The 144,179-nt window shown below is 42.6% G+C and overlaps 1 protein-coding gene across 1 annotated transcript; it reads left to right on the top strand.

Annotated features, from left to right (window-relative positions):
• The first annotated feature begins 40,232 nt into the window (after positions 1-40,232).
• Positions 40,233-117,291, top strand: ANKRD34B (ankyrin repeat domain 34B). Its single transcript, XM_063456772.1, has 2 exons — positions 40,233-40,586; positions 115,568-117,291. Exon 2 carries the CDS (start codon positions 115,606-115,608, stop codon positions 117,175-117,177), a length of 1,572 nt encoding a protein of 523 aa, XP_063312842.1. The 5' UTR covers positions 40,233-40,586; positions 115,568-115,605; the 3' UTR covers positions 117,178-117,291.
• The last annotated feature ends 26,888 nt before the right edge of the window (positions 117,292-144,179 follow it).

Here is a 144,179-nt window from a genome sequence, read left to right as displayed (position 1 = left end):
AAGACCGGAGGGCGTACAATTACTTCCTTTTTTAAGCGGCTCTAAACGCCGCCGGGCGTAATTGTACGCCCTCCATTTTTTTTTACTTACCCGGTCGCCGGCGATCCACCGCAGCATGTCCACCCTCCAGCAGCCCCCCCGGCCATGTGAGTGAGGTGCTTGCTAGGACCTCACAATCACATGGCCGGTATAGCTGGCTCAGGCATTGCCAGTTAGTCCCCCTGCTGGCAATGCTGCAGCCAGCTATCCCGGCCATGTGATTGTGAGGTCCTCGCAAGGACCTCACTCTCACATGGCCCGGGGGGGGGGGGGGGCTGAAGAGGGCGGACGTGCCGCGGGGGGCTCCCTGGGAGTCCCCCCAACCGCGATCGCTGGCGACCGGGTAAGTAAAAAAAAAAACGGAGGCGTACAATTACGCCCGGCGGCGTTTAGAGCCGCTTTAAAAAGGACGTAATTGTATGCCCTCCGGTGTTAAGGGGTTAAACGTCTATTCTTATATTACAGCATTTAGAATTAATTGATGCCAGGTACTTATTTTGGTAAAATGTACTAGTGTTATAATGGTTTACTTCATTATTTCATCATGAGATGATTTATAATTTACCAGTAGATAATAGCTTTGTGCACAGTGGAACAATTTGGATAATCCACAAAAAATGTAAAAAAAAAAAAAGCAAACCTTTGTTTTTGGCATTTCAGAATTTTTCAGTTCAGACAAATCTCATCCATGCAATCATTTGAAGAAAAAAATTTCGGACGAATTTACTAGGCGTGTAGAATTGACCAATTAGTGTACGGCAAAGTATCAATATTATGTATGTATTTTGCAGTACTGTACACGAATAGCTGCATTTTCGAACCATTTGGTTCACAGAGTAAATAAGTGAAAAGAAACCAATAGAGTAAAAAAATCTTTATATTTATTAAATAGATATTTAATTTTTTTTCCCCTCTATCTATCTTCTTTCATCAATCTTATTTTTTTTTTCGCATCATGGACAAAACTCCAAATCGAATTAAACTGTTTTTGTACATTGTCGGTTTCATTTATAAACTGTTTCAGAATTTCTACCCTCTATATGTACTGAACTTTCCTCATAGAGGTGCATTGATACAATGCATCTCTATGAGGAGATGCTGATTGTCAAGCCTGGCATTTGGCTCTGCCCTCTGCCACACCTTCTTGGCAATCTTAGCCAATCCAATGTTTTACTATGGGAAATCATTGTGTTTGGCTCATCACTTCTGATAATGTCTGATAATGATCCGGGGAGCCAGCAGCAGACTGGAATAAAGGTAAGATTTTACTATATTTAAGGAGATCAGATGGTGTTTTTAACACTATAGGGTCAGGAATACATGTTTTGTGTTCGTGACCCTATAGTGTCCCTAAAACATCTGATTGAAAACGAAACATTTTGTTTTCATGCAGGCTGTATCATCACAGCCAGGGGAGGTGCAGTTAGAGCTGTATAAACAGAAATAAAAGTGATTTAACTTCTAAATGGCAAAAAAGTGAGCAGTGAGACTGCAGGGGCATGATCTATGCACAAAAAACTTAATTAAGCTAAAGTTGTTTTTAATGCCTATTGTATCCCTTTAATTTTGTTAATACAGCAACTGGGACATCATTTTGTAAAAAATATCAAAAAATACACAGATTAGTATAGAAATGAAGCATGTATATAAAATGGCTCTCGGTTTCTGATGGAACAGCATTATTTAATATAATTTTGTAGTACAATGTACCATCTTGACTTTTAATAAAGTGAAAAAAATGTTGAGGAAGTCTAGGAAACTGATTGGCTGTCACAGAACCCATCTGGTGTAATGATTTATTAATTGTGGGTAGTGATGTCCCGAACGGTTCGCTGGCGAACATCGCGTGTTCGCGTTCGCCACGGAAGGCGAACATATGCGATGTTCGGTCCACCTCCTATTCGTCATCATTGAGAAAACTTTGACCCTGTACCTCACAGTCAGCAGACACATTCCAGCCAATCAGCAGCAGACCCTCCCTCCCAGACCCTCCCACCTCCTGGACAGCATCCATTTTAGATTAATTCGGAAGCTGCATACATTTTATTTTATTTTTTTATTATTATTTTTTTTGTTAATTCTTTATTTTTGTAGTGCATGGAGGTATAACAAATGAGCATGTGGTACCCCAACAGCATTCCTCATGCTTTTCAAGTAACAATTGTAACAATAGGGTATATGTTAATACGTGCACATTTTATATGTTAAATTATTATGAGGTTTGTCAGTCAGATTCAACAACTTGGTAGTGTTTAGACAGGCTTAGACAATTTAAGAACATCTTTGAATTTAAACAGGCTTAAGCTTACGTCATAGTGAATACGTTATATTAAGCAGTGCGTGAGTATATATATCTACATTTAGATAGTTTAAGAACATCTTTGAATTTAAAGCGGCACTGTCATGCCGAATCCCGTTTTTTTTTTTTTAAACCCCCCTCCCGCCTCCACTACATCCAATTGACCCCTTAGTCACCCCCAAATGCCCCTAAGCCCCGCAGATTACCTATTTATTAATCTGTATTTTCTGCCCCGATCTATATTCAGGGCGCCGCCATCTTTGTGTGGGTAGGTGAAGTCCCTGTGGCCTTCCCCCGCCCTGCAGAGCCTAGTCTGCGTGGAACCCTCCATGGGTGAAGATTGATTTTTTTTTTTGCGCTCTGGTTTTTTCTTTTATTTTTAAGTTCGACGGGTATGATGGCTTTTTATTTGGCCTTTTTTGGGGCTGAAAAATTAAGATTTTAGAAAAAAGAAGACGTTGAATGGTAAGTTGAATTTTATTCCCCCCTCACTATTTTTTAGGGTGAGGGGGGTAGGTAGGGGCTTTTTTATTTGGGTGGGGGGGTGGGTGAATAGGGGCTTGGGGACCCCTAGTTACCTTTTGATGGGGGGGGGATTTTCATTTAGGGGGCCGGGGGGGGAGGACAGTAGGTCCCCCCCCATTATTCTTTTATAGGGCCCCCACCCGCAGCTCAGGGGTGGAGGCCGGGGGGAGGACAGTAGGTCCCCCCCTCTAATTGTAACTTAGGGCCCCCACCCGCCGCGCAGGGGTGGGGGGTGGGGGGGAGGACAGTAGGTGTCTCCCCCCATTTTTCTTTTATAGGACCCCCACCCGCAGCTCAGCAGCCATGTTACTCTGTATATAGAGGGAGCCGTGTTTACACGGTATATAGAGGGGAGCCATGTTACTCTTTATATAGAGGGAGCCATGTTACTCTGTATATAGAGGGGAGCCATGTTACTCTGTGTATAGAGGGGAGCCATGTTACTCTGTGTATAGAGGGGAGCCATGTTACTCTGTATATAGAGGGAGCCATGCTACTCTGTATATAGAGGGGAGCCATGTTACTCTGTATATAGGGGGAGCCATGTTACTCTGTATATAGAGAGGAGCCATGTTTACACTGTATATAGAGGGAGCCATGTTACTCTGTATATAGAGAGGAGCCATGCTTACACTGTATATAGAGGGAGCCATGTTACTCTGTATATAGAGAGGAGCCATGTTTACACTGTATATAGAGGGAGCCATGTTACTCTGTATATAGAGAGGACTGGGTACCGACTGGGTACCTCCGTTAATGGATGCTCCTAGCGTTACCTGAGGACTCCAAACACTCTGGCAGACACAACAATCACCAAACCGGATAAGCATATGAATACTCTCATGCATATGAATGCTGTATACAGCCGAATAGGAAAAAACATGCAAATAGGTTTACACTCCTAGCAGTCAAACTGGAACAGCATACAATAAATCCTCCCCCAATAATGAGACAACACTTCACTTTGAGGGTTAAACAGGAACTCCTAGATTTATTCACACACTGTCTTATAAAGGATTCTCCCATGCAACGGAGGGATTTACAATACACCAATCACACAATGGTTACATCCCACAGATTCCCTCCCCTTAGCCTGAGAGGTAATCCAATTATACATACAGTTTAAAACATACTTTTTAACCAACATTCATAACTCTAAAACCATACATACATTCACATAAAAATTACATATTCACAATCAATCCATTCAGGGGAACACCATATCAAAAAATGGCATGAATCAGACCAGGGGTTCAGAAGTTAGTAAAATATATTTTGGGCCCTGGCTGGCACATGGCTATCTGGCCCAGACCGGTTTCAGAGTCTTCTATCCTGGAGATAATTGAGAAGTAATTCAATTATCTCCCAGGACAGAGACAAGACTCCATTATGCACATGGTGAGCACAAAGCATTAAAATACTATAAAATACACAAAGTCACATTTTATACATAAAACACAGACATGTCACATATCCCCAGATAGCTGGGATCTGAGCGCACAAGACTACCGAATAGCGCTCAGATCCTATTCACACAGTTTAATTGCCATGGAGCCGAAGTCTTTAACTACACAAATGGGCTCCATGGCATAGCTATCTGGGTTAACACATTCACATAAAGTCGGGTCCATAGTCCAAAGGCAAGAGGAGGGCAAGCAGCCCCCTCCAAGGACACGTGGCGAGGTTGGTTTCGCCACACACGGTATATAGAGGGGAGCCATGTTACTCTGTATATAGAGAGGAGTCATGTTTACACTGTATATAGAGGGAGCCATGTTACTCTGTATATACAGAGGAGCCATGTTTACACTGTATATAGAGGGGAGCCATGTTACTCTGTATATAGAGGGAGCCATGTTTACACGGTATATAGAGGGAAGCCATGTTACTCTGTATATAGAGGGAGCCATGTTACTCTGTATATAGAGGGAGCCATGTTTACTCTGTATATAGAGGGAGCCATGTTACTATCTGAGGTGGCTAACTATGATTGGCCCTGGCATGTTTGTTAGTCTGGCCTGCATGGTTGTCTGGCATGAATAAAAGTAGCATGTTTCAACTATATTAGTAGTTAGACGAGTTTGCACTAAAATATGGAAGACATCCTAGTATAAATCGTGATCAACCGCTCTCAGAGACTATGCATTGCGACATGTATATGATGTGGAAAGGTTAACTGTTATGATTGTCTATAGACGTAGTGGCTTTAGCTGCACCTTAAGGATCACCTGTCCGTGGGTGCTGTATCTCTGCGACTGCTATTCAGGAGCCATCGATTGCCTGGTTTTGTTGCCAATGCTATTCAGGAGCCATAGATTGCCGGGTATTGTTGCCAATGCTATTCGGCGGGTGAGTCCTGTAGCCTCCTGGACTGTTTGCGGTTGTTTGCGGTGCGTTAAACGGGGAGTTTGGTCTGTCACTGTGAAGCGGGCGTAACCCTTACACTACCTGATCGATACAACATCATACCTGATGTTTTAAAGCACGTTATTCCAAACAATTTAGGAATGTTAGGTGATTTATGCCCTTTATGGATTAAAACCAGACTCTGCATCAACTATGTAATTTTCCATGGAAGTTTTGCCATGGATCCCCCTCCGGCATGCCACAGTCCAGGTGTTAGTCCCCTTGAAACAACTTTTCCATCACTATTGTGGCCAGAAAGAGTCCCTGTGGGTTTTAAAATTTGCCTGTCTATTGAAGTATATGGCGGTTCGCCCGTTCGCGAACATTTGCGGAAGTTCGCGTTCGCCGTTCGCGAACGAAAAATTTCATGTTCGCGACATCACTAATTGTGGGCTCTGTTGAGGAGATATGTTGTAGAGATAAGCCACCAGTACGATCAGGACATTCACAGACATTGCACTGGTAGACTGTAAGATTGTGAGTGACAGCGTAATTATCAGTTTCCAAGACAAGAGCAGCACAAATAAAATTCCACCTCCTTCATTTCTGTTTTCTGGACAAAATGTTCTAAGCAGGTTAAAACAGAAATAAACAATACAGTGATTACTCTAGCAAGATGACAAACACACTTATAAGAACTATACATTATGACACATCCTTGTCAATATAGAATTATGATTTTTTCTACTTTTACACAATGTAAATAACATTCCACATTGCAAGTTACCTTTCTAACCTTGAGGTTCTTTAAAAAATTTAGGAAACATGGCATTTATTTTTTTAGTGGCAAGAAATCTAGCATTTTGGTTAACTTTAGCATTATACGTCCATATTTAGCATCCTTATTTCTTGTAGTTTTGCATTTACCAAATAACTTTTTAATGATTATGTTTTTATGGAGATATTTATAGTTTAAAATGTTAAGCTGAAACTTGTAATATCGGCATTCTCATTACCTATCTGTGGTTTTGGTATAGGATTAAATGTATGTTAATGCTCAGACTTCTTGCTTGATAATGTTTATTAATAAATGTTCTATAACAGCATCACTGTCTGTGTATTAAACACTCCAATCCTGCATTTAACAAGAAATAGGACATTTCCAGCATTTCTAATTTGCTATATACATAATTAATGAAAAAAAATACATTTTATAAAAACCAAAATAAAAAGATAATCTTTTAAAGGGACACTTAAAGTGCCAAAACCACTTTAGTTTAATGAAACTGTATAGATAATGCATCTGCAGTCTCGCTGCTCAATTCTCTGCTATTTAGGAGTTAAATCTGTTTGTGCACGGGGAGAACTCTCCAAAAACTTACTCCCCACCCAGGACACCATTACCTCACCCCGATACCAGGCTCCGATACTTAGATTCCCCACTATATCATGACACACAAGCCCGAACACACGCAAACCCAAACTACAAAAGACGCTTGTGACTCAGGTCCAGAACTGACCCCATGAAACGAAAAACAGACTTTCTACACCATAACTCACGACGACCAACTGCATCTTCTCTGGGAACCGCAGAGGGAGACGCGGGAGGAGGGAGGGAGATAATAGAATGACTACTACCGGAACGCAACAAAGACTCCCTAGAAACCACAGAGACGCATCAAGCCATACGGGTGTACACTGGATAACGATGATATACACCAAGACAGCCAAGGTCCACCCACTATCGATATTGCCCCCCCTCCCCGCCACACTAACTCTCTCGCTCTCAACACCCCGTTGAGAGACCAAACCCTTCCCAACGATGCATAGTGACAACACATATGACGGACAAGCGGATGAATATACGGGAAAACTATTCAGAATGCTTGGGGGTGAAATATACACCACCAACCCTCCCCGAAATTCCCCACATGTTACCACACCCCCACTTATTTGGGATAATTACAGCAAAATCGAATAGGGCAACCGTACCCCCTCCCCTTCCTAGTTCTGTACCCTTCCCTAACCCTTAGAATCAAAGCAGCAACAAATGTTACATATGTAGTATAAACGTACTAACAAACATCTAATAATGTAACCAATGAAAGACCTTATCTTATAAGTATCTCATGTATGTCTGTCATTCACATGGTAATTAAGCTTTTTGATCTTTGTAATAATCATAATCTTATTCCCTTGTTTCCTTCTGTACCCCCACCCCAATGACAATGAACACGTTATAAAATATGACAAAAATAAAGAATTTTAAAAAAAAATTAAAAATGAGCAAACAGGGTACCCGTACCCCCTCCCCTTTCTATTTTTGTACCCCTCCCTAACCCTTAGAATCAGCACAGTAACAAATGTTGCATGGATAGCACAAAAGTACCAACATACGTATGATATTGCAACCAATGAAAGACCTTACCTTGCAAGTATATTATGTATGATTGTCATCACAATGGTAAATAAGCTATTTGACCTCTGTAACAATAATTTTATTCCCTTGTTCTTTTCTGTACCCCCACCCCATTGACATTGAAAACATTATAAAATATGACAAAAATAAAGAATTTAAAAAAAAAAAAAAAAATCTGTTTGTGCAGCCCTAGCCACACCTCCCTGCATGTGACTTAAACAGCCTTTGTAAACACGTCCTGTAAAGAGAGATCTATTGTTTGAACTATCTTTATTGCAAGGTATGTTTCATTTAGAACATATAGTTTCCTGCCCTGTAAATGGCCTGCTAGACGATGCAAAAGCCTCTTGTGTGTGATTAAAGTTCAATTTACAGAGCAAGAGATAACAACTCTAACCTAACTTTAGGATTAAAATGAAACCTTTTGCTACAAATCTCTATATACCACATAGGAACCGCACTTAATCCACATAAACTAAGGGTGCTAAACCAGATCATGGGCTAGCACAATCCCAAACTGAAATCTTGATAATTGAGAACAGGTTGAGGCACTCCTATAGCTTCACGCACATTTATTGGAACGCTGTGACGTTTCGACCCACAAATGGGTCTTCATCAAGCTACAAATCTCTGGTATTTGCTCCTATAATTAGCACACTTAGCTTATTTAAAAGAGTGTATTTTAGCACCCGCTAAAAGTATAAAACTACAGTGCAAATATTATTGCAATTTGGATTGTGTTACCTTTTATTCCCATGAAAAATTAATCATGTTGATTATCTGTTAAAACACATCTCTACAATTCCATATTGTGTACAGAGTAGTGTACCTGTGAGTATAAAGTGTTACACTTTGTTTCTTGGTAGTTGACCTGCACACAGTGGCGTACACATGACCCATGGGGCCCCGGTGCGAAAATTGATCCGTGCCCCCCCCCCTCGCGCTTACTCTGCGCGGGCCGGGGCAGCAACACATTGCGGCGGGCACCTGGTCGCAGGGGTTGCAGGGCTGCAACCGCGGTATGTACGCCAGTGCATGCAGATGCACACACACTTAAAGGACCACTACAGACACCCAGATCACATCAGCTCAATGAAGTGGTCTGGGTGTCAGGTCCCTCTAGTTTTAACCCTGCAGAGAAACTGCTATGTTTCACTGAGGGTTAATCCAGCCTCTAGTGGCTGTCTCACTGACAGCCGCTAGAGGAGCTTCCGCCATTTTAAGACACTGAACGTCCATAGGAAAGCAAGGAAAGCATAGGAAGCATAGGTAATGCTTTCCTGTGGGCGGTTTGAATGCGTGCGCGGCTCTTGCCGTGCATGCGCATTCGGAGCTGAGAGGCGGAGGGATCCCCAGCGCCATGGGAGTCCGGCGCTGGAGAAAGGTAAGTGCTGAAGACACACACACACTCTCACGAACAAATGCATACACACTAGCTAACAGACACACACATTTACTGACATAGACACACTCAGCGGCAGACATACATACACACTCACTTACAAAACATACACTCTCACTGACAAACACACACTCACTAACAGACATCAAACAGACTCACTAACACACACACACAAACACACTCAGTAACAGACACACACAGTAACACACTCACTGACACTCACTAGCAGACACACACACTCTAACACAAACACCAACACACACACTCACACTAACACACTCACACACACACTCACACTAACACACTCACACTAACACACACACACTAACACTCACACACTAACACTCACACACACACACACACACTTACACTCACACACACACACTTACACACACTCACACACACACACACACACTAACACTCACTCACACACACTAACACTCACTCACACACACTAACACTCACTCACACTCACTCACACTCACACACACTCACACACACACACTCACACACACACTCACACACACACACACTTACACTCACACTCACACACTTACACTCACACACTAACACTCACACACACTTACACATGTTTTTTTTTATTTAATCCCCCCAGCCTCCCTACCTTTTGGAGTGCTGAGGGGATTCCCTGGGGTCCAGTGGTGCTGCTGGGCTCCTAGGCGGGCAGTCAGGCTGGCCGGTGCGCGAGGGAGCACTCTTCCCTGAGTGCTTTCTCTTCAGCTCCCTCGCGCGCCGCGTACTGATACCGACGCCGGAAGATGACGTCATCTTCCGGTTCCGGTATCAGTGCGGTGCGCGAGGGAGCTGAAGAGGAAGCACTCAGGGGAGAGTGCTCCCTCGCGCACCGGCCAGCCTGCCTGCCCGCCGGGTGTAAGCAGGGCCAGCCTCGGGGGGCCCGGAGGTGGCCGGCTCCTGGGCCCCCCAGGAGAAGAGGCTGGCCCAGTGGGTACATACAGGGTTGCAGGGGCGACCCTGGTATGTACGCCACTGCCTGCACAAATAGTTCTACTACACAAGTTAACCCATGACTCGACAAATCCCAGGCGCCAGGTCACCATGGCGACTAGAAATTTTGCCCTGGCATCTGGGATTTGTCAGTCTTTTACCTAAAGTGGCCGGCTGGGCATACAAGGGAGCCGGCCGGCTGCCCGCCCACTCAGGGAGCTTTGTAGCCGGCCGCCCATGGGAGCATATTTGTGTATTAGTGAGGATAAGTAGGTGGGAGCAGCATTGTGTAAAGATTTGTAAGCAAGTGTCAGGATCCATAATTGAGCCCTACATCTTATGGGAAGCCAATGGCAAAGGGGGGAGGTGTGGGCGAACAGAAAGATGAGTCTTGCCACCGCATTCATTATAGACTGTAACGGGGCAAGTTGGGAACACGTAAGACCACTGAGAAGAGGATTGCAGTAGTCAAGGCAAGAGAGGACAGCAGCATGGACAAGCACCTTTGCCGTATCAGGTGTTAAATAGGGTTGGATGCGTGCAATGTTTTTGAGATGGAAGCTGCAGGATTTGGCAATTGATTGGACATGAGGGGTGAAGGAGAGGTCAGAGTCAAAGAGAACACCTAGGCAGCGAGTCTTAGAGGTAGAGCGCCATTCACTTGGAGGGACACAGACAAGGGAGTAGCAATACTTGAGAGAGGGAAGTTCTGTTTCGGACAGCTTCAGTTTAAAGAAATGAGTAGCCATCTAGTTGGAAATAGCAAAGAGGCAGTCAGAGACACGAGTCAAGAGGAATAGTGAGAAATCAGGGGACGACAGATACATTTGCGTGTCATCCTCTTAGAAATGATACTGGAAGCCGAAATAGCTGATGAGGTTAACAAGGGAGGCAGTGTAGATTGAGAACAATAGGGGACCAAGGACCCTTGGGGAATACCAACAGAGAGGGATTGGGGAGAAGAGGCAGAGCCAGAGAAAGAAACACTGAATGAGCGCTGGGAGCGGTAGGAAGAGCACCAGGAGAGAGCGGTATCAGGTTTGATTTCAGCCAGATCGGCACTATACGTATGACTTTTTGGTGATCTCTCTCCATCCATGCGTCTGACATCACGTGCTTCCCTTCAAAAGGAAGCCGCGACCGCATCCAAATTGCTCAATCAATGTTTCTTGTGTTTGATACTCTCGCATACTTGCTACCGTGTTGCCAATTTACCGATTGAGCTTCTAATTGATTTCCTGTGTACCGAACCTCTTGGATTGATCCTGACTACGCTCTACTCTCGACTCCCTGACTTGGAACAAGACTTCACTTCTGATTCGCTAACGAGGTGTGAAAACCACAAACCGCCAGAGAAGCATCGGCGGGTGTCGACCCCTGGATGGCCGCCTGTTCGTTAGACGAACGCCGTCCAGGGGGAGCATTCGTGGATTGCTTCTCATTTCATTTGGTTCCCGAACAAGGACCTCCCCAGTGCCCCTTGGAATGTTCACACTTCACGAGCGGAAGAGGTTCGCACTGGACACCGTTGTGAAGGTCCCTGAGACTGGTGGGGACATTTCTTGGGGACAATGGCGGCTTGGCGGGCTTTCTGTAGCTGTGAGCCACAGAGGCAGGAAGCTTTCCCGCGCTGGGACTCCCAGGTACCGAGGCTCATGGGATAAAGACCCCTGGGCACCAGAGGTGGGAAACCCTGGGGATGGGTGGCGGGAACTGGGGACAAAGGATCTAGAGTTCCTGTCACACGCACAGGCTCCTGGGATGGGATATTGTCTTTTTGTGTGTTCCACACCTTGCATGGGGAAAGTATAAAGCCGAGTGTGGCCAATAAAGTTGTTGTTGATGTACCCCTGGAACTGTTTGTCGTCCAGTTACTGGGGGAAAATGGGTCTCTTCATGTATTCATAGCGGAGGTAACCAGTCGGGTTACCCACGGGCCGCTACACTACCTAATAATCAGATTTTGTTGTCTTTTTTCAAAAGGATTGTATTGTTTCATACAACAGAAATCAACTGACCTGCTCTGTCAAACGTTATATTGAAGACTATGGACTGTATTGCTAATTAAGCATTTCCTTATTTTTTTATATGCTATATTCTTGTGATGCAATTTTGAAACAAGATTACAAATGCATTATTATTTCAAAAGCATATTGCTGCAGAAGGCTGCCAAAGTTAAATTACTTTATTTAAATAAATTATATTTTCTTAAAGTGACAGCTTCAAATTTATTTTGTTCACCTTCAGTTGAGTTCCCAAAAAATTTTTTCCCGAGAAGTTTTACACGTAGGATGAAAAGAAGGCAGAGCTAGAGAAGGAGACAAAGTGCGTATGAGATACGAGGGAACAGGTGGTGGGGCGGAGGAACGTAGCTTAGCAGAAACCTTCTGCTGTAGCGGGTGCAAATCAGCGTAGGACAGCTGATTAGGGTAAAAGTTGGTAGTGGATAGAGAGAGATGAGAGATCTCTTCCCTGACTGTAGAAATCTTCTCAGTGTAGTGAGTTGCAAAGTTTGTGGGGGTCAAGTTGGTAGGAGGAGGAGGAGGCAGCACAGGGCGAAGAAGAGTTCATTGCATGAAACAGTCGTTTGGGCTCGCGGGAGAGTGTGGTTATGAGTGTTTTTTTCAAGTAATTTTCTTTTGAAGAGGAAAGAGATTTACATAAATCTATCAAAAGTTGCACAAACAGCTGATCCGGAGATATTTTTATCCATGTATATATTGCATTATTGTCGGGCATTGTTTTGAACAATGTATTACATGTGAATGTATCTATGGAGGGCAGAGTGCATGAGCTCAGCTTTCGTAGGATCACTGTGTGTAAACATGTAGAAGGCAGGATTTGTACAATGCAAGATAAATCTCTGTATATACGGAGCGCAGAAGAGATGTCCACACAGTGAGGGGGGTAAGTATTTGATCCTCTGCTGATTCTAAACATTTCCTGACTGACAAATAAATGATCAGTCTATAATTTTAAATGGTAGGTGTATTTCAACAGTGAGAGACTGAATAACAAAAAAAAAAAAAATCCAGAAAAACGTATGTCAAAAAAATTACAACTTTATTTGCATGTCAATTTGTGAAATAAGTATCACCAAGATTTCTGGCTACCAGGTGTCTTTTATACAGATAACAAAAACAAGCTGAGCTTAGGAGCACTCTCTTAAAGGTAGTGCTCCTAATGTCAGCTTGTTACCTGTATAAAATACACCTGTTCACAGAACCAACCAACCAACCAATCAATCAGATTCCAAACTCTTCACCATGGACAAGACCAAAGAGCTGTCCAAGGATGTCAGGGACAATATTGTAGACCTACACAAGGCTGGAAAGGGCTACAAGACCAAGCAGCTTTGTGAGAAAGTTACAACAGTTGGTGCAATTGTTCACAAATGGAAGAAACACAAAATAACTGTCAGTCTCCCTCGGTCTGGTGCTCCAAGCAAGATCTCACCTTGTGGAATTTCAATAATCATGAGAACGGCAAGGAATCAGCCCAGAAATATATGGGAGGATCTTGTTACTGATCTCGAGGTAACTGGGACCATTGTCACCAAGAAAATAATTGGCAACACACCATGCCTGAAGGACTGAAATCCTGCAGTGCCCGCAAGGTCCCCCTGCTTAAGAAAGCACATGCACAGGCCCGTTTGAAGTTTGCCAATGAACATCTGAATGATTCAGAAGAGAACTGGATGAAAGTGTTGTGGTCAGATGAGACCAAAACCGAGCTCTTTGGCATCAACTCAACTCGCCGTGTTTGAAGGAGGAGGAATGTTGCCTACGACCCCAAGAACACCATCCTCACTGTCAAACATGAAGGTGGAAACACCTGCTTTGAGGGTGTTTTTCTGCTAATGGGACAGGACAACTGCACCGCTTAAAAGGGATGATGGACGGGGCCATGTACTATCAAATCTTGGGCGAGAACCTCCTTCCATCAGCTAGGGTATTCCAGCATGACAATGACCCAAATCACACAACCAAGGCAACAAAGGAGTGGCTCAAGAAGAAGAACATTAAGGTCCTGGAGTGGCCTAGCCAGTCTCCAGACCTTAATCCCATAGAAAATCTATGGAAGTGGCTGAAGGTTCGAGTTGCTAAACGTCAGCCTTGAAATCTTAATGACTTGGAGAGAATCTGCAAAGAGGAGTGGGACAAAATCCCTCCTGAGATGTGTGCAAACCTGGTGGCCAACTACAAGAAATGTCTGACTTCTGTGATTGCCAACAAGGGATTTGCCACCAAGTAAGGGTTTTGCCATCAAATACTTATTTCACTCATTGACATGCAAATCAATTCATAACTTTTTTGACATGCGTTTTTCTGGATTTTTTTTTTTTTTTTGTTATTCTGTCTCGCACTGTTAAATTACACCTACCATTAAAAATATAGACTGATCATTTCTTTGTCAGTGGGCAAACGTTCAAAATCAGCAGGGGATCAAATACTTTTTTTTCCTCACTGTAGATATATGAAGAAGACCATTATGCATTTTTGATGATGTATGTTTTTTGCAAATGTGGATGTCGGTGTATGTTTAAAAAAAAATTTAAAAAAATCATATTTACATGTATAAAGGGCAATAAGTGCCTCAGTTCGGGTCTTTGCAGTTTTGGAAGATGGCAAACACAACATGTGAGTTTTTACAGGCAGAGTAGGTACTTGTGGAGCCCTGTAATCAGGTGTCGATTCTGCCTAATGGTGTATCCGGCCTTGCGTTCATTTACATTTTTTCAATGAAGGCGTTTTTAGAACTAGGCTTTATAGGTTAAAGTTTACATAAGACATAAAGAGAGACGTGATTGTGTGCGTGTGAATCTGACAGGTGTATAATAATAATTAGAACAATTCATTGTCTGCTTAGCTTACATATAGGGCTACTGACTAACCTATTTAGATAAAGCAGTTTGTAAAGTGTATATGCATATTCTGCCAGTGACATTTAAATTCGTTAATAAAATGTAAGCCTTAAGAAGAACAGCTATTTCATTCATTTAATGGCAAAATACATGAATATTCCAAACTATAGTCACTGAGACATACTCTTAACATTTATACCAGGAAGGGACCGACCGCACAGCCATTTTAACTCGAACACCGCCGACCCGTACCATCGACTGCACTTCGACACTTCGACTAAAGTCGAAGTACCGAACACACTTCGAACGGGACTTAGTAGTTTTTATACCAGGAAGGGACCGACCGCACAGCCCAAATCCATGGAACTATTTTGGGCAAGAAAAGGTGCTTGCGGTCGGTCATAAAAGGACTTCCGTGTAACTTTTTATTGACTGAAGGGATTGGTATGATTTTTGAAAGTGTTTATGTTTAAAGTATGCTGAGTCTGAATATGTGGTTTTTATGTGGATGCGATGTATGGTTCCAAAGTTATGAGAGTTGTATAAAAGTATATTTGTAACTGTATGCCTAATGGGATTATGTGTCACACTAAGGGGAGGGGATGTGTGGGATGTAACATCTAAAGTCATTGGTTCTTTTATGCCTCCCCCTGGGTGTGGCCTGTATGTGTGAGTTGGAAATAAAAGCCAGGCTGGATGAGCCAGTCCTGAGTTCCTGTTTAACCCTCAAAATGAAGTGTCGTCTCGTTCTTGGGGGGAATTGGATTGTAAGCTGACTGCCAGGAGTGTAAGCGGATTGTATGCTTTTCTTGTTCAGCTGTTCCAGTTCGGAGTGTTATTTCGTATCCAGATCGGGAGTTTGGTGGTCTGCAGTAGCTGTGCCTGTCTCTCAAAAAGGGGATTATCGCCTAAACGGATTTTTCCCCTTTTATGCTGAAACGGTCCGCAACACTGCCTATCCCAACTAAAAAATATCTATGTCCCACCAGGCTTTACTTCTTTGCCAAAAAACGGTGCCTATCCCCTGCTTGCACTCACACCGGCTCCAACTATCACCCTCAAGACGTCGCTAAGGCTGAACCTTTCATATTGAACTTCCTTACCTATCCCACCAGATTCTAACCCAGGCTCCTCCATTCCTTCAAAAAATCGCTAAAACTCACTTCTTCAAAAAGACATATCAATTAAAGTGATAGCATCATTCATTCCCTCTCCGTACCCACACCTTACTCTAGCTCACTTAGATTCTTCTCCCCATCTGTGTAATTTACTATGTAATAATTCTCCCAATTGCAAACTCTCCCAGCAACCAGATTTACTAAATACGTAATACTTTTTACCTTTTACCTTCTGTGTAATAATAAACCCCACTCCCCTTACAATGCTGTTTTAGCAGGGCTCTCAGCACCATTTATTCCTGTACGCCCAACTTGCATGTTATTAGCAACACTTAGCTTGTTGCAACTAATTGCATGTTAATCCTTTTAACAAACCTTATAAATAATAATACTAAACCCTTGTTTCTGTTCTTTCTCCTTGATACTTTCTGCTGGACATTGATTATCTCTGCCTCCATGGAGATATCTGGAGCAAGTTGTGGCGAGGTCTCCATGCTGACTGACAGGTGAAGAGACTGTATTATTTCTAAATAAAAGAAAAACGCAGAGTTTATCACATCGATTGACAGGGAGCCAAGATTGAGACACTCCGATTCAGAACAGAGCATTTAATCATATTATTGAAACCTCAGGAACATCTGCTCAGGAAATATAGGAGATGTGTCAACACAATATAAAAAATTCTGGGACGTGACAGTTCCATTTTAAGAAATAAAAATAAACTGCTTGCAAAATATCACAATATATATTTATATATATATATATAACTTTTTTTTTTTTTTTTTAAGAGAGTCTCTTTAAAGTAGTAAATAAAAAAAATTACTTTGCAAATCCTGAAGTTTATGACAACAACTGAAAGTTGTTCCATTTACGTGTTACTAATGCGCAATTTAAAAAAAAATAAAAAATTTTATTGTCCACTTGAAAATGATTTCAGTTCAAAACACACCGTAGCTTGGAAGTGATGAAAACACAGCTCGAGCCACAGAAATTACTTTTATTGATTGAAGGATCGCAGAGAATAATTAAATGCCACGAGAGAATGAGATAGCTGATGTAAAATGATCACTGCTGTATTTATATTTACATTCAGGCTAAACAGTTCACGCCAGACCAAACCACACAGAAATGCTTTTTTTTTTTTTTTTGGCTAATGTCAGATGTGTTTACAGGCTTTTATTTTCCGTTATGTTACATTGCATGCGACTCTTAATGTATTTACTCTTAGATTTACAACCCATATCCTACTAGGCAAAAAAATCAGTGGATCAGTACTCCCAGTCCCAATTGACTTGTAATGCATCCCCATGACGATCAGAATCATTACAATGTGTGTTGTGCTGCATGCCAATATTTGTGGACCCACGAGAATATGCATTGTCACTTTTACAGAAGGTGACAAGTCTGTGGTGTATGATGCCTTAAGGGGAGAGGGGGAGGGAATGCATTTACATGCAATCCCTTCTTCTGGTCTCCTGTTCCTGAGTATAAAATTTGGGTCTACATGAGATACCACAAAATACTCCACAGCTCTTCTTGATCGTGCACAATGCGATGTTTTAGATATTTAATGTGAATTTATGTATACGGAGGTGTGCTGCATATCTGTATACATGAATTTGTTTATATCTCTATCTGTTTATGGGATTCCATGGATCTGAATATGTGGAAATGGGTTTATATGCCTACCTTAGCGCAGTAGCAGAAATAACTTAGAAACCTGGTGCGAGAAATTATTTTTGCCCCCCCCCCCCCATCGCAAGGATGGCCCACAGGTCGATCCCCATCTGTCGTACAACTCCCACAATACTTTGACAGCTGGGGTTCTACTATTTTTCCATGCTTGCCATGTTGTATTTGACACTAAGCAATGTTTGTCTGTTTAAATATATGATTGTGTGAATGTAGTGTTAGCTTTTGCATGCAAATGTTCATTTGTGTGTTGTGTGGTTTTTGAATGCATTGATGTGTTTATATATAATTTTCCTTTTTAATACAGATGTGTGTTTCTATGTAGTGCTGATGTCTGAATGCAGGGTTCTTTGTATGTAGTGTTGATGTTTTAATGCAGGGGTGTGTTTGTGTGTAGTGTTGGTGTTTGAATGATGAAGTGTATGTACATACACACAAACACTGCCACACACAGATAGACAGACACACTGACACATATGCAGATATACAGACACACAGCTAAGCAGATACAGATACTGACAACATACACACACACTGATATACATACTGACCCAAAGATACACACATATATACACACACTGACAAAAATACAGATAGACAGACACACAGATACAAACCCTGACACACATGCAGATACACATATACACACTAATATTCAGATACACACACTGACAGACATACAGATTTAAACACTGACACACATGGAGATACACAGATACACATACTGACAACATACAGATACACACTGACACACCCACAGATAAAAACTGACACACATACAGATACACAGATGCACACAATGAAAGACATACAGATACACTGACACACTGATACAGAGACACATACACTGACGGACATACAGATACACAGACACACACTGACACACACTGACAGACATACACACTCACTAACAGACTTAAAGACACACACGGGCACACACACACTGACAGACATACAGATACACAGACTGACAATCATGTATATATATACACACACACACACATTGGTCAAAACGTACGTTTCCTACCTTTTGCAGGAGGGTGGCTTCACTGAGGTTCATGAGCAGGTTAAGGCTTTTGGGAGTCAAGGGCTGGGCCGGGAGAGCCTCCCGCTGCTGCCGATAAGCAAGGGCCCTGGTCGCACTGTTAAAGGGCCACAGCGCTTGAACAGGCCCCTCATGACACATGTCCTAAGTGCATGGACCATCCAATGTGCCCCCTTAGGGTGCGGGCCCCAGTGCAGCCTCTCTGGCTGCATTGGTGGTAGCTCCGCCACTTCCTTAGTGTATGATATAAGAATGTGTATAGTGTATGTATCTGCATGGGTATTTGTATCTGTATGTGGATACCATACTCCATATTTTGGGTTGGTGTGGTGGAGATTTTGGGGAAATTGTGGAGGAGTGTAAATTATTTTAAATTTTTTTCTAATTTGGGTGTTTTTTATTTCACCTTGTATTCCTGACAAATATATATTGGATATTAAGGGACATTGGTTCGCCGGCAGAGAGGTCAAGGTTTTCGCATTTGCGGATGATGTTTTACTTACGATCAGAAACACATTGTGCACGTTACCTACAGTACAGACGGAAGTGGAGAAATCCGGAGCACTCTCGAATTTCAAGGTTAATACAGACAAGTGCGAGTTATTGGGGGTTTACGTACATACCAGACTGAAAGAGCAGATACAGAGAAAACATATATACAAGTGGACAGACACAAGTTTTACCTACATAGGGGTGCGGCTGACAGTACAACATTAAGAGCTATACAAACTAAATTATGGACCTCTTGTAGAAACCACACGGAAAGACCTTAAACAATGGGACATGCCCTTTTTCTCCATGATGAGCATAAAAATTATGGTACTTTCCAAAGTTCTCTATTTGTTTCAGACCCTGCCCATATCGGTGCCGGCAGAGTTTTTCCCTTGAATGTGGTCCTTGTTTATCAAAACCCCATGCATAGCTCACAACACATTAACATAGACAGAGGTGGACTGGGCCTTCTACACTTACATAGATACTATGTGGCTGTGTTGCTCACGCAAATAAGGGAGTGGACAGCCACGGATAAGAAAAAATCATGGTATGCTCTGGAGCAGAGCTTCGCAAAAGCCCCACTACATACACTCCCATGGCAAACATGCCAACTAAGTGTACTTTCACCTACTACACACCCGCTCACTCACCGTATCCTATAGACTTGGAGATGTTTCAAAGATGCCTGGGAATTGCCCCCCGGGATTATCCTTATAAATTATATTATATATATTTCTGGACAAGAGAGCCAGGCCTCATGAGATATAAGGTAAATGCTTTGGGCACATGAGTGCACTAGACTAGAATCTAGAGGCTAACCGCCATATTCGTAGAAACACGTAATAGGAAGTACCCCTCCTCCCCCCACCAACCTCCCCCTCCTTTTTCTCTCCCACATACTTGTTATTGATGATACAGATGTCATAGGTTATACCGCAGAGCAGTGATATCCACGGGGACATTCTATTTATGTACTTATGTGCTTGAAACAATGTGACTCATTGCTCATCCATATTGTTACCTACTGGATACCCTGTGATGTATGACGAATTTGCTCCCTTTTTCTTCTTTCTGTATCCGCATTTGTATGTGTTTTAATAAATAAAAAACATAAATAAAAATATATTGAATATTCATGACTATTGATATTCATAAATAGCACGGCTGAATATCCAGAAGAAAAAAAGCATGTGTGTTCCTTAACATATGTCTGGAAAGAGTTTATAACAGCAATATGGATTTTATTTTATTTTGTTTTTCAGATTTCACAAACACATATATGTTAAACATATAAATATCGTATTAAATAGTGATAGTCCCCTTTTTAAATTCTTTGTAGAGAGAGAGTTCTGCTGGTCAGTACCAGTCCAAATCCAACACACTGTAAATTCTAATCAACGTGCCTCCTGGGAAGCCATATGTTCGGTAATTTTCTTTGATCGTACCTTTAGATGTGCAAGGGGACTTTAAGGGACACTATAGCCACTTAAATAACTTTAGTTTAATAAAGCCGTTTTGGTGCATAGATCATACCCCTGCAATCTCACTGCTCAATTATCTGCCAGTTAGGAGTTAGACAACTTTTGTTAATGTCCATGCAGCCCTAGCCACACTTCCCCTGCCTGTGACTTGCACAGCCTGCATGAAAAATGGTTTCATTTTTAATCAGATCTTAACTTTCTTTACTCCTAACTCTGTAAATTCAATTTTAATCACACGCAGGAGGCTCCTGCAGGCTCCAGTAGGCTATTAACAGAGCAGATATAATAGATTGTAAATTAAACAGAATGTGCAATAAAGGAAGTTTAAACATTAGATCTCTCTTTACAGGAAGTGCTTAGGAAATCTGTGTAAGTCACATGCAAGTGTGACTATGGCTGCATAAACAAAGGATTTAACTCCTCAATGGCAGATAATTGAGCAGTGAGGCTACATGGGCATGATCTATACACCAAAACCGCTCCATTAAGCTAAAGTTGTTTTGGTGCCTATAGTGTCCCTTTAACCCCTTAAGGACACATGACATGTGTGACACGTCATGATTCCCTTTTATTCCAGAAGTTTGGTCCTTAAGGGGTTAAAGAGATATGATGCCCATAGTGGATTATGGAGCCACATTTCTGGCTGACCAATAAGGGTTAAAGAAACACTTCAAGGACAATAACCCCTATGACTCACTGGTTATGGTGCAAGGAGTTTCTTGGTGTCCACTTTGTAAATAGTCACACTGTTTTTGAATTTTTTGACTTCTCACCTGGGCTCTGACCAGTGCCACTCCCCACCTTCACTACTAATGCTGGAGAGCCTGAAGTTCCTAAAAAGGAACTTATGTTAGCTCTTCTTAGCATTAGCAGAGAGCCTCAACTTTCTCACAATCATTTATCAAGTAGAACAGAAGTCATGAAAAACCAAACACCTATTACTATCTCACACAAACACTTCATTTGACGGTGTCCTTGAACAAGGTCTATTTTTTTCTCACAGTCCTGATGATGTTATCCATAACAAATTCTGCCTGTATGATTCTTATCATCTCTGAAAAATATTACAACTGAGAGATGGTGCTTGACTTAGTCGATTATGTGTGTGATAAAACAGCAATAACACTATTATCTATAAAGTGTCAACAAGCTACGACACTGTGCATTATGATGTGTAAAGAATGAAGTTGATTTATAGTAATTTCTACAAGAAGAAGGTATCGGGAGTCATTCTTATGAGGAGTTGCAATCTAACAGAAGTTCACGCACAGACGGAACATGTGGATGAAAGATGGTCAGTAACAAATGGTTTGTGGTCGATTCAAGAAGTTGCAAGAGAAATCTTGCAAGACATGATGATAGGGATGAGTGTTTCATGAGCTTTTATATCAGTAGAGCAAGGAAGGGAATTCGGTAGACCAAAACGAAGACAAGAGAAGTCTTACAGATAATATTAGAGTTTGAAGAAGATATAATAAGACAAACCAAGGTCCAACCTAGACATAAGACATGGGGGTATGGAAGAACATAGGTGGGATGTGGAATAAGATGCATGGGAAACAGTTATTTATGGGCTTTTGAATCCAGTGTTAAAATGTATTGTCCACTGAAGAAAGAGCACCTACTAAAAAAAACGTAAAGGGAGACATGATTAAATGTTCTTCTGCTCTGTGACCATCCCCTGCCAGGCATCCATTATCTGGTTCAAACAGCAGTCTGCTAGCTAAACTGAACAACTTAAAATTTAAGAGCAAAGTGGAATTGGAGACCTTCTTAAAATAGCACAAATCTACAATTAATTTGGCTTGAAATTGACAACAAAGCCAGAAGTAAGGTCTCTCGACCGTCTACTGCTGCTTTAAAACTGACACTTACTGCGGTGAGCGGGTGAAACGCTTATTGAATCTTTCTACAAACGGATTATCAAAAAGATGAGTCACAGATATAAATTCCGAGCCTCTGTTAAATTGCTTCAGTAATTCTCTGCCTGCAAAGCCTTAACTAGTTCTTACAGCTATGTGGATTGAATTTGAATAGATGCATTGGCTGTTAATGCTATAATTTAACTTCAGTGCACGTTAGAAAATGAGTGTTATCTGGCAATAAAACACTACTATTGGGACTACATAATAGATCAGTCAACTGGTGGTTTCAAATGACACTAGATTACTGGTTTCTGTTAATAACTATGAAAGCCATTACACACCCCAGCTATCAGATACGTTGTATTTTTATATGTTAATCTTGTGTGTTGTCTTGTAAACATCAAAACGTTATAGGACCACATACATGTATCATACTTGTATTTACTGCGACATTATACTGATGCAGCAGCCCCAACTCTGGGGTAAAACCGTTGTCAAACAGTTTAACCCCGGAGGTAGAAAGGTAACGTGACACTCATGCCTATAATAATTTAGATAAGTTTAAGTTGTTATGTTGATGGGAGTGTTCTTTTTAATATAATCTTCCCTTATGAGCTGTATAGAGGTTTATTGTTATTATACTCACAAGAGCTTGATATACACATGTGTATGTTTCTTATTCATGTGTTTTGGAAATAATTTACTAGCCAAAAGATGGAAATTTTGACCACATGACAGGAGGCTTCGTATTTTGCATTTCTTTTTTTTTACTTAGCTCCATAGCAGCAAAAAAAAACGTATAGAAATAATATTGCGGATTGTGTCCCTTGATTGCTAGTATTTGCTTTATTTTCAACCTATTTTCTGTCCCCACCTTTCCCCGGAGCTCCAGGGCTCCATTATATATCTCTACCAGTTTTCTAGTTTATAGACACTTTATTACTCTTACCTGCCCCTCTTACACTAGAGTTATTCTATTACGCTAGGCCGTTACCAGCGTTTCACTGCTCCTTCCCTGTGCATTCGGTAACGTTGCCCCTTGCGCTCATTTTTCCCAGCGAGATCCACGGAGGATATCTTGGATTCACTTACCTGCTCTTAGTTTGCTGGAGAGACTCGAGGAACGTGGAAATCCTTCACATCCCTGCTAAAGTCTGTTACAGTCTGCTACATCCACTTCTGCTGCTGTTAACTCTGCTAAAAGGAGGCTACTAATGCAGATTATTCTGCTTGGGGCCATACTCAGGTCAATCACATCCTGCAGTATTTCATATTGTGACTTAAAGAGAGGGCAGTCTCTGCCCATCTTGTCACTGGCGTGAGCACTCACTGTTATTTGATTACATATTATTTGATGCTTATTGCAGTCTGCACTTCCAGCCTCCTATCCTGGGTGAGCCCCAGTTACATTGCCACTTACACAGCTTATGCTGTACTTTTTCTTGATAGATCCAACCAATCTGCTAACTTTGCTTTCCTGTTATTTCGGCAATATATTTAGCCATATGCCATGTGCCTGGCTAATATATTGCCTGCTGTATATGTTTAAATACCAAGTTCTGCCTGTATACATAAATTATTCTACCAACACATGGGCGGGAGTTTATTCACAGCCTACTAGCTAGGCTTATTCCTCTAGGTGATCACTAATATTACTTGTCAAGCTAGGGGTGCTATCCCTGTATAAAAGTGTATTCACAAATTCTACCCTTGGACTTCCAGTCCATGATCAATGCAGCGGTGGCTGTGGTCGAGAAAGCACTATCCAAGGTGTTTGTTCCTCGGACAGATCCAAGCTGGCGTAGTCCTACCACTAGGCACTCAAAATATAGAACTGACTCAGACTCCTCAACCAAACAACATTCCCACCTGGCCAAGCGCCACTTGAAAGTTGAGGGTGCTCAACCCAAGAGGTCTGAGGGTAAAGCACTGGCTAAATGTAGCAAGCCGACAGCGCCACCTGCCCCTACCTATGCCCTTAGTCATTCCTTAGGTGAGGACCATGACCTGCTCCAGTTGTTATCGGTACTGGACAAATGGCAGGCAGACAACTCAGCTTTGGAAGATGAGGCTCGGGAAGCTTGAGCAAGATATTAATTTGCCTTTGTAAGACAAACTATCCTGGGTGAGCCTCAGGTGGAGGAAGTTGGAAAGTGTGCGGACACACCTCCACCAACACAAGTTATTCTAGACCTTTTGGGTCAGCAGATGTTTGACCTGCACAATATCAGTCACCCCTGCTCAGGGGTTTCGACCCCTCCAGACCATCTGGCCAAGTTTATGCAAATGAGATGTCTGGAGAGGGAAATCCGTAACCGTTCACAGTCACGGTGCCCCACATTCATAATTTAGGACAAAATCCCCCAAATGCCAGAATTTATCTTTTGATAATGATGTTCATGGAGGGAATGAGATCATCACAAGGGCATTGAGAAGAGCTTTAATACAATACAGACACCTGGACACCATTAGACACCTATCACGCATCTTGTACCTTGCTGACGACGCCTTCTCAAGGGTGTAATCTTTTGATGTACACACTGTGAGCGAATTGGCCCATGTCTTCAGGGAATGGGCACAAAGATGTTTTTGTTTAATTGGAAACTCTAATTTAGCTCTCTTTTTAGAGAGGCACAAAGCAGCACTATTTTGAATATACTTGGGTTCAACAGAACTCGAATCTCAGGCACAGGGAAGACTGTTTGGAGAGGCATTCATCAAGAAGCTCCACTTACTTAAATGTGTTTACATCCCTCAACAAAGCTCAGGCCTCCATGAAAAATGTATTCAAAGGTGAACCAACCAGGGGTGTTTTTGGTAGAGCTGTCCAGCAGAGGGGACATGCCTCCAGCCGATTGTATCCGTCAGGTTCCTGCACAACTCAAACCCAACCATTCTACCCATATGCAGATGGACAACAGGGATTCCAATAGCAGCGTTCCATGGACAAAAGTCTCTGAGCATGCGATCAAGAATGCACAAGGTTCTCCACAGGTAAGAGTTCAAATGATTTCTCCTCACAATTGTTGTCAAATAGCGAACCATCTTTCCCATTTTGTCCAGAATTGGAAAGACCTGTCGTCAGATGCCTGGACTTTGCAAACCATCCAAGGGTATGTGATCGAGTTCTGCCTCATCTCATCCAGTTCTCAGGAGACGATGTCCGTCTCATCACCAAGGAATTGTGGTGGAATGGTGCCATTCAGCCCGTCATGGACTGCGGGGGCTCCTTCAGCAATATTTTCCTTGTCAGGAAAAAATACAGAGACTTCTGTCCTGTGATAAACCTGAGGGATCTCATGTTATATACCACCACTTCAAGATTGAAGGTATACATCTCTTAAGAGATCTTCTCCAGGAGTGTGTTTACATGCCTAGACTTTCCCATTCATCCATTTAGCTGCCTCTTTCTATGGTTTTGTTGGTGAGTAATCCCTTGGAAATTCACATGCCTTCACTTTGGCCTAAGCACAGCTACGTGGTGCTTCACCAAACTCATGAAACTCGTAGTCACTCAACTGCGAATTCAGGAAATTCGCTGTATAATCTATTTAGAAGATATCTTAATCTTCTGTTCAGAGGTTCTGAGACTGCAACAACAGACTAGTTTTACTGCAAACTTTCTCAAATCTCTTGGTATCATTGTGAACCAATACATGTCCGCTTTGATTCCTTCCCAGTCCAGTTCAGTTTAGTTCTTAGGATCAAAGATCAAATTGACTTGTGAACAAAAGCTTCAAAAGTCTTGATGATAAGCAGGGAGATTTGCAGGGTGCTCCATTGAACTTGCATTCCTCTTAGGGTGCTCAAGGTTTGTGGGGAATCTGTCATCCTCCATTCAAGCAATATTCCCAGGCCCATTACACTGCCTAGCAATTCAGCAGCTAAAGGCAAAATTCTAATGCAAAAATCCTACGTACGACCAATCTGTACTGATCACGGAAGAGGTTCAGATGGAACTCCAGTGGTGGCTGGACAGCATGCAGGCTTGAAACGAGCAATCCATCTTTGCTCCCAGCAGGGCTTCGTTCTGGAGTCAGTTGCCAGACTTTGGGGCTTGGGTGTGACAAGTGAGAATTTGTTTGATCAGTGCAAGAGCTTTCTCTCCACATCAATTGCTTGGAGCTCCTGACGGGATTAATCGCTATCCACAACCTGGCGAAAGGGAGATCCAACTGCTGCATTATGCTCAGGATAGACAACATGACCACAGGGGTTATATCAATTGACTCGTCAACATGCTATCAGAAATCATGAAAGACCTCTTCGACTTCTGTCTTCCTTGAAACATCTCGTTTAGGGTGGAATATTTCCCAGGGGAAACCAACCTCAGTGTGGATTGGTTAGAGAGACAGCAGAGACTGGATCCATCAGTGTTTGCCTTCTTCTGATCTTACTGAACCTGACTTCTTCAGCTGACTACCTGATCCAAAGAGCAAGGCAGTGGATGCTTTTCTTCAAACTTGGTTGGATTACAAAGCCTATGCATTTCCCCACTTTGCTATGATTATGAGGTTCATTTACGACATTCAGTCTTAACAGGTTACAATAACCCTGATTGCTCCACTCTAGCAGAGCCAGCCTTGGTTTCCAGATCTTCAGGAACTGTTGTGCGAAGACCTCCTTCTACTGCCCTCCTATTCTACTCTTTTCACTGACCCGCAAGAGAACCCTCACCCGCTGCTTCAGGATGACCAGCTTCCTCTGGTGGCCTGGACTTTTTCAGGGGATTGGAGAACTATTGCAATCTGCTAAGGACCTATTATGGGCCTCATGGGCTTCAGGGAAGAGACATTGTTACCTTTCTGTTGGTACTCCTGGACTAGTTGGTGTATGGAATGGGATTTTGATCCCTTTACAGCCCCTGTCTGCACAGTTATAAATTTTTTTTTTTTACCCTTTTTCCATATGGACATTCCTACCAATCCATTAGTATTTTACTATTCACGATCTTGGCTGCTTATGTCCCAGTTTAGGGTTTCCCTTTTGGCAAAATCCCTCTTGTTTGCTTTTTGATGTGGGGCATACGTCTCCAGCGATCCCAGGGACAAATATATACTCATTTATGGGACGTTTCTCTCATTTAACGTTTCTTATGCAACTGGCCGTACAATGCCATAAATGCCTTCTGTTTTTCCCCAGAACGTGTTTTTTGGGATTTCTTGATGAATAAAGTTGGACTCTGCAACCGTTCTCAACCTGTTTTTCAACTCTAAATCGAAGTTGTGTGGTTTCTACATTGCTCTGTTCCGCTAAGGTCACAACACCTCTGCAGTCTGCGCCTTAGTACCAACTACTCATACCCTACGTGCGTCCGTCTCTGTGAATACTATTGCCAGATGGATAAGATTGCTTCTGTCCCTAGCTGCCATTGATACTTCATTCTAAGCTCATTCCATTCGAGGCTCAGCAGCCTCTCCTGCTTTTTGTCGGGTGCTTAGACTGGTCGAAGGAGGATACTTTTTGAACTTTTTATTTCTGTCCATCTTCTAATGCCACTTTTCCTCTATTTTCTCAGCGTTAAAAGTGCAACATTTTAAGCCTCCTGTCATGTGGTAAAAACTTCAATTTTCAGCACTTGTTTCAGCACCACTCCCTTTACGAATTTGTACTCGAATTCCCTAGTTTGGCTATCGCTATTAGAACGTGGAACACCAATTATCAAGAGCCAAACTGCAAAGGAAACAATTATTAAATGCTCCCCTGGGTGGCCACCATTTAATGAAACCGAACGCACGTGGTCGAAAGAATGGATGCCGGCCATTTTGTCTCCCGAACGCAGACAGCGGTACGTGGTTGTCAAGTGCCTGGAACTCCTTTCGGCTAGGCACTCGCGAGAACACCGGTGAAGATGCAGCTGCTGCCCCTCCCAGTTCCCAACCAGCTATATAAACAGCATTCGGGAGATAGGAACTACCGACTGGGGGGAGCATTCGCTACTTGAAAGAATTCGACTATATTGTAATGGTGGCAATGGCTGGTCCGAACAGTGACCAGCCGTTGCCACCATTTCCCTGGAACTATTTTGGACTTCTAGTTCGTGGTCAGCTGGTCAAAGCTTTACCCCGGTGGTAATTCCATACCACTGAACTGATCGGATCTGATATGTTTGGATATGTTGGGCGCTCAGATCATGGCTATCCGGGGATGTGACTATTGTGGGGTTCCCATATATTTTAGGTGTACGTTTGGGGTGTTGTATAAACTATTATGTTTTTTCTGTTACTGGGAGTTAATTGAGTTATAGTTTCCTGACTCAATTATCTCTCAGGCACAGGGAGGAGCTTGCTGTATTTCTGTATGGAGACCCCCTGCTGGGGGTCTGTGTATAAATTGAGAGTGCTTGCCTGAAATAAACAGATCTACTCCCAGCATTCAGTCCCAACTAATGTATGGGGGGAAAGCTATAGTAGCTATATTCACTTTCATTACTTAATAGAGCTACTTCACACTGGGAAAGGGAGCCCGTGGCGGTGATATAATGGTGGTCCGCCACACCTACATTGAAAGAAACTAACAGAAGTAAACTATATAGGATTAATGGAGTGAATTGCACATGCTACCCAGGCTGATGTCGAAAGCTGGTCAAGGTATTATTTAAATTAGAGATTCTTCATAAACTCATTTTTATCTCATTGTGTTATTTTTTTAATTTGTTGTAAATTGGAAAAATATTGGTCCTACTAATTGGGAACCTTTAGGTGACATCTCCAACAAATGTATATTTCCTCTCCAGGAAGGTCATTGCTGTCCTCCTTTTAAACCAGTACTAGCAGTACCACCCTGTCCTCCATCGCCTCTTAATATGCGCCTGGCTTTATTTTTTATTGATATAAGAGAGCCTCAAAATTTGTTGATTTAAGACAGTTTGGAGATGGTCTTACTCAGTTCTGAGGTTCATCAATTTAGTGATGGTTGCCTCTTAAATGGACACTCAACACACCTAAAGCACTTTAGTTTGGGAAGTCTGTGATTGGCAGCCACAGAAAGTCTGGGCTGGGTTAAAAGGGGAAGGCTTGCAATGACTGCAGACAATAGATTTGCAGGTTTTACAAGCGGTTTGATTATTGTACGTATTATATAATAATTCTAAGTATATATTTTTGTAATAATTTTACATAATAGGGTCATTTTATTAATTACAATTTGCGGGACCTGCCTGACAACCCTGTACCTTTCCAAGACACCCTAAAACCTGTACATTGGGGGTTACTGTTTTACTCGCAAGACTTCCATGAACACAAATATTAGTGTTTCAAAACATTAAAATGTATTACAATGATGACATCGTCAGTGAAAGTGAAATTTATTGAATTTTTTGCACACAAATGGCACTTACACTGACGATATCATTGTTGTGATACGTTTTACTGTTTTGAAACACTAATATTTGTGTTCAGTGAAGTATCCCGAGTATAACAGAACCCTTCATGTACAGGTTTTATGGTGTGTTCAAAAGTTACAGCGTCAAATATAAGGCTTGCGTTTCAGTTTTTTCACATTGAAAATCGCCAGATTGGTTACGTTGTCTTTGAGACCGTATGGTAGCCCAGGAATGAGAATTACCCCCTTGATGGCATACCCAAGGTATTGCAAATGGGGTATGTCCAGTCTTTTTTAGAAGCCACTTAGTCACAAACAGTTGCCAAAATTGGCGTTCAAATTTGTTTTTTGCATTTTTCACACACAAACAAATATTAACACTAACTTTGGCCAGTGTTTGCGACCAAGTGGCTACTACAAAATACTAGACATACCCCATTTGCAATATCTTAGGTTACAAATGGTATGCCTTCATGGGGGTAATTCTCATTCCTGGACTACCATACGGTCTCAAAGGCAACGTAACCAATCTGGCGAATTTCAATGTGAAAAAAAATGAAAAATGTAACATGCTATATTTGACCCTGTAACTTCCCAAAACACCATAAAACCTGTACATAGGGGGTACTGTTTTACACGTGATGCATCGCTGAATACAAATACCGTATATACTCAAGTATAAGTCAACCCGAATATAAGTCGAGACCCCTAATTTTACCCCAAAAAAATGGGAAAACTTATTGACTCGAGTATAAGACTAGGGTGGGAAATGCAGCAGCTACTGGTAAATTTCTAAATAAAATTATATCCCAAAAAAATTATATTAATTGAATATTTATTTACAGTGTGTGTATATAATGAAGTGTGTGCGTGTGTATGAATGCAGCGTGTGTGTGTATATGAATATAGTGTGTGTGTGTATGAATGCAGTGTGTGCGTGTGTGTATGAGTGCAGTGTGTGTGTGTATGAATGCAGTGTGTGTGTGTATGAGTGCAGTGTGTGTATGAATGCAGTGTGCGTGTGTATGAATGCAGTGTGTGTGTGTATGAGTGCAGTGTGTGTATGAATGCAGTGTGTGTGTATGAGTGCACTGTGTGTGTATGAATGCAGTGTGTGTGTGTGTATGGATGCAGTGTGTGTGTGTATGAATACAGTGTGTGTATGAATGCAGTGTGTGTGTGTATGAATACAGTGTGTGTATGAATGCAGTCTGTGTGTGTGTATGAATGCAGTGTGTGTGTGTGTGAGTGCAGTGTGTCTATGAATGTAGTGCGTGTGTGTATGAATGCAGTGTGTGTGTGTATGTGATGCAGAGCCTTGGTGGGGGGTGGACATTTTTATTTTTTAATTATTATTATTATTTTAATATTTTTATTTTTTTGTTATATTAATATTTTATTTTTATATTATTATTATTATTATTATTATTATTTAAATTTGTATTTATTTATTTTTGTCCCCCCTCCCTGCTTGATACATGGCCAGGGAGGGAGCTATCATTCCCTGGTGGTCCAGTGGATGGGCTGTGTAGGAGGAGGGCTGGCAGCGAGCTGTAACTTACCTTTCCTGCAGCTCCTGTCAGCTCCCTTCTCTCTCCTCCGGTCCGGTCAGCTCCCCTGCAAGTCTTGCGCCGTGAGTGCCGCGCGGAGCGTTGCCACGGTAACCCCGCGGCTCTCGCGAGACATGCAGGGGAGCTGACAGGGGAGCTGACCGGACCGGAGGAGAGAGACGGGAGCTGACAGGGGCTGCAGGAAAGGTAAGTTACAGCTCGCTGCCAGCCCCAAACAGGACCGCCAGGCTTGTAATGAGCCCGGCGGTCCTGGTCTGTACTATGGCAATGTAGTTTGCCATAATACAGACACTGACTCGAGTATAAGTCGAGTGGGGGTTTTTCAGCACAAAAAATGTGCTGAAAAACTCGACTTATACTCGAGTATATACGGTATGTGTATGTTACTGCAGTAAAAGCAAACAGTATTATGACATTCACAGTTAAAATGTCATATAGAACTAAAAAAAAAAACATTTTATATTTTCTCCCATTTTTTTCATATTAAATTATGTTTCATAGCTAAATATTTGATACTAAATGAAAGCCCTGTTTCGGTTGAACAGACATGTAGCGCAAATGCCAGGTTTTGTTTACGTTTTCTTTTGATCACAACGTGTACATTTGGCTCAGTCCTTAAGGGGTTAAATGTATGTGCGTGTATAGTTTGTGTATAGCAATGTATAAGTATGTAGGTGAGTGTGTTAACAATGTCTGTATGTGTAATAGTTTGTATGTGGTAGTGTATGTGTGTGCAGTACTGTTTGTGTGTAGAAGTGGCTGTAGAGTGTATATGTATGTGTGTAGCATTGTATGTGTATGTAGCTGGATGATGGGTATACGGGGGTCCGGCCTTTAGGTTTATAAGGGCCTCCAAAAATTTTGACAGTGGCCATGACCTTACGCGGCTCTGAAGGTGACAGAGCTGCTGTAAAGTTTCCTCTTCTCTCTATTTCACATTTCTCTCTATTTCTCCTATATAGCAGCCCCCCATATCACAATGCCTGCACAATGGGCTTCCTACGCAAATCAAGCATTTATGGAAGTTGTAGTGTCATTATTAGGTTTTTACATATGAAAGCTGTTAGCTGAACTAAAATCTCAAAGGTGCATAGATCATGCCCCTGCAGTCTCACGGCTCAATTCTTAACCATTAAGGATTTAAATCACTTTGTTTATACAGCCCTAGTCACACCTCCCTTCATGTGACTTACACAGCCTTCCTAATACTTCCTGTAAAGAGTCATCTAATGTTTACACTTCCTTTATTGCAAATTCTGTTTAATGTAAAAAAAAAATGTTTTATCTACTTCGCTGTTTATTGCTTGCTAGACCCTACAGGAGCCTCCTGTGTGCAATTAAAGCTAAATTTACAGAGCAGGAGGTAAAAACATTTAAAATAAGTTACATCAGATTAAAAATGAAACCATTTTGTTTTCATGCAGGCTGTGTCAGTCACAGTCCGGGGTGCTGTGTCTAGGGCTGCATAAACAGAAACAAATTTAACTTCTAAATGGCAGAATATTGAACAGTGAGACTTCAAAGGCATGATCCATACACTAAAACTGCTTCATTAAGCTGAAGTTGTTTTGTCCCTTTAAGTCTTACTTGAAGCAGATGCAGTGTCCAAAAGTATCTACAAAACACCCATGTATAGTACTATAATACATTATACTAGTTCACTAAATGGTAGGTATTAATAATAAGCATTGCACAAAGCACTGCAACATATTTTTCGTTTGCACCAGCAATGTAGTGAATTTTTGTATTTCATTTTTATAATAATATACATTAAAGGCAATTGGAAATAGGTTTGAACATTGTGATCCAAAAAAAGATGCCAGTTCTCACAGGTCAGTCTGGTCAGAACAAGTATCCCACAGTGAAATACTGTATGAGCGATACTTATTGCAAAGCACCAAGTGTGCTTCTAATTCACATTCACATGGAACACTGTAATTGCCAAAATCCGAAATTGATTGTTTTGTATAGTGCCTGGAAGTACCTTCACTCAATTTCATTGCATTTTTTTTCACTAAATATTTTCTTAACCCCTTAAGGACACATGACATGTGTGACACGTCATGATTCCCTTTTATTCCAGAAGTTTGGTCCTTAAGGGGTTAAAGGAAGAGTCTAGTGTGAATCCATTTTAAGATAAAGTAATGCTTTGTGGCAAGGGATTCTGGGAGTTTTCGTTCAATGCTCAGCATTCTACTGCACAAAGCTTACAGCTGAACTACAACCCCTAGAAACCTAAGCCATGACATTATGTGCAGGAATGTATTTACAGAAATATTTGAGACACTGTAGATTGGAAGGGATGAACCCAAGGCTGGTCATATGGATCAAAACTTTTTTTTTTTTTTTTTTTTAAATTACCCCCCAAAAAATAAAATTTGAAATGAAGAAATTGAGTTTAAAAAAAGTTTGATTTCAGGCCCTAAAATAAAATGTCCTGTGTCAGCCCCACTGTAGGATTTTCTGCCATGATGTGTTCCTGTCATTTCCAGTTATTAAGTGAAAATTAGTTATTACATAATGTAATAACCGTGGTAAATAGGGATTTGCAGAGCTGTGGCACATAATTAGATTTTAAAACTCACTCACCAGGTCATGTTGGGAAACGGAAATACAGATTTAGACCACCCAGGTGCAGTGCAAATAAACAAAAAAGAATGTTGGGAAACAGGCGGGTCCAGTCTTTCTCTTTTTACCCATGCATTGTGTTATTAAAACTGACTGCACAGTCAGCTTTGTTTTTTTTTTTGTTTTTTATTATGATTTTTTTTATTATTATTATTATTATGATCTTTAATTAACTTGTTGGTCTACCTCTAAAAAACATATTTGATGATACATTGTTTGTAAGTTGTCTGACTCTAAATTATGTAAGGTTTATAAAAAAAATTTAAAATAGCCCTAAGAAATAAATTATTTCTCCCCTATGTGGGTCTTCTCCTAGCTCTCTCTAGAAATATAATTACTTTGGGGGGACGTGGACGACAGAACTCCAACGAAGACATCTTTTCCCTGAGCTCCGACCGGGCCTAGGGGAAACCCGAGACTTAGAGCCACAAAGAGTGGAACTTTTGCACCAAAACAGCACCCCCCACAAGCAGAGACAATGGGGCGGAAAAACAAGAAAAATGATAAAAGTCACCAGTCAGAGGTTCCCTGTCAGCCTGATATTTGGCTCTGCTTTGAGAGACCGCAGCTGTCTAAAATGGCGCCGGAACCACAAAACATGCTGGAGCTGTCAGAGGCCTCGCTGGAGGAAGAACATCCTCTCACCTCTCCCCGCTCAGGGGCTACGACCCCCACCTCAGATTCGGGCGAGGATGAATGTTAAGACACCTTTTGTCTTAATAAGTAAATCGCCGTTTAGTCCACCTTCCCCTCTCACCGTATCAAGTCTCTGTTCGTATAATGTGTAATCCACGAACCATAACCAGGGGAAGCGGTAATCTCCCGAACGGGATCCGTGAATGTACTCAGGTTCCCGAACCGAACTCCACGAACTGCCGCTAACAACCGAATGACGATATCCACCAAGCGGCATAAGTTTCCCGTAAATAGTCCTTAAGCGTGAATAAGAATCCCCCCAATAACGAGACTGAAGCTCCGTGTTGAGGGTCAAACAAGATCTGAGGACTGGAACACCCAGCCTGCTTTTTATTAGGAAAAGGCACACACAGGACACTCCCAGGGGGAGGATGAAAACAACCAATTATACACAGGGTAACACCCCCACGTCTCCTCCCCTCAGATAAACACATAACACAATTATAACGTACAATATTTTACCCCAGTTCTGGATGTACCCCAAAAACAGGGGGTACACCTTTAAGTCCAGCACCGCTTGAAAGGTCTTGGTTAGGGGAACACTCTGTCCAAGTTTCAGCCCATTCGGTTGTGGGGTTCGGGAGTTATGGATGTTTGAAGTTTTGACCGACTGCACGGATTTTCTAGCCGAAAAGAGTTCCACAAGTTTTGGCCCTGCAGTCGGTCTCCGTTCGCCTGTTAAAACTATACGAAATTCTCATCATCCACAACTATCTCCGAGTTCGCTGGATTCCCCATAGCTGATTAAGTGTAACTACCGAATGGCCCGTCGTTCGGTAGTTCCAGCACGAATTTCTGGGCGCATGGAGGTCTCAGCGGTGTTCGCCTGTTTGTGTATCCATTTTTAGTTCCATGCGTTCACAGGCAAACACCGCTGTTCGCACGCAAGATGGCCGCGAACACGTGCAAAAGTCCCGAAATGGCGGCCACCTATATGTTATACATGGAGTTCGTGCGAAATGATGCGAACGGCTGGAAAACAGGCTGGAACGGTAAAACATGCTTCATAATATATGAAATCAGTCATTTAGACGGATGGCACAAAATAGCAGAATCCACCAAAGAAATAGACAGACGGATGGTTCTGTCACAATGAAGCACCCTCAACGAAAGGAGACTATAGGAGGCTCCTGGTTGACTTCCGGAGGGTCTGGAAAGAAGACCTCCAGGTGACCCAGGCAGAGATTGTTGCTGTCCACAAAAAGGAGAGAGAGCTGGAGGGGAGAGAGGCTGACAGGTACAAACACATACAAGACACAGCTGACAAACTAGGACTTACCGCTTAAATTCAGCACCACAGCAGAGGGGCATCCCAGTGCAAGTAAGTACAGAGACATTGCCTATGTTTATCAAAGACATGCTTACACACATGGGAATTGAAGACACCCCTGCAAGGCCTATGATAACTTCCGCGTTCAGAGTGAGGAAATCAGCAGCAGGGCCAAGTGGCGCAACCAGAGATATAATCGCGTTGACGAGAGATATCGCAGCGAGATCAGTGATTATGAGCTGCTTCAGGGAGATGGGGACGATACAGTATAAGGGGCACACTGTCGGATATGCCGTTCTCATTCCTGGTAGAGAAGAGGAAGCTGGCTCAGGTTGCTAGTCGACTAAGAGAACACTCCATGAAATACTGTAATAAAAAAGGAAAATCCACCTGTGAAGATGGGTCCAGAACATAGGAACCGTCTCACTGGTGGAAGAACACCTTAGTGGACACTCCAGTGGTGTCCTGGGGCTTAACCCCTACTGACTAGAGAACAAACAACATACTTAAGAGGCTGGAGTAAACCAGACTGGCTGAGTGTATTACTGGATATAATAAGGAGATAAATATATACAGTGTAATAGAAAGAACCAAATAATAATAAAAAAGAAAGTATATGGTAAATTACGTGAAAACTTGCCTAAATGGCTCACCTCTATAAAAGTTAGTAAACCCTAATACCTATACAACTCTGAAACAAACAACTGACTACTGACTTTATTAGGCAAAAAACAAAAGGTCAAGCCCAGAGTTAAGAGTGCATAGAGTAGGTAGATGTCAGGTAGCTGACATGGGTGTATAGGGAATAGGTCACTAAGGAGAACCTAAATGGTTCCTGTATGCCGTATGACTAGTTAATGTCTCTTGACCTGTAATAGTCTGTGTATAAACAGTTAACACCACTGTAGATAAATGAGTCATAAACCAATGCGGCATATGGGGCAATGTATAGCTATTATCCTGTATATATTAGACGAATCTAGCATTTAGGAGGGAATACAGAGTATCCCCCAGAATCTAGTGCCAGGTAACTGTAACGCCAAACAAATAATGGTTGCAGTGTATACAAGTTAGACCCCAGTCCAGTCTGTGGGAGTTTAACCTCAACAGACTGTTATGTAGTGACCAAAGGGAGAGGTGAAAAGACAGAGATTAAAGTGGCTCCATGTGCATCTCCATGCGCATCTCCATGCGCGTTTCGGTGCTTGCTTAGATGCACCATCGTCAGGGGCCCCTGACGAAGGTGCATCTAAGCAAGCACCGAAACGCGCGTCGGGCTCTATGGGCTCTCTTTTCACTCACTTTATTTTCACTTAGGACTATCTATCACCATGTGCAGGCAACCAACATCCTAAGTATGGTTCTGCACATGGAGCCACTTTAATCTCTGTCTTTTCACCTCTCCCTTTGGTCACTACATAACAGTCTGTTGAGGTTAAACTCCCACAGACTGGACTGGGGTCTAACTTGTATACACTGCAACCATTATTTGTTTGGCGTTACAGTTACCTGGCACTAGATTCTGGGGGATACTCTGTATTCCCTCCTAAATGCTAGATTCATCTAATATATACAGGATAATAGCTATACATTGCCCCATATGCCGCATTGGTTTATGACTCATTTATCTACAGTGGTGTTAACTGTTTATACACAGACTATTACAGGTCAAGAGACATTAACTAGTCATACGGCATACAGGAACCATTTAGGTTCTCCTTAGTGACCTATTCCCTATACACCCATGTCAGCTACCTGACATCTACCTACTCTATGCACTCTTAACTCTGGGCTTGACCTTTTGTTTTTTGCCTAATAAAGTCAGTAGTCAGTTGTTTGTTTCAGAGTTGTATAGGTATTAGGGTTTACTAACTTTTATAGAGGTGAGCCATTTAGGCAAGTTTTCACGTAATTTACCATATACTTTCTTTTTTATTATTATTTGGTTCTTTCTATTACACTGTATATATTTATCTCCTTATTATATCCAGTAATACACTCAGCCAGTCTGGTTTACTCCAGCCTCTTGAGTATTTTGTTTGTACTCCATGAAATACCGCTGGGAATTAGAGGGGTCCCTCTTGGTAGAGACTGAAGGAGAGGAGCGAAAGATCCAGAGCCGCTCCTGCAGGCACTGGGATTGTCCATCAACCCACGAGGAGCTTCTCGGAGGCAAAAAATAAAGACCGGGACCATGAAATTAGGAACAACAACGCGACTACACAACCACAACAGACCATACCCAAGAAAGTGCACCCACCAGCAAGAAGCCGGGACGCCGGCCTTGGCGCTTTGGGAACACTGACTAGCCCATACCATATCAGACGCCTCACTTGACCCGAGTCGGTTCCATGGATGCCGTGGTCCGGAGACCTGACTGTGAAAAACTGCCCTTTGCCACTGGGCATTGGAGAGGACTGATCGCTAGTCTCCTGCCCTGCGACTATGGCCCTGGAATGTATTGCCCTTTAGGAATTACATTTGGGCATAATGGATTTTTGAATGATGTTCCTGGCCCTTTAAATGCTTTGGAGCAGGGTTACAACTTTTAAACTGGCACTTCGAATGCAGTCGAAGTGCCGAAGTCGTGAAAGTGGCTGCCATTCGACAAATGAACATGTGGCGGCGGCCATTTTGTCTTATTCAAACGCGGTCAGCGGTGTGTGCAGCCAAATCTATGGAACTGTTTCCGGCTACCCAATTGCACAACACCGCTGACCCGTACCTATTTCTACACCACGGCTGGAGACTAAGTCCCGTTTGAAGATTCGAACGCTCGTTTGAATGGGACTTAGTCATTTTCTCAGTGTTAAATAGACCGACCGCACAGCCCAAATCTATGGAACTGTTTTGGGCATGAAAATGTGCTTGCGGTCGGTCATAAAGGACTTCCAGCTAACTCTTTAACCCCTGCATGGAATTGGCTGAATTTTGGCCATGTTTGTAAGTAAAGTGTGCTGATTAATAATATGTGACTTTTATTAATATTGGGTGTATAGTTTTGGAGTTATAAACATGTATAAAAAAATTTAAGTTTTAGCTTGGAGATAATTGAGGAGATACAGTAAGAAACTCAATTATCTCCCAAGCAGAGGGGAGGGAATCTGTGGGATGTAACCGTTATCTGGTTGGTTAATGCCTAATTGCCTGTGGGCGTCTCCCTTGCAGGGGAGCACTGCATAAAAGCAGAGTACCTGCCATTAAACATGAGTTCTACTTCACCCTCAATCTAGAGTCCTGTCTCTTATTGGGGGAATCACTATATCACTACAAGGGATTGCTATGATCTGCATATTCTCTTGGCTAATCACTTCTAAGCTCTTGTAAGAGCTTGTTCCTGCTTCACTCTCTTGGAGGAGAGGTTCACCTACTGGAACCTGGAGCCTGGTCGTAGGTCCAGGGTGGGTAGGAGACGGCGAGACCCCAACCAAGCTGCGGCGGTTCGTGGGGTCTACAGTGGTTGCGGTGTCTGGCGGAGCGCTTGGAGCCCTCTGTAAGCACTAGGAGTATCCTTCAACGGAGGTACCCAGTCGGGGTGCCAGGTGATCCGTTACACTGACCACCTCCTGCTCAGAGGCCGGTACTTACCTAGTACTTACTGATAACTTAGCCACTAGGTTCCAAACACCAAGTTTCCTAAGGTTGCCATACCTGTTGACCCCAAGAGACAGCCTATTCCTGTTATAACACCAACAGTTATGTTGTTATAGTCACTTCATATGTTGCTTACTATACGTTGTTCTTTTATCATAAATAATAAAAAGTTTGATGATGTCATTCACTTAATAAAAATAATTTAATTGAAAAAAAAAATACATATATATATATATATATATATATATATAATTACTTTAAAGACTGCCTTTGGATGATGAGGGTTGCAGTCTGCTGCACATGGAGTTTATTCTTATTAGTGCCTAATTAGCAGCACTAATTACAGCCATTTATATTTGGACTGGGGGGATTATTTAGTGCAGGTAGCCCCCCAGTTCTCATCCCAAACGGAAACATTGTATCACATATGTAAGTCCCATTGCAATGAGCTCTCTGTAGCCAGAACTGGGGGTGTCTCTCTGTCCCCCCACCCCCCTGCCTTTATTGCTGGCTCTGGCCGCCTCTGCCGCCCCCAGATCCCTGTTGCATCCCCAGGAGGGGGTGGAGGGGGAAGCTCTCCTTGGCACAGTCCTGGCTTGCCACTTGCTGCAGGTTCCTGGGCACAGGCTTGCAGAGGCGGTGGGTGGTGGAAGCGGAGGCGGCGCTGGGCTGCAGAACAGCTGCAGGAGACACACAGAGAGAGAGAGGCTCAGTATCTGCAATGCTAGGAGTCCTACATCAGCCACTGACCCCACTGGGAGACAGCCCTGCAAACCCCCAAAATCTGCTTCCAAACTGCCTCCCTCTGCCCTGCTAACAGGGGGAATAGCCAGCCTCCTAGAAACCCCAAATCACTTCTGGATCCTGGAAAAGAGAGCTCTGCACTGCTTGGGGACTGACATGGGATTTCCTCAACCCACACTGCATTGAGGGGCATTTAAATACCAGGTAAGGACACACAGACTGTACTTTATTCACTTTATGATGTGTGCAGCCTGACAGCACAAGGCTTGCCAAGGGGGAAGTTATTTTATTTAATTGTGGGAGTCAAAAGCAATAAACTGGTGTACGTCTGACATGCAAGCTGATTCTGTGTACTGTAACTCTCAGTATGCTCAGTCAGCCATGGTGTGGGGGGAGTTATACTGAGGAATGAGGAGGGATGCTAAATTGGCAAAACCAGACTTTAACCCAGACCAGATCTTAACCCCATGTTCTGTTTGGGTGTGAATGTTTTATGATTGTGTTGTGTTGTATGTGGTGTTATTTTTGTTTATGGCATGTTGTTTGGTCGTGTTGTGTTGTGTGTGTTGTGTTATTGTGGTTTATGGCATGTTGTTTGGTCGTGTTGAGTTTGGCTGCATTGTATCTGATTGCATTTTGTTTTGTTGCCCTGTAGTTTATGATGTTTGGTTATAATGTGGTTTATTGTGTTTTATTTGCTTGTGTGTTTTGCTGTATTGCTGTGTTTGGTCTTATTTTTCTTGCTTGCATTGCAATGTCAGTGTGGATGTATTGTAATGTATACTGTTTGGTTCTATTTACTTTGCTGTGTTATGTTTAGTTATATTGTGCTTTTTATGTGGCAGTAATGGACTTGACTTGTAGAAATGTAACCCTCTAGGTTCTACCTTCAAGTCTCTTAGAGCTAATCCCCATCCCTACACCAAAGGTGTGTGCAGATTGGGATTTCTGTGCAGGTTATAGGGATGTATGGCATTTAGTGCCTTTTATAATGAGAATCCCCATGTAAAACCCAGGCTGATAATCCCATCCTATCTGTTCAGTGTGAGTATGTGGGAGGGAAGCTGGTCACAATATTACCCTGTAGGTACTGACACCAACAGGTAGGAGCCGCAGCCATTCATTAATAATTAGAAGCATTTATTGTCTGCCTTTAGAATTACACCATTGAGTTTGAGTTTTATGATTTGGGTGGTGATACATTCCATATTGCTGTATAGAATCTGAGATGAAAGAAATTTATATACAATGCTTTAGTGATTGTCACTGCCATGGATTATGTAGGAGTCTCTCTAAGACAGGGGTGGCTAAAAGGTTGATCCCCCGGGTCGTGTCGCACCATAACTACAATGTTACCTTGGTACTCTGACTTCTCTGTGAAGTACTGCATGAGACTGGATTCCAAGGTCTTGGGGCTTCTTTTATGGAAAAGATATGTAGTGCAGGTTGTAGCAGACCCTGGGTAACCCGACTGGTTACCTCCGCTATTAATGAATGAAGAGACCTCTCTAAAAAGTCAGTGGTTACATTGAAAAGCCTGCAGGGACAGGCTATATACACCAGAACCACTACATTAACCTGTGTGTGTGTGTGTGTGCGCGCCTGCTAGTGAGTGAGCTTGTTTGCATGTGTGTGTGTGTGTGTGTGTGTGTGTGTGTGTGCCTGCTAGTGAGTGAGCTTGTGTTTTTATTTCAATGAGCTTATGTGAGCTTATGTAAAACAGTGAGACTGTTTGTCTATGAGGCTGTGTATCAGTGAGCTTGTGTGTGTCAGTGAGATTGTCTGTGTCTGCATGTGAGTATGCTTACTGTATAATTAAACGTTTATGACCAATATTTTATATTAGAAAAAGCAATATATATTTGATATATATATATATATATTTATTATTATTATTATGATATTTATATAGCGCCATCAAATTCTGCAGCACTTTACAATGGGTGGACGAACAGATAAGTAGTTGTAACCAGACAAGTTGGACACACAGGAACAGAGGGGTTGAGGGCCCTGCTCAATGAGCTTACATGCTAGAGGGAGTGGGGTAAAATGACACAAAAAGGTAAGGATAGTATTAGACTAGTGACAGTTGCAGAAGAGGAATCAGTCAGGAGCTATTAACAGTTTAATTGATACGCTTTTATGAAGAAGTTGGTTTTTAATGATTTTTTGAAGGAGTGGAGACTGGGTGAGCATCTAACAGAGGAGGGAAGCGAGGTCCACAGGAACGGTGCAGCCCTCAAGAAATCTTGAAGGCAAGCATCAGAGATGGGAGTACGGACAGAAGATAGTCATAAGTCTTCAGCAGATCGTAAGGGCCTAAACGGGACATACTTGTGTATAAGGGAGGATAGATAGGTGGGAGCAGCATTATGTAGAGATTTGAAAGCAAGAACCAGAATTTTAAATTGAGCTCTATATTTTATTGGAAGACAATGTAGGGACTGACAGAAAGGTGAGGCATGGGAGGTGCGGGCGGACAGGAAGATGAGCCTCGCTGCCGCATTCATTATGGACTGTAACGGCGCAAGTTGGGAGCACGTAAGACCACTGAGAAGCGGATTACAGTAGTCAAGGTGAGAAAGGACAGTGGAATGGACCAACATCTTAGTCGCATCTGGCGTTACTCAATCATCTGGGGTGGCAAGACATAGCCTTACATATTACATGTGACAATATATGGCGCAATGACTTATGTGGTTGGCATAGATTTTTTTTCCAGGGCTGCTTTGTATCCCCAGTCCAGCCCTGGCTGTAATAGTTATTGTGCCAGGAGTGCCCTTGTGCGTTCCAAGGTAAGAATTCAGACTGTTTGCTAATAGTTTTAACAGCTTACCTGGGACCTGCCAGGTGCCATCCACTTCCTCCATTGAGAGGCAGAAGCTCCTGTGTGGCTCCTGAACTAAACCCTGCCATGCAGCGCCAGCTCTTGACTGAGATTATCAGCTGATCCCTGCACCCGGCAGACCGCAGGTTAATTGTCAAACGTTTGCAAACTGCTTGACTACTTACATTGCGGTGTGCCAGAGTTCTACTGGCACCATCACCACTACAGTTCACTTGTAGTGTTCCTTTAAAGCTTGATTGAAAAAGGCATGCTATTAACAAGTTTAACCCGTTGATTGCCAGAGCTGTGACGATCAAAGGGTTAAATTGAAAGTGGATACTTTTTGATGGATTTATTTCTCTTTCATACATATTAAAGGCACCAAGACAAATTAATCTCAATGAAGCAGTCTGAGGACAGAGGCACTTTAGTTTTAAACCTGCAATCTGTAACTTCGCCGTTCAGTAGATACGGCAATGTTAATACACCTCCTTACAGCCGCTAGAGGAGCTTCCATTGAATTACTAAATCAGACTTTTTTATTCCATCAAATGCAGCTTATAGAGCGCATGTGATTGGCACAGCATGGCGTTTTACAGAGCACGTGCACTAGCTTCCCAATGCTTCCCTATAGAGAAACAATTGGATTGGCTGAGATCATCAAGAATGATAACCTCAGCCATGGAGGGGGAGCAGGGCAGAGACTGGCATGGCGATGGAATAAATGGCTTTACTTATTTCATTGAGGAGGGGAAGGGGGCAATAATCTGACTAGTTACCTGGACACTATAGCTTTAAGATTACATGTTTTTTTTCTTGATATGGTTCAGCTCCCCAGAGGTTTATATGGACATATAATTCAATATTGTAAAGTGCTGCAGGATAAGTTGCTTCTATGTAAATGCCGATAATAAAAATATAAGCTCATTATATTATCTTAATAACACAGGTTTGCTTTGTTTGTTTTTTACTAAACTCTGAATTATAGTGAATTCAAATCCAAAACTGAAGCTAAAAACCAAAACTATAGCTGAGTTAGAGATTCTTTTTCCAGACCAGCTACATTAGCCCGCAGTATTTGTATTTTAATTGCTACAATTCTGAGTTAAACAAAATCTATAGTGTTAGGAATACAAATCTGAATTCCTAATGCTATAGAGCCATCTGGTTACCCCCCTTGCCCCTGCCCCCCTCCCCCCCTTACCTAACCCTCTCTTTCCTCGCCCCGCAACTTACCCGATTCCAGTGCAGATTTCCCTTGGGACTTGGTTGGCACTCCGCCTTCAATAACCTCATCAAACGGTGGGGGGCATGCGCGGTGAGCGCTGTGAGCACATTAGGCCCTCCCCATAGGAAAACATTAAATGCTTTCCTATGGAGATTTTACTGACACTGGATATCCTTATGTCAGTTAGGGCAGTGTTCCCCAACCCCCGGGCCGCGGACCGGTACCGGTCCGTGGATCAAACGGTACCGGGCCGCCCAGGGGTGTGGGGTGTGCGAGCCTGCCGGCTAATGCAGGGCTGGCATTGCCCAAGTGCCAGCCCTGCAATGTGCCTGCGGACCGGAGGGGAGATCAGAGATCTCCCTCCCCGGTCTGCAGGCACTGTGCTGACAGCCGGCAGGGGAGAGAGAGAGGACCCAGGAGCTCTTACCTGCAGCTCCTCCGGGTCCTCCTCTCGCGAGATTTGGAGCGTTGCCGCGGTAACCACGGCAACGCTCCAAATCTCGCGAGAGTGAACTCTAGCCCTGTAACTGGGCTAGAGTTCATCTCACCACCACCGGACCACCAGGGAATCCCCACCGGACCACCAGGGACTAAGAAATGTCCCCCCTCCTCCCAGTAAAGGTAAGAAGGGAGGGGGGACATGAATATATTAATTTTAATTAAATAAATTTAAAAAAGCCTCCCTACCCTCCTTACTCCCCATACACACACTACACACACAGCCCTACACACACTGCCCCACAAACACTGCCCCATACACACACTACACACACTGCCCCACAAACACTGCCCCATACACACACTACACACACAGCCCCACAAACACTGCCCCATACACACACTACACACACAGCCCCACAAACACTGCCCCATACACACACTACACACACTGCCCCCATACACACACTACACACACTGCCCCCAAACACTGCCCCATACACACACTACACACACAGCCCCCATACACACACTACACACACTGCCCCCAAACACTGCCCCATACACACACTACACACACAGCCCCACAAACACTGCCCCATACACACACTACACACACTGCCCCCATACACACACTACACACACTGCCCCACAAACACTCCCCCATACACACACTACACACACTGCCCCCAAACACTGCCCCCATACACACACTACACACACTGCCCCCATACACACACTGCCCCCTACACACACTGCAAACACTGCCCCCATACACACACTACACACACTGCCCCACAAACACTGCCCCATACACACACTACACACACTGCCCCCAAACACTGCCCCATACACACACTACACACACTGCCCCGCAAACACTGCCCCCCATACACACACCGCCCCAAACACACACACACTGCAACTCTCACACACACTGCCACCCTCACATACACACTGCACCGCTCACACACACATACACACAATTTTGAGTCTATGTCTTTATGTGACTGTGTTTGTGATTTTCTGACTATGTATGTGTCTGCGTGTTTTTTTAATATATGTGACTGTTTTTTTTTTTTTGTCTTATTAAATCAAAACAAGCGGGCCACGGAAAAATTATCAAATGTTTACCGGTCCGCGGCGATAAAAAGGTTGGGGAGCACTGAGTTAGGGGACCAAATGTCAGTTACCCACCAGGAAGTGCTAGTTGACATCCTTAGTCGTGCAATGTAATTTATTGCAGTTTCTTCAAAACTGCACTGATTTAGATTACAGGACTAGGTGGGACTGGGAGAATGAGATTAAGTGGTATGGGTGCCTATAATGTCCCTTTGAGTGAAAAAAACCCAAATAGAAAACACTGGTCATACATACTATAAAGTATTTTTACTTCTTTAATTTATCAGTTTATTGAATAAATAATAAATAGCAAGTTGCCTACTGACTTGAAAAATTTAGCTTAAAACTGAAAATCTGGAAATAAAAAAAATAAGAAAGTGGGGAGGGGGGAGAAAGAGAGTGGGGAGGGGGAGAAAGAGAGTGGGGAGGGAGGGGGGGGAGAAAGAGAGTGACTGGGGAGGGAGGGGGAGAAAAACACACACACACACAATCATGCAACCCTTACACACACTCAATGCACCCCTTACAGACGCACACACTGCATCCCGTACATATACAGAAACACACCTTGCAGCCCTTACACATACAAACACAGATTCACACAATGCATTCCTTACACACATATCAGGACATCCCCTACACACTCCACCCCCTGTGAACAAACTCATTGGTGGAACATGAAGGTGGACCCTGAGCTGTGTAAAGGGCCCCCCAAAAAGGGAGCTGCTTCACGTTCTCCCAGAACACTGATTTTTGTGACCACAGTTACAAACAGCCTCCAGAGATCCTGTTCTACTCCAGACCAGTGGTGCCAGACTGCAGCTAGAGCCCATCATCATCCTCATCTGGTTGTAAGTAGGCAATCTAGTATATTATTCGTGGCACTAATCTCTAATTTACCTCACATTAAAGAAACACTATAGTCCCCAGAACCACTGCAGCTTAATGTAGTGGTTATGGTGTCTATAGCTTGTCCCTGCAGGCCTATTAATGTAAACACGGCGGCACTGCAGCACTGGCGTTAGTTAACATGGCAGATCATATGGGTGGGGCATTGTGATGTCACATGGGGGGGGGCGGCAAACTTTACTTTTGCCTAGGACGGCAAAAATCCTTGCACCGGCCCTGGGGCCAAATAATGCTCCCTCACCAGGATTGATAGGATATTTCTCCAAGGAGTAAGAAGAGGGGTCATGTAAAAGCGCCATTTTGTCTCATGCGGCCATTTGTGAGCTCGGCAGCAGATCTCCTACATCCCTGCTGTTAGAGCCTTTATTGACTCTTGCTTTTTGGATATGCGGCCTTATTAATTGCGAGGTGTGTCGTCGATTTCAAAGCCATTTAAACTAGTTAATCTTCATTATTATATTGACATACAAGCATCTAGAAACTATGGACAATTTTTGCTGCCTAATGTGTCTCTTTAATTCTGCAATGGAAACATTGCCGTTACTACAAAACTGCAATGTTCTACATTGCATGGCTAAAACTAAAGTCCGCTGCGTCCAAACCATGTCACTGAGATGAAGTATCTTTAGTGGTCCTTTACGCAATTTATGTTCCATACACAGTATTACAGGTGGGATGTGTATGGATGTCTGAAGTGTCAGTGTGTGTCACGGCCCCTCGGCTGGACCATTGGGGCATCCATCTCCTTCACACGTGGGATCCAAAATATCGCCGACCGCGAGGTCGCTTCCATTTGAAGCCCTGCTTCCAAAAATAATGCGTCACGATGTCAACGCACACACACGTTCTGGGGTCAGTGGCCAAGCTCAGACCAATCACAGCCCAAGGAGGGGTATTTAAACCCCAGAATACCTTAGCTCATTGCCCTGTCGTGGTTTCTGTTCCTGGTATCCGAGAGTGCGTTTTCATCATCTTGTTATTGATATTCCTGGTTTTTGACTTTGGCTATTCCTGACTATTCTAATTCCTGGTTTCCCTGACTTGGCTTTCTTATCGATCTTGTGTATTTCCGGCTCCCTTGGCCTCGGCTTTCCCTTGACTATTATCTATTCAACGTATTAACCCAGCCATTCTAAAGACCGGTTTACGTTCTGTCTGTTTTTCTATTCTATGTAGATGTTACATAGTTCTGTGTGTTGGATCATATAGTTGTCGTGATATAGCGTATTGTCAGTAAAAGTGTACTTGTGTATGTTTTACTTTTAAACTCTAGTGTGCGAATCCCCTAACTGCCTAACTGCACGTTAAATATATATATATACACCCACATACACACACTCACCGTACAAGAGAGTAGTTTATAATTATTATAACACAGAATCTGTTAATATGACCCATATTTATATAAGTGCCTGAATGTAATACTAAGCCACTTTCCGAAGATCAAGCATTACAAAGCAAATTAATTTAGCAATCAGAGTAAAGTAGATGATCAATAGAAGGTGATTATCAAGATGCTTGGATTAATTTCTTGCTTGAATCATTCCGTTCTCAAGCTTACATCTCAAACCATTGATTTTTACTTCAAGCTATAGATGGGAACGTCTGATTGCAAACTCTGTCATGGAGTAGCCTCTGTAATCATGATTTGCAAGAAAGCGTGCTTCATTCCTTCTAAACACAGCTTTTTCAAATCAAGGCTTCTTGCAGAATTTAAATTAATATAGTAGTATATATCTGCTATAGTTTGACTGGTTAAAGTGTACCTGTCATGGTACATGCTATGCTTAACTTAATATTTAACATATACATGTTGCTAGCAGAATTGCTAGAATTTTTTTATTTTGTTTTTTTAAGTGCCAATGCTTCCCCCTCTCCCCAAATGTCAGATGAAACTCAAGTGGCAGATTAAATTTAATGTAGATAAAGGTTAGGCACTTTGGGGTAAAGAATAAACAAGCAACTTACACCCTAAACGGTAGTGATTTAGGGATAATAACACACGAAAAGGATTTTGGAATTGTTATAGAGAACAAACTTGGCAAGAATAGGCAATGTCAATCAGCCGTTGCTAAGGCCAGTAAGGTATATGTATAAATAGGGGCATTAATTTCCATAGTAAGACCACACCTTGAATGTGCTGTGCAATTTTGGGCACATGTTCTAAAGAGGGATATTATGGCACTAGAAAAAGTGCAGATGCAGGCTACAAAATTAATTAATTTAGAAAAACAGTCTCTCAGATGGGATATGATAGCATTGTACAATACAATGGGAAATCTGTGATTGGACAGCCACAGAATGTCCGGGCTGGGGAAGAAGGGGAGGGCTTGCAAATGCTGCAGACAATAGATCTGCAGGTTTTGCATGCTGTTTATAGAAATACCACCAATGAATAAATGCATGGTGTGTTCATGGGTGTATATAGTGATTACATTTTTTTTTTTTTTTTTGGGCAGTACAGTGTACTAATAAAACCAGTGTGGCCTGAGAAGTCCAAGATATCAAATCAAATATTTGATTGGTGAACACCCAAACATTGTGCTGGATGGTTTAGTTTCCCCTCAGGCCTAGAGGCCACATGATTCTCTTCGATTGGACAATCGCTTTATCTACTTTCTTTCTTCCAAGTTCTCCATCCCTTCTGCCCATGAGAAACTGGAGCGCTGACCTTGTACACTGGATTTCCAAGGTTGTAGTCAAGCTGCTGGATCCACATTTATCATTAAATCTATCGGCTATTACATTTTTTCTCTGCTTAGCTGGACTGCCAATACCACTATGGCTCCATCAGCACGCAAATCCGGAAACCTGCCTTAATGTGCATCTCACATCGGCATTCTCTTTGGTAGTCCTTGTTGATAACGCTGACTATGATGCTCCAGAAGGGAACCCATGGAATGTTACGTACTCCATCTTTTTTATAAACACTTATGGGGACCACGTGGCCCTCCATGCCTGCATTCATTGGCAAGTACAAGCCCATGCCAGTGGTCTTAATTACTATCTTTCATCAATCAGATGCCATTGTCTTAATCATCTAACATCTACACCTGCTCAAATCTACCTATCCTGACTAAGTTTTTCTTTAGAGACAGCTCCCAAATCAATAAATAAATCAATAGCTACACAATGTATGGTTTTACCTCTATTGTAGGCTACTTTTCTTAGAGGCACTATAGTCACCAAAACAACTTTAGCTCAATGAAGACGTTTTTGTGTATGGATCAGCCCCTGAAGTCTCACTGCTCGGTATTCTGCCATTTAGAAGTTAAATCACTTTTGTTTCGGTTTATGCAGCCCTAGCCACACCTCCCCTGCCTGTGACTGACACAGTCTGCATGAAAACAAAATTATTTTATTTTCAATCAGATGTAACTTACTTTAAAAGTGTATATCTCCTGCTCTGCAAATTAAACTTTTAATTACATACAGTAAACTCCTGCAGGGTGTAGCAAGCTAGCAACAGAGGAGGAGATAAGAAATTCTAACTAAAACAGAATTTGCAATATAGGAAGTGTAAACATTAGATGACTCATTACAGGAAGTGTTTAGGAAAGCTGTTTAAGTCACATGCAGCAAGGTGTGCCTAGGGCTGCATAAACAAAGTGATTTAACTCCTAAATGGTGGAGAATTGAGCAGAGAGACTGCAGGGACATGATCTATTCACCAAAATGGCTTCATTAAGCTAAAGTTGTTGTGGTGACTGTGACGGTCCACTGGCACTCTGACCGAGTACCTCCGCCAATCGATGCTCCTAGTGCTTGCCGAGGACTCCAAGCACTCCACCAGACACCAAATGTGACGGTCCAACCCTCTCTGACCGTCTTGGGCTCCCTTTCTCCCAGTAGTTAGTGAATAATCCTTCCAGGCAGGGTGTTGACACAAGCATAGCATAACCCCTCACGCATGAGCAGAGGCTCAATGCTGAGGAGAGATCTGTTTAATGGCACACAAAGCAACAGTATTCATGCAGTATAACAACTCCTCCTCTGAGGAAAACAAAATGACAGTTATTGGGTCAGAAGGTGAGGAAAACAAAATTACAGTTATTGGGTCAGACGGTGTTTAGATGTAACAAGGTATTAAGGGTTTAACTGGTGTTCTAGGAGGGAGGGGGGAATAAAACAGTCGAACTAAGTCCATAAAACATGTTGGTTTTTTTACACACCCCAAGGGCCATAGTCACAGGGCAAGAGGCTGTCAAGCAGGCCTCTCCAAAACCCAGTGGTGAGGTTACTTTCGCCACAGTGACTATAGTGCCCCTTTAAACTAACTGAAAGTTTTTTAAAGTGTCTCTTTCACCTCAAACCTGCCTTTCTCCTATTGCTTCCTCTCTCAGAATCGGTTCTTCTTTTCTTAATTTCTGATCTATTTCTCTTTAAAACATAAGACAAAGAAGAGAATACTTTGTCTTATGCATTATTCCTACGCTTTACAATTGTGACAAAAGGGTGGAGCTTAAGGCAAGTTCAACTTCGTCTGTCGAGCTAACAAAGGGTGAAGCTTGCCTTAGGCTCCACCCTTTGTCAAGGTTTGCCAAGAGTAGGAAAATGCATAACTCAAAGTAGTCCCTACTTTGTCTTAAGTTTTAAAGAACAAATTAGATCAGAAAATAACAGGTTATAAAAAAGTAAGGGAAGATGAAACAATAAGAGAAAGGTAAGTCTGAGGTGACAGAGACACTTTAAATTTGAAAGGCATTCATATGTGAGCTCAAAATATAACTTTTATTATTTAGACTATAAATAATACAAAAAATAAAAAAGGGGGAAAATAAAAACTAAAACAACCAACATATTACAAATAACATAATAAAATAGATCTATCTTGCTATGTGGAAACACCCACTATATAATTATCCGAAGCTCTGCCTTGTATGTACCACCATCTTTGTTAGTTGCATTGCCAACAACTTCTGTGAGAATTGACAAAACGTGACAACAGAAGCTCCGCCTCCCATCAAGATAAAATAGTGCTTATATTATCTTATGATATCTCACCTTATCTATGTGTTGGGATTGCCATGAAATTCACACACTGTCGGTAAAAGTAGTAAAATATGCGTAAGTGGCAGTGTGGTGACAAAGGCCCTCTAATAGTGGGTCTGTACCACTAAAAAACTGGCACCATACCTACTGCGGTTGGCTGTAGTCTTTATGGTGCTTAATTACCCCCTTTAAATAATTAAAGGAACACTATTGTATATTTAATTAAATAATTAAAGGAACACTACTGCTTGATTCAAGGATAAATCTGACTGCCATTCTGGGGTCAATAAGGAATTTTTTGTCTTAGCTTGTTGCAAAATTGTGCTTCAAACGGGGTTTTTTTTTTTTTTTTCTCTTTTGGATCAACAGCAAAAAACAGGTGTGAGGAAGGCTGAACTTGATGGACGCAAGTCTCTTTTCAGCTATCTAACTATGTAACTATAGTCACCTGAACAACTTTAGCTTAATGAAGCAGTTTTGGTGTATAGAACATGCCCCTGCGGCCTCACTGCTCAATCCCCTGCCATTTAGGAGTTAAATCCCTTTTGTTTATGAACCCTAGTCACACCTCCCTGCATGTGACTTGCACAGCCTTCCATAAACACTTCCTGTAAAGAGAGCCCTATTTAGGCTTTCTTTATTGCAAGTTCTGTTTAATTAAGATTTTCTTATCCCCTGTTATGTTAATAGCTTGCTAGACCCTGCAAGAGCCTCCTGTATGTGATTAAAGTTCAATTTAGAGATTGAGATACAATTATTTAAGGTAAATTACATCTGTTTGAAAGTGAAACCAGTTTTTTTTTTCATGCAGGCTCTGTCAATCATAGCCAGGGGAGGTGTGGCTAGGGCTGCATAAACAGAAACAAAGTGATTTAACTCCTAAATGACAGTGAATTGAGCAGTGAAATTGCAGGGGAATGATCTATACACTAAAACTGCTTTATTTAGTAATTTAGGTGACTATAGTGTTCTTTTAAGGCAAAAGTGATCTGAAATAACATCTTGCATATTTATTTATTACCCTATGCCGCATTGTGTGGATGCGGCAGTGGGGTGTCCTTTTTAATAGCCCCAAATATTTTTTCACTCACCTGACGTAAAACTTGAATGGTGGATTTCTGGATATATAACACGATGTAATAAAAAAAAAAAAAAAAAAATCATACGGCACAGACAAGACCATAGACGGACAGGATAGGAAACAGTACCCCCCCTCCCTCCCCCGGAGTGTCCACACTGTTGGTTCACTTTATGAAAATTTTGAAAAAGTCAAATAAAAATATATTCACAAAAAAACCCCAAATCATTTCCCATTCTCCCAATCTCAATAAACTCATCCAAAGCAAATTTTGAAGCTACAGGAATCCCATTTTTAATTGTTAGTGAAATTTTATGTTTTGAATGATACAGTCCCCACACAGATATTATGTGGTTATGGTATTTGTTAAAGAACCGAGGCAAAAAGCCAGTTGAGCCACTGTCAATACTTACTTTAGCAGCAGAATTGAGAACATTAATCCCTGCAGATATGACAATATTAGTTTTGATCAGTCTTATTATATACCGTATATACTCGAGTATAAGCCGAGTTTTTCAGCACATTTTTTGTGCTGAAAAACCCCATCTCGGCTTATACTCGAGTCAATGTCTGTATTATGGCAATTTACATTGCCATAATACAGACAGGGGGCTGGCAGCGAGCGCTTACCTCTCCTGCAGCTCCTGTCAGCTCCCTCCTCCTCCGCGCTCCGTCCAGCACCTCTGCCAGCTCCCAGTGTAAACCTCGCGAGAGCCGCGGGGTCATAGTGCAGGAGAGGTAAGTGCTCTCTGACAGCCCCCCTCCCCCCACTGAACTGCCAATGCCACTGGACCACCAGGGAGTGAGAGCCCCCCTCCCTGCCATGTATTAAGCAGGGAGGGGGGACGAAAAAATAAATAATAATAATAAAATAAAATATTAAAAATAATAATATTAAAAAAAATAATAATAAAAAAATAATATAACAAAAAAATTACAATTATTATAATTAAAAAATAATAATACAAATGCCCACCCCCCACCAAGGCTCTGCATCACACTCTGCATCACACACACACTGCACTCATACACACACACACTGCATTCACACACACACACACTGCACTCATATAAACACACTGCATTCACACACACACTGCACTCATATAAACACTGCACTCATATACACACTGCACTCATACACACACACACACACTGCATTCACACACACACACTGCATTCACACACACTGCACTCATATACACACTGCACTCATATACACACTGCACTCATACACACACACTGCATTCACACACACACACTGCACTCATATACACACTGCACTCATACACACACACTGCATTCATACATACACACTGCACTCATACACACACACTGCACTCATACACACACACTGCACTCATACACACACACTGCATTCATATACACACACACTGCATTCATTATATACACACACTGTAAATAAAAATGAAATTAATATAATTTTCTTAGGATCAAATTTTATTTAGAAATTTACCAGTAGCTGCTGCATTACCCACCCTAGTCTTATACTCGAGTCAATAAGTTTTCCCAGTTTTTTGGGGTAAAATTAGGGGCCTCGGCTTATATTCGAGTCGGCTTATACTCGAGTATATACAGTATCTAGCATAATAAGTGCAATGTTAAAGCACATTAAATTTAAATGTGTAGTGCTGCCTTAGTCGTTATAGTTTATAATAATACGGAACTGAAAGGCAACAATGTATTTTTAGTCTGTGGAATTCTAATGGACGTAGACTACTGAACACACATTTTAGGCGTGTTAAAAATAATATGAATCCAAAAATAATAAACCATGTATTTGTTAAACTTCATTACAATTCATTATATTTTATTTCTGTCTGCACTCTGTCAAGTCAAGTCTCAAACTATTAATCAGGCCTTAAAATATAGTTGCCAGTGGAGTATTCATGGCACCAATGGTGATATTCTACTGGCAAGGGCTGAATTTTCACTCGCCAATGGCTACCAATATTAAATGACATTGGGAGGGTTTCAAAGGAACACTATTGTGTTAGGAATTCAAAACTATATATTTAACACTACAGCATCACTGTGCCTCCGCATTTCCCCCTCCACCACCACCAACACGCGGCCAATGTAATGATTACAAACCCTTTTTTCACATACCTAAATCCAGCACCAAGGTAATTGGATTGAGGTCGTTCTCACGCGACGTCATGGCAATGGGGGGGAACCTAATGTGTGGCGAGGGCCGTGCACAAATTAGGTCATCACCATTGGAAAGTAATTAATCAATGCTGTCTTATGGGGATTTATAAGACGCTGGATGTCCTCATACAAAGCGTAAAGGCATCCAGCATTGTTTCATGGAGATAAACTTTGTGAACCTGCAGGAAGCGCCTCTAGTGGTTGCCTGGAAGACAGCCACTAGAAGCTATCTTAACCCTGCAATTTAAACATTGCAGTTTTTCTAGGGTTAAGGAGACATGGACAGTCCACCCAGTTCACATCAATTTAGATGAAGTGGTGTGGGCACCCACAGTGTCATTTTAATGAGTTTTGTGAATTGTGTTGAGCCATCCATAATCTCTAAGAACGTAGTACAAAGTTGGGGAATTAAAAAGTGATATTGCCTTACAGTGAAATGTCAATACATATTGACAATTTTTTTCCTTTTTTATGTCTTGTATAAATTTGCTGCAGGTTTTTATAATGACACAGAGAGTAGAGTATAGTTAAAGCCTTCAGGTTGCTTCCAATTATTTTAATGCTTTTGTCAGTCTGTTGAGAACCTAGAGCAGATGGATCTCCAGTAGTTAATCAGTAAATAACGTGAGTGGTGTAGGTACTTAATTAAAACTGTGTAAATGTAGGTGCTATAAAACTCTGCGGATATCCCTGTTTGCTGTAAATTTGAGTTTGATGTACCATACCTAGGAAGTATGCAGTGCACCATGACGCTGTCCCAGGTTCTTAGGCGTAACCCATTCACACACTCTATGGTTTGAAATGATTGGGATACCGAATGTGATCCACATGCTCTTTATTGATGTATACCTTGCAGACACTTGCTTTGTTACAAGTATCTAATTATGCAGAGAATTCTCCTAGTTATTGTATACGTCCCTTGACTTAGCAATGTACTCTCTGTTTTCACCCTATTTCTTCTAAAACCTTTGAACAAAACTTTCAATAAAATAAAACAAAAAAAAAAACACTCAACCCCGTATGTAAATGCACATAGGGTTGAAACATATAAAAGCATATCTTTATTTTACCACCACGTGGATTCTCCTTGCTGTTCCACTATCCAACATTCTACGGATCTTCTTCTGTGATGTAGCACTATGTGGGTTCTGATTTTATTAGATATTATAGAGACTATTTTACACTATTGTTGTTTTTTTCTTTCACATGTTTCTCCCCTTTTTCTATGTACATATGAAGTGTTTTATGGAGTGCTTGTAGTCTCATATAATGCTTAAATGAACACTATAGTCACCAGAACCATTACAGCTTAATGTAGTGATTTTGGTGTCTATAACCTGTCCCTGCAGCCTTTGCATTGTAAATCCTACCTTTATAGATCACCACCTCCAGTCACAGTCACACAGACCGCCACTAGAGGTGCTTCCGGGGTCAGTGCTGCACTAAGGTGCTGAACGCTTCCCACAGAGAAGCCTTGATTCGACTTGTGCTGATGGTAATAAAGTAAGTTAAATGGTTTATTAAAACTTTTTTTTTGGGGGTGGGAGGGGGAGATATCTAGGATGCCCAATATATGTCTATCATAAGGAATACAGGCATGTGTCCCTAATGTTAGATTGTTCCTTTAATCTCAGGCAGACCTGGAGATGTTTGTCATAGCTCTTACACAGTGTTCTATTAGAAACTATTGCACAGGTGACATCACCATCCATTCAGAAGGAGGTTCTAAAACATGACCTGCCTGTTGAAATAACAGTGAGTCTGTTAGAGTACTACAGGAGAGAATATATAGAAACATAGAATGTGACGGCAGATAAGAACCATTCGGCCCATCTAGTCTGCCCAGTTTTCTAAATACTTTCATTAGTCCCTGGCATTATCTTATAGTTAGGATAGCCTTATGCCTATCCCACGCATGCTTAAACTCCTTTACTGTGTTAACCTCTACCACTTCAGCTGGAAGGCTATTCCATGCATCCACTACCCTCTCTATGAATTATCATGGACTGTAACTAAATTCCAGTGATACAGAGAAAAGTGTATTTTTTGTATTGTATCATATTTAACACAAATGTACTGGTATCTTCCAAAATCAATCAATCTATCGATCGATCTATCTCATGCCATTTATGGCTTCTGTGGACATCATAATAAACTATTGGGCAGAAGTGAATTGATTAGAAATGATTGATCATGAAGGCTGTATTGATGCCAGAGATTTCATTGAGGTTTTTATAGATGGTAAGATTTGGAGAAGATGTTAAAATTTAGTATTTTAATGTTTAACTTGGTAAAATGTATCATATTAATTAATCAAAGCTAATGAATTGTCAAATTACACAAAAAGGGCAGATGCTGGTACATTTCGTAGACTTGTCGTCCAGATGGGAAATTTGTTTCCTTGCGCTGAGTCCACCAATTACAGAGCTATTTAATTGATTGTTTGGAACAATTTTTAGTTTATGGACTAAGTAATACTGTTATTTAATTTTAAGTATTGTCTAATATTTTCCAAGGGACATTCACCAGATAAAGTATATTTCAGTTTTTCGATTTAATTTCAAAAAAAGGTATATCTAAATAACTTTAAAAGGGGGAATGTCGTTTCTCTGGAATTTACCTCGTTGACTAAAACATTGCTAATCACCTAGAACTCGAGTTAACATTTTTCTTTATGCTTCATTTTCTTTTAAATCTAGTTCAGACCACGCATAGCCTCGTCAAAAAAAATGCTAATGACGAGGAAAATGTGAAACATTGTTTCAAATAAATATTTGTGTTAAATATAGGTGTCATGGCTCTGGAGGGCATTGAAACCCTTGTTGCACACTTTCACAAGCATGACCAATAGGAGGACATGGTGTTGATAATAGGTACAGGGGGTCAGTGGTGATATTGGGGTCTTTAACCCCTTAAGGACAAAACTTCTGGAATAAAAGGGAATCATGACATGTCACACATGTCGTGTGTCCTTAAGGGGTTAATGGGGCATAGGGAAAAGAGGACATGTCCAGGTGTCAAATCCAAGCAAAGGCATAGTCAGACAGATCAGAGCAAGCATACAGGTATTGCACACTTCTCAAACATCCCGATTTGGGCTGACAGTCCTGATTTTCTGGTCCTGTCCCGACATTCCCGACTTTGTTCCTTGGTGTCTCACTTTCGGGAACACCAGAAAACTGTCCCAAAAAAGTGCAGCAGGAGTGTATCATTAGGCGTGCTCCTGCCCTCAGTTGGCTGGCCTGCTTGATTGACAGGTAGCCTGGTGTACATTCACTCCAGGCTGACCTGCAAGTATTTTGTGTTGGACCTGCACCCTTTTCAGACAAGTTTGCCCTCTTGATGTAAAGCAAGGGATGCTATTGCTATTGCATCACTGGTGTCCCCCCCTTTGCCCTCCTCCATGGGCGTCCCGCTCCTCAGGACACCAATGTTGAGGGGTATGGCATTGTATTTCATTTAACAATATTGTCAAACGATATACCTAGAAGAAGTAGAGACTACCTTATCTTATATTTCCTGCGCCTGACAGAACTAATTGCTTGAAAAAGACATTAGGTTAAGAATTGTCTATGGAGGCTCCCGTGGTATTGCATGCGTGAGACTACAGCACTGGTAGAAGAAGCACCTGGAACTGAAGAGGATCCACTAGATGAAGATTGTGGCCACCACGAGGGACAGCTTCAGGTAAGTAATACTAACCTTTCCCTGCACTTCTGGGCCACCACACTACAGGTGGTCATGTTACTGTCGGTGGTCTTTGCAAAATATGCAAAGAACCCAGACAGTGCAGAGCAGCTTCAACATCAATCATAGCAAGCCAATAATCGTAATCATGATTTCAACATGTTGTATTTTTTATTTTTTTTATTAAGAATATATAACTCCCCTTTAAACAGACTATTACATTATGGTATTACTTAGCCTTTTAATAGGATGTTTAATATAGGAAATAATAAGGACACAGATATTGTTACACACTTTTTGCCGTATTATTAAAGTAAAATTGTTACAATAACTAAAAAGCTTACACATATATTGGAAAGGTTCAGTTATTTTATCGTCATTCACACAGACTGTATTTCATTGATCGTTTTATTTAGCTTTACCCTTTATTTTACTGGTGAAACATTTTTGATTGCTACACAGTTACACTGATTTTAATGTTAAATGTAGAGACTCGTTACTCATTAGAACACACCCCGATTGAATTTAAGCTGATAGAATTTCTTTTTTATTTTACGATCTACTATTTTATTCATAAACCATTTAAAGAGCACATTTTACTAAAGCAAATTACATGGAGGTGGGCAGAGTGTGAATTTAAAGTCTTTCTCTCTGGCAATAAAGTATAGGCTGTGCTTGTAGCTCGAACTGACTGTGAATAAAGTATTTAGGCTTCGATTAAGTTAGGAGGTTCACTGTAACTATGGGAACAGTACTAACTAATCATGGGTCATGTAAAAAAAACACAGGAATAATGTTTTAGCTAATACTGAATTATATTATCAATAAAATATTGTGGGAAGTAAGGTTTTATTCCTAACTTTCGTATGAGTTTTTTAATGTGTTTTTTTTTTTTTGTTAGCCAGTTACATAAAATTATATGAATAAAGAAGAAAGTTAAAGGAACACTACAGTTTTAGGAATCTAAACCTGTGTTCCTAACTCTATAGTGTACCTGTCCCTAGTGGTATTAAGGCATGCATGAAGAGCCTAGGTCAGCAATTGGATGTTCAGACATTAGTCAGTCTAAGGCGAAGGTGCAGACATGTTGCAAAGTCATGAAGAATCCAGAGTGATAATTAGATAACGAATGAGATTCAGGAACAAGCATCCTGGACCGGAGACAGCTTGGCCAATAACGTGCCTTGCATTAACTAGCGGGAGCCATGTGACTCCCATCTCCCTGTTTGGCAAGTGAAGAAGTGATGGGTGATATTAGCATGGATGCGGCTACAGAGGGATTGCCGGTGCACCAGAAAAGACAGCAGGAGTTATTAGCAAGTTCACCAATCAGGTCTCTTCTTTAAATAGTTTAAAGGAACACTGTGGGCACCATAACAACTTCAGCGTACCTTCAGGGGTTAAAGGTTTAATTAACAATTTAATCCCAAAGACCACTGTCCAGGGATGGTCATATCTGCCCCCTCCACGGGGCTTTAAACAATACTCCTCAGACTGGGCACACTGATACTCTCAGCCTATCAGAGGCGCCCAGTCCAAGGTTTTCCCTTTCAAGTCTCGGACTTAAACAGATGTTAAAGGGGCAGAGATGACCAGCGACGGACAGAAAACTTTTGGGTTAAGCCATTTGGAAATGGTGGGTAAGTTGGCGCCAGGGACCTTCTGGCAGCATAACAACTTAATTGCGACAAAGTAGATAAGAAATTTCCTTTAAGTATAGAATTCATGAAATTCTTTTTACATAGTATTATCAGAGGAAGAAAAGTGTAGATATTTTTATTTATTACAAATGTTTGCTTATTTGGGACGGTTTGTCCTAAAATAATCTTTTATAGACGGTAAGTTTTAATAAGACAAGTTCCCTAACTTACATTGGGACAGTGTGTGTCTCTAATTACGCAAGACATGCAGGCTATTAATATTTGTACATTTTCAATTAGTGTGTATAGAGGCACCTGTAGCCCATTTAAAGCCGACATATTTTTGTTTGTTACTAAGGAAATATCATCGCCATCCTTTGGCAAAGCATGCTTAGGTCGGTTGCCTAAGAGACTGGATTTCACATGAGAATTAGAATTACCATCTATATAAAAAAAAATTTTTTTCATAATCAATTAGTGTGACTGCAAGCCGTGAACATTAGTTAAAGCTTTATTTTTTTTTATTTTTTCCATGTATAGCAATTTAGCATTTTTATATGTTTTTGTGAGAACAATAAACGGAAAAACACAAATGTCCCATTACCTTACTTGACTGAATCAGATTCTATTAAAATGTTAATGAGGCAAAGCGCGTTGTTCATGATACATATAGTTGACTGTGGAGGTTGCTGTGACATTATAACCGTGGAGTCTGATGATGCATACACACAGGAGTAGGCTTTACACGTGGAAGGGAAAAGCGGCCTTTGACCTGCACATTGCTGTATTAAAAAGTTTCTATCTCGGGGGGCGTGGCCGGACCGTGCATGGAGTAGGTCGCATCTAACCGCAGCTCCATGGCCCCAGCACACTATAGCACCGATTTTCGAGCCGGAATCGACCCAAAATGGGTAAATCAAGAAAATTGAACACCCCTGGACCCTCCCAGACTGGCTCGCCAAGCCGAACCGCGGGACCCATGGACGGGTACCTCGGAACTCCGAGAGACTCACGGGCACACCAGGCCGCAGCCAAAATGGCGCCGACCTCGCCTGAACAGCGCACCACTGAGAGCCCCACGTGCAGCCCGGCCAGAGGGGAATCCCTCACTCAAATGGCGGCAGACATAGCCACGATCACAGCAAACATGATGTCCAAGTCGGACAAAGCTGATTTACTGGCAGAAATCCGTACTGCAATCAGAGAAGAGGTAATGGAGGTGAGGAGGGACCTGACAGCCCTGGAGCGCAGGGTGGAAGAGCTAGAGGCAGACAGAGCCCAAAACATACAGCGGCACCAAGCTACTGAAACAGCAGCCACCAGGCAGGGTAATGTCCTGCTGGAACTTAGGAGAAATCTAGAGGACCTGGACAACCGCGGACGCAGAAATAACATCCGCATACGCGGGCTGCCTGAGTCCGCCGGAGAGGCACTACCGGAACTTCTACGGGGTCTGTTCACTCTCATCCTTGGGGACAGGGCCCCTACGGACTTTGGCATTGAACGGGCCCACAGAGCGCGGCGCCCTGCATCCGCAGACGGCCCCCCAAGAGATGTCATCTGCTACCTGCTCTCCTACTCGTTGAAGGATGACATTATGAGGGAAGCGAGGAGTCGACAAAACCTCACCTACATGGAGGCCCACATCTCCCTATACCAAGATCTCTCTGTGCTCACATTAGAAGCGAGGAGGGCCCTGCGCCCACTCACCACCATGCTCCGAGATCAGCGGATACAATATAAATGGGGATTTCCCTTTAGCCTGCAGGCGAAGGTGGGCAACACATGGCACATTGTGCGCTGGCCAGCGGACGTCCCACGATTCTTACGGGCCGCAGGCCTCCCAGCAGTAACAGTATCTAATTGGATCCTTGAAAGACAACCAACGCGCCAGAGTGCACCACGTGAAAGACCGGGCACCGGCCTCACAGGAGTTGGATTCCGCCGGGGTGGCCCGGACAGCCATGAGGAATGAACTACCCTGGGGCCGAAACCCGACGAGGTGGGGAACCAGCTTTCGGCCCGACACCCCAGCCCTTTACAAGGACACTCCACCGCACCTAGACGGGCAGCCCTACCCCCCCCCGGGTCCACGTCGGAGACTGGCCTGCCTATCCAGCAACCATTTGATCCGGAGCTGCCGCAGACCCTCTGGGTATGTACTTGACCCCTTACTTTGGGCCCCTACTCCTATGGAACTGGCCAGAAGGGCATGATACTGTAACGGGAGGGAACCATACAACTGGGGCGGGGGGCTCTGATGGGTACACGGAACACCCGGGGAAGCATGAGGGAGAGGTCATACCACGCTATGCATGCCCAACAGTTAGCAATGTGCAGTGGCTCGGGACAGTTCCTGAACTCACCCCTACATGAGCCATTTCTCGCCTGGAGGCGCTGCCCCCCAGACCCTGCCAAACCCAGTGATAACCTAGTATGTAGGCAATACAGCCTGACCCATGGCCTACTGAATGATGTAAGGGTGGGAAAGAAGTGACCCCTGGGGAGGGGGGCTAAAGGGAAAATTGTATGTTGTAAAATGTTATACACCGCTCTAAGGTTTAAATTGTTTATAATGTTTATCAGTCTTAAACTGTATTTGACCGCACACGCACCCACACGGGAGGGAGGGACACCCTACAGCTCCCGTTGGTTGGGGGAGGGAGGGCCGGGACGGGAGCCCGGGGTGACATCTGGTCCCCATGGGGACCATAGGGCTACAACGCAATAACACGCACCTGCCAAGGGACCATTACAGCCCGGAGAGGCACTTAGGCGGATTACGGGGTACGACCCCAAACGAGTCCCCCGAAACGATGAGAACGATTCCGACTAATCCTGATTAGTGGGCTGGGATCCATGAGAGCAGGGTAACATCTACGGAGGCACACACCTGTACGGGCGACCCACGTGCCCCTTGTAACTGACTCGCGCAACACGACTATTCGGAGGCAACTCTGGTGACACACCCGGAGGGGACTTGACACCGGGGGGCGACTAACTCCGAAGCGAGTACCTGTTACCTACCAAACGGACTGACCCCCCCACTGACACCGAACCGACTTTACTTCCCACCCCCTCATATACCCTACCCCCCCCCCCCCCTACTTTGACGACCCTACCCCTCCCCAACCCCTATGCAGCCGGGGATGGGCCCCAAAGATGAACTGGCACCGCTCACCCTTTGGTCAAATAACGTTAGAGGCTTGAACGTGCCCGAGAAACGAACCCAAATACTACGCACCCTATGGTCGGAGCGTGTCTCGGTCGCGTTCCTGCAAGAGACCCATTTCAGGGGAGCGGACGCACCTACTATTAAGAACGGGAGATACCCCACGGGATTCTATTCGAACCATCCAGATGAAAAGAAAGCGGGTGTGGCGATCCTATTCTCCCATAATATCCCGTTCATATGTACTGAACAAAGACCAGACCCGGGGGGTAGGTACTTGTTTCTCAAGGGGACTATAGCACAACAATCTTACACGTTCGCCTGCCTTTATGCCCCGAATCGCAACCAACACGTCTTCCTCACCAAAACTCTTGCAAAACTAGACAAATTCAGGGAAGGACTCTTGGTTCTAGCAGGAGATCTTAACATGCCGCTAGACGCTAGATTAGACACCTCTAGAGGGGAAAGCTCGATACCAGGTCATTGTATACGCGCTGCCGGGAGGGCTCTGACTCGGTGTGGCCTAGTCGATTGCTGGAGGGCGGCAAATCCTGACTGCAGGGACTACTCCTATTACTCAGCCGTGCACCGGCGTTACAGCCGGATTGATTACATTTTTGTGGCACAAGAAGCCCTGCCACTGCTCCGTAAGGCGGCTATAGGCTTAATGGCGGGTTCAGACCACGCCCCGATTACTGTCCAGATACAATCACCACTGTACAAACCCACTGAAAGACAATGGAAGCTAAATGAGAACATGCTCCTACACCTAGGGGACACAGACCCGGCCAGACAAACACTACAACAGTACTTTGACACAAACACTACCCCAGATGTACAGCCGCTGATAGTGTGGGAAGCACACAAATGTGTCATACGGGGTCACTATATTAAGGTCTGCACACAGCGAAAGAAAGACAACGCACGCCGACTAAACACACTGAACTCACAAATCGCGACCCTAGAGCAAACCCACAAGCAAACTCAGGACGAGGATATATTCCTCCGACTGACGACGCTACGGAAACAAAGGAGGGACATACTGGCCCAGGGCCTCCTGCGTACCATCAGGAAATCGGCTAGGTTCTTTTATGAACACTCCGATAAGAGCGGGAGACTGCTGGCCCGCCAACTCCGAGACCGGAGGAGGGCGAGCCACATCCACAAAATTAGGCCCAAGGACGGGACGGAAACCCGTCTACCAGCCGGGATTCAGCGAGCGTTTGTAGACTACTACACAGAACTGTATAATATACCTCAAAATGCATCAGACGCTGCCCGTGCACTACGCTCGCGACGAATCACTGAGTTCCTAGAACGCAACATCGATGCAAAATTGACCGCGGAAATGCGAGAGGACCTGGAACGACCCCTGTCGGCGGTAGAGCTAGAGGCGGCCCTTAAGCTTTCCAAAGCCCACAAAGCCCCGGGCCCAGACGGCCTCCCCCTACAGTATTTACGCACGTTTAAAGAGGTTTTGCTACCACACCTTCTGCTGGGCCTCAACTCCATACTGGAGGGTGGCCGTTTCCCCACTGACACCCTAGCAGCCATAGTTACCGTGATACCTAAAGAAGGGAAAGACCCGGCGAACTGCGCGAGCTACCGCCCTATCTCTTTACTAAATTCAGACCTGAAGCTGTTTGCGAAAGCCATAGCCCTGAGAATCGCGAGCCACCTCCCACACCTCATACACCCGGACCAGGTCGGATTCATCCCGGGTAGGGAGGGGAGGGACAATACGATCAAGGCCCTGAACATTCTCCACTTAGCACGGTCGCAGCGTAGGGAACTCCTACTATTGTCGACCGATGCCGAAAAGGCCTTCGATCGGGTGGACTGGTCGTACCTGGAGAGCACCCTCTCGCACATGGGCTTCGGCCCCAACATGCTGTCCTGGGTGCTCTCCCTGTACACTAGTCCCACGGCGCGGATCCGTATCAATGGAGCACTGTCCGCCCCTTTCCAAATCAGGAATGGCACTCGGCAAGGATGTCCGCTTTCCCCCCTCCTGTTTGCCCTCTCCCTGGAACCATTCCTGGGGGCGGTCAGACGGAACGGGGGTATATCCGGCTTCTCCCGTGGTCGCCACGAATACAGAGTGGCAGCATACGCTGACGATATGCTGTTTTTCCTCACTCAGCCACTGATATCACTGCCCAACCTCCTCACAACATTCCAGGAATTCGGAACACTCTCCAACTTAAAACTCAATACAGATAAATCGGAGGCCCTCTACCTTCCCCCCCCGCGCGGCCCCCCACCTCACTTATACTCCCAATACCGCTTCAGATGGTGTGACACCAAACTGAAATATCTGGGAATCTGGCTGACCAAAGACACATCCCAATTATACCTACACAATTATCAACCATTACTGCACTCCCTGATGGTGGACATCAAGAAATGGTCCCCACACTATATCTCCTGGTTTGGACGCATAAATGCGATCAAAATGAACGTGTTGCCCAGGATACTATACCTTTTCCAAACAGTACCGATCACCGTGCCCAAAGCCTTTTTTAGCTCCCTGTCAACAGCTATTAGACAATTCGTTTGGAAAACCCGCCAGACCCGGATTAAAAAATCCACGCTAGAACTCCCAAAGCGGAAAGGAGGCACAGGTCTGCCCTCCATTGAGACCTACTACCGCGCCACACACTTGCATAGACTGGCAGACTGGCACGTACAACACCCCACAAAGCACTGGGTAACTCTCGAGCTGGATCAAGCAGACAGAAAAATCCCCTCCAGGCTGTGGCTACACACCGCCACATACGCGGACCTACGCACCGGTAACCCCCTAATTGATGCCTCGATCAGGGTATGGACAGCCGTACGCTACAGACTTAAGCTCACTACCTCCCCTAGCCCATTAACCCCCATCACCTATAACCCAGACGTGGCGGACGCACTGACACAACGTGATTTAGCTGGTCTCCAGCAGACGGACTGGATGTACCTGCACCAATGGTGTAATACGAGGGGACTTAAACCGCTCACGGAATTATGCCCAGACAGGCCTCCGACGCTACTCGAACGGTTCAGATACCACCAAATACACACCTACTATCACTCCCTACCTGGACGAGGGCACCTACTCAGACCCCTCACCAACTTTGAACTCCTATGCACACACAGACTACAGGTACACAGAGGTATCTCCACCATATATGCATGGCTCATGGCCCAGGCCAATGGGGATGTAGAGCTCAAGTTCAGGAGGCACTGGGAGACAGACTCAGGGGAAACACTCACCTCACAGGACTGGGACAAGATATACACTCTCACCCATAAATGCTCCATTAGCTCGAAGTATCAAGAGCTAAACTATAAAATCTTGACCCGCTGGTATAGAACCCCAGACATACTACACTCCATGGACAACAACACACCAGACACATGCTGGAGATGCGGCTCACACAGAGGCACATTTATCCACGTATGGTGGGAATGTCCCGACATCAACCCTTACTGGGAGAGAATCAGGGTGGAGATAAACAAAATTACAGGATCAGGGATGCGCTTAGACCCCCTAACGATGCTGCTACACCATACCCCCGCACCCATAAAGACCTATAAGAAGTCCTTAACTTTACCATTGCTTAATGCGGCTAAGGCCCTTCTCCCCGCAATGTGGAAGCGGGGAGGGGCGCCAACCCTCCAGCAATGGATAACGAAGGTGGAGGAAATCCACGCGATGGAGACCCTCACGGCGGACCTGTATGGCAGACAGGAACAGTGTGCATTGACCTGGTATCCCTGGGAGGTGTATCTGGCCAAAGGAACCACCAATTCACGCGGCATACCCCAAGGGCCATAAGGGAACAACCAAGAGCCAAGCTAATCTTGACCGGCTCCCCCCCCACACCCCCCATCCTTCACCCCTATCCCGGACTGGACGACAGACATCCCCCCTACGACTGACTCAGACAGACCCTTAGGAGAGACTCACTGACATATAAACACGAGACGCAGGACTTGAGGGACGATGTAGGGCATGGTGGACGTAAGCCCTGAGATCACCTGAACATCGCAATACTCCTGACTACCAACCCAGATCCCAGACCGGCTCGAGTCCCAAGGTGACGCTAGGGTACGAAACGCAAACATACCCCCAACCTAATCCTCACTCATGTCAAAAAAGAATGTAGAAAAAGTAAGCTTCCAGGGCCCTTGCTTACTCAACCTAGAGGTTAACACGGGGCGGTAATATGGGCACACATGAGTACTTCTTACCCCTGAAGTGTTCCCTGACAGGGCGGCTCAGCGATGAAGCCTGGCAATACTATGTTCCAAGGGCACACTGTTGATGTAGATAAACTAGCTGCCATTAGAAGTACCGAGGGGATACAGTACGACACACTAAGATTAATCGCAGGGGTATTACACCCACACTATTGTGACTCAGAGTCGTGTTAATATAGGGAACAAACAGCAGAAGTCACGGAGTGAGACCTAGTGATATCATTCAGGTGGAAAGAGTCACGCAGAACACCACCTGCGCTGCACTACACGCCTCACAGTCTATGCGAATTGTTGACACCGTTTGATTTATTATGTATATCTTACCAACCGATCTGACGAACATTTAGTATGTAACCGTTTAATGATTGTAAGTTGCAAATTACAACTGTACGTATGTTTCCTGACGTCTCTGTTCCGTACCTTGCTACCTACCATATGTGTAAAAAACTATTTGAAAAAATAAAGATTGTCTAAAAAAAAAAAAAAGTTTCTATCTCAGGCATGCAACTGTTACCATGCCAACTGTTGCTGGACTACAATGCATCTTATCGTCTGCTATCAGACGATATCTCTCTTGCCAAATCCGGGACAGTTTGTACATTCTTTTCCTAGTTTATTGAACCCATCATCGCTCTGCACTCAAAAAGAAAGATGGGGGAAAGGCTTGGTGACCCTAAGTGTTGGATGACACATGGGTGAAACTGATCAATGTAGCAACTTAAAGAAAATAGGTACTGTCTAGGCTAGGGTGTATACATTAAACTATGCAGTTTTCTCTAGGTAAAATCATAAACATGATTGGGCGGGCTATTAGTGGAATCCAGTACTATAGTGGTTATGGTGTTTGAAGTGTTCCTTTAAGGACCATATCCACCTTTGTTTTTAAGTGGTTGTGGTCTCCGGTGGCAATGGCTGCAACGTGTATCAGTTATGTTGCTAGGAAACTATTTCTGTAGGTTTGACAGAAAACAGAAGTTTCTTTGGCGCCCTAAGCTTAAGGGTGCCCTAACATGGTTTCGACCTTGGTGCCCGATTAGTATTTCTTGTATTGACCTCGGCTAGTTATTTGATATTCGTGTACCTGTAGTATTGTTTTTCCGGCTATCTATAATCCTGACTGTGGCCAGTTTCTAACTTTGTCTTTATCTGTTTATTACATTTAGGTGTCACTCCAGACCCCCAAAGCACTTTAGCCTGCTGAAAAGCTTTATGTGTGAAAGTGTTTGCTCTTTTTCTTTAATTCTGCAAAAAGGTTTCAGTACACAATTGACACATTTTATAAATTAATCTGGTTACACCCCATAAACTTTCAGGCAGACAACAGGTAATGCTACTTCCTGGTTTCGTTAGATCAGGGAAGGTAAACTCAATAGGCAGCAATTACTCAGAGCTCCCTGCTCCTGCCTTGCAAAGACTTCTCACCAAGGTGCATTGGAATCGTTGTGATAGGCCAACCCCCGGAGCGAATAGGGAGGGGGGAGCATGACTGCTGCCCTGAGGAGTTGGCATAGCAACCAAAAGGATACAGTTGGTTTTACAGTTGAAAGCATGGAATTCTGGGAAAAATGACCAGACTACTGGTGAACAATGCTGAGGGAGCCTGGCAGTGTCTTTCCTCCGGTAGTCTCTGTAAAAATGACTTTATTAAATTGAGTTTCCCTCCCTGAGGAAACCTGGCAGTGCTGTTTCTTCTTAAAAAAAAAAAAAAAAAAAGACAAATTACTTTTACCTTCTACTGGGAGTACAGGATGGCCCACAACCCTGCTGGGTCTAGGGAGGCCCTGCTTACCCTATTGCAGGCCTTCCAGCGGACCCACGGGGCTGAATCCTTCAACTCGCTGCTCCACAGTGCCCAGGGCGAGCAGGCTGCTTAGGAGGGGACGGTGAAGGAAGTGCAGACTAGGAGTGGACATCGGGCCCACCGTTCCAGACTGCATTCCAGACTGTCCCCTAGTCCAGTGCGGAGGTCCAAGGTCGAAGTACCACAAAAGGGTCCGGGGCCGAGTGAGGCTGGCTCCAGACGGCAGGATGCGGGCAGCGCGAGGCGGAGGAATGGCAGCAGGTGCTGCAGAAGTCAAGATGGCCGGGCTGGGCCTGGGCAGCAAGGTGGTGGTCCCCAAGATGGCGTCAGAGGCGAGGTCCCACAGTCCTCACCCTTCTCTTCCGGTGGCTGTGGAAGTGACGTTGGCGTGTGCGGACGCACGTAGGAAGAGGCGGAGCGCCTCTCGCCGGAACTCGGGGGGCGCGTACGTGACGTCTGCAAATCTTGCAACGCAGACGTCACAGGCCCCTGCAGAATCCGGAAATTCCCAGAGCTCCTTGGACTGGGGAATCGGAGGAGAAGCACAGCTGGCTCCCGGCAAGTGGGGCAGTCCAGCGGGTGGTGACGTGCTGGTGGAGGGTCTCACCAGCTTCTGGACCGGAGGCCAAGGAGCACCAGGGCGGGACGCAGGATTCCCCTCCACATGACTGGCATGGATGGACTGGAACTCCCTGGGGTGTGAGCCTCCGCTCCATTGGCAGAACAGCAGGTAGGCGGACTGCAGAACCCTCACAGCAAGAAGGACCGGAATTATAGCCTGGGATAGAGAGACCCCTTCTCCTGAACCGTGAGTTGGAGTGCGCTTGCGCTTGGCAGGAGTTGGGGGGACTAAGGGCTAGTGGGGAGGGTCAAGGAGAATTGCTGTAATTGCTGCGCTTATAGCTTGGCCGGTTGGCGCTTGCAGGGACCGTTGGGGCAGCAGACATGCGCAGGGCTCAGCACTTCCCTCTGGGGCTCCCCCTTCAGGTACAAGTGAGGTGAGTACTTCAGGGGGAACTGTCTGTGACATTGCACCCCTGGGGTTACATGTGTCTTTGGAGGTGAGAGAAAAGATACTTAAGGGTGTGTATGTGGACCTACTATCCTTGGTACCATTTGACAAGGAGTAGGCGGATAGACTGCGTCGGTGTGACGCAGCTGAGGGCGAAAAGGTAAGCAGATCCCCCATACCTCAGGGAATCTGTTGCATCCTATCCGCTAGGTTTCCGGAAAAGGCCCTGTCACGTTTTTTTGCATCTGGACTTGATTTGGGGGGCTTATAAGGTGTACAGGGGGCAATGCTGGTTTAAATACGACCAGCAGTTAAAATAAATAAATAAATAAAATAAAAAAAATAAAAAAATACGTCAGTTAGGCCAAACTTGGATTTCGGTGTGAAAGACGGAAACCTATGGTTGCTTCTCATTAATCCCTGTCGTCCGTCGGGTTCTTACTTTCCATTCCACTTCCGGAGGAGCATCGGCGGGTCACAAGAAGGGCATCTGTTGGCTCTTTAACGTTTAAGCACCCAGCCGTCCGTTGTTTTAAGAGGTGAAAACCCCACCCGATGTCGGAGTCCAAGGATTACGTTCCTTGGGGAGAGGACGCCATTGAGGGCAGAAAGACAGGTGCCGTGGCTCTCACTCTGTCTCAGGCGTTCCCATTTACTCCATCGGGGGAGGCGTCGTTGCGCCTTGCCTGTCCTCGGTTCGGGGTAAGGAGCTAGGGGAGGAGGTGGAGCTGTAGGAAATCTGTCTTATCCGTCGGGGTCCTCGGTTCATGATGGGATTTCAAAGGAGGACTGCCGGGTGCGATATGCTTCTTTTGATTGGGCTTTGGATTTGGTTTGTGGAGTAGTACCCGGGGGCCCTGTTGGTGACGTCTGATATCCAGTCGGCTTTTCGGGTGCTGCCAGGTCACCCAGATTGTTTTCATCTGTTGGGGTGTCAGTTTCAGGGTGATTTTTCTTCGACATGTGCCTTCTCATGGGTTGTTCGATTTCTTGTTTTTATATTTTACGTTTTTCAGTTCCTTGTTGGAATGGATCGTGGCGTGGGTGTCGGGCTGTTCTTCCCGCCTTCACTATCTCAACGACTTCTTGTTTGTCGGTTTTCTAATTCATCACAGTGTAGTGGTTTGTCCATCTCTTTCTGCACTAGTCGGATTCTCAGGTTTGTACGGACTTGTTGTTTCACTTTCATAGGGTTGTGGCGGATTTTGGGGTTCCAACTAGTACGATTTTTCTTCCTGGGGATCTATATACAGACTAAGCTTCAGGTTGTCATATCTCGTGTCATATCTAAGGGGCTCCCTATTGGGCTATTTGAATTCTGAAATCCCAACAGGGCCATTTGATTTTTGGCTGTAAGTCATGCCCATGGGGCGTGCTTTCAGTCATTTACTTTCCTTGACTGTGGTTGGTATTCATCTACCTTTTAACTTTACTTGCCTTTTGGGAGTTTGGAGTTTTGTTCCTCGTGGGTTACAATGGTCAGACATATCGGCGCAGTAAAACCGTGTCTAACTTGGCCTTTGAGCTGTTTACAGAGGCTGCAACTCAGTTGGTTTTGGTGCTTTTTTCTGAGGGCTATGATGTTGGCGTGGTCAGATTCCTTTTTGGTGCTATTCCCGATTGTAGTGTCGGCCAAGCTCTAGGTCTCAGCTTTGGCAAAAAACCTTAGTGTGGTTCATGTTGTTAGCCAGTTATCTTTGGGTTCTCTTCTGGGATGGGCTTTATTGCGACGGTTGGTTCTGCATTGCTTGGAATTTAATATTTGTTTGGGTGCAGGTGCCAGGTGTGTCTAATGTATTGCCGACTCTCTTTCTCGCTTCCTGAGGATAAATTTCAGGAGGTGACTCCAGAGGCAGAAGCTTGTGGAGGGCCCTGAATTCTTATGGGACCTCAGTTTTGAACTTGACTGACTTGATTGAGAGATCCCTGTCTCCTAAGTCTTAGGCAGCATACTTGACAATGTGGGATCAATTTGGTTGATCTTCTTCAGAAAGTAGGTTGTTATCCACTTAGCCTTTCTTTCTGACTTTCGGCATCGAGGGACATCCGGGTCAGTGGAACAGGGTATGTCAGCTCTTTCAATCTTAATGCACTTCATGTGAGGGGAAGACGTGACTAAAGCATTTGTGGTTCAGCGGGTATTGCACTGTTGGAGACATAAACTGGTGGCGGTCGTTCGGCATCCTGTATTTGTGCACTTTCTGGTAGACATAGGTGGGATTCTGCCTGCTATTTATGTTTTCCCATTGGAGGCAATTCTGTTTTGGGTAGCCTTGTCTGTGTGTTTTTATGCAACTCTATGCGTCGGCAGATTGGTGGAGTTCTAGAGCTCAGTCACCCCTTTTTAGAAAGGAGGTTCTTTCGTTTAAAAAATTATTGAAATTTCTAATTTGGCGATCTAATACTGATAAAGCGGGTAGTGGTAGAGTGATTAGGATTGGAGCGTCCATAATTGGAGATACGTTCCAGTGCATGCATATGGGTTATTATCCATTCACTAGAATGTTTATGTTGGTGTTGCGCTCGTTAGAAGTGGATTATACTGTATTGCGCTTGTTAGGAGTGGACTCCCAAACAAAAATAAAAAATGATAGTGGTTATTCAACTCATTCATTCCGCATTGGTCTGACTCTGCAGGCAAGCAGGTTAGGTCTGTCAGACTTTTCCATTTGGCTGCTGGGTCGGTGGGAATGTGCAGGTTTTCGATTGTATGTTCGGCCTTTAATAGGTGCCTGGGTATGGTTAATGTTCGGTTGATTTCTTTATTGCTAGATATTCTCTATATATTTGGATCCTTGGGCATTCTTTTATTTATTGGGCAGCTTGTGAGGTAGACCAGAGGTTGTATGATTACTCATCACCAGGTCAATGTTAGGTGGTGTGGGATCAGGGGGTTGCGCTGGCAGCAATTTTATCTGGAGAGATCGCTTCAGCGATATGTGACGGAACCAGTTATACTGCTGATTCTGCTGATCCACGCTGGTGGTTATTACCTAGGTCAAGAGTGCGTAACGCAAAAAGGGATATAATGAGGTGGATGTCGCTTCAACATGACAATATCACGATTCGTACAATGCTTGGGTGGATTGGTGATTCCTCATGTTGAACTAGAAGGAGATAACCATAATGCTATGGTAACGATAATGCTATGCATACTGATTTGGTACATCTTACTCATGATGGTTTGGACACATTTAAAATGTACGGTGGCGGGTTTCCTGCGCCAGCAAGTTTGGTAAATGAATAATGCCCGGACGGGCTTGGGGAGTCGCAGCCTGAATTTGGTTGATGACGAAGGACAGGCTGAAGAGGCTCTGGAAGAAGTTTAAAGTGTACCTGTCAGTATTTGGTTATGCTGGTTTAAATAAAGCTGTGTCCGTTGCCCTTACCCACTTAACATGGTGTTGCGTTACTTATTGGGAATGGAAGGGTAACGGGATTTGGTGATCGAAGGAGTCAGCAGTCAAGGCCAAACCCCGGAGCGAATAGGGAGGGGGAGCATGACTGCTGCCCTGAGGAGTTAGCATAGCAACCAAAAGGATACAGTTGGTTTTACAGTTGAAAGCAGGGAATTCTGGGAAAAATGACCAGACTACTGGTGAACAATGCTGAGGGAGCCTGGCAGTGTCTTTCCCCACCCACCCTCCCAAACTGTTCTGTTCTGGAATTGTTGTTTTGTGTTGTGTTTTCTTTGTTCTCATTTTGTCACAGCTGCGGGTTTCCTGCGCCAGCAAGTTTGGTAAATGAATAATGCCCGGACGGGCTTGGGGAGTCGCAGCCTGAATTTGGTTGATGACGAAGGACAGGCCGAAGAGGCTCTGGAAGAAGTTTAAAGTATACCTGTCTGCTGGGTAAAACCAGCAGCTGACAGTATTTGGTTATGCTGGTTTAAATAAAGCTGTGGCCGTTGCCCTTACCCACTTAACATGGTGTTGCGTTACTTATTGTAAATGGAAGGGTAACGGGATTTGGTGATCTAAGGAGTCAGCAGTCATGGACCATTAAAGAAAGTCTGGGTGGTGTTAAAGTGTTTGCAAAGACAGCAGACAAGATCAGTGCTCCTCAACCCTCTCCTCAAGGCACACCTAACAGTCCAGGATTTAGAGATTACCCAAATGTGTCTAAGGTGTTTATAAAAAGGAAACAAAACTGCTTTGAGTCTAATGTGCTTTTAGTTTTTTTTAACCACCTTAGACACACCTGGGCAATCCTTAAATCCTGGACTGTTAGGTGTACCTTGAGGAGAGGGTTGAGTAGCACTGGATAACAGCTTTGCAAGCTGTTTTATGTATACTCCCAATGAAAAAAATGCATAATTAAATGTATGCAAGTTTACATTTGGGCTTTATCTGTAAAATGACAGTTATTTTTTATTGATTTTGTATTTGGGCATTGGAGTGTCCCTTTAAGTCCAGCCACTCCAAGGCCCAGCAATATGTCTGCAATATGTCTTTTTTATTTCCCATATCGTGTGAGTTTGGGTATACTCCTTGTGACAAAATACCTCATTCATAACTTCTTAAAGATCACAAACTAGTCCTTTAAAAGACCACTCCACACACATAAAGCTCATCTCCCAACTTCTCTCCTCCACTTATCGGGATGTGTGGGCCGGATCCTGAAGGGGCGTCGCCAGTGAAGCAAGCCGTGTCACTAGCGACACCCAAAATGGGCAGTCTCATCTGAAAAGGGGGCAGGTCAGCCTGAAAAAGGCAGCCTGGCTGGCCCCTAGCTCTCCGGATCATGCAGGTCCTAGTGCCTTTTGCACACAGCAAGCACTTCTAATGATAGGCTCTCGATGTGCTGAATGGGGACAGACCTTTGTGTCCACAGATGTACCCCAGCATTCACCGTTCTATACAGCCCTGCATTTATTAAATAGTTATATCTTTAAAGGCTAGTTTGTTATGATGGGATTATTAGGGTTAACGAGCCTCTCCTCATACCCAGCATTATCATTAAAGACTCATCATGGAATTATAAAGCCACTCACACTCATCTCCCCAATAATCCTCACGTCTACATAATGACTTTTTATGAATTGAAAGCAAGCATCACAGTTCATCTAATTAATTTTTTGGCAACTCATTGCATGGTGCTGTAAAAATTAAAAAAAACTCTTAAAATGTATCAGTCTATTTTCAAGTTATATTTCGCACATTTGACAAAATATAAACTATAGGCTTTCAAAGTGACTTTAAGTGACAGAACAATATAACTTGAAAATAGACTGATACATTTTAAGAGTTTTTTTTAATTTTTACAGCACCATGCAATGAGTTGCCAAAAAATTATCTTTGATTAATTATGCATTGTGATTTTTTTTTTCTCAAATGGATTGTTTTATATGTTTTTTTTTCTATTTAGAATGTGTGCACAGCATATTTATAGAAAATATGCTAATTTAAATTTCACATAAACATCAGCTTTCGCACAAAAACAGACTTGATACAAAATGAATTTAGAACTTAGAAAACAATCTATACTTCACAGGACTGGTGGGTTAGACAATAGAGCAGTTGATGTCTTGGTGCACAACAATCTCAAGGGGTTCCTTTAAATACGCACATATGGATTATAGCTCCAGCAAACACACATATTTGCATCTACCTTGGCAACAAAACACATGTATTTGCATATTCCTATCAAGAGGCCATTAAACAGATACTCCAGGTAGGAGCTAACCATTTGTTTTATAATTTATACAAAAATATTAACTAAAAAAAGAATAAACACATTTTATAAACATATCTTCACATTTGAGATAACTAGATTTTTTACAAATCCAACTGTAACGGAGCTCCTAGTACTCCGACTAGGGCTCCAAGCGCTACTCCAGACACCATAAGCACTGCAGACCGAACCTCTCTTCCTGCAGAGAATGAAGCTGGAACAAGCTCTTAGAAGAGCTTAGTGAGCTAGGGGAGTATACAGAGTATAGCAATCCCCCAGTGTAGATGCAGTCGTATCCCCCCAATCATGAGACAAGGCTCTATGTTGAGGGTCAAACAGGAACAGCCAGAGCTGTGTTTTTATTGTTCTTATATACACATTAGTACCACCCACAGGGTGTTGTGGAACATCCAATCAAACACGTAATATACAGTAAAACACTCCCATTCATTCCAGCAAAATCCTCCCCTCTGCCTGTGATATAATTATTGAACACAATGGGCTAACGTAATTATCACAGGCAGGAAAATACACAGTTTTACACAATATTCATAACTTTAAAAGTATACATCACATTCACATAAAACTTACATTTTCAGAATCAGCATACTCCAAATACAAACATACTCAAATCAGACAATCAGACAATTCCCTCCAGTGGTTTAAAAGTTAGGTTGAAGTCCTTTGTGACCAACTGCAAGCATGGCTTTCCAGCCCAAACCAGTTCCACAGAGTTAGGCTGTGCGAGATAATTGGCTTAACTGGGTGTGGTAAGCCAATTATCTCCAGGTACAGAAAATATCTTGAATGTGGGGGTTCTGTTCAGTATGATAGGAGTTATGTATTTTTGAGTATTTTTGCTGTTCTTGTGAATAGAGATATTTTCTGTACCTGCCAATTATCTTTTAACCCCTTAAGGACCAAACTTCTGGAATAAAAGGGAATCACGACATGTCACACACGTCATGTGTCCTTAAGGGGTTAAAGGAATGTGCCAAGCACCATAACCACCACATTTTGTGGTCCTGACCTTTTAACCCTGCAATTTTTTTTTTCCAGAGACCGCAGTCTTTACATTGCAGGGTTAAATCCACCTCTAGTGGCTGACAGCCACGAGAGGCACGTACGCTGCACTGATCAAGTCAAAGTATGTCAAATGACGCGGTAACTGCTTTTGCTTGTCATGCATATGCATCAATATCCCCAGTGTTTCTCTCTGACCACGTCATGCCTTCTCTATGATGTCCATTGAGGCGGAGAGGTAAGCACCGCCAATGGAGTCTCGTGGCAAGTAAAAAGCTTATTTTTATTATTTTTATGGCAAAAGAAGGGACACCTAAATTTAACTAGATACAGGTTTGTATATCAAATGTTTTAGTGTTCCTTTAATACGTAAATAGTATAAACAATCCAATTCTTCGTTAAGTGATATAGTTTTTCTTTTTAAAAGTGGTTCTGTCACCCTTGAGAATCCTGTACAATTCAATAGCCAAATGAAAGCTAAGGGATGTGATCATTTTTTCACAAAATACTCCATCTTTTCATTTACTTTGATTGGCCTGTTCTTGGGGTACCAGTTGGATGAAGGAGGTGCCAGTACCTCGAAGTGCTGCAAAGTGGGTATAATTTATGTACAACTTTGATAAATGATTAGCAGTGTTGCCATTGACATATATGGGAATACTCAGGTGATAAGGTAACCTTTTCTCTGGTTGATCCGTACCTGAACAGATTGTCCCATGGAGAACATAATTTTATTACATCTTAGCAGGTGCATAAATTGATTGTACTGCTTTAAAAGTTCATTTTTAACCTTCAGTTGTGTGTTTTCTAAACCTCTTGCCACTGCAAATAATGAACCATTCCAGTAATTAATAAATAATATTGTTACAGAGCTGTTTATATGCTTGATAGATGAAGTTGTCATCCTGTATCCTTTAGCTCCAGATGCTACAGCTGTTCTTTGGTCTACAAATCCATTTATCACGCAGATATATTTCAGGGGAAGAGCCACCAAACCTGAAACCTGTTAAACAGAAATGGATGCTGTTTTTTTTAAAATACACAAAAAATATGATAGCTAAAATAAAGCTAATAAGCAATAACTGAATGGTTAGTGGGGTCATCACCTGAGAGCCAGAAAAAAAAAATATTTTTCCTACGCTTGACCCTACTTGACACAGTGCCTTGCTAAATCTTTTGTGGAAGCCGAATGATTTAATGTTGGTTCGGCACTGCCATATCTTGCATACCTGTTTTCAGTGGCGTACACACAACCCATGGGGCCCCGGTGCGAAAACTGATCCGTGGGCCTCCCCGTGCTCTTACTCTGCGCGGGCTGGGGCCGCAATACATGGCGACAGACACCTGGTTGCAGGGCTGCGACCCCTGCGACCGCGGTATGTACGCCATTGCATGCAGATGCACACACACTTAACCCCTTAAGGACACATGACATGTGTGACATGTCATGATTCCCTTTTGTTCCAGAAGTTTGGTCCTTAAGGGGTTAAAGGACCACTACAGACACCCAGATCACATCAGCTCAATGAAGTGGTCTGGGTGCCAGGTCCCTCTAGTTTTAAACATAGTAGTTTCAGAGAAACTGCTATGTTTCACTGAGGGTTAATCCAGCCTCTAGTGGCTGTCTCATTGACAGCCGCTAGAGGAGCTACCGCGATTCTCACTGTGAAAATCTCAGTGAGAAGACGCTGAACGTCCATAGGAAAGCACTGAGTAATGCTTTCCTATGGGCGGTTTGAATGCGCACGCGGCTCTTGCCACGCATTCGCATACGGAGCTGAGAGGTGGAGAGATCCCCAGGCGCGACCCCTGCGACCCCGGTATGTACGCCACTGCCTGTTTTGTTTGTTCTGAACTTTTTGGGAAGTACCTCTCTCTTTTCGTTTGCTGTTTATATGTTAACTGTTTGTAGACTGTTTGTATAGAACTGTTGATGTTTACCTCTAAAGTTTATCTATGATTTTAAAAAAAGGAAGAAAAGTGCATTGGAACGACTACATGCCAATTTTCCACAATGATTCCAGATAGAAACAAAACCAATTGAAATTCACTACTGAGAAAACATATTTTTCTTCCCTTGAGTTTGGATTTTTTTTTCTTTTTTTCAACTTTACTATTGTAGCCAACATTATGACAGCTCTATGTTTGTCAAAACGTCATTTATTGGAAAGACTTCTATCAGAATTATCCATTAAAGTGTGGATTTCTCACGAATAACACATTTTAGACATTCACTTTAAATTCCTGACTACGTACACGTTGGTGAATAATGCTAAATGTCTTCGATAGGTTCCTAACTCTCAAACATTTTATATAAATGTTCTATTATTAGTTACAGTCATGATATGACACGTTGACATCGTGTTCGTTTTCTTACTCACTGACTGTTTAAAAAATATATATATATTTTGAGTTATTCTATATCATAGAATATCACGAGTGATTCTATATTTATGTATTTTATATTTTGGTTGATTCGTGACAAAACTCAAAATATTTTCACAAATGCAAAGTAATTAACTTAAGTTGAAATGTCATGGTGTTTATTATTATTATTCTTAGCAGGACACCATTATATTGGCTTAAAGCAATCTACGTTAAAGAAAACTAGTCAATGTCATTCACAAAAGTCTTCGTGAATTAGCTGTAATGTTTGACACCGGTAAAACTAGAGCATCAAGCAGCAGCCATGTCAGTTTATAAGGAGTCACAATATATCTGTACACATGGAAACCAAATTGCGGGTACATTATTGATCAAATGTTATTCTCCTAATTGTTTTCTTGACTTTCTCTGGTTGTGTCAGCATTCCCTAGACCTACAATTCTCATGATAATACACCAGTCTTAAGTTTAGCAAAGCATCATGGGTGGTTTAACTCAAGAACTGTTGGGGGTCTCTCTATCTTATGGTCACCGTGGTTTAATCTTTACATGTGCAGGCTATTCTGGCAGTGCAGTGTATAGATTAAAGGAACACTGTAGGGTCAGGAACACAAACATGTATTCCTGACCCTATAATGTTAAAATCACGATCTAGTCCAACTGGCCCCCCCTTTCCACCCTAAATATAGTAAAAACTTTATTCCAGTCTGCTGGTGGTGGCTCTGTGCCTGATCTGCCTCCTTGGCTAACATAATCAGAAGTGATTATCTCAGCCAATCATAGGAAAGCCTTGTATTGGCTGTGATGATCAATTCTAATGATTGTAGCCAAGGAGTAGGGCTGGGGGCGGAGGTAAATGCCACCCTGGCCAATCAGCATCTCCTCAGAGAGATATGTTGAGCCAATCCATCTCTATGAGGTAAGTTCAGTGTCTCCATGCACAGGGTGGAGACACTGAATGTCAGTGTTGCACATTTTGCAGCACTGCCGCATGAAGCACCTCTAGTGGCCACCTGAGGAGTGGCCACTGGAGGTGTCCCTAGGCTGTAATGTAAAGGCAGTGTTTATAACAAAAAGCCTGCAGGGACTGACTATACACACCAGAACAACTAAATTAAGTTGTATTTGTTCTGGTGACTCTAGTGTCCCTTTAATCATAGTAAAAAAATTGGTATTATGTAATAATTCCACCTTTAAACTTCTGGGTTGACATGACTACAGAGGTTTTTCAATTTGTGTTAAAATTTACGACCGTCCAAAAACAGCTGAAGGATATTTTTTTTTTAACCTAAAAATCTTGTATTACTTGTGATGATAAAGACAACTGCACAAACTTCGTGTACTTCAAAATGTAATCCCTTTGGGAGCAATGACATTTTACCAGCCCCCACATCAGATTAATTATCTTTTATCGCGTCATCCTCCTGTAATGTACACAATGTACTTTTTGTAAACCCTGTAACCAGTCCAATAAATATGTCCCAAATGCTCTAAGCTCTGCCTAATGTGTGTTTACAAATGGGGTCACCTATCTGGATGGTCCCCCCCCCCAAATCTGGCAATGTTGGGCATATGCTTTTAAGTAATATTCCAAGCACAATAACCACTACAGAGTGCAAACGATTTAACAACACATTGCGGGGAGCATCAGGGTACTCCTGACATCATAACCACTGTAGCATGCTGCTGTGGTTATGGTGCTTGGAGTGTTCTGTTAAGTAGTTGATATCCTAGTAAATGATATTGTTTCTCAGTTATAGCAAATGCTGTTATGTATGTAAAATCCAAACCACAATCATTAGTTTCTATAAAAAAAAACAAAAAACAAAAAACACGGTATTTTATACCTAATGTATGCTATCATGAAATTGAAATATTTCTTATTGGTAATTGCAGGATCCTACAGCAGTATCCTCTAATTGCATTCAAATTACATTGGATTATATTCAAATCCATTTTAAACCACTCTATTAATTTTAATTTGAGTAGCGAGTTTCAAATGTCAGTTTCTAAATGCGTTTTCCTTTCAATATGTGCAGTATTATTTCAAGCTTGATATGTTTAATGGTCAAATAATTGAATCTGGAAATTTTGTTTATGCTGGGATTTTCCATTTCATCTTCTGAGATGTTTTAGGAGTGTCAATATTTTATTGTTAGAATGAATAATGATTTATTCTGAAGTCCCGCCAGTCGATTCTACCATTAGATTATTAGATGAATAAACCCTTAATATGAATTTGTTGACATCTGTATGATGGCCATTATCCTTCAACTTTCAGTTATGAAATTGGACCCTGAAGGCAATTTCAAACAAAACCCAATGTTTTTACTCTATAAAAGAGGTGAATTACAGATGACTACATGAATGGAGGGCCAAATTGGTCCACTGTATCTCTTCCAGTCCTCTCCAAGTTTTTGTGTTTATGTCACTGTCCTGGAAATCCCATTATACCCCTCTTATATCTACACTGTGCCTTTATGAAAACTTTTTATCTTTACAATCCATTAACGCCCACTGAGACTTGGCGTTGCTTGTGGAACACAAACCAAGGAAGTTATGGTGGGGAAAAAAGTGATTGAAAACCCCTTCAACTTAAAGAATACTCACCCTTCCTCTCTGTGCTTGCGTTGCTTCATTAGTTAGTATTAGTATATAAGGGAGATTGAAATCTCACTCCTGTCCCTATTTGCGAGTAAGGGCATGTCTACTAAACAGTAAGCAGGGGTGTATTAAACTAATCGTAGGACCTAGGTTCCCCACCAGCCCCCCCCCCATGAGTGGCGGGTGGGGGCCCTAAGTGACAAAGTGGATGACCTACTGCTTCCTCCCCCCGGCCCACACCCATTAACGGTGGTTGGGGGACATATGTGACAAAATGGAGGTAGAACCTACTGCCTCCCCTACCTATGAGCAGCTGGTGGGGGCCCTGAGTGACAACGGGGGGGATCTACTGCCCAGGGGCGTACCTAGAGCATTTGGCACCCGGGGCGGACCCTGAGTGTGGCACCCCCCCATAATAAAAATGTAAGAAAACACCCACATTTTTTTCAATGTTTTCAATAATATTTATTGCACAAATTTGTAAACTGCTTGTAACATTTGTAAAATGCGCCAGTTTTGTAGAAGGGGGAAGACCAGTGCTTTTGTAGAAAGGGGCTGGTGAGAACTGCCCTGCTCCTTTCTACAAAGCCCCTTGTCTCGCCCTTCATATAAAAACCCTGCACCCCGATCACATAAATTTCATACACTCCCTACACATAAAAACCCTGCACCCCGATCACATAAATGTCATTCACTCCCTACACATAAAAATCCTGCACACCCCTTAATAAAAAACCCTGCACACCCCCTTAATAAAAAACAAAAACGTGCACAACCCCTCTTAATAACAAAAAACCTGCACACCCCCCTTATAAAAACCCTGCACACCCCCCTTATAAAAACCCTGCACACCCCCTTAACAAAAAAAAAAATCTGCAGTGCACATCCTCCCTTAATAAATAGAATACTGCAACCCCCTTAATCAAAAAAACCCTGCACCCCCATTATTTAAACCTCCCCTTTTAATTCTTTAATCCACAGCCCCCTTTAATTAATCCACACCCCCCTTAATTAATACACCCCCCTTAATTAATCCACAACCCCCTTAATTAATACACCCCCATTAATTAATACACCCCCATTAATTAATCCACACACCCCTTAATACACCCCCCTTAATTAATACACCCCCCTTAATTAATACACCCCCCTTAATAAATCCTCACTGCCCCTTAATTAATACACCCCCTTTAATTAATCCACACCCCCCTTAATTAATACAGCCCCCTTAATTAATCCACACCCCCCTTAATTAATACACCCCCTTAATTAATACTCACTCCCCCCTTAATTAATACACCCCCCTTAATTAATCCACACCCCCCTTAATTAATACACCCCCTTAATTAATCCTCACTCCCCCCTTAATTAATACAGCCCCCTTAATTAATCCACACCCCCCTTAAAACACCCCCTTAATTAATCCTCACTGCCTTAATTAATACACCCCCCTTAATTAATCCTCACTCCCCCTTAATTAATACAGCCCCTTAATTAATCCACACCCCCCTTAATTAATACACCCCCTTAATTAATCCTCACTCCCCCCTTAATTAATACAGCCCCCTTAATTAATCCACACCCCCTTAAAACACCCCCTTAATTAATCCTCACTGCCTTAAATACACCCCCCTTAATTAATCCTCACTCCCCCTTAATTAATACAGCCCCCTTAATTAATCCACACCCCCCTTAATTAATACACCCCCTTAATTAATCCTCACTCCCCCCTTAATTAATACACCCTCCTTAATTAATCCACACCCCCCTTAATTAATACAACCCCCTTAATTAATCCACCACCCTTAAAACACCCCCTTAATTAATCTTCACCCCCTTAATTAATACACCCCCCATAATTAATCCTCACTCCCCCCTTAATTAATACAGCCCCCTTAATTAATCCACACCGCCCTTAATTAATCCACCCCTTAATTAATCCTCACTCCCCCCTTAATTAATACACCCCCCTTAATTAATCCACACCCCCCTTAATTAATACACCCCCTTAATTAATCCTCACTCCCCTCTTAATTAATACACCCCCCTTAATTAATCCACACCCCCCTTAATTAATACACCCCCTTAATTAATCCACACCCCCCTTAATTAATACACCCCCTTAATTAATCCTCACTCCCCCCTTAATTAATACAGCCCCCTTAATTAATCCACACCTCCCTTAAAACACCCCCTTAATTAATCCTAACTGCCTTAATTAATACACCCCCCTTAATTAATACACCCCCCTTAATTAATCCTCACTCCCCCCTTAATTAATACAGCCCCCTTAATTAATCCACACCGCCCTTAATTAATCCACCCCTTAATTAATCCTCACTCCCCCCTTAATTAATACACCCCCCTTAATTAATCCACACCCCCCTTAATTAATACACCCCCTTAATTAATCCTCACTCCCCTCTTAATTAATACACCCCCCTTAATTAATCCACACCCCCCTTAATTAATACACCCCCTTAATTAATCCACACCCCCCTTAATTAATACACCCCCTTAATTAATCCTCACTCCCCCCTTAATTAATACAGCCCCCTTAATTAATCCACACCTCCCTTAAAACACCCCCTTAATTAATCCTAACTGCCTTAATTAATACACCCCCCTTAATTAATACACCCCCCTTAATTAATCCTCACTCCCCCCTTAATTAATACAGCCCCCTTAATTAATCCACACCGCCCTTAATTAATCCACCCCCTTAATTAATCCACACCCCCCTTAATTAATCCACACCCCCCTTAATTAATCCACACCCCCCTTAATTAATACACCCCTTTAATTAATCCACACCCCCTTAATTAATACACCCCCTTAATTAATACACCCCCCTAAATTAATACACCCCCCCCTTAATTAATCCTCACTCCCCCCTTAATTAATACAGCCCCCTTAATTAATCCTCACTCCCCCCTTAATTAATACAGCCCCCTTAATTAACCCACACCCCCTTAATTAATACACCCCCTTAATTAATCCATACCCCTCATAATACCCCCTTAATTAATCCTCACTCCTCCTTAATTAATCCTCACTCCCCCTTAATTAATACAGCCCCCTTAATTAATTCACGCCCCCCTTAATACACCCCCTTAATTAATCCTCACTCCTTTAATTAAACCTCCCTCCCCTTTAATTCTTTAATGGCCATTATCCACCCCCCCTTTAATTAATTTAGCCCCATCACATAAAATGACTACTTACATTTTGATGATGCCTTGACCGACTGGGTGCCTCACCGCCCGGATATTGGATCCTTCCGCTGGATAGTTCCGTGAAGGCGGGCTGACGGCGCTGCGCACGACGTCATCACGTTGCGCGACGCCGCGGCCCACAACACTCCTCCCCCTTCTCATCCTGGAAGTAAGTCCTGCCGGGCCGCAAAGGTGCTGCGGCTGTGCGCAGCCGCCGCAGCGTAATGATGGGGGGTGACACATGACACTGGACGTCATGGCACCCCCCTAGTCAGTGGCACCCGGGGCGGGCCGCCCCCCCCTTAGTACGCCACTGCTACTGCCTCCTCCCCGCAGCTCATGGGTGGGGGCCCTAAGTGACAAAAGCGGGGAAACCTACAGTCTGCCTTGGCCCCCAACTGATGAGCAGCGGTTGGGGGGCCCTATGTAACAAAAGGGGGGAAAATAACCCACCCCAGATGACTAGGGGTCCCCAAGCCCCTAGTCACCCCCCTTATAAAATAAAACCCTGCCTTCCCCCCTCATTCTAAAAATAGTGAGGGGGGAGTAATAGACTAAAAACCTGTAAATTAAAAAGAATCAAACTTACTATCAGATGTCTTCTTTTTTTCTAAAACCTTTTTTTTTTAGCCCCAAAAAAGGCCAAATAAAAAGCCTTGAATCACATCAAACTTGGAACATAAAAAAAGACCAGATAAGAAAGAAATAAAATAAAATCCATCTTCACCCAGAAAGAGCTCCGCGCAGACTGAGCTTTTAAAGCCTTCCCACACCCGGTAATTTCTGATGGGTAAATCTTGAGCCAGTATTCAGTAAGCTCCCCCTATTGTCACTTAGGGCCCCCACCCGCCGTTTTATACGTCCCCTCGAACAATTGCAATTAAGGCAGAGCTTATTATATTACAGTCATGGAAATAAGGCTGGCAAATAATTTATGCATAAGTTAAAAAAGAGAGAAGCAGCTATAATGCTTCCATTCCTTTTTTATGCAGATAATATTAAACTTACAAATCCAATACATATTATAAATGAGCTAACTTCATACTCTGTATATTGTCCAGCCTACAAAGCACTGTAAATTTTGTCGACTAATAATTTTAGTCAGATTTTAGTCTACTAAAATGTTTGAGATTTAGTCGACTAAAACTAGACTAAAACAAAACAATTCAGATGACTAAAATATTACTAGAACTAAGATGGCTTTTCAGTCCAAAGAGTATGACTAGAACTAAATTGAGATTTAGTAGCACTGCTGCGAAGAAGTCTATATCTGTATTTCTGGAAGATGTTTCTCTTCCTCAACTTTCAGAGTCGCAGGAGCAAACTTTAAAATCTCCATTTACAAAAGAAGAAATAGAAATGATAAATTACAAAACTTACCAAAAAAACAAAACTCCAGGACCTGATGGCTTTTCCAATTTGTATTATCAAAAGTTTAATATAATTGAATAATTTCACTAAATGGGGTACTAATATCTCTTTAACCCCTTAAGGACCAAACTTCTGGAATAAAAGGGAATCATGACATGCCAGACATGTCATGTGCCCTTAAGGGGTTAAAGAGGTTGGAATAATACCAAGGGAAATGTTGGAAGCATCTATAATCACCTTGCCCAAACCAAAGAAACTGCCACACTACAGCTCCAACTTTCAGCTGAACTCTTTACTTAATAGAGATTTAAAAGTCTATGCGAAAGCATTGGCAAATAGACTATACTCCTATAAATAAATCCTATACTCCCTGGCATTATAGCAATAGAACAAGCAGAGTTTGTACAAGGAAGACAGCTATATAATAATACCAGGAGATATATTTATTTAATTTAAATAGCAAATAAACATCAGATACCCACATTATTCTTAGTGTTGGATGCTGAAAAGGCATTTGACCGGTTAGATTTGGATTACATGTATGCTACAATAAAAATATTAAATTTTCCACTTCAAATTTTGAAGGCAATAAGCATTTTTTATTAGGCTCTTTTGGCTCATGTTATGAATTCAGGTTTCCAATCACAACATTTTAACCTCCACAACAGCAATCGACAGGGATGTCCGCTATCCCCTCTTATATTTATTTTAGTGTTAGAGCCATTAGTCTACAAGTTTAAACAATAAAACAAAATAATGGGACTTTGTACATCTAAAGTTTCTAATAAATTAGCCTTATTTGCCGATGACATTTCTATTACCAACCCACAAACCTCACTCCCAGCTTTTATGGCCCTTCTGAAGGAGTATGGGGAGGTTTCTTTCTATAAAATAATCTAAGTAAGATACAGGCTATACAAATACAAAAAAACAAGTCCTGCACTCACTCCCACCACTCCTGGGTGGCAGCAACGACCATAGTACACATCAGCCCCAATACATACAGTAAAAAACAAAGAAAAAGTTACCTGCGCTCTCTCCTAAATCCCTATGTATATTTAAACAAATGGAGGTAATTAAGTTACTCCAATGGCCATTGGAGGGAAAGCCCGCCTGCCAACATCTAGCAGGGTCTGCCTTGATGTTGGCAGGCGGGCATTCCCTCCAATGGCCATTGGAGTAACTAAATGAACTCCATTTGTTTTAATATGCATAGGGATTTAGGAGAGAGTGCAGGTAACATTTTGTTTGGAAGATACAGGCTATGCCTATTGTTGGCAACCTCCTTGAGCTATTTGGGAATCAAGTTAACAAAATTGAATCAAATTATAATCATCAAAACCTTATTGCACTAATTAAATCCATATCAGAAAAATGTGGCTAGCTTGGAGTTGTCATGGATTGGGAGATTTAACTCCCTTAAAATGACTATTCTCCCTAAGATATTGTTTTTGTATCAACTAATACTTTGGCAGTCCCTCAAGCAATTATAATACAGTACAAGATGCTGGTTAAAAGTTGTGTATGGAGAAAACGGCCAACCAGGATATCCCATGAAACATGTTGGTTATTTAAAAATAAACAAGGTCTGGGTGCCCCAGATATACATAAATATTATATAGCTTCATCTGCAGCTCAATTAGTCAGGCTAGTATGTAACCCCTTGCGTCCTTTATGGGCATTTTTGGAAAGCAAATATTCCAAATTGTATGAATTTACACATTTGTTGTGGCCATCAATAAAGCCCTCTTTGAGGAAAATAGGAGGCCTCTCTATAATAAAATACTTAGTGGCATTATGGAGGAAATGGGTACCGAAGTTATTAGGGAAGTGTGGGGAAGTACTTAGTACTTAGGCTTGGTGGAATGTTGGGTCAAGAAAGGTGGCGGTATTAATTGATCAAACAGGGGTTAGACCTTTTGAAGATTTAAAGCAGAGCTATAATTTACCCTCAAATGAATAATTTGCATATTTAAGGCTTAACAATATAATTATTCAATTAAAAATACAATGTGTGAATACAGTTTTTATTAACAAGATTGAAAAAACCCTTCTCTCACAAAATAAGCAATCGAAATTATTATCTATTTGTTACAGAAGCTTACAAGAAGCATTAAACCCTTCCAAATTAGGTTATATGTTACAGTGGGAGAAAGAATTAAAATGCACTTTTCCGAAAGAAACTTGGCTTAGGGCGATCAGACAAATGGGTCAACTTTCAAGGTGTTTAGGATATTGGGAGAGAAATCATAAGGTACTTATGAAATAGGATCTTGTTCCACAGCGTTTAGCTTTAATATACCCAGATGCAGAACAGAGGTGTTGAAGATGTAAAAGAGCTCCAGGCACAATGCTACCAATATGTTGTGAATGTCCAAAATCCACTGTCTCCTCACTGTTTACTAGACAGGCCCATACTCGTGGCATAGGGCGTATGGGCGTATTCAGGAGATTTTAATCTCTCTTATGCTAATGTAGGGGTCATATTAAATAACAGGGGATATGGGGGGTTTAGGATTCGTTCTTTTGTTTGAAATTTCTATTCATTAATTCGTCTTTCTGATGAATTAACTAATAGCCGAAATTCCACCCGAATTTTGGACAATAACAAATGCCCAAGTGTACAACTGGACATGCACAGGAATTTCACAGCACTATCTAGTGTGGGCAGATGACGTTTCCCGCAGGGCCTTCATCTGCCTACACTGAGATGACGGCACCCAGGACCTAGGTATGGGCATTAAATAAACTGTTACAAAAATAGGTAAACTGATGGACCTAAGAGCATTTGGGGGTGACCAGGGTGACCATAAAATGTAGTGGAGTCGGGAGAGGGGGTTAAAAAAAAAAAACACTGACTCAGCCATGACTGCCGATTTGCACACACCAGTCAAGACTTGCTTTTCCAACATCTGTGTTTAACAATGTATTGACAATACACTGACTTCTGGTGTAAGGGGTTTTCAATTACCTTTTCCCCCCACCATAACTTTCTTGGTTTGTGCTCTGCAAGTACTGCCAAGCCTCACTAGCAGGTGCGGACTGAGAACCTGGGCCCCTGGGCTAAATAAATACAGGACCCCCGTCCAGGCCCCACCCATGTCATGCCTCCAGCCATGCCCATATCCCACCTTCAGCCATGCCCTACACAATCTTTAGACACAAGGAACAAAAATGCAATAAGTTATAAACAAATGCAAAAACCAAACAAGTGTGCAAAATAAATATCGAATGCACAAACCAAGACAAGTGCATTACCAATGATAGACAGACAAACCAAACCAGTGCATTACCAATGATACACAGACAAACCAAGACAAGTGCATTACCAATGACAGACAGACAAACCAAGACAAGTGCATTACCAATGACAGACAGACAAACCAAGACAAGTGCATTACCAATGATAAACAGACAAACCAAGACAAGTGCATTACCAATGATAGACAGACAAACCAAGACAAGTGCATTACCAATGATAGACAGACAAACCAAGACAAGTGCATTACCAATGATAGACAGACAAACCAAGACAAGTGCATTACCAATGATAGACAGACAAACCAAGACAAGTGCATTGCCAATGATAGACAGACAAACCAAGACAAGTGCATTACCAATGATAGACAGACAAACCAAGACAAGTGCATTACCAATGATAGACAGACAAACCAAGACAAGTGCATTACCAATGATAGACAGACAAACCAAGACAAGTGCATTACCAATGATAGACAGACAAACCAAGACAAGTGCATTACCAATGATAGACAGACAAACCAAGACAAGTGCATTACCAATGATAGACAGACAAACCAAGACAAGTGCATTACCAATGATAAATAGACAAAACCAGTGCATTACAAAATCATAAATAGACAAAACCAGAGTATTACAAATCATAAATAGACCATTTTATATATTTAAAAATTTACAATGCAAACAAAATCAGTGCAATACAAATAAAACAGAAGTGCCATCCAATTTTAGCTAAAAAAAATATATAGCATTGGCCAGTCTGCAGTTTAAAAGAGAAGCAGAAAGCGGAGTTCAGCAGATGTCTTGCCAAAATGGTCTATGGTTTTCTCTTTGTCTCTCATTCTCTGTTGCAATAAGAATCAATGTCTCCAGATTTTGCTGAATAAGCGTTGATCTAAGTCTTGAGTTGAGAATTTTCAACTTTGGAAAACATCGTTCACAGGAGCATTGCGTGGTGCATCAAGTACTTGTATGCCATATAAAGCTTTTCATAGGCTGAAGAACATAATCTATACTAAAATAGTAGCTTAAATGCACAGCAATGCGTTTTTTCATAGAAGGCTTACAAGCTGATGGCTCAGAGTCAGAGAAGTAAGACTCTTCATCTCCAGCAAAGCTCAATGTTTCATCATCACTGTCAAACAGTCCTTTGGAGAGATTTTTGTAACTTGATGCAAATGAAATCAATTCTTCACCAAGAACAAGGCCATCGATTTCAGGAACAGCTGTAGAAATGACATCAAGCTGTATTTTTTCAGGAGAAGCCAGTATTTCCTCAAACCGGTTTGGGTCAAGACATGCAATCTGCATGTAAAGTTTGCCATGAGTGGCAAACCGGGTTCTCATACTTTCCAAAACTGTATCACAGATGACATTGTAGCATGAAACTTCAAACTCTGTTGTTGATTTGCAGGAACTACACATCTTGTTGATCTAAGTTCTGTGAAAGATTTACTGATGTCAATGTCCTCTGCAGCTAGTTTTTCATTCAGGTGATCAATGAAAATCATTGCAGATCCATGGACTCCTGAAAAGTCTCTTGAAATTTTTACTAAACGGTTTGCAGCATCCTTAACCATTCGCCATGCCTGCATAATGTCCATGGCTGGTGACTGCAAGTAATCTGACACGGGAGTAGTAATGTCAAAAATTCTTATGAATGTAAAAGCTGCCAGGATGGTTTCAAATTTTCATACGTTTTCATTTAGTTTTAGTGCCTCATGACGAACAGAATTTCTAAAATCAGATTAACTACTTACATGCTTCAGAACAAGGGTGAGGTCAGAATATAATTCCTCAGAGTGGTTTTAATAGGTTCTGCAAAGTTTTCGAAGGGCTCTGGCTTTGCTTGACCACCTGGTATTTTATCAAGTCTTTTCAGTTTAGCACTTCCAGTCTTGGCTTTCAGTTGGTCTTCCCAAATTGTAATTCTTTTGTAGTACTCAGAGAAAAAGGTGGACAAGTTACTGAGAAGTTCAAACAGACTCACTGCCGGAACACATACAGTGCTCGCATCACATATAACAAGATTCAGGTGTGACAAACTCCCCTTTTTGAGGGAGTTTGCACTTAGCGGCGGGTGGGGGCCCTAAATAAAAAATTAACCCCCCCCCAAGGTGACTAAGGGTCCCCAAACCCCTAGTCACCCCCCTCCCCCAAATAACTAACCCCTACCTACCCCCCTCACCCTAAAAATAATGAGGGGGGACCATTAACTAAGTACCTGTAAAAAAAAAAAAATTACCATTTGATGTTTTCTTTCTTCTAAAATCTTCTTTTTCAGCCCCAAAAAAGGGCAAATAAAAAATCCATAATTATCGACGCACTTAAAAAAAAAAACGAGCGCAAAAAATAAATCCATCTTCACCCGCGCAGACTGAGCTCTGCAGGGTGGGGGAAGGCTTATAAAGCCTTGACCTGCCCTGCAATTAGGCTCAGAGCACTCTGATTGGTGGGTTTAAGCAGTCCAATCAGAGTGCTCTGACAGGTAAATGAAGAGACTGACAGGTAAGTCTCTACATTTACCTGTCACAGCACTCTGATTGGTTGGCTTGAAATCCACCAATCAGAGTGCTCTGTGTCATTTTACACAGCGTGGGAAAGTTCTTTGGAATTTTCCCACGCTGTGTAATTTGACCCATAACTCTCTGATTGGTTACTTTCAATCCACCAATAGGACCCCTTTTTTTTTTTTTTAACAGTGAGCAGCCACAGGCTGCTCACGGTTTAAAAGACATGCCCCTACTCACGGTATAGCGAGTAGGGGCATAATTTACTAATACTAAGTAATCTTTACTTAGTATTAGTAAATTTGGCTGAAAGACCAATTTAGGTCTTTCAGCCTTTTAGTAGATAGCTCTCTAATACCGTGGGAATTAGGGAGTTATCTACTTATTCATTCCTGTCATTACATTGACTTGCTAAGTAACTTACATTTTATATGAATGTATGTTACTTGATTGTTGTAAGTGTTGCAAATGCTTACAGCTGAATCCTGGCTACGTTTGTATACTTTTTATTTAAAATTGTATAAAGTGTAACATTCTTCATTCTTCCACTGGGTAAGTATATTAGACTTCGGCACATCGGCAACTTCGGCACTCAAATGGCAGATGAAATTTAATGTTGAAAAATGCAAAGTTATGCACTTCGGCGTAAAGAATACACAAGCAACGTATACCCCTAATGGAAGCGAATTAGGGATAACAACACACGAAAAGGACTTGGGAATTGTTATAGACAACAAACTATGCAACAATGTGCAATGTCAATCAGCAGTGGCCAAGGCCAGTAAGGTATTGTCATGCATGAAAAAGGGCATTCATTCTCGGGACGAGAATATCATTTTGCCTCTCTATAAATCACTGGTAAGACCACATATTGAATATGCTGTGCAATTTTGGGCACCTGTTCTAAAGAAGGATATCATGGCACTAGAAAAAGTGCAGAGGCGGGCTACAAAATTAATAAAAGGAATGGAACATATCAGCTATGAAGAAAGGTTAACAAATTTAAACCTATTTAGTTTAGAAAAACGTCGCCTGAGAGGGGATATGATAACATTATACAAATATATTCGGGGCCAATACAAACCATTGTGTGGAAATCTATTCACAAACCGGACTTTACATAGGTCACGAGGCCATGCGTTTAGACTGGAAGAAAGAAGATTTCTTCTAAGGCAAAGGAAAGGTTTTTTTACTGTAAGAACAATCAGGATGTGGAATTCTCTGCCTGAAGAAGTGGTTTTATCAGAGTCCATACAGATGTTCAAACAGCTACTAGATGCATACTTGCAAAGACAGAATATTCAAGGATATAATCTTTCAATGTAGGGTAACAACTGCTTGATTCAAGGATAAATCTGACTGCCATTCTGGGGTCAAGAAGGAATTTTTTGTCCTAGCTTGTTGCAAAATTGTGCTTCAAACTGGGGTTTTTTTTTTTGTTGTTTTTTTTTCTTTTGGATCAACAGCAAAAAACAGGTGTGAGGAAGGCTGAACTTGATGGACGCAAGTCTCTTTTCAGCTATCTAACTATGTAACTATGTAACTTTGGCAAGTTCGGAAATTCGTTAATTTCGGAACTTGGGGACTTCGACAATTCGGCAATTCATCTATTCGGACATTCGGAAGTACCCGAATGTCCGAATTTCCCGAAATTCGTCCGAATTCACATTCGGACCGAAACAAATTGCACATGTCTACTATATAACAAAATGGGGGAACTAGAGGCAATAGCATACACTAAATAATATGATATAATAGGCATAACAGAAACATGGTGGGATAAGACACATGACTTGGCAGTTAACCTAAATGGGTACACGTTATTTAGGAAGGATAGGAAAAACAAGAAGGGTGGTGGGGTATGTTTGTATGTCAACCGTGAGTTAAAGTCTAATCTTAGACATATGGAGTGTGACGAGGAAAACGTGGAAGCTTTATGGGTAGATATCTGCTTGGGGCAAACAAAGGGAATTCAATTATTCGTTGGGATATGTTATAAACCACCTAATGTAAATATTAATGAGGAAGAACAGCTGTTAGAGCAAATTGGGAAAGCTGCAAATCTGGGTAATACGTTAATTATTGGAGATTTGAATTACCCGGACATAAATTGGAATAGAGTGGCTAGTACTTCAGCAAGGGGAATCAGGTTTTTGAATGTGTTAAATGACACCTTTATGTCACAACTGGTACAAGCACCAACTAGAAAGGATGCTTGTCTGGATCTCGTTATAACAAACAATGTTGATCTTTTGACCAACATTCAAGTAGGGGAGCATTTGGGAAATAGTGATCACAATATGGTAATTTTTAAAATAAACTCAAAAAAGCAAAAGCACGTGGGGTTTACTAAAACGCCTAATTTTTAAAAAGCCAATTTCAATAAGATTAGGGCAGCTCTACAACATATTGACTGGCATAAACTCCTTAGTGAAAAAAACACTGAGGATAAATGGAAACTATTAAAACAAATATTAGAAAGGTACATTTCTCAGTATGTACCATTGGGTAATAAATATAAAAGAAACAAATTAAAACCAATGTGGCTTAGTAGAGAAGTAAAACGAGATTAAAAATAAGAAAAGGGCATTTAAAGCATTTAAATAGGACAATTCAGAGGCATCCTATATAAGATATAAGGAAGCCAATAATTCTTGCAAAAATGCAATTAAAGTGGCTAAACTAGTACATCAAGTACATCAATGTCATGGAGTAACACTTCCGGGTTCGGCACTCAGCGGTGAGGAGCCGGACCCCGCCCCCCTCTGACACAGCTCTGACGGTATTTAGGGAGACTGGGCCAGAGAGAGGGTGCTTGGTGATTGATTGTGTGAGCTAACATGTAAGCTGCCTCCGTGAGACCGCGGGCTCCACAGGCTCAGCTACTGGGAGCTACTTCCACCAGACTTACCTCTCCACAAGCTCAGACAAGCCGTTACAGCCTTTGAGCAAATGCAAGGATTGCTGCATGCCATAAAGGATTACTGGAGAACGGATACTTTGCTACTTTACAAGTGGACCATATCTCTGAACTATTGGAGGACAACCCATATTAACCTAAAGTATATCTTTCAGCTATTTGTCTGAAATATCATTTATTAATGAACTAATGCTTGCTTACTCAAATCTTCATTGCTACAAGTTACTAATCTCATGAAGGACAATTCCCATCATGCTTATTCACTATGAACTGTTCTTGCTTTGCAAATATCCTTAGCTACTTGATTATTGTTCCTTTTGAAGATTATTCTCATGAACTAATGTTACTTAATGCATCTCTGAAGAAATACTTAATAATGAACTTTGTGTTGTTGATTACTTACACTTCTTCTTATTGGATTATTGCCTAAATGCAATTCATTTAAGTTTAAAACTTATTAAAACTTTCGGTTGAATCAAGTTACCAGTGATTCTCTCTTTTCTTAAAGCTACAGTATTGATACTTAAGGATTCTCCATTTGTTCACTATTGTAATTAGGGAGATTACAAGCTGCAGTTGAGTTCCAATCCAAATCACCCCTAGTAGCGTAACAATCAATTCTAAAAAAACAAAAAATGAAAGTTGAGGTACACTGGAAACAGAGATGGGTCTGTTAACTAATAAAGACCAGGAAAGGCAGCAATTTTAAATCATTTTAAATAATTTTTTTAATTAATGAGGATCCTATGGCAAGAGATATGCAAATGATTGCTGCAAAAAACTTGCAGATAACTTGTGATTGGATGACTCGAGACAAGGTTAAAGAAAATTTAAAGCAAATAAAGCTCCAGGGCCTGACGGTATTCACCCATGAGTACTTAAGGATCTTGGTGGGGAAATAAGTGAACCTCTATATTTAATTTTTCAAGATTATTTTATTTCAGGTATTGTACCGGAGGATTGGAGGAAGGCAGATATCGTTCCTATATTTAAAAAGGGTTCAAAATCCTTGCCTGGATATTTTAGACCTGTGAGCTTAACTTCTGTGACTGGGAAAATATTTGAAGGGCTATTAAGGGATAATATTCAAGAATTCATTGGGAAGAACTTTATTAGCAATAATCAACGTGGTTTTATGAAACATAGGTCATGTCAAACTAACCTAATTGCATTCTACGAAGAAGTAAGTAGAAGTATAGATCAGGGTGTTGCAGTGGATGTGATCTACTTGGATTTTGCCAAGGCATTTGATATGGTTCCTCACAATAGGTTAGTCTTCAAACTAAAATAAATCAGTCTAGATGAATATTCTTGTTCTTGGGTAGAACATTGACTTAAGGATAGAGTACAACGAGTTGTCATTAATGGTACATTTTCAGGCTGGACAAAAGTGGTAAGTGGTGTCCCTCAGGGTTCTGTTTTGAGACCGCTTCTATTTAACATATTTATAAATGATCTTGAAATGGGCATCAAAAGCCATGTTTCAGTGTTTGCAGATGGCAGGTAAAAATGTTTTATCTCTTTAGTTTGGAAAAACAGTGCCTCAGAGTGGATATGATAACATTATACAAATATATTCGGGGCCAGTACAAACCATTATCTGGAAATCTATTCATAAACAGGGCTATACATAGGACACGAGGTCGCGCATTTAGGCTGCGGGCTGGCTGGCTGGCTGGCAGGCTGTGGCTCGCTGGATGGCTGGCCGACTGTGACTTGCTGGCAGGCTGTGGTTTGCTGGCTGGCTTGCTGTGGTTGTCTAGCAGGCTGGGCTTGCTGGCTGGCAGGCTTTGGTTGGCTGGCTGGCAGGCTTTGGTTGGCTGGCAGGCTTGGCTTGCTGGCAGGCTGGGCTTACTGGCTGGCAGACTGTACTTGCTGGCTGGCTGTAGCTAAAGATAGCCGAAAAATGTGTGGCCCAGCCCAGGCTTCTTTGTCTTTGTAAGGCAGTGTGCGGTAGAATCCTTCTGCACACTGTTTGCCTTACAATGAAATCCGTCCCGTGCAGGCGGCGCACGTTGATGCCAGTATGTGACGTCAACGCGACACACCTTCGCGCACAGCACTCATTCTTCACCAGGGCCCCTCCACTCAGGCTGAATAAGTAGTGCCGGCCGCCGGGCCCCGAGAGCCCGATGTTGTCTAAGACAACACCGTTGAAATTAAGTGTGCTAGCTCGGCGGTGGGCCCCATTCCTCAGCCGGGCCCCTGGACCATGTCTGAAGTGCCTGACCGTTTAGTCCGCCCCTGCTCACTAGCAAGCCAGTAACCGACCTCATGCTGATGAGAGCATTAACAACGAAACAGCTGTCCATGAGTGGTTCTTTGGCTTTGAATTTCTTAAGTTGTGTTTCAAAGCTGTTGTATACAACAAGCATAAACTCCAAGGAGTCCATGTTTAAAATTGAATAAGGCAAAAAGGTGATTCTTTGTTAAACTAATTTGCATATGCCCACCCAGAATCCGTTGCGGTAGTAACATCAATGCAAATTTAAGATTTCTGTGGGAAAAGCAAGTCTTATGGCTTGACTGGTGTGCAGATCTGTGTTTAACATTGTATTGAATATATGTGTGCTTATGTGTGTATATATATATATATATATATATATATATATATATATATATATATATATATATATATATATATATATGGAACATGGGGGGGGTGGTTGCACTCACCTGAACATGCTTAAATGGGGTGCTGCTGGGGGCCATATTATACAATAAACAATACACAAGATCCAGCGCACTCTCCTATCTACCAAACAGCAACTTCAATGTTGACAGATTTTATTTGTTTTTAAAAGGTTTTTTTTTAAAAAACACCTTATCTAGGCAAAAAATAATGGGGATTTAGTTACATTATATGATCATACATTGCATAAGCCTGCCACAACGTCAATGTACCCCATCTTTGGCAGGTCCTACTCTCACAGTCTAATGTCTGCTCTTATGAGATTAACCCACTTACTTGGGAAAAAAATTCCATCTGAGGCTCTCTGCAGTACAAGGCTAAATAGGGACCTGAGATGAGGCACCTGTGACAGGGAGGGGTGCAAAACCAAGGAGTTGGCTAGACTCCCAAATATATAGGAAACATGGGGGGATGGTTGCACTCACCTGAACATGCTTAAATGGGGTGCTGCTGGGGGCCATATTATACAATAAACAATACACAAGATCCAGCGCACTCTCCTATCTACCAAACAGCAACTTCAATGTTGACAGATTTTATTCGTTTTTAAAAGGTTTTTAAAAACTCAAAAAAAATCTCATAAGAGCAGACATTAGACTGTGAGAGTAGGACCTGCCAAAGATGGGGTACATTGACGTTGTGGCAGGCTTATGCAATGTATGATCATATAATGTAACTAAATCCCCATTATTTTTTGCCTAGATAAGGTGTTTTTTAAAAAAAACCTTTTAAAAACGAATAAAATCTGTCAACATTGAAGTTGCTGTTTGGTAGATAGGAGAGTGCGCTGGATCTTGTGTATTGTTTATTATATATATATATATATATATATATATATATACATTGTGGCCACAGAAAGCAGTTGCAAATGATTTTATTTATTTACTTATTTATGTGTGTGCTTGTCAAAATATGTAAAGAGACAGTTGGATTTACTCTCCAATTCCACCCACATCTGTCTCCATATTCTCAGGAAGTCAGATAAAATTGTTATTTATTAGAAATGAAACAAAATATATAGCAGAGGTAAGAATGAATCCCAATTAGACATGTTTGTTTCAGGATAATGCATTGATCATATACTGCTCAAGCTAACAAAAATTATATCCCAGATCGCAATATTTTTTCCATATACTCGGCCCCATACACACTATTTTCATGTCACAAAGAAAGATGACATTTCCTGATATCATCAGTTATTCAGATTTTCACGTGTTAGCTTGATATCACTTATATTTTATTTTCATTTTCTTACTGATGTTGTTTTTTTTTTTTTTTTAAAAGTCAGTCAGGGGAGCTGCTGGGTAGTTGGGGAACCTTGCCTGTGATAAAGCCCCAAATGGGGTCCTGAACATTCCCAAGTCTGATCACTTTTTATGCAGTGGGTGCAAGCAGGGCCATCTTTACTATTGATTGGACACTGGGCAAGCATTTGCTTGGGCCCCCTGGACCCACTCCCTGGCATGTAATCATGCCTTCCACCCCAACGCAGTGGTGGAACTAAAGTAGAAAGAGCCCTGGTTCAAGAATTTCATTGGGCCCCAATCGCAAGGTTGGAAAGAAGGTAGAACCCTATCTGTTATGCAACTCAAACAATGCTTTGACAGCTGGGGCTATACCAATTTCCCATGCTTGCAGGGTTGTATTTAGCACTGTGTTTGTGTGTTTGAATGTAAGCATGTTTTTGTATGGAGTATGTTTGTGTGAATGTGTTTGTATGTGGTGTTTGAAATGCAAGCGTGCATTTAAGTGTAGTGCTGGTTTTTGAATGTAGGGGTGTGTTTATAAATAATTTTAGTGTTTAACACAGAGGTGTGTTTGTATGAAGTGTTGACGTTTCAAAGCAGGAGTGTGTTTGTATGTAAAGTTTGAATGGAGGGGTGTATTTGTATTTAATGTTGGTCGTCAGATGCTTAGACACACAGGTTGACACACATGCAGATACACACACTGACTACATACAGATACGTACACAGACACATACAGATACACAGACAGATAAACTGAGACATACTGACACACACAAATACATACAATGATAGACATACCGAAACACACTGATACATACTATCACACAGGCACATACAATGACAAACATACAGATATATATACTGACACACACACAGGTACAAACACTGATAGACTATACGCTGTCTATCAGCGTATGTGGCTGTGTGTGTGTGCCTGTGTGTGTGTCAGTATGTATATGTGCCTGTGTGTGTGTGTCAGAATGTCTGTCAGTGTATGTATCTGTGTGTCAGTATGTTTGTCATTGTATGTACCTGTGTGTGTCAGTATGTCTATCAGTGTGCCTGTGTGTGTGTCCGTATGTCTGTATAAGTTCCTGTGTCAGTATGTATATCAGTGTATGTGCCTGACACACACATACACACACACAGGCACATACACTGGCAGACATACTGTCACACACAGACACATAAACTAATAGGCATACTGACACACCGGCACATACACTGTAAGACATACTGACACCACACACAGATACATACACTGTCAGACATTCTGACAAACACAGACCTACTGACACACACAGATACATACACTGTCAGACCTACTGACACACACAGATACATACACTGTCAGACCTACTGACACACACAGACCAACTGACACACACAGATACATACACTGTCAGACACACAAACACACACACACACAGACTTACTGACACACACAGACATACTGACACACACACACAGACTTACTGACACACACACACACACAGACATACATGTAAAATTTACATTTTGAAGCCCAACCTCCAGTTTCCTAGCTTTTGCTACAGGGTGGCATCCCTGAGGTCCAATGTGCTGCCTGAGGCTGTTGAGAGTGAGGAGCCATCCTCACTGCCACCTCCTCCTCCTCCTCCTCCTGTGCCGCTCCTTCTGCCCTCTCCCGCGCAGCAGCTCTCTTTATGGGAGGAAGTGACGCTCGGCTGTAACTTCCTCCCAGTGCTGCCAAAATAAGTAAGGGGCCCGGTCGCGCTGTTAAAGGGCCACAGCGCCCGACCGGGCCCCTGCTGGTACAAGCCCACTGGGTGGCCCTAAGTACCACCCGGTGGGACTCCTTACAGTGCGGGGCCCACCTTGATCGGCTGGGAAAATTTTTTTGTTTGTTTGAGGGCACCTGCCTAGGGCCCCCAAGAGTAATTGGGCCCCGGGGCAGCTGCCCAGTTTGCCCCGTGTTAAAGACGGCCCTGGGTGCAAGTTTAATGCTGCAAATTGGGGGGTTCGTGCTACAGATGACATGACAGCTAATACAGTAGTTGTCTGGTTAATACAGAAGGTTTGAAGACTGTAAATATAGGTTTATATATGATTCTGGATTTATTCAAAGATTTGGTGTCCTCCGTGTCATAATGTGTTTCTTATAACATGTTAGGATATTGGACAGGTATGGTATAGGGTGGGGTTCAGAGAGCAGATAATGCAGTATCTTTACTCACTCCTAGAACACATCCTTATCTTCTAGCTGCTCAGCGATGGGCCCATTACATTTACCCTTGGGCTGAAACCCCTGGTCTTTGCCATCATTGCAAGAGAAAGAGACAGTTTTAATCTTGGTTGCAGATTCCGACGGCTAGCTTTCAAAGCAGTGTGTGGGAGGGATAGGCACAAATACTGCAATCTTCAGCACAGTCTGTTGGTATACATTTTCTGTTAGTTTGGAAAGAATTCAGTGCGTTTTTGCCTTCCTGTTAAAGTGCAGTGTCTGTGCACACAGTATACATGTAAATACTTTATGTTTTATTTTGTAAACGGCGAAATTAAATCCTACGTGAACAACTTTCCATACAGATCAAAAGCTAACTAGATATAAAAGTGATGGGAGGCGTGGGTGGAATTGGTTAGTAAATATTGAAAGCTCTGTACGCATGGGAATCACTTTCATGAATGATATGTCATATTGAAGGCTAAATTGTTCCTCGCGAAGACATGCATGCTATGGCAATGGAGTCAACACACACTTTCCCTCTTTAACAACATTACATTATTACATTTATGTATATTTCCATATGGTTGAAGGACAATTCACATAGATACAATGTATATCATGTGTTGTATTATAGATAAAAACATACATGAGAACTTCCTACATGTCTGTAGAATGTCTGGAAATCTAAATCTTTTCTACTATGGCACTAAAAGGGCAAATTAAATATTTAATTTCCAAAAGGAACACAATCTATTTTCAAACATGCCTCCCAACTGATTTCAGGGACCTGTCCCGGTATCCCAGTTTCGTTCGTTTGTCCTGCATCTGAAGACATCAGGAAACTGTCCATGGACTGCACAGCATGAGTGCATCATTAGACACGCTTGTTCTGTACAGTGGGCACTAGGACCAAGCAGAGAGTGCTTCGGCACTGCTCTCTGCATGCTCCTGTATGTAGGGGGCCAGCCGGGAGGCTGTCTCCAATGCCAGGCTCACTCAACCCTTCAGTGGCTGGGCCCACCCGTTAGGTGTACCCTTCCCCCCCCCCCCCCCTTACCTCATTGAAAACTTGGGAGGTATTCTCAAAATTGGCTGATAATCATTTTGCGTCAGATTTGCATGGAGATTATAAAGAGAACTCATCCGACTTTAGCAGGACAAGCGAACGTTAACCCACAGGTTTTGCAATTAGCTGTGTCTCCTTCTCATGTATGTAATGAATTTGTGATGTTCTTAGCACTGAACGGAGAGCTTAATTGATGAGATTCTCTATGCAGCATCTCATTGTAGTGCAGTGAGTCTTTGGGTACCACATCTTGGCTTTTTGTCAAACAAATGTCTTGTCAAAAACTGGTGATCTTCCAAGTACCCAGTATCCCCCCTACCAACATTCGGATAATATGAATGTCATATTTCTGCTTTACCTCCAACCTTGGATGGCAAAAAAAAAAGGCTGGACAAGTGTTGCTAAACATTTAGGGACATACCTCAGAGCAATATTTTAACCACCACAACCCTAATGTCAGGATCCCGCGGGTGGCTGCGAGGGGAGGCTGCAGTCCGCTCGCGGCACTCACCCTCCAGCCGTCCGCGGTCCCCTTCTCGTCGTACGCTCCTCCCAGCCTCGGATGCCGCCCGCGTCTTCCTCTTCGACCCCAGCGGCAGCATGCATGACGCTGAAAGCTGGGAGACCGCCCTTTTTTGTAAACGCCGGGGTCAGCCACCTGACCAGGCGTTAAAGGCACAGTGCCTCAATCACAGTGGGAGGTAAAGATATCTCCCACGTGTGATTGTTAATTCTGATTGGAAATTATCCAATCAGAATTAATCAATGGGTTTAAATACTTATTTCTGTCTCTCTCTGCCCTGTTGTGGTCTTTGCTTTCTAGTATTGCTGTTCTACTTGTGTTTCTCTCTGGTTACGTACTCTCTGACTTGTTTATCCGACCTTGCGACTTTCTCCTACCCTTTGAACTCGGCTTGTCTCTCGTTATTCTGTCTTCTGGTTCCCCTTACTCAGCTTGTCTCCTGACTATTCTTTGTGTGCTTAGCCCGGCCACTCTAAGGTCCGGTACTGCACCTTTTCTGTGTGTGTGTTAGCGTGTTTGGTTCCCAGAATCGTGACATTACAACAGGGCCATAATGGAACCTGCTGACATTCCGCAGTTATTGGTTAATCAGGAAGCTAGAATGGATGGTTTAGACCACCGTATGGACCAATTTGCTCAGGCTTTACAAACCATACTGGCTCGTACTGCTCACTTGCAGCCTGGTATCCAAGAAGCAGTTACTACAACCAGGGGCGAGGCAAACAAGGCATTTGCCTTGGGCGGCATTTTCCAGGGGGCGGCAAAAAACGACACCCCCAAATGCCCAGGGCAAATGCCTTGTTAGCCTTGCGGCTAACTGACATGCCGTCTGGGCGGGCGGGCGGTCTGCTGGGCGGCGCTGGCAGGCAGCTGGCGAGGGAGCACTTCCTCTGAGCTGTCTGCTCAGCTCCCTCGCGCGCCGCAGAGTGAGGCTGGGAGCCGGAATATGACGTCATATTCCGGCTCCGCCTCCCAGCCTCACTGTGCGGCGCGCGAGGGAGCTCAGCAGACAGCTCAGAGGAAGTGCTCCCTCGCCAGCCGCCCGCCAGCGCCGCCCAGCAGCCACTGGTCCACCAGGGAGAAATAGGACCCCCATTCCCAAAGGTAAGGAGGCTGGGGGGGGGAATAAAAAAAAATGTGTTAAATATGTGAGTGAGTGAGTATGTGTTTGTCTGTTAGTGTGTGTGTGTGTGTATGTCTGTTAGTGTGTGTGTGTGTGTGTGTGTGTGTGTGTGTGTGTGTGTGTGTGTGAATGTCAGTGTGTGTGTGTGTGTGTGAGTGAATGTCTGTTAGTGTGTGTGTGTGTGTGTGTGTGTGTGTGTGTGTGTGTGTGTGTGAGTGAATGTCTGTTAGTGTGTGTGTGTGTGTGTGTGTGAATGTCTGTTAGTGTGTGTGTGTGTGTGTGTGTGAATGTCTGTTAGTGTGTGTGAATGTCTGTTAGTGGGTGTGTGTGTGTGAATGTCTGTTAGTGTGTGTGTGTGTTAGTGTGTGTGTGTGTGTATGTCTGTTAGTGTGTGTGTCTGTCTGTTAGTGTGTGTGTGTATGTCTGTTAGTGTGTGTCTGTCTGTTAGTGTGTGTGTCTGTCTGTTAGTGTGTGTGTGTCTGTCTGTTAGTGTGTGTGTGTGTGTGTCTGTCTGTTAGTGTGTGTGTGTGTGTGTGTGTGTCTGTTAGTGTGTGTGTGTGTGTGTGTGTCTGTTAGTGTGTGTGTGTCTGTCTGTTAGTGTGTCTGTGTATGTCTGTTAGTGTGTCTGTGTATGTCTGTTAGTGTGTCTGTGTGTATGTCTGTTAGTGTGTGTGTGAATGTCTGTTAGGGTGTCTGTATGTCAGTGTGTGTGTCTGTTAGTGTGTGTGTGTATGTCTGTTAGTGTGTGTGTGTGTGAATGTCTGTTAGTTTGTGTGTGTGAATGTATGTTAGTTTGTGTGTGTGAATGTCTGTTAGTGTGTCTGTGTATGTCTGTTAGTGTGTCTGTGTATGTCTGTTAGTGTGTGTGTGTGTATGTCTGTTAGTGTGTGTCTGTTAGTGTGTGTGTGTGTATGTTAGTGTGTGTCTGTTAGTGCATGTGTGTGTCTGTTAGTGTGAGTGTGTGTATCTGCTAGTGAGTGTGTGTCTGTGAGTGTGAGTGTGTCTGTAAGTGTGTGTGTGTTTCTGTTAGCGAGTGTGTGTTTCTGTTTGCTAGTGTATGCGTATCTGTAAGTGAATGTGTGTGTGTGTATTTAGAAGGCAGGGTGGGGGTGGTGCGGGCGGGGGGAAGGGTTGGATGGGGGTGGCGCGGGTGGGAGGGGGGCGCCTGAGTTTTGTCCTGCCTAGGGCAGCACAAAACCAGGATACACCACTGACTACAATGCCAGAACCCGTTCCCGAGCCAGTACCTGTGCCTGCTCATGTAGTGCATATGACGCCACCACAGCATTATAGTGGTGATCCGGCATTATATCGTGGTTTCCTCAACCAAATTGATATCCATTTGGTGATGAATCCTCGTTCCTATCCCACTGATAGAACTAAGATTGCTTTCCTTATTAACCATCTATCCTGGAAAGCTTTAGCATGGGCTAATCCCATATGGGAAAATACGTCCCCTAAATCCTTTGCTGAGTTTTTGACAGCCTTTAAATGTACTTTCGATCTACCCGGTAGGGTTGCTTCTGCTGGCAAAGCTCTGCTTAGGGTTCGACAAGGGAACAGATCGGTAGCGGATTACACTATTGAATTCCACACTTTAGCAGCTGAAGTGGTTTGGAATAATGACGCTCTCGTAACAGCATTCCAGGAGGGTTTGGCCGCTTACATCCTGGATGAAATAGCGTCCAGGGAATTGCCTGTGCTTCTGGATGATCTTATTGATTATATCATCCATATTGATAATCGTATTAGAGAGAGACGTTACCTGCTTTGCCCAATACTGCGCTACTAGCATTACCCCCTTCTAGCCAACCTCCCCCTGTACCCATGCAATTGGGTGCTACTGGGTTAACTGAGGTTGAAAAATCATATCGAAGAAGGGAAGGGTTATGCCTTTACTGTGGGAAAAGGGGACATCTTCTAAGAACCTGCCCTGAATTGCAGGGAAACTTCAGCACCTAAGGCCTATAGAGGGGTGGGCCTTGGGTGTTATGTCCTTTTCCCCTCATGTCCCCATTGCTAGACCGTTTATTATGGTTACCCTTTTAGTTAGGAATACTACTGTGACTACCAAAGCCTTGATAGATTCAGGGGCTGCTGAGTTTTGCTATAACCGCATCTTTGACTCTGATCCAAAAGGTTACTCCCTTGGCCGTGGAGGCCATAGACGGTAGACCACTGGAAAAACCTCTGGTGACCCATGAGACCCAAGAACTGGTTATGTCTGTAGGTGCCTTGCACAAGGAAAGGTTGTCCTTTCAAATAATCGACTCTCCTACAGCCTCTATCATTTTGGGCTTCCCCTGGTTGGTTAAACACAACCCAATAATTGATTGGGGTTGTTTGGAGATTCTCTCCTGGGGAAAATCTTGTCAAAGAGATTGTATGACCCGTGTTTGTCCTGTTAGCTTGCTTAATGTGCCCACAGCCAAACCACTTTCTGTTTCTGTCCCTCCTGTGTATGCAGACCTAGCAAAGGTTTTTGAAAAAAGGGAGGCAGATAAACTGCCTCCGCACCGTAAATATGATTGTGCCATAAACCTCTTACCGGGTACTATGCCACCTAGGGGGTAAGGTATATCCTCTTTCCGAAAAAGAGAACAAAGTCATGGAGGAGTACATACAGGATGCCTTAAGTAAAGCTTTTATCAGAAGGTCCTCCTCTCCTGCTGGGGCTGATTTGTTTTTCGTTGCCAAAAAGGAGGGTGACTTAAGGCCATGTATAGACTACAGGGGTCTGAACAATATAAATTAAAAACGCCTACCCTATCCCCCTCATCACTGAGTTGTTCGATCGTGTTAAAGGGTCTAAGTACTTTACTAAATTAGACCTCAGGGGGGCTTATAACCTTGTCCGTATCAAGGAGAATGACGAATGGAAGACAGCGTTTATTACGCGTAGTGGGCATTACAAATATCTGGTCATGCCTTTTGGACTGTGTAATGCTCCTGCTGTGTTTCAGGACCTCATAAATGATGTCCTTAGGGATCTATTGCATGTCTGTGCCGTGGTGTACCTTGGCAACATACTTGTATATTCTCCTGATTTGAAGTCACACCATAATCATGTTAGGATGGTGCTTAAAAAATTATTACAGAACGGACTTTATTGTAAGTTAGAAAAATGTTTGTTCGATCAGACCTCTGTGCAATTCCTAGGATATATAATTTCCGAACAGGGTTTCAGTATGGATCCTTATAAATTGGAAGCCATACTGTCCTGGCCACTTCCCCAAGGACTATCCAACGTTTTATAGGATTTGCCAACTATTATAGGAAATTCATAAAAAACTTTTCACCACTTATCTCCCCTATCACGAAGCTGAGTAAAAAAGGACTACACCCCAGGGTTTGGACGCCTGAAGCCCTTAAGGCCTTTGAAACTCTCAAGAAGGCATTTGCCTCTGCCCCAGTGCTACACCATCCTAATCCTTCTCTTCCCTTTGTTATGGAAGTAGACGCTTCTGAATCTGGTGTGGGAGCAGTACTGTCACAGAGGTTATCGTATGATGAACCCCTCCATCCCTGTTGTTACTTTTCAAAAAGGTTGTCTGATTCAGAAAAGAATTACAATGTTGGGAACAGGGAACTATTAGCTATTGTGTTAGCTTTTAAGGAATGGAGGTACTTATTAGAGGGTTCTAGACACAAAATTATGGTTATAACATATCATAAGAACCTCTCCTATATAGCTGATGCTAGAAGGTTGTCCGCCCGGCAGGCTAGATGGTCTCTATTTCTTTCGCGCTTCCAATACGTTATTACATATAGACCTGGTTGCCGTAATGCCAACGCTGACGCTATCTCTCAACAGTATGAACCTTTAGAATTTGTTAACCCCACTCCCGAACCCAGGGCCGGATTAAGAGCACACTGGGCCTGGTGCTGACAATTATGATGGGCCTAATTACGGAATCTTATCGACCAAAAACACTAAAACAGTCATACCTCCCAAGCGTCATGTATCTGATGCAGCTATAAGAAAACACATACTCTATGCTAATCTCTCTCTAATTTATGCTTTCATCTTTCAAGTAAATCCATACCAACTAACAGCAGTGTCTAGTGAAGCAGGAAGTCAATGGGCAGGGTAAAAGGGTGGGCCACTGGTGCGAATCACGTGACCAGACCTGCCAAAAGGGGGGAACATGCCCAAAAAGGGGGCATGTCTGTCCAAAGAATTTGAAGGACAGCCTGGCATGAATGCATGTCAGGCTGCCTGCCAATCATGCAGGCTGTCCAACTAAGGGCAAACCATGCAGGCAACACCCTGACCTTCACATAAATGCGTCTAATGATGCGCTCACTCCATCCTTTCTAAGGACTGTCCCCTAGCACTCACTGGTCCACTTGTCTCCTTACCTTCTTACTAGCAGGCAGAAGTTCCTGGTATATAGTCTGAGACAGATAAAGGGTGTATGTAGTGAGTGTAGAAGAATGGGGACATGCCACAGTGTTAGAGAGACCAACGTCTGCATTACCTAAACTAATTTTATTGTAAGTCAGTCTACACAAGGTTTGTTCCCATACATCCCTCTTAAGCTTCCAAACTTAAAGGGACACTATAGTCACCAGAACAACTACAGACTATTTTATTTGTTCTGGTAAGTAGAATCATTCCATTCAGGGCTTTTGCAGTAAACACTGTCTTTTCAGAGAAAATAACTCCACTGGCCACTCCTTAGATGGCTGCTAGAGGTGCTTCCTGGGGCAGTACTGCCTAGTGTGCAGCACTTCCATTCAGTATCTCCACCCTCGGCATGCAGACACTGAACTTTCCTCATAGAGATACATTGATTCAATTTATCTTTATGAGGAGATGCTGATTGGCCAGGGCTATGACTTGTGCTGGCTCTGCCCCTGATCTGCCTAGTTGACAGTCTCAGCCAATCCTATGGGGAAGTATTGTAATTTGCTCAGACCAACACTTCTGATGATGTTAGCAGACAGTCAGTTCAGAGGCAGAGCCAGCAGCTGCAGACTTGAATACAAATTATATTTTACTAGAAGGGGCCAGGGTGGTGGTTTTAACATAATAGGGTCAGAAATACATGATTGTGTTCCTGACCCTATAGTGCTACTTCAAGCAAGAGTATGTGAAGAGTAGTTAGTTTCTTGGAAAAAAATATCAGCCTTAATCATTTGTATAATCACAAGGAGTGGCATCAGAGAAAATTCTGTAAAATCACCAACAAACTACTCACAGTTTGATTCTGCTGTATAGATGGATTGCTCCCAGTGTCTCAGTCTCGCAAGTCACCCAGTGTCTCAGTGTCCCTATGTATCACAGTGTCTCAGTGTGTCCCCATGTCACTAGGATACTGGGGACACTGAGAGACATGGGGACACTGAGAGACATGGGGACACTGGGAGACATGGGGACACTGAGACATTTAGGGAAACTGGGATGAAATGGGGACACAGACACTAGGGACACAGACACTGGGAGACATGGGGACATTGAAACATTTGGGGACACTAAGACACTAGGGACACAGAGACATGGGAACACAGACACTGGGAGACTAGGGGACACTAGGGATACTGGCTGGTAGACAGACACTTGGGGACACTGGGAGACATGGGGACAGTTGTGGACATAGACATGGGGACACTGGGACAAATAGGAACACTGGGAGACACTAGGGACACAGACACTGGGAGACATGGGGACACTGAAACATTTGGGGACACTAAGACACTAGGGACACAGAGACATGGGAACACCGACACTGGGAGACTAGGGGACACAGAGACTAGGGGACACTGGCTGGGAGACAGACACTTGGGGACACTGGGAGACATGGGGACAGTTGTGGACATAGACATGGGGACACTGGGACATATAGGGACACTGGGACACATGGGGACACGGGGACACTAGGCACAGTGAGAGACATGGGACACAGACACTGGGAGACTTGGGGAAACTGATACACTAGCAACACTGGATGGGGGACATGGGGACACTCGGAGAAACAGCATCCCCATGTGTCCCAGCGTCCCCAGGTCTCCCAGTGTCTGTGTCCCCATGTGTCCCCTAGTGTCTCAGTGTCCCCATATGTTCCCTAGTGTCTCAGTGTCCTCATGTGTCTCAGTGTCCCTATGTGTCCCTGCTGCCTTTCCCCCCATCCCTCACTTACCTGAGCTGTAGAGCTGCTGTCTGGACTCTGTGCTGTGTTGCTGCTCCCCACGGATTAGTGAGTAGTAGAGAGAGGAAGGGATATGCATAGACATATAATACCTAGACGCCGCATTGACCGCTACTTCCTATTGGCGCTGATGAGCCGCGGGGCCGTCATCTTGGATCGGTCACAGTGTGATCTGCAGCATAGACATATATAGAACATATATGTCTATGATCTGCAGAGCAAGGTCCTCAAAGTAAACATGGTTAGTCTTAAAATCCACCAGGAGGGTGTATAGATCCAGTAGCATGATGTTTAATCCTGGGATATTAAATAAAATTAACTGACATTTGCTGCTTTAAGACCTCTGTGGTTATTTACGTTATCAACTAAGTTTACTCAATACATTGAAATTATTTGAATTTCCAGATTGAAACTATGCGTTGCATTTGGATTTAGGTTTGCTAAAATTAAAAGTTTAGTGAACTAACCCCACAATCTATCATCTTAATATACATGTTTTAAAATGGGACTGGATCTTTGCCTGATTTGTAATGTATTTACTTTTCACCTATTTTTTACTAATATGGATTTTGGAACTGTGCAAAATAAAATGTAAATATCTACAACTCTTTATTATTGTGAGCTCTGTCTTTTGCACTTTGAAGTCCGCATAGAGATAGCATAAAGAGAATAGGAGAAATCAAACAATCACATCACTATTTACTAAAGTGAGATTTGTCACTAAGTCAAAGTAAATTAAAAAAATTAGGGACAGAAGTCCTAATATATAGACATATAATACCACACCGGGTGACCGGCCCAAATGGCGCCCGCATTTCATGGCCCCCCGAGGTCAACACGGCGTCTAGGTATTATATGTCTATGGGGAGATGCTGTAACTTCCTATCCCTGCCTCTCTCCACACACAGTGACCCCTACTGGCCGGTGCTGGTATTGCAGAGTAATCTCCACTTATTCTGAGAAAAATACCTGCATTTGTATTGCCGTTATTACTGCAATACCGGCACGGCCAGGCAGCCTCAAATACCGGCTGTGTCAGTAAAATACCAGTCAGGTGGCAAACCTAAGAGTAGTGTGTGTGTAAAAAAAAAAAAAATTTTTTTTTTTTTTTTTTTTTTTTTAAATGGGCCTCTGCCATGGGCCTGGGCCTGGAGCTGCAGCTCCATCAGCCCCTATGTTAATCCGGCCCTGCCCGAACCTATTGTACCTGCGTCTCAGATAATCGCTGCTACCCGTTTGGTTATTTCGTCTCCTTTCCTTGATAGTATTAAGACATACCAATCTCAAGCACACCCTGAGACGCCTGTTGGTAAACTATACGTTAAAGTAAATGACAGAAAGTTGTTAACTGCTGGTCATCCGGGGGTTACCAAGACTTATAAGGGCCTCCTTCAACAGTTCTGGTGGCCTTCACTTAAGCGAGACGTGGTGGATTTTGTACAGGCTTGTCGGGTCTGTACGCAGTGTAAGTCTCCTAATGTGAGACAAACAAAAAATGATTTGCAAAAACAATGCAAAACAACCCTCGTGGCTATCAAACAGGGGAAAAATATAAAATATATAAATACCCCAATTAGGAAGTGCGAAGACTCCTCAATGTCTTCAAATATCGTAAATGTAAAACACTAAAAAGCACAACCTAAAATAGTACAAAGGGAGACCAAATAGTGCAGACAGAAAAATAAAAACACACAACACGAAAAAGACTAAAATGCACTCACAAACAAAAGGTGTAAAAGGGCAGGGTATAATCGGTCTTCTTTAAGATGCTTCTTCTCTTCTCAGTGGAGAGATGGAGGCTTAAAACAAAACAAAAAGGCAGACCATAGTGTATAGCTGTATAGTATTAAAATGTAGCTTTATTGGATACACTTACAATGTGACAGAAGTTAAAAGGCTCTTCAAATCAGACTCAATGTCTTCCACCAAAGCAAAATTTCGCCATCAGAATGTAAAGAAGTATGGAAACGAAAGAGATGAAGAGATCCACAGTAAAAAATATAAATATAAAATAAAGCTTGCCACCCTACGCGTTTCGTCAAAATGACTTCATCAGGGGCTTACAGCAACAAAATACACATAATACATACATAAATACACTTAAATACCCTGCCTTAAAACATAATCAGCCAATCCGGATAGTTTCTTCAGCTGAACACATCTGCACACAATCTCCTCCGTCGGATTTCATCCACTTTTCGCGCTTTCAAACAGCGTGTGCGTTCCAAGCCTCATTCTCGTATTACCGGAAGTCCCATTTAGTCCGTATTTGAAACGCATATGCGTTCCACGCTCACCGGAAGGCGGAAGCAAAAATCTGAAGTAGAACGCAGCAATGTAACAGTTCCTCCCGAACCGGAAACACAAAAAGAAATGGGAGGCAAAATGCGTTCCACTTCTTCTCCCAGGGGAAAAAAACGAAATCTATGGAAATGGAGCGGAGTACGCTCCGAGGAAAAAGGTTTCAGATATCAAATGAATACAAATAGATAAAAATATAAAACTCAATAAAACAATATAAACAGGAGCAAACATCATAAGGGATCCCAGTGAAAGATAATCATCTAAAAACATCTCCGGTGAGCGTGGAACGCATATGCGTTTCAAATACGGACTAAATGGGACACGTTTCACGCCTTACTTTTGAAGCCCTTGCTGTGTAACCGGTTCTCTCGTCCCCTCGGACGGCCCGTTTCCCCTCGCACTGTTTCTAGTGACATGTACGAAGTGGCTGCCCTCCTCGACTCTCGTGTTTCTAGGGGTCGGCTGCAATATCTGGTGGATTGGAAGGGGTACGGCCCTGAGGAGCGGTCTTGGGTTTCGAGCTCTGATTTGCACGCTCCCTCTTTGGTCGGTGCCCGGTTTCCTTTGAAGCCTTCTGCTTCCCGCCCTCTGGGCGGTCTTCGAGGGGGGGTTAATGTCAGGATCCCCCGGGCGGCTGCGAGGGGAGGCTGCAGTCCGCTCGCGGCACTCACCCTCCAGACGTCCGCGGTCTCCTTCTCGTCGTACGCTCGGCGAACGGCATCCTCCCAGCCTCGGATGCTGCCCGCGTCTTCCTCTTCGTCCCCCAGCGGCAGCATGCATGACGCTGCACGCTGGGAGACCGCCCATTTTTGTAAACGCTGGGGTCAGCCACCTGACCCAGCGTTAAAGGCACAGTGCCTCAATCACAGTGGGAGGTATAGATATCTCCCACGTGTGATTGTTAATTCTAATTGGAAATTATCCAATCAGAATTAATCAATGGGTTTAAATACTTACCTTTCCTGTCTCTCTCTGCCCTGTTGTGGTCTTTGCTTTCTAGTATTGCTGTTCTACTTGTGTTTCTCTCTGGTTACGTACTCTCTGGCTTGTTTATCCGACCTTGCGACTTTCTCCTACCCTTTGACCTCGGCTTGTCTCTCGTTATTCTGTCTTCTGGTTCCCCTTACTCGGCTTGTCTCCTGACTATTCTTTGTGTGCTTAGCCCGGCCACTCTAAGGTCCGGTACTGCACCTTTTCTGTGTGTGTGTTAGCGTGTTTGGTTCCCAGAATCGTGACACCTAAAGTATACTTTATGGCAATACTTTAGTATCCTTTATATTTTTCAAAAAGCTTCCCTAAAGCAAATTATGATATCGAATCCCTAAACTACACATATACAAGGATATGAAAGCTGAAAAATGCAGGTGTATCTAATTCCATCATTATATGCAGTTATTAATTGGATACTGCAGTCATATATAAAGCATGGTGTTCGTTTAACTAGCAGTGGGGCACAAAATAGAATAGTGGTAGATAAGGAGTCCTACTAAGTGGTATTGGGGGAACAGATGAATATGCCTTAATGTCCCACTGTCCTCTTTTAGCATTCCTTGGGTAAGCGGAATTAGTCTCTCTGTCCACAGGCCTGTACAAGGAGCTTTTTGGAAGGAGAAGGGCTAGAATTATTGTTGTGTTTTGAATTAATACATAATCCGCCTCCCCACTCACTCTAGAACACATGTCCTTCTCTTCGCTAGCTGCTCTTTTTATTAGTTGTTCAGATCACATTCATTTAATTGTTATTTCTTACCCAATATATTCTCTCAGTCCACCACTCGTTGGTCACACCCTATCCTTTTCAGTTTTGTTTGGACCTTTACACAGCTCTTTCTCTATATATTCAATTCAGCTGTTCGTTCCTGCCTTTCCTAACTCTGTCACGTCTCTCCAATGCCCATTTCGTCTAGTTTCTATTCTGTTTCCCAACACTATTCACTGATTCCTCTCTCCTTCAGCTGCTCCCTAGTTTCTCCATTTTCCCACATCTAGTTACACTAGTTTCCACACATTTATTCAACTGTAGACATTTATTTTCCTGTCCTCTGACACAGCTTCTTCATAATCATTCTTTGTGCTTCTAGTTACCTTCCCTTTTTGAATTACTTTTTTTATTCACTAAGGTGGAAATAAAACAGAATTTAACCAATTACTCTTTTTTTTGTGTGGTGTTTTCTTTATGATTATAACTCATGTAAGGGCAATAGAAAAAAGATTGATAATGGTATTATGGAACTATGTTTTAATTTGGCTTATTCAACAAGGGACCCTGTGATATAGTATCCAAAAAAGGTTTATTTAAAAAAAAATCTTTGTCTGTTTGTCCATTATTTTTCCAATAAAAGAATATAAGATAAGATATCATGCTTGAGTATTATTCAAAGAAGAAACTCATTATGACATTCCCTGTGATCACAGGAGACAACTTAAATATTCCTCAAAACTGCTAATGCGTTTTTAATTACAAGTTTAAAAAAATAAATAAAAAGGATCATAACACACTAAATTAAATGTTATATTTAGAAATGAGTCATAAGATGTGATCAGTAGCCTTTTTACTTTACCAATGTCTTATTTCTCTCCAATAGGTTTTATTAAACAGAAGGGTGAAGCTACTAGATCAACCATGGATGAAACAGTAGATGTAACGACAGAAGGTAACTCTCTTATTAAAGCAGTTTATCAAAGTCGACTACGCCTTACAAGATTGTTGCTAGAAGGAGGAGCATACATCAATGAGAGCAATGATCGTGGAGAAACCCCACTGATGATCGCTTGCAAGACCAAGCATGTAGACCACCAAAGTGTGAGCAAAGTAAAAATGATAAAATATCTGTTGGAAAATAATGCAGATCCAAATATCCAAGATAAATTTGGAAAAACAGCCTTAATGCATGCATGCCTGGAAAATACTGGTGCTGAAGTGGTTTCTTTGCTTTTGGAAAGTGGGGCTGACCCCAGCATCCAAGACCAAACTGGGTTCTCTGCACTGGTTTATGCTGTGAATTCCGAGCACAAAGAGACTCTAAAGATTCTACTCAATGCTTGTAAAGCCAAAGGAAAAGAGGTCATTATTATCACAACAGATAAGTCTGCTTCTGGGCGGCAGACTACAAGACAATATCTAAACGTCCCACCATCTCCAGGTGCAGAACAATGCAATTCTCCCAGTCCATGTACATCACCATCAGAGATTGAGTTGAAAACCTCTCCCACACCAATTTCAACTGCTTGTGAAGCAGAAAAAGAACTCTTTAGTTTTAAAGAAGCTGATACATCTGGTGGATTTAAGGGTTCCTCCGAGCCAGGATCTCCAACAAGGAAACCTCATATATCACATGCTGGACCAAAGCTACCACTTCTCCAGCGTTTACACTCTGAACCTTGGCTGAAGATACCACCTTCACTGTTACACCAACATAAAGTATCCTCTTTGCATGAGGAGCTGCAAGATATCACACCAGAAGAGGAGCTCTCTCTTAAGATGAGCAACTCATTATTATCCAAGCGTTATTTCACAAGACACCAGAGCATTGATGTTAAAGATGCTGTCCATCTTTTGAAAACTCTTGAATCTGCAGGCCCAAGAAAGATGTCCTGTGACGAGATCCATTCACATTCGCTATATAATGAAAGCATACCCACCAAATCAGAGGTCCCAGTTGACCAAGACCCAGATTCAATGCAGGCAATGTCTGTTTCAAGCTTAAAAAGTATTGTTCAGAGACGAAATTTAGGAGCAAATCATTACAGCTCTGACTCTCAACTCACGACCCGGTTGGGACCAATTTCATCAGAGGACAGCAAATCTTTACTAGAAAAGAAGAAAATGTTTTCTCCACCTTCCATGCTGTTTGGCTCTCGAGAATCTTTAGAGAATGTTTCCGTAACAACATTAGGCAGACGGAATCATGCCATTTTAGAAAGGAGAGGTTCTGGAGCCTTACTCCTAGATCACATTGCTCAGACTAGGCCAGGGTTTCTTCCACCTCTTAATGTAAATCCACACCCACCCATCCCAGATATTAGTGGCCATGGCAAAATGATCAATGTTGTGTCTACAGCCACAAAACCTATGATTCCATCTGCACCCCTATTCCCAAAAGAATCAAAAAGCAAGAAAATGTTGCTTCGAAGGCATTCAATGCACACGGAACAAATTAAACAACTTGTAAACTTTGAAGAGATCCTTGGCTAGTACACCATCCAAAGTATGGCTTTTTAAAAATCCCCTTGGAAGGTCTCTTTCCAAATTGCACCTGCTGCACACCTGCTTCAGATCTTTTCTGTAAAGAAAAAGCATTCGTTCAGCTTATGCTGGATAAATTATTCAAGCAACCGAGTGCTTGTTATTTAGCAGTAATTACAATTTTTTTGCTACAATATAAATGATTTACTGCTTTATATTTTGCAGTTTTCATGATCCTAGTAGACAACATCAAAACGTTGCCTAGAAAGAATGAAGCTACGAAGACTCTGGCTCAGGGGCCACTGAGTATGACGGAACGAGTAATGGTCTAATTTCTACCGAAATTAGCCATTTGCCCACTAAAATACATATGATTTTTACTTAGACTGAAAATCTTGATGGTAATAAATCTTTTATAAGATTTCCAATTTTTGCACAGGACCCAGTTGGATTTGTTCTGTTTTTAACGCAGCCAGCACAGTATACACAGTTTAGGGTTTTTTTTTTTGTAAAAAAAACAAAAAATGGACTTCATATGAGCGTTATATTTCCTTATCACTGTTGTTCAGTATTTTAGTGTTGCTTTTGTTTGCTAGACTAGGGGCCACACTAAACTCCTTGAGTGCTGTTACTTGGATATAGATGCTCTATAGCATGTAGAGGCTACGTCCAGCACTATAGGCGCTGTTTGATAATTTTAGGAAATGTAATCAACAGTACCTGGATTTTTAGGTTGCCTAAAACTGATGGATAACCCTAGTCTGTTCTTAAGTTCTGTTCACGGATATAAATACTTGTACCCAGAGATGGCCTTATAGAAAGTTACATGTGTATATATACATATTAATGTGATGTTGTAGGTGATATTATTTACTTTAGAAAAGTTTACAAAACTGAGTTATTAATTAAGTTGAGACATATCGCTGGACAAAAAGACTAGGAGAGGAGGACGATCAATTATTTGTAATATCTGTGTAGTAAAGAGGTGTGTGCATTCATGTTTTGTTACGATTAGTAAGGTTTTGACAAAGTTATATTCATGATGTTTGCCCAACAACTGTCTTATGTTTTAATATAACTTGTTTTAGTTGGGATTCGTTAATGATTATCTTCTGAAATGGCAAATTGCCCATTTGCCAAACTGGCTACTTGTAATTGAAAGGTGTAAATCCTGAGGGGGCCGGGTTTGTGTCAGAAGTACAGATATGCTCCCATGTCAGGACAGAAGAGGAACAAAAATGCCCTTGCCTTGTCTCAGGCCAGATAGTTTCAACAATACTGTTGCTCTGCAGTAACTTAATGTCCTATTGGAGGTGAACCTCACATTGTGGAATGGTGCCCTGTAGTGAGTTAGTACAAGGGCTCTTTTATGGCGTGGTTTAGGACTGATTGACAGCACATGCTAATGTTTATGACAACATCACGTATCTTATAATGCCATATTCATCCAGACAACTTTGCTGTGAATACAACTGTTCACTCATGGCCAGGGCCGCAGTGGCAGAATACACCCTCAACGCTGCATTTTTTTCCCTAAATTGCTGTACTTCATTGGCCAACTGAGAACATATGGCGCAAAGGAAATTAAACCAAAGAGCAGCGTAACACTGGAAAATGTGTGTGTATGTGTAATTACACACACACACACACACAAACGTATTTATTTATTTATTTATTCATCTGAATACCAAATATTTAACAAATATATTATACCTAAAATAAAAAAAAAAGGACTAAAATAACTGGCATTCTGTGATATGTATATATCCATCAACACTTAATTTGCTATAGACTGCCTGCATTTTGAGTGGACTATAGACATGCACCTTCTACTTTTCGCTGATGCTAAACCTTTTTCAAACAAGTGTTTGGGAATAGAGATTGAAAGCAAGTTTGCTGTCCAGTGCATGAGCCATTTAATGACTAATTCTTGGATGGAACATTGCTCAGAGGGAACAATGCTGTTAAGAGGCTGTCTTGGTGGAGCTGGGACAAACAGTTTTAATTTCTAACAGTGGCAGTTGGCATGATACCACTTACTGTTTTACCGTTTTCTCTCCACCTAACTCTGCTTTTGAAGTTGAATATATCTAAAAGCTCCTATTTATTTATTTATTTATTTATTTATTTATTTTGCCTATGCCGTATTTATGGCTGAGCTATTCTGTACAGAATTAACATGGCCGTCTTTTTCTCGAAATTTATGCTGGCTACTTTTAGGTACAGTAACATTTATCTATTTATATATGTGTGTATTTATTATAGCATTTCATAAATGACCAAATATAATTTTATATATGAACTTATTTATTATAGTCCTGAAATATACTTGTAGAAAATAGAATTTACTATGAATCATAAATGACGAAAATAAATCGGATATTCGATTGGCTACGTGCAGGAATCTGTCTAATGAGCAGTGGAATGTTTGAAAAGAATGGAGAATTGTTAACAGGTTTGTTTTATATACAAGACTAGGAAAGTCTGTTTGCTCTTCTTGTGAACACGTGTAGTCTATCTACTGATGTATGTTGAGCTATGTCATTAAAATGGCCAGTCAATTGTGATGTTTTGTAAAGAATATTTTAATTAGCATAGGTTGTTTATTAACATACTGCTCTTATATGGTACATGTATGTATCAATGTGAAGCTATATTTTTATGTAAAATTATATTTATTGAGAAATTAAATATTTATATGATTGATGGACTGCTGTATTAAACATGCTGAAAGGTGATTTTCCCATTGTGTTAACCACTGTCAGACTGGAAATGGTTAATCTTCCTGTTATCTGAGTAATTCTGCAATCATTGTTCTTTTGTTTTGTTTTTTTATATATAAAAAAACATATATACAGTTTTTGTAGCACTTTATGGATTTTTTGCTCATTTGCAAAAGAAAAAAAAAATATTTAAATGTATCCTGTTAAAGTGCTTATCTTTAATGTCACCCATTATTTATGTGGGATTTAATAAATATTTGACAAAAGCATGTGTGTCTCATGAGGACAACTATACAGTGATTAGTAAGGGAGTGCTGCGTTGCAGTTCAATAATGAATAAAATGAAAATTAAAAATAGAATTTCAGCAGGATGCATTATAACTAGTACAAAGGGGGGAGAAAATTCTAGGCCACAACCAGCCTTAATTTGGTCAAATAGAAGGCTTCTATATCCCTTGTCATTTTCATCTAGATGTATAGGTCTATTTTTCACATTGAATAATCTATTTAAATGTGAATAATTACTATCCGGAAGAAAAATCTAAAGATTTTAAACCTAAAATTATTTTCTCATTTACCAAGACGCATCAAGATCAGGCCTAAACAACTTGTACACTTGTACTTGCTGTTGAATGACATTTCTAGTTCCTTAGAGGGACATCACTTGAGAATTTTTTTTAAACGAGCAAACAAACACTTGCAACTAAACAAATATATAAAGCAAAATAAACCAGAAACACCTTGAAAAGTATGTAATAAACATTTAAAAACGTACTATAAACCTGGTCAGATTGCATTGGGCATGCTTCTCAGCTCGGGAGGTCCTTCAGCCTCCCTCACCCCTTACCTACCCATCTTTCAGACCAGTCCACTAATGACAGAAACATGGCTTCATTGTTCTAATTACAAGCATTCCCAATGCACTTTTTCAGTATTCCTAGGGATAGGACACTGATTGGTTAGATCAGTTCCCCACCCGTGTCTTCCGCTCGCAAGAGTGGGTGTTGAAAGCATAAAAAGAAGCAGGTAGACAGGTAAAAAATATATATATTTGTACCTGGTTTTTTTACCACCTGCAGAGTTAGGAAACTGTCTCGTTCAAAAGCTAAAGCTCATAGTGATGCATGTCCCCTTTAAATCAAGGCAATATGTTATCCATTTTTCGGTGCATATCTAAAGATATCTATTCCTTTTATTTACTTGTTCTAAATCTGTTGTTGGTGTTCAGATTGTTTTGTGTTTTTGTTTTTTTAATAAAAATGCTAAAAACATTTTATCGGGTCTAATTAATGAAAAATGTCTTGTATTTGCATCTGGACAAAGATCGATTACATATCCTTTGATCATAATTTACAAAGTATTATAAATTATTCTGCTATAGGCTGTGCATTGATTGTGTTTATGACTATGTTCTGTTTTCTGTTTTACCTCAAATTCCTCTGAATGCTTTAAAAACAAGACACTATACGTTTCAGTACGTGGAATAAAAGGTTCCGCAAATACTGTGTATGTTAAAACAATGTCCAGAAATGAGCCACAATTCTCTCCCAAATTACGAAACCTTCTATCAGTTATCCTGCCCTTTGGCTTGCATGTGAATTTATATATTATTGTTAATTACTACAAACACATTAAAATGGTGGCACAAAACACATTACCTCTAGTTTTAGCAGCTCAAGATAACTCTCGCCACTACTTCGTAAATCCATTTTTATTTTGATAATGACCTCTGATTGCCCGAGGTTCATGTTCTACAACCTCTGATGAATTGGCCAATCAAAAATAAGCAATGTCCTGATTTCCTTTGTTGATTTTAGAGGTCGACTGGATTTCTAATAATTGTTTGAGTAGACATATATAAAAACAAATATAAAACACAGAAAGATATAAGTACCTCAGCAGGGATTAAAACGTAATCTTAAAACACTGTACCTGTCTTGCTGTTTGCAGAGAAACTGAAATAGCTGTGCTACTTTATCCTGTTCCGTAAACATGTAACATCACAATAACTAAAGCCAACATTCTCAGAAAAATTATATTTTGGTCCTTACCGAAAGTTTAGATGCTCACAGCAGGAATAAAGTTGCCACAATATCATGCAAGGTGTGAAACGGATAGCTCAGAATTCCCTGCTATCATAAAGCAGCGTGACACTTGCCTTATTGCTTTGAACCTAAAATAAGCAGGGTTTATCGCACAGTGTAGACTTTTAACTGCTTTTGGTCCGTTATTCTCTGCCAGGATTAGAAGCTTGTTCAAATAGGTCAACCAGGTGACATCAGAGGAATGTTCAAAGAATTCTGGCAGTTATTTAGGAATATGATGACAAAGTAATATAGTCATTGACTCTTTAGGTTGCATAAAGTCCATCAGGTTCAACATTGTCCATGTCCTGTTGGACTGCTAGTTCAAAAAAAAGCATTTCAAATCAGAATCCAGCTCTTGTTTTTTTCCAACAGAACCCGTCTTAAGCAGTAAATTCCATACATCATATGTGCATGGTCCTTGCTCATCTCCTACTGATGAGGACCATGTTCGTTTTACAGTACTGTACAACGAACAGGTCACCTGCAATCTGTTTGCCCTCACCCTGTTTATATTCATAGAATCGTATCATACAACTACTTCCTCAATGTAAACTAAACTTAAAATATATTCTATTCCCTCTATGGATAATGTAGACGTAAGCCAAAAATGTTCCTATGAATACTGCTGAATTTAGAATAGACTAAATAGTTTTTTGTTTTCTTTCTTTTCACACATGACATTTAGTTACTAGTCTTTTCCTAAATTTACACAAGATTGTGTGGTGAAAATGAGCATTTGCATAGAGGTGAAAGGTAGCGCCAAACAATTATAAAGTGTAGCATTAACACATTAATGTACATATACAATTAAAGAAACACTGTCATTTACATCACTTTGCGTTTCTTGTGTTAATAGAGGTCGGGACATATACTTGCCCAAAGCTCTTTAGCCTTGGCTCCTGACAACAAAAAGGAAATTTATATTTTTTCCAATGGCAGTTGTGGTTACAATCCTGCTATAGACCCATTTCTAACTTACCTCCTGGGTTACCTCCATAGCTCTTCCCTCAACCCACTTTTAATTTTTTACTCAATCCAACTTTCCACCAGTTATTCCTCATATCTTCACTTCTTGTTTACTCACTGCTAGTACAAAAGTTCTTATATTGGGTATCATAAGCCTGGATCTTGTAATATCCATGTGTCTTATTCCCTCACTCCCTGCCCCCAGCCCCTCCATGTGTCTTATTCCCTTGCCCCCAGCCCCTCCATGTGTCTCATTCATCCTCAGGCTCCCCATGTGTCTCATTCCCTCCATTCCAAGCCTCCCATACATCTCATTCCCTCCACCCCAGCACCTCCATGTGTCTCATTCTCCCCCCAGGCCACCCATGTGTCTCATTCCCTCCATTTCAGGCCCACCATGTGTCTCATTCCCTCCACTTCTAGCTCCCCATGTGTCTCATTCCCTCAACCCCAGCCCCTGAATAGTCTCATCCCCCATTAACTCCTTCAATGTGTCTCATTTCCTCCCCCCAGCCCCTCCATGTGTCTCATTTCCTACCCCCAAAAGCCCCTCCAGGTGTCTCATTTCCTAACCCCCAAAGCTTCTCCATGTGTCTCATTTCCTCCCCCCAGCCCCTCCATATGTTCCATTCCCTCTCACACCCACAAGCACCTCTTTGTGTATTTCCTCCCTCCCCTCCCCTCCTGTACCTCCTCGCCTCGGTCTTTCAGGAAGTGCTCACAGAGAGCACTTCCTGTCCGTCTACAGGAAGTGCTCTCTGACAGCACTTCCTGAAAGACCACTCAGCCACGCTACATACAGCGGAAGGAGGGAAGCAGCACAGTGCTCCCCTCTTGAAGGTAACCCGGGAGGTATTACCTATGGTAGAGATGCCACTGGGCAGAGATTTTAGAAGTTTGCTGAGTTGTAAAAGACCAGATAGTTCATTACATTTCTGCTTAACCCCTTAAGGACACATGACGTGTGACATGTCATGACTCCCTTTTATTCCAGAAGTTTGGTCCTTAGGGGGTTAAGCATGATGGACCAGTAAGATGGGCCTTACTTTCAGCGACATTAACGTTTTCAACTCAACTGGGGGCTGGCAGTGGGCTAAGGGGTTAAGATGGGCCTTACTTTCAGCGACATTAACGTTTTCAACTCAACTGGGGGCTGGCAGTGGGCTAAGGGGTTAAGCATGATGGACCAGTAAGATGGGCATTACTTTCAGTGACATTAACGTTTTCAACTCGACTGGGGGCTGGCAGTGGGCTTATTGCTTCCTTGCTGTTAAAGGGGAACCGTCTCTTCTCTGTAATTCCACACCATAGATTAAACATTGAAAATCACCTATGATTGTGTTGGCCTGTTTTCTATTAGATGTTCCATCTTATTTTTAATGTATTTTAATGATTTAGCTAATGATGACATAAACCAGTTCAGACAAGACCTTGCAAATGAAGAGGAGAAATAGAAAGAATGTTTAATTTCTCTTCTTCTCTGTATGAGTCTCTATGCTGACTGCCAGGTGAAAAGGACAGAGCTTATAACAATGATTAGTTGCAAGATAAAGAGGTGTGGAGTTCCCCTTTAAGATTCTAATATTTTAAATGACTTCACCACAGAAAGGAAAAAAAAAACAATCCGTTTTTTTTTTCTCAATAGACTTTTTACCTACTTGTTATATATATAAATGTTGGGGGGTTTTTTTGTTTCGTTTTTATGTGGGTTCACAGGCCATGTTTCACTAAACTAGGTCATGGGCAGTGAATTTTACATTCTAGGTCAAAATATATAGATTGGAAAAATCCAAACCTCTACTATTCTGACCTCAGACAATTCCCACATTGGTGAATTTACCCTGAGACAGCGTCCAGAACCTGAGGGTCTATATATCAATCAACTGATCATTGTATCCCTTCTGGGTAAGTAATAAGATATTATTATTGCTATATAAATTTTAGGAAATCTCTAATACTAATGACTGGCCTAGACTTTACTATAACTGACATACTGCCAGACTCCCCCTAGATGCCATGTACAAATGTCTATTTTTCGTTTTTGTTATGATTAGAAGTTATTTTGTGACTTGAATCTGGTTCAACAGGGCTGCATGCTTACTGTTCCTATAAAAACCAATAAGAGAAGATGGAATCTCACCACATACAGGAGGAATTGATCACATGACAAGCGATGTCCATTAGCCATCAATGTGGAAATTGTATTCACCAGGTCTTTAAAATGGCTGTCATCAAATATAAACTTTACCTAATCTGCTTCGTTCTAGCTCCTGGTGTCTGAATCTCTTTATTATTATTTTTTTTGAGCATTCTAATTTTTGTAAACGTACAGAAGGGAAAGAGACTACTTTTCCTTATGTATACCAATCAAGTTGACTTAACTTGACATCATTGACAGAGGACGACAAAATGGCTGCTTCCAGATATTGAAATCTAGTGCAAGAAAGAAAAGATAAATATAAATAAAGGCAAGTGGCGAGGAGAAGAGTCCAAGAATTAAAGGGAGACTGTAGACAAAATAACAACTTTAACTGATTGAAGTAGTTATTATTATTATTATTATTATTATTGCCATTTATATAGCGCCAACAGATTCCGTAGCGCTTTACAATATTTTGAGAGGGGGGGGATGTAACAATAAATAAGACAATTTCAAGAAAACTTACAGGAATAATAGGTTGAAGAGGACCCTGCTCAAATGAGCTTACAGTCTATAGGAGGTGGGGTATTAGAAACATGGAGGCCGTAGGCCCCCCGAGTTCCACATCAACATTAAACAGTTTACTCAACTTTAGCACGGCTTGGTCCGTGGCAGCCTGCAGTCCGGCCTCCAATGATGAAATGCCAAAGGCGGAACACTCAGCAGTGATAGTGCTTTAAAGTCAACTACTGCCCATATCCCTAGAATGAGATGGTATGGAGCTGGAAGCATAGCACAGATGCTGCCATATCATAATTAGGGGCCAGGCATCTAAAATCTATGCTAAACAGTGAGTAGACCGGTTAGCAAGTTCTGAGATAATCCAGGCACCATAACCACTTCAACTGTCGAAGTGGTTATGGATCCTACAGTGTTCCTTTAAGATGGGGGGAGGAGCGGGGGGCATAAGGAAAGTCAAACCAAAATAAAGTAAAACAATGCTGCTTAAAAGCACTGATGCCCTACATAATGTATTTTTATATCCATCCCCAGCTGGAGCTGTGAGAGAAACACAGTCAATCTATGTGTGGCCATTTTATAACATTTACAAAAAGGGAAGCATGCCAGAGTGATATACTACCAAAACTCCCGCTGTTCTGCGAATTGCTAGGCTTTATGAACAAACAGCTCATTTGTTTTAGGAGAGATATATGTACAATGGAGGAAAATGATATGTTCTTGTTTTTATATTCTTGTTTCAGCTAAACTATGTCAATAAATACGAATTAGCCAATGACTGATGTATCAGTACTCAAACTATATTTTTATCAGTCTGGCTTGACGCCTGTTCACTTCATAAATAAATTGTGTTTAGATTTACTTTGCTTTGTGGTATTGTGCGTTTGGTTCCTGACCATTTTGTATTTCTTCTGAATAAACTAAACTTTTAATTAATCAGTTATGGCAAAACAACAAGGGAAAATGATTTGTGTGAATAGTAATGACTAATAACTGACTAATAATTGTGATTACCTGTAAAACGCTGAATATACAAATACATTCAATAAAAAATATAAAAATGTATGGTATGATTTGGGGTTTTTCATTGTTGGAAGATAAATACAAAATTTACATAGTTTTTATTTTTTTTGTCAATTCTTTATTTTGGTGATGACAGTTACATTGCGACCGGTATGCATTGTGTGGCTTCCGCAGAAGCCCGATGGTGTCTTGGTAACCGTCTGATTTTTTTTTGTAACATGTATATCATGTATAAAAGACATACAAAAAACAAGCATAATAAATGTAATAAATGTAATAAACATACGTCACGTATTATTGTTGTATGAGAGTAAGTGATCCGTTTTGTGTGTTGCTGTGTGTGTGCGTCGGCTGTGTTCGTTTCGTATTGTACCCTTCTGCGTTGTGCTATATTTTGTCTCTGTGTTGGTCCTGCCTCAAAATGTACATAGTTTTTATGAGGAAGAAGACAAAAAAAAAAACCTTTCCAAGTACTTGTATTTGTTAATATACAAGATGATTTTCCATTTTACCTCAGTGGTATGACATCGTTACTTTTCAGATATTTCACAATTCCAGTAAATGCAAAAAACACGATGTTAGAAAAAAGAAGAAAAAATAGTAGACATTTTGACAGTGAAATAGAATTAAGGCCTTGATTTAATACGCGTTCCAAATGATTTGATAATGTTAGAATAACTTTATAAATAAGATTCTACTCTACAAAACTTCCCATAGATTGTATTAGTGACTTCTGTATATAAAGCTTTTGGAAGGTTTTTCGAACGTTATTGAATCATTTGGAAACGTACTAAATTGAGGCCCAAGTTAGGAGTAGGTTGACACTAGAACCCATGTTAATACTGGTGTTAAAGAGACACTCAAGGTTGAAAATTAGCCCAGTGTTAAACCCATTTGATGCCTTTTCCTGAAAAAACAAAAACAAATGACCTCATATCAAAATCTGCATTTCAATGCTTTAAAATTTGATGAAGGGAGGCTCTCCAGAAAGCTTATAGATCCAAAATGCTGCTAGTCCCATTCATAGGGTATTACAATATGCTATAAAAAACGGTTTTTGCTTTTGCTCTTATATACCATGACACGAAACAGCCGTATACCAGCAGAGCAAGTCAAATCAGCATACAGCATGGAGGATCTATTATATAGACAGGAGCACACGCAAATAGAAAAATGTGATTCTGTGTTATTCTGTACCAAGACATTCCACTAGAGGAATTTGTGGGTACATGCCATCAGGACAGGGACATCGGGACAATTATTAAGAGCAGAAGGTGGGGTGACACGAGCAGGGCCAGATTAAGAGCCCAGTGGGCCTGGTGCTGACAATTATGATGGGGCCTCATAACAGAATCTTATCGACCAAAAATAGTAAAACAGTCATACCTCTCAAGCGTCGTGTATCTGATGGAGATGGTGTTGGAAGGAAAGAATGCAGCTATAAGAAAACACATACTCTATGCTAATCTCTCTCTAATATGCTTTCATCTTTCAAGTGAATCCATACCCCCTAACAGCAGTGTCCAGTGAAGCAAGAAGTCAATGGGCAGGGTAAAAGGGTAGGCAACTGACGCGAATCACGTGACCAGAACTGCAAAAAGGGGCGAACATGCCCAAAAAGGGGGCATGTCTATCCAAAGAATTGGAAGGCCAGCCTGGCATCAGTGTCCCTATGTATCACAGAGTCGATGTCCCCGTGTCGCCCAGTCCCCTAGTCTCCCAGTGTCCCCATTTTTCCCATTGTCCCCATGTCTCAGTGTGTCCAGTGTTACAGTGAGACATGGGGACACTGAGAGACCCGGGGACACTGAGACACTTGGGGACACTGGGAGAAATGGGGACACAGACACAAGGAACACAGAGACATGGGGACACAGACGCTGGGAGATATTGTCATGATCTTGTGCAGGTCAGATAGGAGACTTATGCCAGGGTTGACTTCAGGTACTTTATTAGTGTTTTTAGACATATTATGAAACTTGAATGAAAACAGACTTTAGGCAATATGCCACCAAACAGAATACTTGCCATAGAACAGGTTACTTGCAAATATTGAATGTCTGTAATTTCCTGGTAACAAAGGCAGGCTGGTGACAGAGGCAGGCTGGTTTGAAGTATAGGTAATGGTGGAGCAGGTTATTGTTAGGAGCAGGTTTGAAGGTAAGTCTGAAGCAAGTTCACAGGAGCCAGGATATGAAGTCTTTCAATAAGAACATGTATTCAATGTAAAGGAGACTACAGGGTTAACCAACGTTCTAACAATCATTGCTGAAACTGTTTGCAAAACTGTTTCTTTCTTACTGCAATCAAGCTCCTGCATATCACCTGAAAAAAAGACTGAGACTATCTTACCTTCCAGGAAAAGCAGGAAACGAGAGCCGTTAACAAAGGAAGAAATACAAAAGAGACTTCAGTTCCTGGCTCCAGATTTACCTTCAAACCTGCTCCTAACAATAACCTGCTCCATCCTTAACTATACTCCAAACTAGCCTGCCTCTGTAACCAGCCTTCCATTGTAACCAGCCTGACTTTGTTATTATTTGCAAGTATCCTGTTTTGTGGCATATTACCTAAATTCTGTTTTGCCTCAAGTTTCATAATATGTCTAAAATCACTAATAAAGTACCTGAAATCAACCCTGGCATACGTCCCCTATCTGACCTGCACAAGATCATGACAGATAAAGGGACACTGAGACATTTGGGGACACTAAGACACTACTGACACTGAGAGACATGGGAACACAGACACTGGGAGACTAGGGGACACTGGGAGACATAGGGATACTGAGACACTAGGGACACTGGCTGGGAGACATGGGGACACTATGTCCCTAGTGTCTCAGCGTCCCAATGTGTATCCCAATGTCCATATGTCTCTCAGCGTCCCCATGTCTCACAGTGTCCCCTAGTGTCTCAGTGTCCCCAGGTCTCCCAGTGTCCCCTAGTGTCTCAGTGTCCCTTAGTGTCTCAATGTCCCCATGTCTCCCTGCTGCCTTTCCCCTCATCCCTCACTTCCCTGAGCTGTAGGCTGTAGGCTGAGCTGTAGACTTGGGAGAGTACACGTCATACCTTGATTGCCCCTGAGGAAGTCCCCATTTAGGACAAAACATGTGGAGAGACCAAGGCTACACCTATTACTTGATTTTATTGTTTCTGGCTTTATATATATATATATATTTTTTTGTGTATTATTTGTGTTCCTGCTGCATCAAATCTTCACACCCAGGAAGACTGCCACTGGAGCGTGACTCACCTTAGATTTTTTGATACGCTGGAATTTTACCTCATATCTTGTGAGTGCAACTTGAATAAATGTCTTTGTCATCTTTTTACACTGGTGCACTATGTCCTTTGTGTCTCTCCCTCTAAATTAAGGTTTAAAAAGAAAAGAATTGATCTTCATTGAATTTTAAAGAAACCTCTTTATGTCTGCAATTTAATCCCATCTTGTGAGTGCATTACATATTTGCGCACTTTACGGTGTTTCAAACATTCTACACCATCCTTTTGTTTTATCTACCTTTCTTGTAGATTGTATTTCTGTATATTCTATTAGAAGACTGAATGGATCTTCTTACAATCTCATCTGGGGTAAATTTTATTTACATTTGTTTACCCACTGGGGAGCATGTGTGTTATATTATATTCTATATTTTCCTGTATGATAAACACAGAAAAGCAGACACCGGACGCGTGTCGTCAGGGCCGGATTAACATAGGGGCTGATGGAGCTGCAGCTCCAGGCCCAGGCCCATGGAATAGGCCCATTAAAAAAAATATATATATATATTTTTTATTTTTTATTTTTTTTTTTATACACTACTCTTAGGTTTGCCACCTGACTGGTATTTTACCAGCACAGACGGTATTTGAGGCTGCCTGGCTGTGTAGTAATAACGGCAATACAAATGCAGATATTTTTCTCAGTATAAACCATTGGTCGTGTCGTCAACCTGGTCCCTACCGCCCACTAGTGGGTATTTCAGGATTCCAGGTGGGCGGTAGGGATTTCCTCATTTTGAGAGATTGGTCGGGCGGGCGGGTGCGAGCCAACGGTACCCCTGCGACCAGGTACCCGCCATCACCATTTGCGGCCCTGGCCTGCGCGGCAAACCGCCGGGGTCGCCGTCCAAGGAGTTCATCGGGTGGCCCATGCTGCCAGGGCCACCCGATGGTTATGGATTGTAAGGGGGCCCGGTCAGCGATGGGCGCTTTAACAGTGCGACCGGGCCCCCTGTGATTACATCACAGAGCTGGGAGGAAGTGACTGCACGTCACTTCTCCCAGCTAACACACAGACCGCGCAGGAGGAAGCAGAGGGAGTCAGAGTGGGAACTCTGACTCCCATCCACCTAAGCCACCACTGGACCCCAGGGAAAGTCACCCTCCTGCACCTAAAAGGTAGGAAACAGGAGGGTGACTAAAATATTTTGTGTGTGTTTGTCTGTGTGTATGTGTCTTTGTATGTATGTCTTGTGTGTGTGTGTGTGTCTGTCTGTATGTATGTCTTGTGTGTGTGTCTTTGTATGTATGTGTGTGTCTTTGTATGTATGTCTTGTATGTGTCTGTCTGTATGTATGTGTCTGTATGTATGTGTGTATGCATGGGTCTTTGTATGTATGTGTCTTTGTATGTATGTCTTGTGTGTGCCTGTCTGTATATGTGTGTGTGTATGTATGTGTGCCTTGTCTTTGTATGTGTGTTTTGTGTGTGTATGTGTCTTTGTATGTATGTGTGTCTTGTGTCTGTCTGTCTGTATGTGTGTATGTGTCTTTGTATGTATGTCTTATGTGTGTGTCTTTGTATGTGTGTGTCTGTATGTATGTGTCTGTATGTATGTGTGCACGTCTGTGTGTGTGTCTGTATGTATGTGTGTCTGTCTGTGTGTCTGTATGTATGTATGTGTCTTTGTATGTATGTGTGTCTTGTGTGTGTGTCTGTGTGTCTTGTGTGTCTGTATGTATGTATGTATGTGTGCCTGTCTGTTATAGTGGGCTATAGTAAGTAATAGTAAGTGGGCTACCTAGCTCAGCCTTCCTACTGGGCATTGCTAGAAAAAACTGAAAAAAGGAAAAAAAAGTGGGGTGGGGAATTGAGGAGGGAGAGGAGGGGAGCTGACGCACAGATGAGAAATCATATTATGCGCAAACAGAGAAATCGTCTGAATAGCACTGAAAGAGGAGACCTTCGTTTGTTGCTTACGAAAATCGAACCAGATATCAAATATTTAGTCTCGCAGCATCAACCTCAAGGATCTCATTAATCACTAGTAAAGGTCATTTCAATTTACTTTATTGTTTTCTCATTAAACTTTATAAAGTTAAAAACATTATAAACATGCATAAAGTAGAAATAAAAAGATAAATGTACGTGTTTTTTAAAACACCCTCCTTTCTAAAAAATATTCCACACTTTGGCGAAAACTGGTGGGCGGTAAGGAAATTTTTCCATCAAGAAAGATGCATTAGTGGGGGGTAGGTAGAAAAAGGTTGACTACCACTGGTATAAACAGAGATTACTCTGCAATAACAGCACCAGCCAGTAAGGGTCACTGTGTGTCGAGAGAGGCACAGATAGGAAGTTCCAGCATATCCCTCCCTGCCTCTCTCTACTCACTAATCCATGGGGGAGCAGCTACACAGCACAGAGAGTTCAGACAGCAGCTCCCGGTCTGTAGAGGCAGACTACAGTTCAGGGAAGTGAGGGATGAGAGAAAAGGCAGCAGGGAGACATGGGGACACTGAGACACAGACACTAGGGGACACTGTGAGACATGGGGATTCTGAGACACATTGGGACGCTGTGAGACATAGGGACATTGGGAGACACATTGGTGTCACGATACTGGGGAACCCAACACGCTAACACACACACAGACACACAGACAGAAAGTGTGCAGTACCGGTCCTTAGAGTGGCCGGGCTAAGCACACACAGAATAGTCAGGAGACAAGCCGAGTAAGGGGAACCAGAAAACAGAATAACGAGAAACAAGCCGAGGTCAAAGGGTAGGAGAAAGTTACAAAGTCAGTATAACAAGCCAGAGAGTACGTAACCAGAAAGCACACGTTCAGAATCAATACTATAAAGCAAAGACCACAACAGGGCACAGATAGACAGGAAAGGTAAGTATTTAAATCCTAGCCTGAATCCTGATTGGCTAACCACCAATCAGTATTAACAAACACACGTGGGGGATATCTATACCCCCCACTGTGTTTGTTGCACTGTAGCTTTAACGCCGGGTCACGTGAGTGACCCCGGCGCTTAGATAATAGTGCCGGCTCCCAGCGCGCAGCGTTAGACATGCTGCCGCTGGGAGGAGGAGAGGAGGACGCGAGCGGCGTGTCAAGAGGAGAGGACGCCGCTCGCTTATCGGTAAGGGGAGAGGGGACCGCGGGCGGCGACGGACCGAGGGTGAGTGCTGCGAGAGGATTGCAGCCTCCCCTCACCGCTGCCCGTGGAGCCCTGACAATTGGGACATGAAGACACTAGGGACACCGTGTCTCCATGTCTCCCAGTGTCCCCATGTCTCCCAGCCAGTGTCCCTAGTGTCTCAGTGTCCCTATGGCTTCCAGTGTCCACTAGTCTCCCAGTGTCTGTGTTCCCATGTCTCTCAGTGTCCCCAAATGTCTCAGTGTCCTCATGTCTCCCAGTGTCTGTGTCCCCATTTTTCTCAGTGTTTCCAAATATCTCAGTGTCCCCAGGTATCTCACTGTGTCCCCATGTCTCTCAGTGTCCCCTAGTATCCTAGTGACAAGGGAAACACTGATGTGACGAAACCAACCTCGCCACTGGGCATTGGAGAAGCCTGTTTGCCCGCCTCCTACCTGCTGACTATGGCCCCTGGAAAATTGGTACGTTTAGAGAACTATATTTGGGCATATTGTATTTTATTGTGCGACTGCTGGCCCTTTAAGCACAGTGAATGGTATTTTATTGTACTGCTGCTGGCCCTTTAAGAACTGTCTGGGGACATATTGAGACTTTGCTGAACAATGCTCCTTTAACTTTGACTATGTCCCCAGACCTGTAAAATAACTTGTTCCTGGCTTTCTCCCACTTGGTTCAGTAAATAGGGCTTACTGAACCAAGTACCACACAGGCGGACCACCCAGAAGTTAAAGTGTGCAGGCAATTTACCTCCCAGGCTGTGAGGTTACTGCAGGTTAATTGCCGACCACTGGGTGGCCGCAGTTCGTGCAAACGAACACGTGGCGGCGGCCATCTTTGTTCATTCAGATGCGGTCAGCGGTGTACGCTAAAGATTCTGTGGAACTGAAATCGGCTACACATTTTGCCGAACACCGCTGACCCTTACCTTCTCCATCATTTCGTTTTTCACCTCCAGAGACCGTTCGAAATGGGACTTAGTCGTTTTTCGGCATGAAATTGACCGGCCGCACAGCCCAAATCTATGGAACTGTTTTGGGCAGGAAAATGTGCTTGCGGTCGGTCATAAAGGGACCTCCAGCTAACTTTTGATCCACTGGGGGGATTTGGCTGATTTTTGGAAGGGTGTATGTTTAAAGTGTGCTGATTCTAAATATGTAATTGTTATGAATATTAGATATATGGTTTTAAAGTTATAGCACATGTATAAAAACTGTATTTTCCCTGGCTGTAATAATTATGTTAACTGGTTATCTGAGGGGAGGGAACCTGGGGGTTGTAACCAGTGGCGTACACATGACCCATGGGGCCCCGGTGCGAAAATTGATCCGTGCCCCCCCCCCCCCTCGCGCTTACTCTGCGCGGGCCGGGGCAGCAACACATGGCGGCGGGCACCTGGTCGCAGGGGTTGCGACCGCGGTATGTACGCCACTGCATGCAGATGCACACACACTTAAAGGACCACTACAGACACCCAGATCAATGAAGTTGTCTGGGTGTCAGGTCCCTCTAGTTTTAACCCTGCAGCTGAAAGCATAGCAGTTTCAGAGAAACTGTTATGTTTCACTGAGGGTTAATCCAGCCTCTAGTGGCTGTCTCACTGACAGCCGCTAGAGGCGCTTCCGCCATTTTAAGACACTGAACGTCCATAGGAAAGCATTGAGTAATGCTTTCCTATGGGCGGTTTGAATGCGTGCACGGCTCTTGCCGTGCATGCGCATTCGGAGCTGAGAGGCGGAGGGATCCCCAGCGCCATGGGAGTCCGGCGCTGGAGAAAGGTAAGTGCTGAAGACACACACACACTCTCACGAACAAATGCATACACACTAGCTAACAGACACACACATTTACTGACAAAGACACACTCAGCGGCAGACATACATACACACTCACTTACAAAACATACACTCTCACTGACAAACACACACTCACTAACAGACATCAAACAGACTCACTAACACACACACACACAAACACACTCAGTAACAGACACACACAGTAACACACTCACTGACACTCACTAGAACACACTCTAACATAAACACTCACACTAACACACACACACTAACGCTCACACACACACTAACACACACACACACACACACACTAACACTCACTCACACACACACTAACACACACACACACTAACACTCACACACACTAACACACTAACACTCACACACACTTACACTTACACATGTTTTTTTTTTTTTTATTTAATCCCCCCAGCCTCCTTACCTTTTGGAGTGCTGAGGGGATTCCCTGGGGTCCAGTGGTGCTGCTGGGCTCCTGGGGGGGCCGGTCACCCGGCGGGCTGGCTGGTCCTGCGGGCGCGCGAGGGAGCACTCTCCCCTGAGTGCTTCCTCTTCAGCTCCCTCGCGCGCCGCGTACTGATACCGGCGCCGGAAGATGACGTCATCTTCCGGCTCCGGTATCAGTGCGGTGCGCGAGGGAGCTGAAGAGGAAGCACTCAGGGGAGAGTGCTCCCTCGCGCACCATCCGGCCGCGGGTGTAAGCTGGGCCAGCCTCGGGGGGCCCGGAGGTGGCCGGCTCCTGGGCCCCCCAGGAGAAGAGGCTGGCCCAGAGCGTACATACCGGGTCGCAGGGGCGGCCGGGCCCCCTGGTGGGCCGGGCCCGGTCGCAGCCGCGACCCCTGCGACCCTGGTATGTACGCCACTGGTTGTAACCATTATGCTATTGGTTGTTTTGTCCCTCCCTGTGGGCGGTCTTATATGTGTAAGATGGAAATAAAAGCAGACTGGGTGTGCTAGCACCTCAGATCATCTTGTACCTTCATGAAGTTTCGGCTCATGTTTGGGGGATTGGAGAACTACACTCTGGGGATTGCTATAATCACTATACTCCCCAGGGTATAATCGCTGAGCTCTGCTAAGAGCTTGTTCCTGTTCCTGCTCTCTGGAATTCGGAGAGGTCCACCTACTGGAAGCTGGACCCTGGTCTTGGGTCCAGAGTGGGTGGAGTCGACGAGACCCCAACCAAGCTGCGGCGGTTCGTGGGGTCTGCAGTGGTTATGGTGTCAGGCAGAGTGCTTGGAGACCTCGGAAAGCACTAGGAGCATCCGTCAGCGGAGGGTACCCGGTCGGGGTGCCAGCGGTTCCGTTACAACTGACATGGGGACATGGGGAGAAATGAGGACACGGAGACACTGGGAGACTAGGGGACTGGGTGACGTGGTGACATGGACACTGTGACACATGGGGACACTGATGCCAGGCTGGCCTTCCAGTTCTTTGGGCAGACATGTCCCCTTTTTGGACATGTTCTCTCCTTGTGGCAGGTCTGGTCATGTGATTTGCATCAGTGGCCCACCCTTTTACCCTTCCCATTGGCTTCCTGCTTCACTGGACACTGCTGTTAGGGTGTATGGATTTACTTGAAATATGAAAGCATAAATTAGAGAGAGATTAGCATAGAGTATGTGTTTTCTTATAGCTGCATCCTTTGAGTTTCCCTCCAACATCATCTCTATCAGATACATGACGCTTGGGAGGTATGATTGTTTTAGTGTTTTTAGTCGATAAGATTCCGTAATTAGGCCCATCATAATTGTCAGCACCAGGCCTACTGGGCTCTTAATCTGGCCCTGCGTGTCGTAACTACACGTCTCCCTGTGAGTCCACTCCTTGTCATGCAGACCGCCTGGCTTCCTGCAGCTCAGCTCACTGGCCAGTGTTGGCAGTGTCTGACACTTGTTAGTGAGCTAATGATACTGCAGTCACACTGTGGGCACCACAACATACTCGCGTAGGTCGACAAAATACATGTGGCACACAAGCAATAGAGAATACAGCACCCATAGGCAACTAAATAGGACAAGTAGTTTATAGGAATCCTTACGGGTTTTGTCTGACATTTTATACTTTTGGAAAAGGTAACCAGATAGATGGGATAATTCACTTTTAGAATTATAATTCTATAGAACCTGTTTTTCCTTTACCATAGGATTTTATGGTAACTAGAACATGTATAGGCACCATGTCAATAACCTTTTCCACAGTTTAATTTTTTTTTTTTTTAATGGGGTTAAAACTCATAGTTGGTCGATAGAACACTGCACGCTGGCTGTAAGCAGGACACTCCTTCCTACACAGGCTGTTGCTTGACACTTCTATCTCACTCCTCTACCACAAAAAGCAACGCTGAAAATCATGGGAGTTATAGTTTATTAGAGCTTACACGATGCCGTTAGAAAAATGCAAGCTCAGGAAACCCAGTGTCAAATGAACACCATAAGCACCAAACCAACTCTAGAGAAATCTATTATTTACACTTCCTTTATTGCACAGTCTGTTCAAGTTAGAATTTTTTATCTCTTGCCCAGTTAATAGCTTGCTAGAACCTGTACGAGCCTCCTGTGTGTGATTAAAGTTGAATTTACAGAGCAGCAGATAAAAAATTCTAAATTAAACACACTGTGCTGATTGATAATGAATTATTATTTTTTTATGCAGTGCTGTGTCTGTCACAACCAGGGGAGGTGTGGTTATTTCTGCATTAAGCAAGGCAAAGGTGATTAAACTCCTAAATGGCAGATAATTGAGAAGTGAGACTGCAAGGGCTTGATAATATATATTTACTAAAACTGCTTATAAAGTAGATGTGGTGCTTAGCGCATGGCTTTAATCTGTAATCCAAGGTTTCCAAACATAGTTTGATCAAACACTTATTTCAAAGCTTAGTTTGCAGGTGCTGAGATGTCAGGCAGGTTAAATTGAACAGTAAGCACAGAGACTAATCCATTACAACAACAACAACACAGAGTTTGGTATTGAGACGGCTTGCTGGAGAGCCTGCAAAGAAATAGTTTTTTTGTTTTTTTTTAGGTTAGCTCCTGTGCAATGCTATTTCTCCTGAATGAAAAATAAAAAACATTATTGAAAAAAGAAAGCAAGGTACGATTATCTGCAAAGCTTTTAATGGCTACAATTGTATAAAATAGTTTCCTTTTACATACCGTTAATTATTTTATTTTCATATAATAGCCATAATTGATTATAATTGCAACATAATCTTCATTCATATTATGCCTTTCATTTCAGCAGCAGCCGTGGATGGGTTTTTAGTAATAAAATGTTGTTCTGTGACAGAAGCAGTGATGTTCCCAAAACAATGAACCATTTTAAGCAATGTGTCATTCACTCACCCCTCTGCTTCCATGTACGTAAGCTTGTCCGTGGGTATATCGTCAGGCTGTGGAGGAACTTATGTAGAGAGGGCCCTGGTGCAAGAATTGGTTTTTGGGCCCCTCTTTCACAAGTATGACCAAAAGCAGGGTGGACCCTAGGGTGCAGAAAATTTGTCCCGTCTTCCCTCCGATGTGGGTGTGGTTATCTTTACAAACTCCTCCCCTTTGTAGATGTCAAAACATGCATGTTTCTATAGCAACAACCCCACCTCAGACACACTCACTGAAGGTCACACATTCTCACTGAGAGAGACACACTGACAGACGCACACTGGCAAACATACAACTTCGCTGATTTGAAAAACACTGACTGACAGACATTATTTACATGTTTGCTTGTTTCCTGAAATATAAAATCACCCAAATAAACTTTGAAGGATCTTGTCAAGATATAAAATATATATAAACACCTCACAGTTTACGATTTTGAAGGTTAATGTCTTGCTTCCCCCCACCACTTAAGTTTGCCCATAACTATCACATGTATATTTTACATGAATAAAGAATGATGTAGGAAACAAATTACAAAATAAAGCAATAAGTTAAATGACCAAGATATAAAAAAGAAATGTACTTTATTTTATCCCAAAAGAACCAAAGAGCAATGCTAAACACCCAAAAATGTACCTCACATACACCAAATATATAGTAACAAAGGAGAAAATCTGTACTGTTGGTGCAGTACAGATTTTCTCCTTTGTTACTATAAGTTAAATGACGAACTATTAAAAATAAAAATAATCAAATCTATGTTAATACAATTAAAAAAAATCCTATTATTTTAAAATGTATTTCTTATTTATGATAGGATAAATGTATAGCTGTTCAGACATTGTTCAATAAGTATGAAGATATTTTAGTGACTCGGATTTGTAATTAATTGTCCTTGCAATGACAGACAAAATCTCACTAATTTGAAGCACGCTCACTGACATTCAAGACACACACTCTCTGACAGACAGACACACTCACTGATAAAAACACGCACTAAGAGACATACATACATACTGTCAGACACACACTCTCTAAAAGATAGACAGACACACACACACACATTTTTGCACACTCTCACAAATTAATTTTTTTTGAGGGGCATCCAGCCTCCCTACCTTTTCCTGGGGTCCAGTGTGGGGCTGAAATCCTCACTTCTTCTGCACGCTGTTTAGTAAGCCAGGGCCAGAATTGTGTCATATTATGGCTCCCAGCATCACAGAGGACACTGAGGAATGAGTGAAGAACTGCAAGATTTTTTTAAAAAATTTTTTCAATTTACATTTTATTGAAATTTTTCTTTAAAACAACTTTACCATTGTATGTGTATTTGATTCGTATTATGTTTTTTAACACGGTTTAACCGAGTATGGTGTTAGTAACATTATTTATAGAACTAGTATTAGATTAAGTAGGTCATGGGAGCATCATTGCATACAGTAACAATATTACATGAGTAAACAATAGTGCCTAAGTAAAACATTATGTCACAAAGAAAACATTATGTATAGGTATATGCATGGGTGGTGCCGAGCAGGGGAGAGCTGAGCTGCTGCACCGGCTTGGTTCTAGTCCCGCTTAGCAAGTCTCTGAATTTTGAGGTGCCCAACTGAGTGCCTGGGTGTGTTTATGCTCGCTTCTTTATTTCTCTGTGGAGGCTGTGCCTTGTGGCTCGAGGATGTAGCCTGCTGTAGGGATTCGAGGGTGTTGTTGGTCGTAGACTCCCGGTCTCTTTTGGGTGTCCCTAGGGGTGCCTCTGTTGTGTTTGCCCATGTGCGGGTCGGGATTCCGAGCTTCTGCATCAACGGTTCTGGGTTTTCTGCTGACGTCAGCGTTTCTGTCGTGTCTCTGTTGGTGATCACTAGGGATCCCCCCGGCCCCCAGCGGTATCGTATAGAATGCTCCCTGAGCTGCCTGGCCGTGGAGGTAAGCTTCCTCCTCTCCGCTAGGGCAGAGAATGGTATGTCTGCATAGATAGAGATCGTCTGGTCTTTGTATAGTATCAATCCCTGTTCTCTGGAGCGCTTCATAACCGCCGCCTTCACTGCAATATCGCGGGTCGTGGCAATTATGTCTCTGGGCGCGTCTTTTGGGGCTGCAGCTGATTTCACTCTGAATGCGGAGGTGATAATGGGGCGGGAGGCACTGTCCTTAGTGCATATGGTGTCTATTAGGTCCCTCACAAAGGTGAGTATCGTATCGTCAGGTATCTGTTCCGATATGCCCCTAAGGCGCAGGTTTTTTTGTCTGTGGCGTGTTTCCAGAGTAGTCACTTTTTGGGCCAGTAGTTGTACCTGAGAGGAGAGGCTGTCCATTCTGGGGTCAGTAGCTTGCATATGCTTGTTCCTGGAGGCCTCTCTGCTTTCCATCTCCTGCACTCTGTGGCGGATCTCTCCTATTTCTGCCTGGGCTGCTTGGAGGTCTTCCTTCCATACCTTTCGGAGGTCTGTCAGTAACCTCCTGATATCCCCTTTTGTGGAGGGTGTCGTGTCCTCATCTGTTTCTGACCGCTCTGACTCCACTCCCGAGCAGGGAGAGCTCATCGGGTCATCTTCTTCTTGGGAGGCCTCTGATGGTTCCGGCGTCCCATGCTCCTCCGGCACCATTTTAGGCAGATGCCGCGCCGCCGGCCTCTCAAATGAGAGCCGAATGTCTGGCTGCCGGGAAGTCTCTTGGAGGTGAGATTTTCTATGTTTGCGCCCCATGACTTCTATGCTTGGGGGGTGTCGTTTCGGTCGATGTGCTCGCTTGATTTGTGGCTTTTTTGTCTATATTTCTCCCGGCTCTAACGGAGCTTAAGGGAGATGCGTCCGTTCACTAGCGCTGTAGGCCACGCCCCCCAAGAACTGCAAGATTAATGATCCGTCGCAGCCGCCTGCCTCCCTTCTCTCCTCTCCACCCTCGACATATATCGGCAGAGTAAGCACCTGCCATCCAGTTGGCCACCTCCTGACAGGGTCCTCTCGACACCTCTTGTGCACCCGCCCAGGATCAGTCCTGACAAAAAGGTAAATCCCCATCTGTTGTACAACTCCTACAATGCTTTTCCAGCTGAGGAACTGCCATTCGCCTAATCTTGCAGAGCTGTATTTGTGAGCAGTGTTTGTGTTTGAATGTATATATGTATTTGTGTGTGGAGTTGGCTGTAACAAATCTCATGTATTTGGTATACTCAGTTCATTCGCACCCTCCCGAAAGCCTAGAGGCTAAAGTGATTATAGCCTGTTCGCATCGTACACTGATTCATACTCTCACGAATTCCTAAAAATAAATTGGTTCGCCGTTTGCATAACCAAACATCAGTCGAGACTTGATGAAGGGTACAATTGTAATGTTTTATTCTGGCCAAATAGCCCACTTATATACACAGACTCAAGCAAAGGCATAGTAAAACATGCTTAAAACACTCCCAGGAGTCTCTGTGTCTGGGAGATAATTTAGTGTACTTTGTTTAAACTAATTATCTCCCAGGCACTAGAGGTAAAAACATAAAATACCTCAAAATACATATAACACATATAGGAACCCCCACAAGTATTATAATCCCGGAATGCCTGGATCTGAGCGCCCAACATATCCAAATAGCGCACAGATCTCACGAACACAGCCAAATCGCCACCGGTGTAAAGTTTCGGGAGTTCCAAACCGAACAAAATGTCGAACGGTTCCCCTGGCTCATAGATAGCAACTGTTCACCTTGTTCATGCGAACAATCCTAACGAACAGAGCTCTCCTGGCTTGTCGTGGAAAGAAGCAGGCATTCATGGCAAATCACTAGTGTTTGCGAGTTCCAGACACTCAACGACCAGGTACCGCTGCCCGCTTTCGGGAGACAAGATGAACGCCATTTTCCAGCACACGTGTTGTTCCATTATAGGAATGGCGGCCACACAGAGAGAGCACTTAAGTTTTTGGTTTCTATGAAGTTAAATGAGCCAGGGGGTGGTCAGTGTTCGGAAGATTAGTCTACCGAACGCAGGGAGAAATAACTGGGACAAAGAAATATGGGGTTTTGTCACTGTTATGTATTGAGGTTTATGCAGTCCACATTCCAGTAGATGGCAGCATAGTGAAGTTATGCACTTGTTCTGTTGTGTTTAGTCTTTTTGGTGTTATGTTATTATGTGTGTGTACTGAAGTAAAGAGAAGTTCTGTTTTACTACAATGTCTGAGAGCCATTTGTAAATTTATAACATGCTAATACACTAAACTGGCGACGAGGATGGGATTCCAATAAATGGACACTGCAGAATATATATAAAGGAAATGAAATCAGCCTGAGTGAGGAAGTAAAACTTTTTTTTGGAATTCTTTTATCTACAAATATTTCCAGCATGGCTTCTCTGGGACACATGGAGGAATTTGATCTGGCTAATCCAGCCTCATGGGACTCATATGCTGACAGGTTAGTGTTTTTCCTGGAAGCTAATAAGGTGGTGGATGCTATTCAGAAGAGAGCTGTGTTACTGAGTGTTATTGGGTCCAAAACATTTGATATTGTCCGCTCACTGATATCTCCTGCTAAACCACAAGACTACTCATTTGAAGAAATACTGGCACTGTTAAAAAATCATTTAGCACCCACCCCATCTGAAACAGTGAGGCGTTTCCATTTCAATAGAAGAAATTAGAAACCAGGTGAAAGCATTGCAGCATACATTGCAGGACTGCGCAGGCTGTCTGAAAATTGCAATTTTGGTACCAGCTTAGAATCCTTGTTAAGGGACAGGCTTGTGTGTGGGGTGCAAGATGAAGCACTGCAGAGGAGACTGCTTGCAAGACAGAATTTAACTTTTATTATTGCACAAGAGGAAGCGCTTGCAAATGAGGCTGCATATGTCCATTCAAAAGAGATACAATCCTCCAGCAAAGATAACTCACCTGAAATAAATCTAGTGAAGAAGACTGATGTTAAATCAATACACTGTTCACCACACACTGATGTCACAGCTCCATTTAAAGGAACTTGTTATAGTTGCGGTGGAAAACACAGGCGTAATACATGTCGTTTTCGAAATGCAGTTTGCCACACATGTAAACGTACAGGTCACATACAGACAGTTTGCCAAAGTCAAGCCAGTGGAATTCAGACCAAATATAAGAATGTGAATAAAATACAAACCACAGCGCACTCTTTTAATACTCCACAAACCGTTTCAGATAGTGAAATGACTACAGGTGTTTACTCAAATGACTATGTGAATAAAGTGGAAAATTCACCATCAGGACTGAAGGTTTACACTGAAATTGTGCTTTAAGATGTTCCGTGCAAAATGGAAGTAGATTCTGGGTGCGCATATTCTTTGATTTCAGAAGAGACATTTACATTGTTATGGCCTCATAATTCTCCTTCAATAGTACCTTGTGATATTCATCTCGTGGACTACAACAAACAGGCTGTGGATGTTAAAGGGGCTTGTTTTATACCAGTAAAATATGGTAAATTCAGAGGACATTTACGTTTAATAATTACTAAGGGACAAAGAGCAAGTTTGCTAGGTAGAGAGTGATTTGAACCCTTAGGAATTTCATTAACTGGAGTTAATAATGTATCCACAGATATTCTACAGAATGTGATTGATAAATTTAGTGCAGTTTTTGAAGAAGGTCTTGGCATGTTTAAAGGCCCTCCTGTTTATTTTGTATTAGATTCAAAAGTACCCCCAATTCGTATGAAGCCTCGCAAAATTGCATTAGCTCTCAGACCAAAAATAGATGCTGAGATTACACGTCTTGTGGAACAAGGCATACTTGAACCCATAACACACCCAAAGTGGTGTACACCCATAGTTCCGGTCATGAAACCAAATGGGGATGTCAGAATCTGTGCTGACTACAAATGTACAATAAATAAAGCGTTGCAAGAGCATCCCTATCAAATTCCAGCTGTTAATCAAATTCTTACTACTTTGGCAAAAGGAAAAGTATTTGCCAAGTTGGATATGGCTCAAGCCTACCAGCA

This window comes from Pelobates fuscus, chromosome 5, assembly GCF_036172605.1.
Source record: "Pelobates fuscus isolate aPelFus1 chromosome 5, aPelFus1.pri, whole genome shotgun sequence".
NCBI lineage: Eukaryota > Metazoa > Chordata > Amphibia > Anura > Pelobatidae > Pelobates > Pelobates fuscus.
The sequence above is the reverse complement of the archived record's forward strand: the minus strand, read 5'-3'. Positions and strand labels throughout refer to the sequence as shown.

Excerpts from the sequence above, each read along its gene's own strand:
- ANKRD34B (XM_063456772.1), top strand. The coding sequence starts at position 115,606 with ATGGATGAAACAGTAGATGTAACGACAGAAGGTAACTCTCTTATTAAA.